This window comes from Trichosurus vulpecula, chromosome 6 (genome assembly GCF_011100635.1).
Source record: "Trichosurus vulpecula isolate mTriVul1 chromosome 6, mTriVul1.pri, whole genome shotgun sequence".
NCBI classification, from domain to species: Eukaryota; Metazoa; Chordata; class Mammalia; order Diprotodontia; family Phalangeridae; genus Trichosurus; species Trichosurus vulpecula.
Window position 1 is genome coordinate 159,518,808 of NC_050578.1, and position 144,179 is coordinate 159,662,986.

Below are 144,179 nucleotides of genomic sequence, written 5' to 3' on the forward strand. Positions count from 1 at the left end.
CAGCTCATTTTATAAGTGAGGAAACTTAGGCAAACAGGCTTAAGTGACTTGCTCAGGGTCTCACAGCTAGTAAGTGTCTGAGGCCAGATTTCAACTCAGGAAGATGAGTCTTCCTGACTCCAGGCCTGGCCCTCTTTCCACTGTACCACCTACCTGCCCAAAGGAAGCTAAGGCCCAAGGAAGCTGTGGCATAGGATCATTACTATAAAGCTGGAAAGGGATAGAGAGCTCAGAGGTCATCTAGCCCAACCCCCTCATTTTAGAGATAAGTAAACTGAGTCTCAGAGAGATTCAATGATTTGCTCAAAATCAAGTTGATGGTAAGGTCAGAAACAGAATTTAAATCCCAAACCCCAGACTCAAAAGCCAGTGTTCCTTCCACTGTTACCCGCATTTTCTTGGTGCGTCTCTACTCTTTTGTGACATCATGAAAAATTTATTTCAGTTAAAAGATATAGGCTTGAGTTGTGGCTCTGCGCTTTGCTACTTCTGTGACTTTGGGAAAACAGACTCTCTGGGCCTCAATAAATGGATTGAACTTTTAGAATCCTTAGGTTCTTTCAAAATTTCAGCTCAGATGGCACCTCTTTCCTCATCAGACCAGTTGATGCTACCTTCTTTCCCTAAAACTGCATTGTACAATTTATAAAATTTTATACACACGCACACACACACACAGAGGAGCAACTATGAGATAATAGGTAGAGAACTGGTCTCAGAGCTGGGAAGTTGTTACTGTTAAGTCATTCAGTCCTGTCAGACTCTTCGTTACCTTACATTAGGCCCTTCTATCCTTCACTCTCTCTCAAAGTCTGTCCAAGTTTGTGTTTGTTGCTTCTGTGACACTCTCTATCCATCTCATACTTGCCGTCCCCTTTTCCTTTTTTTTTTTTTTGGAGGGGGGAAGGCAAGGCAATTGGGGTTAAGTGACTTGCCCAAGGTCACGCAGCTAGTAAGTGTTAAGTTTCTGAGGCTGGATTTGAACTGAGGAACTCCTGACTCCAGGGCCGGCACTCTATTCACTGTGCCACCTAACTGCCCCTCCCCTTTTCCTTTTGCCTTCAATCTCTCCCAGCATCAATGTCTTTTCCAATGAGTCCTGTCTTCTCATCATGTAGCCAAAGTGCTTAAACTTCAGCTTAAGTATTTGACCTTCCAGTGAATAGCCTGAATTAATTTCTTTAATTATTGACTGCTTTGATCTCCTTGATTTCCAAGGGACTCCCAAAAATCTTCTCTTGCATCACAGTTTGAAAGCCTCAGTTGTCCTCATAGTCCAACTTTCACAGCCATGTGTTGCTACTGAGAAAAACAAAACTGACTATACTGACTTTTGAGAGCCAGGTGATATCCCTGCTTTTTAGTATGCTGTCCAGATCTGATATAGCTTTCCTTCCAAGGAGCAAGCATTCATTTGTCACCTCTGACACATACTGGCTTTGTGACCCTAGACCAAGTCATTTAACCTGTCCCTGGTCTAGGCGACTCTCTCAGAAGATAAATTGTAGACAAAGTGCTGACCTGCTGTAGTAGATGGAGTTTCCTCCTTCATTAGGTCAATTAAAGCATAGGTCTAGTTCTTGACACTGCCTCTTCTTATAGAAGGCCTTAGGGCAGGGAGGTTGTTTTTTCTTTCAATGCCCAGAACCTGACAGGATGCCTGGGATGTGGTAAGCACTTAATAAAAGCTTGTGTGATAGAAGATTGAAGGTTCTTTTCAGTTCTAACCCTGTGTTCATCCTGTGACCTTGATAGTAAAGTAAGAGATATAGTGAATATAATTAATAATATTATTAATATGTATAATAGCCAGAGAGCACCGTGGATAAGGTGCTGGACCTTTTAGATTTAGATTATTTTTTTAGATTATTTATTAGATTATTGTGATTTTTGCCTTGCTGATACAGACCTGGAGACAGGAAGTCCTCAGTTCAGTTCTGGCCTGAGACACTTACTAGCTGTGTGACTCTGGACAAGTCGCTTCTAACCTCTGTTTGCCTTACTTTTTTTTATCTGTAAAATGGGAATGATGATAACACCTACCTCCCAGGATTGTTGTGAGGATAAAATTTTACAATATTTGAAAAGCTCTTTGCAAACCTTAAAGTGCTATACGAATGCTAGCTATTATTATTAATAATAATAATAAAAATGGATTGAGGAATAGGTTACTTGTCAGGGATATATTTTGTGTGGAAAATAGGCTTGATGATCACCCACTATCACCTCCACTTTTTTGATGATATGATTCTAGGATGAGAAAAAAGAGTTTTACTTCTGTCATTGGTTACACCTAGATATGACTCCATTCTCTTCTGAGTAAAATACATGTTTGTTCCTGTAATGGTACCAAGAAATATTACAGAGATAGCCACTTTCACCACATGTACGTATTTCCCAGCACAAGTGCTGAATGGCTTTTTTTTTATGTTTTTAAGACGCCCTGTCAAACTAAGAGAAACTCAAGTCATTGATCCCAGACAGGGAGGCAGTAGATTTGAAAAGAAAAGGGAACTATCTATAGGATATGATTTGAAAGATAGTGCCACTAGGCCCTACCAGCCCCATATGAGCTTTTTTTCCCTTCCTAGAGTCACTTTCCTGGTTACCGTAAGCCAACTGAGGCTGGACCTCTGTCTCCAGATGATCATATTACCTCAGAGGAGAATGTTTTCTAACATTCTCATTAGCACATGAAAAATAAAATAGTCAGATTTAGTTGTCTTCTTGCTTTGAAGGGAATGTCTTAGAGGTCTGGAGAGAATGGCAAGGACTGGGAGTAGGTGGTAGGAACCAATGGCCTGGGCTTTCAAAGAGGAAAAATTATTGAAAGCCTGTGGAGGAGGTGGTTAAGAAGTGTCAGTGTGTACGTCTACCTTCAAATTAGGGGAGCGAAAGGAGTTCTTCCCTTCTCCGTGACCCCATTAATTGTAAGGGAGTTGGGCTAATAGATAATCTCTAATGCTCCTTCTAAGGGTCATAGTAATTTTCACCCAGAATATAGTGACTTCCTTTTCTGATTTTTGTATTTAGGAAGGAACCTTAGCTGTCTTATAATCCAAGTTTCATTTTATAGATGAAATTCAGTGGCATGCCTAACTAAGGTCACACTGGTGTTTTTTTAAGTAGAGATGGGATTAGAACTCATCTGCTCACTTCAAATTCAGCACTTCTTCCAGTGCACTGCATCTTGGGGCTATGGTGTTAATGGAAAGAGCACTAACCTAGGAGTCAAAAGTCTAGGGGACACTAATTCTAACTCTTTTCATAGCTATGTGACCTTGGAAAATGACTTTATCTCTAAGCAGTTTAATTCTCACCCTTCTTCAAGAAGGGTGACATTACAGGGGCGGGGGGGGGGGGGGGAACTTACGAATAATAGAGAATTTCCTAGCTGGAAGAGAGCTTAGAGAAAAAAATATTTGCAATAAACATTAGGGAGGGGAACAGATGAAGACAGGGAGAATGGGAAAGAAGAAATGTCTGGCTTGCATTGGCTGTTTTTTGGGTTTGTTTTTGTTTTTTTTTGTAGAAGAAATGAATTGTCCTTCCCCAAGGGCAGAGATGATAGGGGTCCCTAGAGCTCAGGGCTGGCCATAGACAGAATAGAAGGTGTCTTAGGAAGAGAAGGTCCCTTCAGTGATTTCCCACTCCTTTTTGGAGATTCTCCCAGGTGTCCAAAGTCTTCATATTGCTCCCAAACTCCCCAATGCCCTTCCTACTTTGGGGCCCCATGAGCCACCGGACCTGCTCTGTGGGTTGGTAGGTTGCCATATTTTTCTCTCTTCACTAAGACTTACTAGCTTTGTGTTTCATTAACCCATCGCCCTACTTTCTGCTAGGTGATACTAGCTCATAATCTCAATAGTCTAGAATATTGCAATGACTTGTTGCTTGGTCTTCCTGTCACAAGTTTTTCCCTATTCCAGTTCATCCTCTATTTAACTGGCAAAGTGATCTTGCTAAAGTGCAGGTCTGACCATGTCACATCCAGATCGATAAACTCCATCCCTGCATCATACTCTGACATAAACTCCAGTGGCTCCTTATCATTTCCAGGATCAAATATAAAAACTTCTGTTTGGCATTCAGAGCTCTTGAAAACCTGGCTCTTTCCTTCTTCCCAGGCTTTTTACACCATATTCCCCTCCACCTGCTCTTCAATCCAGTGACGCTGGCTTTGCTGTTTCTTGACCAACATACTCCGTCTCTCAACACTGGCTGTTCCACATTCCTGGAACTCTCTCCCTCCACATCTCTTCTTCCAACTTCTCTGGATTCCTTAAAGTGCTAGCCAAAATCCCACCTTCTACAATAAGCCTTTCCTGATCTCCCTCAATTCTAGCGCTTTCCCTCTGTTGATTATTTCTTCAAAGCATTATATTCTCTATAGTTGTTTACATGTTGTCTTTGACATTAGACTGAGTGCCTTGAAAGCAAGAACTGTCTTTTGTTTTCTTTTTATCCCTAGTGCCTAGAACATAGTAGGTGCTTAATGAATATTTATTGACTGACTGGATGCTCTAAAGTAGGGGTCGTCCATAGAAAGATTTCAAAGGATCCATGAACTTGGGCAGGGAAAAAAATTACGTTTATTTTCACTAATCTCTAACTGAATTTTAGCATTTCCTTTGATTATTTTAAAATATTCTTCTGAGGAAGGTTCTACAGACTTCTCCAGACAGCCAAAGGAGTCCACAACACAAGAAAGATTAAGAACCCCTGCTCTAAACTTTTGCTAAGAGTTTGAATTAGGTCACTAAAGGGGTAAATAATTAAACTAATTCACTAATTTATGTATTATGCCCACCTGTAAAGTGTTATGACATCATAAGAGCTTTAGAGTTGGAAGGGGCCTACACAGCCTTTTTAAGTCAAATCAGAATTAGGCCACCTCAGGCATTTCCTCATCTGAATCACTTGATCTTTGCTGTCCATTTTCCCCAAGTCCTCCTCTATAGGCATATTTTTCTTCTAAACTCTTAGACACTTGACAAACAGTTGTGTGACCCTGGGCAAGTCACTTAACCCCAGTTGCCTCATTAAATAAATAAATGAGTGAAAAACTCCAGCATTTAGCACAAGGTTTTCTCATCTTCATGTCTGGTGATTTCTTCAGATCATCATCCCATTCCCTGAAAGTTCTCAGCTGTTTTGTATTTACAATGTCAGTATTCTCCATGCTGTTCCTCAGTAGAGTTTCTGTTCATGTTCCATGGTCAGTTTGAGGATATTTTTCCATTAAAGGATTTCTTTTCTGTCTGCCTTTGCTTCACTGTCATACAACTTGATCTTTTTCAGTTCACTGCTGAATCAATGTAAATATCAGAAAATGTTTCTTTATATCAGAAAATCTTCATATGTCCACACAAAACAGTGGAATTTGGGTTTGGTTTTTCTTTGGGTTAATCAAAAAGTCTTGTGGTTCACGGTATCTGTAAGGACTAACTTTGATAGACTTGGCTCCTCTCATCAATGCAAGGTTCAAAGACAGCTCCAAAAGACTCATGATGGAAAAAGCTAGGCACATCCAGAGAAAGAATTAGGGAGTTTGAATGCAGAGTGAGGCAAACTATTTGCTCTCTCTTTTTTTTTCCTTCTTTTTTGGTTTCGTTTCTTCTTTCTCATGATTCATTCCATTTGTTATAATTCTTCTTTGCAACTGGACTACTATGTAAACAAGTTAAATGTGAAGGTATATGTAGAACCTACATTGGATTACATGCTGTCTTGGGAGAGAAGCGGGGAGAAGAGGGAGGGAGAGAAAATTTGGAACCCAAAAACTTGTGGAACTGAGTGTTGTAAACTAAAAATAAAAAATAAATTTATTAAAGTGAAACAAATGAAAAAAAAGTCTTGTGGTTAATTCAATTATCACCGAAATTCCTTTAAGTTTAGGGTTTTTTTTTTAAATGTCCAGCCTTTCACTGACAATCCTAAAATGTCAGCTGACTTACGACCAAATTAGGTTAGAAAAACTTCAGCTGAAGGATTGATTGGAAACAAAACTTTGACTATCAGCTGGTGAACCAGAATCACAAGAAAAGTTAATGTAACCATTAGGATATGGGAAACTGAGTGTTGATGGCCAGCCCTGCTCCCAAGGGTGGTGAGATTGCGGGCTATCCTGTTGCCTTGGGTAGAATACCATCTCCCACAAGTGCAATCTCAAATTGTTGCTCTCAGGTCTTGCTGTCCTCTGGTTCCCTCTAGTGGTCACAAAGGCAGAAAGCAGCAGCCTTTGGAAGCAGAAGGAATGTTAATAGGATCCTGCTGGGATTCGCCTTCTAGAGATGAAAAAGGGCTGGAAAGGCCCTTTACAAAGCTTGGAAGGCCTTCCGGGGGAAGAAAATAAATGTTAAGCAAAATGAGATAGGCCGTCTCACCTTTCACCTACTCAGCCCCAGACATAATGTACAAATCTCTAAGGCTCAGCTAGATTATGGCAGGATGTATTGCCCTTTCCCTGATTTACCAAGATAAAGTGTACAATAGAACACGTTTGTTGGAGGATGAGGAGCAGGGCAGCAGGGATTCAGCGCAGGCAGAGGCTGATTAGGCTCCCATCTTGCGGCAAGGCAAGGGGATGGACTGATTTGAATGCCATGCCAGTAGTCACGTCTCTCCTACTGGATTTTCATTTTCCTTGGGGAGGCTGTCGAGCTTCAGCCAAAGTCCAGGCTTTTTTTTTTCAGAAATAAATGAGCTTTTGTGGGTATTAAACTGTCAGATGCATTTGATTAATTTTCTCCTTTAATATCCTATGTATAGAAGCAAGCTCTTTATTATTCCTGCTAATGGAAGATAAGGCGAAAATGGCATTGGAAATTTAAAATGGTAGATTAATTTAGGGAATGATATGTGTCTCAGTGAATTTGAAAGACTTATGTTTTTAAAAAAGTCCTTGCCCTCTTTGTGGTAGCAAAGAACTGAAAAAAAAATGACTACTCATCAAACTGTAGTAAAGGAATGTAATGAGATACAGTCAGTACTGTTGCTTGGCAAATATATATATATATATATATATAGAGAGAGAGAGAGAGAGAGAGAGAGAGAGAGAGAGAGAATTTAAAAATATACAGAAGACTTCTATGCATTGATATAACTCAAAGAAAGCAGAACCAGGGGAAAAATCTTCATAGTGACTATAATGATATCAGAATCCAGATCATACCCAATGTCTAGCTTTGTTTAGCTGGAGAACTAGTGATGAAACATACTTTCCTCCTCCTGGTAAGGGGTGGTGGACTACAGGTACACATTGTTGCATGTGATGCCATTCAAAGCCACATGTTGGTTTACTTTGCTTAACTGTTTTACTCTCTAATAAAAGAGAGTTCTTGGGGGAGAGAGGAGTGTTATTGGTAAATAATATTAATATTAAAAAGCATTATTAATAATAATAAATAATAATTTAAATTTAATAATATAAGCAATAATAACTTAATAATAATAGAAGAGGGTTCTTGGGGGAGAGAGGAGGAGTGTTATTGGTAAATAATATTAATATTAAAAAGCATTATTAATAATAATAAATAATAATTTAAATTTAATAATATAAGCAATAATAACTTGATAATAATAATAGAAGAGCATTCTTGGGGGAGAGAGGAGGAGTGTTATGGGTAAATAACATTAATATTTAAAAGCATTTTTAAATGGATGTGTTATAAGTCCCAGTAATTAACTTCCGATAAAATGATGCTGCCTTGTGCGGTGCTGACTGAGGAGGGCCTAGAGAGATGTGCACCTTCCCAGCCTTGCTCTGCCCTTAGGATTCATCTGTTCCTGGCTCCCTCCTTGGAGACAGCACCCTTCTCAGCATACAAAGCCTCAACCTAAACTATATTGGTTTAATAGCATTTTTTTTCATTCACAGATTAGAGGATGCAATTAATAATAATAACAATAACATTTATATAGCTCTATGTGCTACGTACTATGCTAAGTGCTTTACAATTATCTCATTTTGTCCATCAACCCCACGAGGTAGGTACTATTGTTATCCCCATTTTGTAGAGGAGATAGCTGAGGCAAACAGAGATTAAGTGACTTGCTCAGGGTCACACAGCTAGTAGACGTTCGAAGTTGGATTTGAACTCAGGTCTTCCTGACTCCAAGCCCAGGGCTCTATCCACTGCTCCTCAATTAAATGTTTCGATTTCAAAAGTCCTGCTCCTAGAGTGCATGCTGTGGAAAACTATAGGAGAGCAAAGGACCTTATAAGTTACTCTGCTTAATTATATTCAGGATCTTTGTACAGGTCACAGGGTGTGATTTATATCTGTGCACTATAACTGTGCTATTGAGGATAAGTATATAAGATACAATTTCTGTTCATTTCAGGAGTGATGGTGAAGATCTACCTAACAGGTCTGAATTCTTCTGTCCTTAAGTCTTTTAAAATGCACAGACCCCTGGCAAGGAGAACACTTTCAACCCTTCTATCAGTTTGCTTTGGAGCTTTTTGATGGTGCAGAAAAGGGAGAGATTGTGAGGTCGCTAGAGAAAGAAGTCTGACCAAGCAGAAGAGGGTCAGGATAGAAAAACTCTGATGTACCAAAGGAAAAACTGCCTACGTCTCCATTTGATGTCAGCTGATGTCAATCAGGACTCGAAACAGACTTGTCTTGTGTAATACAACACATGAGAGCTAATTGTCCTATTTCTCTTGATTACATTTTGATCTCTCCCCTGTTAGAGGGTAAGCCCTTGAGAGGTTTAGAGAGCTATACCTGGAAGGGTCCTTAGAGGTAACCTAGTTCAACCTCTTTGTTTTGCAGATGGCAAAACTGGGGCCTTCAAAGTCATACTCAGGTTCTAGCATTTTTCCATTGTACTGGTCTGTTGTTTTTTTGTTTTGTTTTGTTTTTGATAGGAGCAATCACATCTCTTCTTTAACATATACTATAGACATTTTTACATTTTTACATTACTGTTTACCTTCTGAACATACATATGTTTAGAAAACTAAATTCTCTTATTGCCGAAAGTTTGGCCTTCTCATTTCAGATTAACAGTTTTCTTTGAAAAGAGAGTTTAAAGGAATACGTGAACTTTTAAATCACCTTTGAGATGGTTTACCACAAATACTTTTGTCTGGAAGTACATTCTCAAATTATGCTACTCTGTCTGGTTAAAGGTCAACCTTGCTTTCTGTGGCCAGCCCAAAGCTGAGGTTAGTCTGTACAACTAATTGTCCACAAAGAGAATAAAGAAATTTATGGAGAGGTTTATTCAACATACTTCTTCAGTGCCTGCATTACTCAAGGCTCTGTGTTCGCTGCTCTTGAGGATAAGTATATAAGGTACAATTCCTGTTAGTCAATCAACCAGCATTTATTAAGCATATGCTAGACACTGTGCTGGAAGAACCTGTGGTCTAGTGGGGAAGATAAGACATGCTTATGGGAAAGATTACATAGCAATATAAGGTAATGTCTAGTTAAGTCCATGCACTTTTTTGTCTTTTTTTAATTATGTAAAACATTTCCATATTAGTCATTTTGTACAAGAAGACTCAAATAAAAGAAAAAATGAAAGAAAGTAACTGAAAAATAGCATGCTTCAGTTTGTATTCAATCAGTATCAGTTCTTTCTCTGGAGATGGATAGTATACTTCATCATTAGTCCTTTGGATCTTGTTAGTCTTGGATCATTGTATTGCTGGGAATAGCTAAGTCATTCATAGTTCATCGCTGAACAATATTGTTATTACTATGTGCAATGTTCTCCTGATTCTGTTCATTTCACTATGCATCAGTTCATGTAAGTCTTTTCCAGGTTTTTCTGAAATCATCCTGCTTATCATTTCTCATGGCACAATGATATTCCATTACAATCATATACCACAGCCATACTGTTTAGCCATTCCCCAACTGATGTGCATCTTAGCCATCACAAAAAGAGCTGCTATAAACTTTTTTGTACAAATAGGTCTTTTCCCTTTCGGAGGGATCTCTTTGGGATATATACCTAGCAGTGGTATTGCTGGATCAAACAGTATGCACAGTTTTAAAGCCCTTTGGACATAGTTCCAAATTGCTCTCCAGAATTGTTGGATCACCTTCACAACTCCACCAATACTGTGCACTGTCTTGGATGAAATGAATATGGGTTCAGATCCTTCAAGTTACTTGCTACGTGAACTTGGGAAATACATTTATAACCTATTTGAGACTCAATTTTCTCATTTGTAAATGTTTTTTAAAGCTAAGCTTGTGCTTTCATATAGAGAAGGAACTTCTGGTGAGGAAATTGCCTTCAATATGTCAGATCACACCTGGACACCTTTTCTGAAACACAGTTTGAGAGTTGCCCAGGCCCTAAGAAGTTAAATGCCCAGGGTCAGAAGAAGAACTTGTATGTATCAGAGACAGAATTGAACTGAAGCCTTCTTTAAAATTTTTAAAAATTTTATTTTTATTCTGAATTTAATGAACATCAAAAGGGAGAAAACATTTTCATATGAGAAGTGGAATGAAAAGGAATCTGTAACACCATGAATCTAGTACATACAGCTTGCTTTTTTCTTAAATGTATATGATAAATTCAAAATGTTACTTTCAAAGCTGTTTTGCTAGTCTATATTTCCCATCAAATTTCCTTCTGTTTCCTTCTGTACATTTTAAAAATGCTTCAGTGACATGTTTTTGTTTTTTGGGGGGCGATAATGTCTTTAGTTCCTGAACTCCCCTTTAAGACCCCTAGTCCACAAACATGCCTGAAGACCCTGAGAGGTAAAGTGAGTAAGGTCGAAATAAAAAAACATGCGTGAAACTTTGAAGCCCTATACAAATGTTGGTCATCATTGTGTCAACACTTTCATTTTATGGAGGAAGAGTATAGAAGTAACTGCTGATTGAGTAATTGACTTGTCACACTCACTGTTCTAGGTTCACTGCATGTGAATTGTGAAGCCCTCTGGCTCTCCCTGAATTCCCTTCTGAGAGACACAGCCCCAACCTACTGCTGGCCATTCTTGATTTCAGCAAGTGTTAGGTGCTAGGTGCGTTCTAGCTGCTGGGAATACAGAGACAAGACTCACCTTTTGCTGGGGTAAACCACATATGCACACTGAAGTAAATACAAAATATATACAAAGTGATTTGGGGAGATGGACATGAACAGGTGGGGGGAATCAGCAAAGGCCTCATGAATAGAGTAAGAGGTGGATGAGAGAAGATTAAGAGGCAATGTTTGAGATGACTTTAGAAGGAAGATGCTTGAGATGAATTTAGAAGGAAGATGAGGATCCTGAGAGGCAAAAACAAGAAGGAAGTGTATTAACACTGTGGATTTTACGCAGTAGGTTTGCACTGGACATTTGATAGAAAATTTTCCTTTGCAGATTGCCTAGAAAAAAATTGGAACGCCCCAAATGACTTTTCACCTGGTAAGGAGGAGAGAATTTGTGGAGATAGGTTATCATCTCCACAGTGAGGCACAGCCTTGTGGTCTCTACAGTTTATATCTCTGAGATAAGAATAGGGATTTGAATGCTTTTCTGAGATCAAGGGGAGGGGGAGGTTGTATCTTCTTTGGGAAGCCAATCCAATCCAGATATCACCAATAGCCTGGAGAAAAATGTCAGCACCAAAGGATGGAAGGCATATTTAGGGTGATAAGGAAAGTGGGTGATGGGTCCAGGAGGAGGGCTAGAATTTCGTCTTTCCATCCCAAGAAAAAAAATGCACATTCTGCCAGGTATCAGGAGCCATTACGAAGAGCTGGCTAGTTATACATGAGAAACACCACCCAGGTCATCTCCCCTGACTGAAAAGTCTAAGTGAGACATCCTGTCATAGTTTCCGTGCCATGTCTATACTATGTCTTCCAACTTCAAGTCAAGTGGTATGTGTATGTGTGTGTGCGTGTGTCTGCTCACACAAGCGTCATGGTCTGTTTTTGCATAAAATCAGCACCGGTGTGATAAACTGCCCACACCCCTTCACACATCTGAGGGAAATTTCTCACAGGATGGACCTTTGTGCTAATTGCTCAGAACGAAGGTGATCTTTTTCTCTTTGGTCTACAAAAGGCTTCTGACATCCAGCCAACCCTTCCACCTTCCTTCTTGCCTCTATCCAACCCCTTCTTTACTGGCAGTCTCTTAGAGATGTCCTCTGAAGTTTCCATTACCACCAAGAGTCAATTGATCAATAGGTATTTTATTAAAGGCCTGCCATTTGCTAGGCTTGGGGACATGAACATAAAAGTGAGATTGGCCCTTCTCTTAGGGAATATTACATTCTAGTGCTCTCTTCTGACCCCTTCTTTTCTGGTGAGAGTTTAAAGACAGCCTATTCCCATTAGCCATCTTTGTCTCCTACTCTACTACCAGCTCCAACCACATCTCCTTTCCATTGCTTACCCATCCTAAAATTCCTGGCCAAGACTCTGATTGTGGTCAGCAGTGAAATATAGTCTTTAGGATTGTTCCCTCTCCAGCCCCAAGCACATGTCCCACACCCATTCCTGTATAATTATTTTGTAAGCCTAAGCAAATTATCTTTCTGAACTCTCCCCGTGTCTCTGCTCCAATCCCTATGCAACTTTCAAATTATGTCCTGTTTCTTGAATCCTGCACATTTGAGGGTATTAGGACATTATGAGAGGCAGCTTGGGCACAAATAAGTGGTACTATGGATAGAGTGATGACCTGGAGTCAGGAAGACTCATCTTGCTGAGTTCACTTACTAGCAGTGTGACCCTGGGCAAGTCACTTAATCCTGTTTGCCTCAGTTTCTTCACCTGTAAAATGAGCTAGAGAAGGAAATGGCTAGCCACTCTAGTATCTTTGCCAAGAAAACCTCAAATGGGGTCATGGAGTAGAACATGACTGAAAAAGACTGAACAACAAAACAAAGAGGTAGGTTAGTATAGCTGTGGCTTTAGAGTCAGGAAGACCTATCCAGTATACATACTGGTCATGTGACTCTGGGCAAGTTATTTCATTGCTCAAAGCTTCGGGCAACTCTCTAAAACAATAACCTTCAGGCCAGTTGCTATCTGGCACATAGGAAGCACTTAATAAATATTTATTGGTTAATTGCGAGAGAAATGGCTACTTCCCTACCTTGAACAAGAACAGCAATTAAAAATAGCTCCTTCCCAATCTGTTTCTCCATCTGGTTCCCAATCATTTCATCTTATGTGCCTTCATGTCCTCTCTGTTTGCGTCAAACTACCCTGCTAGCTATTCTCTGTAGACAATAGACGATCTCTTTCCATTCCTTATGTCTAGAATGCACTCCCAACTCCCCTCTGCCTCTTGAAATCCCTGGCTTCCTTCAACACCCAACCTCTGATGACTCATTAATTTATCACCCTCTCTCCACCTCCTCAAGTTAACATTCTCTCCCTCTTGAAATGTATATACTTTTCATTTACTTCCTTGGAACAAAGAGGACCTGAGTTCCAATCCTGCTTTAGCTGTGTGACCCTGTAAAAGTCACCTAACCTCTTTTAGCTTCAGTTTCCCATCTGTAAAGTGGGGATAATAATAGCATCTGTTGTACAGTCTTTGACTATATGGATCACAACAAAATGTTTCAAGTCCTCAAAGAGATGGGAGAATCAGATCATCCTTCTTGTCTCCTGAGGAACCAGTGTGCCGGCCAAGAAGCAACAGTTAGAACCAAACATGGAACAACTGATTAGTACAATGAGGCTGTATATTATCATCTTATTTATTTAACTTAAATGCAGAGTACACGATATGAAATGCCAAGGTGGATGAATCAAAAGCCAGAATTAAAGCTGCCAGGAGAAAGAGAGCATCAGCAATCTCAGATATGCAGACTATACCACTCTGATGGCAGAAAGTAAAGAATTAAGAAGGCTCTTGATGAAGGTGAAAAAGGAGAGTATAAAAGCTGGCTTGAAGCTTAACATAAAAAAAACTAAGATCTTGGCAACTGGTTCTATCACTTCCTGGCAAATAGAGGGAGAAAAATGAAAGCAGTGTCAGATTTTATATTCTCGGGCTCAAAACTCACTGCAGACCGTAACTACGGTCATGAAAATAAAAGAGGCTTGCTCCTTGGAAGGAAAACTGTGGCAAATCTGAACAGCAGACTAAAAAGCAGAGACATAACCTTGCTGACAAAGGTCTGTATAGTCAGAGTTTTGTTTTTCCCAGTAGCAATATATGGTTGTGAGAGCTGGACCATGAGGAAAGCTGAGCACCAAAGAATCGACACTTTCGAATTGTGGTGTTGGAGAAGACTTTTGAGAGTCCCTTGGACAGCAAGGACAGCAAATCAGTCAATACTTAAAGATATTAATTCAGGATATTGACCGGAAGGTCAGATACTGAAGCTGAAGCTTAAATACTTTGGCCACATAATGAGAAACTAAGACTCATTGGAAAAGACCCTTCTGTTGGGAAAGAATGAAGGCAAAAGGAAAGGGGGTGAGATGGACAGACAAGAGTTGTGGAAACAGCAACATGAGCTTGGACAGACTTTGGGAGACAATGGACGATAGAAGGGACTGGAGTGCTATGGCCCACGGGGTCACAAAGAGTTGGACACCATTCAAGCACTGAACAACACCTTACAGGAGGATCCAATGACATATGTAAAGTGCATGGCAAATCCTAAAGTGTTACATAAATACTAGCCATTATTATTTATTACTTAGTTGGCTATCTATCTCCTCTTCTTCTCTATCCTAGACTTGCAATCTCCTTAAGGACAGAGATCATTTCATTTTTATCTTTATACACTTGAGATCCTAGCACAATGCCCCCACATAGTAGGAGCTTCTAAGTATGTATTGAATTGATGTCCCTGCCTCAGTTTCTCTTCAATGTCCATACCAGCTAAAGAGGCTTTGCTACCTAAGGCCTGCTTGTGAGTCCTCTGAATTTATTTTTTTTTAACCTGAACCTGTGATTTCATGGATAGTGGCACTTACTTTGGAACTTAAAGCCTTAGCAAGTTACCTGAGATCTTTAAATATTCTCTGATAAATCTTTACTCAAATGATATTCATAGGTATTAGTCAAGAATTAGTGTGATAATAATAGCTAGCTAACATTTACATAGTGCTTACTATGTGCCAGGAATTGTGCTAAATGCTTTACAATTATTATCTCATTTGCCCCACACAAATAATCCTGGGAGGTAGATGGTGCTATTATCTTCATCTTACAGGTGAGGAAATTGAGGCTCGACAGAGGTTAAGTGACTTGCCATGGGTCATATGGCTAGTAAGTGTCTAAGGTCAGATTTGAACTCAGGTCAAAGGTTGAAATTGGATCAGTGCATAGAGTTGCTGAGCGTGGAGTCAGGAAGACTCACCTTTCTGAGTAAGCTAGTAAAATGACTGAGGTGGGATTTGAATCCAAGTCTTTCTAACTCCAATTCTAGGGCCCTAGAGGCTGCCATGTTGCTTCTGTTAGAATATTGGAACTGGTTAATTAGATAAAACAGAGTGCAATGGGAATTCATTATTAACAAGTTAAAGGAAATATAGAAACCAAACCGAGGGGGTGAGGCCCTTGAGAAGGGAAACCACATTAACCAGGGTGAAGTACAACCTAATTTTCCTAGCTTAGCTCTAGTTTCCTAGAGCAGTTGCTTGCCCTACTTACCACAAATGACAAAGTGTATAAGCCTTGTGATTTGTTGTACATATATCATTCAAAGGTACACTTCTTAGACACAATTATTGTCATTCCCCTAAGGAGTTCTCCCTCTATCGAAATAAGTTTTATCCATTCAATATGAGGTTGTTGGTTTTTGTTTGTTTGTTTTTTAACAGCTGAAAATGTTCTGCCTTTCAGATAATACCATCCAGTCAATTTTCTGTTGCTGTTGCTCGGTTCAGAAGAGGTAAATCAACTTTAAGATGCAGCTTCTCACAAACTTTTTCAGCTTCACAAACTGCTATTATTCATTAATTAATATTTTCTGATCACCCAAATAATACAAGATAATCTACTAGCCCCTGTTTCTCCTTTCCCTTTTCATTGTTTGTTTTTTGGAGGGAGGAAGGCAGGGTAATTGGGGTTAAGCAACTTGCCCAAGATTACACAGCTAGCGTGTCAAGTGTTTGAGGTCAGATTTGAACTCAGGTCCTCCTGACTCCAGGGGCGGTGCTTTACTCACTGTGCCACCTAGCTGCCCCTCTCTCCCCCTTTTAAAAAGACCATTTCTTTTTTATATAATATCCACATATAAAATTTATTGGAAATACTTCCTGCTTTTCTACTAATCTTATACATATGTAGTATATTTATACAGATATCCTTGATTGGACATTGATTTGAGATGTTTTTATTCATCAGCACCAGACAAGTGAGGACACAAATGAACCTGAAAAATGACGAAAACTCAAGTGAAGAATACAGCTGGTGTCCAAAGCAGCTGTCTTATGCATCTACTCATAAGAACAGAGTGAGTATGTAACCATTCATTCTGGGGAGAATATCAGTAAAAGGATTTGTTTTTCAAAATTCCCTTCTAAAATAAAGGAGACAAAAAGGAAACTTGTTTGAAATAATCCACTGTGCTTTTACTCAGAATTTAGAATTTAAAAATTGGGATTTTGAAGGGAGCAAGGATAACCTCATATCTCCTAAGAATTTTTTTGCTCAATATCAGATTTTGTTTCAATAGTGAGAAAAATGTGTCACCCAGAAATGTGGTGAACCTAAATACAAGTATATGAAAGATGAAAGTTGATAGCTGGTTTTCATTTCCCAGGAGGTGAAAACAGAGAAAATCCCCATAATTCTTTTTTTGGGAGACTTTTGACTTAAAATAGCCAGTGTGATATTGCCAGAGGATTCATGATCTTTTCATCAACACTCACCATTTACAAATAATATGTGGTATGGAAGGGGATAGGGACAGGGGGAGGTGCTGGCCATGTGATGACACTGGTAGAGATCTCCTGGCTAAGGAAGCTCCTTCTATCAAATATTTTAGCCATGTCTCCTATATGGCTTCTGCTCATGGTCATCTGGATGATAGATCTAGAGAAGCATGCAGACCTTAGAGGTCAAACTTATAAAGAAGGATATGTAATAATAACCATCACTAAAGTTATAGCATGGCAGCCTGGTATAAGAGCTGGAATGCTGGGCTTGGATTCAGGAAGACCTGAGATCAAATCTTACCTGTAGATGCTTCTCTCAATGTGATTCTTGGCAAGTCACTTCTATATGTCTCCAGGTTCCCTACTAAATCATTGGGGGTGGTGAATGTTGCATGTACGATTGGTGGAAGGAGTCCCTATAAAATCAGAGATCCAATGATAAAATATACACAAATATCATTCCTTTGGTTTTATTTCTACAGTCCAACAGGGCATGTGTTCAGCCATCCAAAAGAAAACCACTGCCACCCCTCCCACAAGGGGAAGATCATGGAGAGAAGATCCGAGTTGTGGCTCTCTATGACTTCCTTCCCAGGGAATCCTGTAATTTAGCATTAAAGAGGACAGAAGAGTACCTGATACTAGAGAAATACAATCCTCATTGGTGGAAGGCCAGAGACCAAACAGGGTAAGAAAAGCAGCTCGTTTCAAGCCTATCTCTTCTTCTAAGAAACGATGATACAGATGCTGTTTATTGATTCAGTCTCTTGTGTATTTCTTCCCTTTGATTGTCAGGGAAGCCTCCAGTCTATGAAGACTAGTGTTACACAGCACCTAAAAACAGATAGCCTTTCCTAGTGTATCTTTTAGCCCCAAACTAGATCAATCGCCTTCTGGGAAATTTATAGAATACCTATACCTATCGTCTCCCTCATCTGAAACTCTCTGGATGAGGATGTGTTTGACCAATGAGGTTCCACCATGTTCTGCCTGTGGATGTACTCGGGAGAAGATTTCAGGGCATCTAGCCTGAAACATTTTGAAGAGTGTCCCAAGTCTGAAGGAGGCAAATGAGTTAGCTCTGATTAAGAGTAGGCCTTCTAAGCTCTCACTCCTCATATAGAATAGCCCCAGGAGTCTTACTTGTCAAATTTCATCTATGTGTTGCACAGTGACACTATCAGAAAGATGTATGTTAAGTAAAATTTTTCCTTGGGTCTTCAGCCTTCATATCATAGGATGCTTATAGTATAGCCTTAATAAATGCTTGTTAATTGATTGCCATTGGTTTTTTAATAGAATTTCAACTTGGAAGGGAACCTGGAGATCATCTAGTTGATTCTGGTCCTTTTACAGATGGTGAAACTGAGGCTCAGGGGGATTTAGTGATTTGCCCAAGGTCACACAGATATTAAGTAACAGAGAAAGAATTCCATTCCAGGTTTTCGGACTTGTTAGTATTTCCATATCATCTTGTTATAGATCCTAGAAGAACTGAGAGCAACTAATTGGCTCAGTGATACTTTGAGTCAGGAAGTCCTGAGTTCAGATTCTACCTCAGACACTTAATAACTGTATGACTCTGGACAAGTCACTTTGTTTCCTTATCTGTAACATGGGGACAACAATCTTACCTGTCACAGAGTTGTTGTGAGGATTAAATGAGACAAAACTTTGTAATAATAACGTTGCTTTGCTACAACAACACCGCTAGTAACATTTATGTACCTCTCTAAGTTTTACGAAATGCTTTACAATTATTGTCTCATGTTATCCTTATAGCAACCCTGGGAGGTAGGTTCTATTATTATTTCAATTTTACAAATGAGGAAACTGAGGCAAACAGAGGTTAAGTGCTTTGCTCAGAGTCACAAAGTTAGTAAAGTGTCTGAGGCAAAATCTGAACTCAGGTCTTCCAAGTCTATCACTGTGCCACCTAGGTGCCTCAAATCTTAAAGCGATATGTATGTATGTATGCATTTGTATGGATTATATATGTATATATATGTATGGATTATTATTGCTTTTAAGAATGTGGGGTTATCTCTATACCCATAACAAGGTGAAGAGCATAACTGTCTAATGCCTGTATAAATGAGAAGTAGCATGGAGGGAGTGGAAATGGACTGATTTGGAATCAAAGAGTCTGGGTTCAGATCCCAACTCAGGTACTTACTACCTGTGTGGCCTGAGACAAGATATTTTATCTCTGAGGGGCTCAGTTTTCTTATCTGTAAAGAGAAAGAATTGGACTAGATAATCTCTCAGGTCTCTTCTAATTCTAAATTAGGTGATTATTTTGTTAATGTAATAATTTTGTTAATTACTATAAATGCACATTCACACGAACATTACCTTTTGTTGTTTTTGTTTTAGGAAAGAAGGATTAATTCCTAGTAACTATGTGACAGAATACAAGCCAACCAACTTAGAAATATATGAGTAAGTGTTCTCTTAAAATGCCATTTGAATCCATTCATAAAACTGGAATAAAGTTCAGTAGTTATAAGTAGAAGAATTATTTAGGGCTTTTGTTTTTGAGGAAGGAAGTAACACCCTGAACAATTTTAGTAATCAAGAGAATTCCTTATCAGAGATCTTTCTCAGAGTTGAATTAGAAATATGATTTTCAGAGTTGTTTTTTTTAATATGGGCTTTTAGTGGTGAGCATTTTTGCTGTCAAAGAGATAGGGTTTTAAAAAAAAAATCCTCATCTTAATTTGCCATTTGCCCTAACATTGAAATTCACCATAAAAATGGAACCTAAGGCTTTGCAAATTTCAAATGCCAATTATTATTATCCTCTTTTCAACTAATGAAATAAGGAATAGGATAAAGAAAACCATAGCCAAAGTACTTTTAAAAATAGAATGTGGAACATTTCAGTTAATGGTAGATTGGACAAAGTTTAATTCCCAGTAGAGAGTGTATTTTTTTAGGTAAAGCCAAACCAAGTCTTTTTTCTGTAGCATGAAAGAATTAAGCAAATTCATAAATCAGAGTCCTTATTATTTACCTGTTTTCATGAACTCATACCATTTTAGAGCTTCAAGGAGCCTTAGAGGTCTGGTCCAGAAATTCTTGACATTTTTTTGTGCTATGTACCCCTTTGGCAGCCCTATGAACCCCTTCTCAAAATGATGCTATTAAATGCATAAAATAAAATATATAGGATTACACAGGAAACCAATTACAGTGACATACAGGTGTCAAAGCATTTTTAAAAACCAAGTTCACAGACCCCATGTTAAGAATCCCTGATTCTAGTCTAAGCTCATTTTGCCACGAGGCATACATGTAGAACTTTGGTAGGTAGGAAGGACTTAGGAGTCTTTAATGTAACTGTTAAATACCATATGAATGTGTGAGAGGCTATGTGGCATCATGGATAGAGTTCTCAGATTTAACATGATTGGTCACAATAATGTTCAGGAAAATAGCAGAAAAATATGGTGAAGAACATTTTCTGATTCTTGTCTGAGAAGTTAATGGAATGCAGGAGTAGAATGAAGAACAGATTTTCTGACACGGCTAAATGAATTGATTTGTTTGACTTAACTGTACTTCTTTGTTATAAGCTCTTTGGAAACATTAGGAAGTGGAAATTCCCAATTGGAAAGTGATAGGAGGGGGAGAGAGAGAGAGAGAGAGAGAGAGAGAGAGAGAGAGAGAGAGAGAGAGAGAGAGAGAGATAGAGAGAGAGAGAGAGAGAGAGAGAATCTATAAAACATTTACACAGAAAAGATCTGTGTTTAATTCCGCCTCAGACATTTACTACCTGTGTGACCCTGGGCAAATCGCTGAACCTTTCTGACTCTCAATTTCCTCATCTGTAAAAGGAAGGCCATGATAGTACTATCTCATAGGGTTGTGGTGAGCATCAAATAAAATAATTAGGTTGCTACGTGGCACAGTGGACAGAGTACTGGATCTGGAGTGAGGAATTGTTGTCATTCGGTTGTGTCTGACTCTTTGTTGACTCCATGTACCATGGTGTGCCAAGCCTGGCCATGAGGTTTTCTTGACAAAGATACTGGAATGATGTGCTGTTTCCTTTTCCAGTGGATTAAGACAAACAGAACTTAGGTGACTTGCCCAGGGTCACATAGCTAGTCAGTGTCTGAGGTCACATTTGAACTCAGCTCTTCCTGACTCTAGGTGCAAATTTCTATCCACTGAGCCATCTGGCTGCTAGAGTTAGGAATACCTGAATTCAAATCTGGCTTCAGACACTTACTAGCTATGTGACGCTGGGAAATCAATCAATCAATCAATCAATCAATAGACATTTATTAGACACTTACTATGTGCCAGGCATTGTGCTAATTACTTTGCTTCTATTTGCCTCAGTTTCCTCCTCTGTAAAATAGGGACAATAATAGCCACCAATAATAGGATTGGCGTTGTGAGGATTGAATGAGATGATATTTGTAAAGTACTTTGCAAACTTCAAAGTGCCAATAAATATCTGAATTATTGTTGTTCCCTGCTCTAGAATTGAGCTGAGTGTAGACTTTGGCATAGGTCATTAGCTGTTAGAATACATGCATATTATATGATCCTAACTAACTTAGCCCACTAACTTTAAATTTCATTGACAGGGAGTAGTCAATAAAATAGTCATTCCGTTTTCCACGAGCATCGCTCTGATTTCTTTAAAAACAAATTCTCCTTTTCTTCAGAGATACTAATAATTGGAGTCTGTCCAGCACAGATGGCACCATACTTCAGTTCTTGAAAAAATCCATTATTTCCTCAGTGTAATTATTCCCACCTCTGATGAGAATCGCAGCTCCCACACCTCCAGCAGTAGATGTTTGCACACATTGCTGCCGCTGACCTCTTGTGGATGAGCCTCCCAGCATTTAGCTAGCAGGACTCTCAGACCATGTACAGTGAACTATCCCCAGCTCCATACTTGGAGCCTTTCCAGTTCAGGAGGACTTGCTAGAGCTTGTGCTCTCCTGTCATCTTTCGGAGCCCTGGGCTACCTCCCTGCCTCAGTGAGTCCTCAGAGGAGTACTTTAGTAGAGGCGTAGTACCATAGAATTGCTAAAATTATGTTGAAACTTAAGCATCAAAGTTATTTCAATCATCGTACTAAAAATGGGACTCCGTATACTCAAGATACAGAACTTACCAGTATGTGAGGAAGAGTGTTCTTGAGAGAAGGGATTGCATTGATGCTGTTTTTAATCACCCCCATTACAGAGCATACATAGTACATTGCACGTAGGGAGAGGAAGAGGAACTGTACCTGTCATTTAATTGATATAGGGTTACTCCCAGATGAAGAGACTTTCTACCAATGAAAGTCAGCACCTGCTGTACAACATTATGTCAAAGAGGTACTTAATAAATGCAAAGAGAATAGTATTTTTTTAAGTGAAAAAAAGATTGATTGATGCCAAAATGTGAAGGCTCTTGAGTGGGAGGCTAGGAAATTTGTATTATTTTTTTGAGTAGGTAATGGGTAGCCACTGAAGGTTTTACGCAGGGAGTGATATTGTCTGACATGGTCATAAGGAAAATTGTTTGCTTTTTTTTGACCGCTTGTTTGTTCTTTGTGCTCATCATGATTCTCATGCCTTACAATGTTTTCCTAAGAGTGCAGTCACAAAAAGGCACAATTTATTTAGACTTTCTTTTGAAGACTAAGGTTGTTTTTCAAATTTTGCTATATTGAGTCTTAGGGTAAGTTTAGAAGGTGTGGTATGTCAGAGAGCTTAACAGAGAGCATATAAAGGAGCTCTTGGGGGGAAAAGGGAAAATTGGAATTTTTCACTTTAGCTTAGACTAAACATAAGAGAGTATTTGCCTAAGATTACAGCTTCTCATACTCTATCATATCATTTAAATTTTTAAACAAATCCCCTGTGTCTCAGAAAGTCGAGTTGTAAGGTATGTACTTGTTTTACATTTGGCTGTCCTGTGTTTATAATAAAGCTAATCTAAGCATAAAACAGAATGAATGAATGAACTTCTGAATAAGGACACTATTTTAAATGCCTAAAGTCATGAAAGGCAGCCCTTTAAACTAAAGGGAAAAGTGGGGTTTTTTCTAATAAAGCACGCATGACATTAGAATGGTAACTTATATTTCATAAAATTATAGGTGGTACCATAAAAATGTCACCAGGAATCAGGCAGAAGATCTATTGAGACAAGAGGTAAGTCAACATATTTGTGAGTGAATTTGTGGATAGCAAAAAAAAATTCCATGAATCCATTGTAAACAATTTTGCTCATCAGAAAGATCCATTTGTCTCTTCTTTCTTTGTTTCTCTCAGTCCAGCCTAACTTAACTTTACACTAATATTTATGAAAAGTGGTGAGCAAATATTTTTATATCAAATAATGACTTGCATCATGATTAGAGTTGTATTCCCATAGAAATAATTTTCAACACACTTCCCTTCCTTCCTTCCTTCCTTTTCTCTCTCTGTTTCTTCTTTCCTTCCCTCCTTCCTTTTCTCTCTTTCTGTTTCTTCTTCCCTTCCTTCCTTTCTTCCTTCATTAGATTGCAAATTCCTTCAGAACAGGGTCTATGCCATATTGATCTTTGTATTTCTGTCACCTATCATAGTGCCTTAAACAGAACAAGTGTTAAATACATTTTTGAAAATAATAGAAAAGAATTCAATTAAACACTCATGTCAAGGAGCATTCTCAGTTTTAAAACACATCAGTTCTATAGACTTAATTCTTCCACACACAAAACTTGGCCAGATGGACAATGAAACCACATGATCTTTGCCCTGACCCATCAAAAGTCTATGTATTAAAATTAAGGCTGTTGTTATTTCTTGTGTTTTGGGAAGTGTTTACTGATTTTATAGGATTAATGTCTAATAATTTGCTTTGGCCTTGAAGAACCAGTGGGAAGGAGTGACATCAGTTCATTAATTTATCAAATGCTCACTGCATAATGCCAGTGGTGTTATTCTTAGCAGGACAATGGTAGGGGTTTCATGTTGTTTATTAACTGTGATTTAAAATACAGCAGCCATAGATGCTAACTGAAGTCTTAATGAAAAGCACTAACTCCTAATTATATAAAAATCTTGTTTAAATTAAATAACTTTGACTAACTATGTTACATTTGAAAATTAAAATAAGCTGAGGCACAAAGTTCTAAACATGTTCAATTTATGGATAAGGCTAATAATCATCAATAAAAGGGATCTCTCAACTCCTCTGTCAGCCAAAAAGACCACAAGGTAGGGCTTACTAGCCTTCATATAGTTTGGGGAAATACAAGAGAACAAAAAATAGGCAGCATTGCAGACAGAAAACAGTATGACGGCTATAAAGTCTGAAGTATCATAGGCTGGAAAAAATATGATTGGCTGGACATTTCAGGCTAACAACAACCCCTCCTTCCATCCTGTTGTCAGGAAAAGTTGATTTATAGAGTCTATCTGCTTATTAGTTGAGCAAAGGTAACAGACTTCTTGGTGCCCACCTACATTCTGTAAGACTTATTTAGTAAGATAACAGGTCTCCCTTAATTGTAAATGGGTATGCAAAGCTGTATACAGACAATGTATTTCTTTTAGTTAAGGTGATTTGTAGGATGACTGAAGTTTAAACTAACTCAGAGATGGAAAACAGCTTCTGGCCTCATAACCTTCTGAACTTAACTCGGAGACAAAGAACATGGCTTAAGCATCTACAAAATAGACTCAGTGACAGAATGGAATGAAATATACAGAATCAATATCTGACTTTCTCAGCCAGCAGAGAAGCGAAGATAGCAGTCCCACAGGATACCTGAGATAGCCTTTAAGTTGAATCCAATGATCATTGCTTAAGTGTACAAAAAATGATACCATGTTCAACAAATATGGCCAAAGCAAGGTTGACCTTTATAGCTGCCAAGGGAAAAACAGGTAGACAGAAATACTGAACTACCTTGTAACAAGCAAATATCCTGTGGGTGAAACATAAGTTATTTGCATAGCTCTTGCTTCATTATCATCCATGAAAGTTATGCAAATGGAAAATTCTATTATTAAAGTTTCCATTAAGGAAACTAGAGCAGAGAATTATCATGCAATGGATCCCTAAGGTCCTTCTAACTCAAATTTTATGAAATTATAGCTAAAAACATCTGATTCTTGGCTCTTGTTTTATCTACTCAGCTAATGAGTTTCAAACCTTCACCCTGTAAGACTTGAAGACAACTCTCCACCCACACCTCCCGAGCCATCAGTGGAAGGAAACTGTTTAAAAGTCTTAACCTTAAACAGGAAGTTCACACAGATTCTGCCTTACTGTGATTATATTCATAAGAAAACATTTTAAGGCTACAATGATTGCTAAGAGCAGAAAGAACAGCAGGGCCGGCCATAGACAAAGGACATTAAAAAGGAGGAACTCTCAAAATAATTCCTATAGTACTGAGATGAAGATACCTAGGAAATGGAAGCTAAGAATAGCTTCTCTCAACAATCCATTAGCCATCACATGCTAATAACTTGAAGGGATCCCTGCAGTTGACTACTATTCTTCAGTTCATGGCTTAGTTCAGTCCATTCCTCCAATCCAGTGTTTCCTAGACTTTTTTTTTTAAAGACTGGGAACTTACAGGGGCAGACCAAGATGCAATAGGGAACATCACCCTCTCCCTAGTATTTACATTTTCTATCCTTGTTTCACCACCTGTTATGGCATTATAAATACTGTATGCATGCATGCATACATGCACACACCTGCGCACACTGTAAAAATGCACACACACACAGAAACACACTCTACCGTTTTCTCTTCTCTCCACCACCATTACCGATACTCTACCCTCTATCCTCTCAGTCGTCAAGTGACAAAAAAGGAATTAGAAAATCCACCTGATCAAAATACACTAAAGTAGTCTTTGCAACATACTAAAGTGTCAGGTTCCAATATGCTGGCCGGGCCACAATGCCTTACTCTGTTCTCTGAGTCTGTAATAGTCCTCCTAGAAAGGAAGAGGAATAAGGGGAAGATTCAGCACAACGGAATAGAGGTCCTTCACCTTCCAATTACCCAGTTCACAGGATTGCTATGAAGATAAACTGAGATATGAGAGAACTTGGAAAAGTTGGGGGGAAAAGTACCGATTATGGTATTATCTCCCTCCTTTTCTTCCTTCCCTTCATCATTATCCCATAATCCTCTAGTACAGCTCCCTAGATCCACAATAAGAACATTCATTTGTGATAGTTCATCCCACCCTACACTCTGTGACATTCTAGACCCTGAACTCCCAGAGTTCCCTGGGAGAAGATGAACTACAATTTAAGAAATCTTCACAAGACTACCTCCATTTCGTTAAAAAGTTGACAATAATATTGCCTATGGCATATATGCAAGTGAATGTAACAGTGGTCCCCCAGGTAGTTATTATACTTGACTTTTAATTATTTATTTGTTGAACTTTTCTAATGTAGTAGACATTGCACTTAAATATTTCAAAGACTTTGTACTGGTGTGGACAGTCCCTCCATTTATGAAAATTGTAACTCTCTATGGACTAGGTGACTATTTTCTAGATTTGGTGTGGCAAAAAGCATCTTCACTCTGCAGCCAACCTAGTAATACACCTCTGACTTACTGAGGCTGGTCTTTATAAACAGACATACAGTCCATCACCATAGTCATACTTGCAAGTTTTCTAGTTTGAGAGGACTTGTGTTCTACTAGCATAGTCTTTGAGATCCAAGGGTAACCTCGATAAGTAATTACCATATGAAGCATTGATGAATGAACTGAGTGGAGACTGGGCACTGTACATGCGGAAAAACAATAAAAAATGCCATTTTAAATCAGATAAGATAAATAGAGCAAACATACATGTGGGATACTTTGTTTTCTGTTTTTTCAAGCAGAAAGAAAAGAGGGGGAGAAAGACCAAAATGAAGGTTATGAGTGAGAAAGTGGTTGGGAGACAGAGGAGTTGAGGAAACTCTTTTAGGCTCCATTCTCCACCTCCTAGGCCACCTCACATCACTATTTGATCACCTTTAGAAGATGAGACAAGATGTTAGAGTTGGCTTATCAATGTTTTAGGGATGGTGATGTAAGGAGAACTCAGTATTTCTGAAACTCACTGTTTTAGCTATATTAGCTCAGTGTCTAGGCCAGTGGATTCCAAAGGGCATGCTGCTAGGTAGCATTTTTCACTGGGTGTGCCCAGAAATTTAGCCCTCCACATATCCATTTAAAACTACAAAGTAAAACTATCCACTGACTTCTACCATAAATTCACCTCCTTTTGTGTTTGCGATTTTGTCCCCTCAAAACCCAAACATCCTTCTGAACTGCATTCAGTCAGTCGATCAGCAAGCATTTACTAAGTAGCTACTACGTGTAAGGCATGGTGCTAAGAGATGGGTATACAAAGATAACAAATGAAATAATACTTCTAGCAAGGAGATTGCATTCCAAAGAGGTTGCAAACTTGTATGTCTTTGAGTGCCATCTCATCTGCCCCACTGTGTTCCTCCTCCTTATACTTCAGACTGCCTGCCATATTCCCCTACCTCTTCCCTCAGCTCCAGTTTTTCTGCCTGCTCTTTTCTGTTTGCCTTGGGGAAGGTCATAGTAGCATCATGTGGGGAGGACAAAGCTGCCTTCTCTACTGTGGTCCCTGGGAAAGTAAAGAAAGATGAAGGGGCAATATGGTGGAGGGGGGAGGAAAGGTGGAGTAATCCCAAGACCTAGAGAAGAGGTTGATAGTCAGCCTACTTTGCTGAAAACTCTCTTGGCTCTTTTGTCAATTGGTCTTTATGCCAACAAAAAAAATAAGCCTCTATGTTGAATGAATTGTTTTGCAGTCCAAAGAAGGTGCGTTTATTGTCAGAGATTCCAGACGTTTGGGAGCTTACACCATCTCTGTATACTCAAGAAGGAGAAGGTCAGTAGCTGTAAGCCTAGGATGCTTTGGGAAGAATTGTTATTGGTATGTGCTGGTGGTGGGGTTAAAACTTACAAAGCACACAAACATAAAATAAAGATCAGGAATGGAATTTATTAGGAAAAAAAGCAGGGATAGTAATCATGGTCTCAGACAAAGTTAAAGCTAAAATAGATTTAATCAAAAGGGAAAAATAGGAAACTACACTATATGTCAGTCATATTAAGCAATGTTGTTTTAGACTACTTAAAATAATATTGCTGTGGTTCAGGAAATGATGAGTTGGTCGATTATGAAAAACACGGAAAGTCTTGGACTTATGAAGGAAGATATTGTCCACCTTCAGACAAACAGCACGAACAAGTATAGTAAAGTCTTATATAGATGCATATGAATGTGTATGTGTGTAATATGTATTATTTTAGATATCTATGTATACATATGTGTAAGTATATATGTATGTATAAATGTATGTATGATATGTTTGTGTACATATATGTGTATGTATATATGTGTGTTTATTTATCTCCTTGCTTAATTGTAGCATTCTTAGAGGGGGTGGGAGGGGTGGGGGGAGAACAAAGTAAAAAGTGTCCAGCAGAGAACAAAATAAAACCTACAAGGAAGTAAAGATGGACAGCTTTGAATACTGTGTAGTATTTTATCATATAGGCTTTCTTGAAATGGAAATTTATTGTTTTATATTTTGAATCCTTTTTTATGTTCTGCTATGCACATGGCAATGCTTTTTTTATTTTCTTATTTTGTATTTAAGTTTAAAATAAAAAAATTACAAAAAAGAAAAAAAAACTTAGAAAGCAGCTTAGGGAAGCATAGCGGAGGGAGTAGAATGATGGATTGGGAGAAGTGAGAAAATCTATTTATCAGTTCACCTAAGGAGTTCGGATCCATTTGGCAACTTGGTGAAACCTATGGACTTCCTTCTTAGAATTTTTCTACATGCATGCAATAAAATATATAGCACTATATGTTTATACATAATTATACATTATAAAAAATATCCGAAAACTATACAAAATATAGTTTTAAAAATATGTTTTGCAAAACAAGTTCACAGACTCCAGATTAAGACCCCATGGACTAAATAATCTCTGAGGCCCTTTCCAACCTTATTATCCTATTTTTGTAGACATTTCTACATGAAGACTTTGTAGGAATAAAAATAAAATTGAAATAAAAGCTAACAAAAGGGTTAGCATTTCATATAGATGGAGTAATATCATAGCATTAATTTGAGAATATTTATTGAGCACCTACTGCTTGCTAGGGACAGAGACTGCTTTTTCCATGATCACTCATGAAACTAGGACTTCAGATGAAACGGCCAGTGGACTTGTCTTGGAATGGTGCAGCATTTTAAATCCAAACCTCGGAGATCATTGCTATAGGGCAATTGTTTCCAAAGTTTTTATTTCTTTAACTGCTTCAACAACAACAATAATAACCACAACAATAACAACAAAATGTATGATAAATCTCTGGAGGGTAATTTAATATACTACTCATAATATTCTTTTAGATTTATTCATACAATAACTTAAAATAGCATATAATGATACATACAATGGCTTACAAAATCTATAGTGATAACTTTTGCCCCACAAAAGCTCCAAATTAAATTTTACATTACATAATTTCAATCATAAAGCATAAAATCTTATTATAACTATAATCATGAAAATACTAAATATAAAATCATAAAGTAAATGTTTGTAACATCTTGATCAATGTTTACACATCTGATGAGGTATAGACTAATAGAGGAGAAATGAGGAAGCTCCTCTGGTACAGCATACAAAATACAAATGAATTTATTCATGTGTATCTCGGTTTGTGATCAAATGTTGAATCCTGAGGGCACTTTGAAAACAATTTGATGACAGGTTGAGAAACTATAAGAATATGTTATACTTCATCAGAAGAAGTCAGAGTTTGATGTGATATCAAGCTACACAACCACAAAAATCATTTTATGTATGATTGTAATGGTTTTAAATTGCTGTAGATACAAACTTGTAATGCTTCAAACAAGCACATGCTTGTTTTCACAGAGGGAGAATATATTAGTAACATATTTGGGAAATTGCTTAAGGCACCATTAGAGAATTTTTAAATCTTCCCAAAGTGGTTCACAAACCACTAAATGGGAACCAGTGGTATAGGAAACACCCCCATGATCAGAACCTTCTTTGCAACTTATAGTTTTAGAAAGTTGCCTGAGGCACTAAGAGTTTAATTGATTTACCCATGGTCATATAGTCAGTATATATGAAAAGCAGAACTTGAACCCATTTTTTTCCTGGCTCAGACCAGCTTTACCATCCACAATGGTCACACCCCTTCTAAGCCTAAAGGATGTGTTTATTTTAATTGGCTGGTTAGTGTGTAATGTTGATATATGAGTTTTTTAAGGTGAAATAGTATTGTGATGGTTTGGTGCCATAGTGATTTTTTATTTATATAACTATTTCTTCCTTGGTCACAGGAGTGATGAGGTGCCCATCAAGCATTATCAGATTAAAAGCCATGACTCAGGCCAGTGCTATGTGAGTGAAAGACACCTTTTCCCATCAATACCAGAACTGATTCAGTATCACCAGCACAACGCAGCAGGTAAAAAACAACTCATGAGGAGCTGCAAGACAGCCAAACAGTTTCCTCATCATTAGATTAAACTCATTTGTTAAAGGAATGAAGTCAGTTTGATGATGTTTTTTTTTATGAACAAGATTGTCCAACTTGTGTTTCTAAACCCTAGCCAGGAATAAAAAAAATTTCTGGACCTTAAATAGGTTGAAACAACAATAAAAACTTCATCTTTCAATTATTTTCTTATCTTCCACCAGGATAGATGATTTAGAACTATGGTCTTGCAGTAGAGATGGAGTAAAGGTAGGGATGGAGGAGAGGGCTTTCTGATATTAACATCCCCAAAGAGACATTTTCTGATCCCACTTTTTTTTCCTCCTCTTAGTAACAATTCCACTATTCTGCCTTCCATCTGGGGTCCTTTAACCTAGATCTTCTGTGCAAAGGGCCTCAGGTTTCTAACTTCTCTGTTCCACTCTCTCTGAATTAAACATACAACCCTCTTTTAGGGCTTTGTGGGATTTTTATTTGCGCCATTACAAAGAAACATCCCAGTTTAAATTGGGATTCAAAATGACAAACACAATGGGAAAGTTAAACAGTGTCTTAAAAATGTCTAGAATTTAGATAGCCCTGGTTTGCAATGAAAATGTAATGGAGGTAGTGATTTTTCTTATCTCAGTATTCACTAATTTTTCTTAGAATTTTTCTTCAGAGTTATCATAACCACACTCCTGCCTGGCTTGGATACTAGACTAAATTCTCAGGTTTTTAAGGTAGGCAAGGCTGAGGCTTACCAACTCTGTGGAGGCAACAATTAGGAATAAGAAACAGTTCCCATCCTCAAGGAGATTTCAGTCTAATAGGGAGATAAATGTAAAGCCAATCATGGCAGCACACCTGAGGACTGCTGCTGTGAATAACTTTAAGGGTCTAATTGCATAGTATAATGAACTCTCTATTCAGAACTAAGCATTGTTCAGGGAACTAAAGCACAACATTCATAACAAATAACATAATAACTTATTACTAAGGTGGCCACATAGTCTTAAATAAAACATATCATTTAGTATATCTTATAGCATTTCTCAGAATACCCACACAGCGTATATCATTATATTCAGTAGCATTCCCCAAAAGCAAGGGGTGCCAGGCCAGGATCTTCTGTAGCACAACATATAAGGGGTAGCAGAAAATACAAACACCATCCACACCAGGTCACAGCAAGTTACAATCTCCTCAGTCAATACAGAGTGTCCAAGTAGATTCCTCTTTTATCTTGACTCAAGGCTGACTTCCAAACCCCATGGTTCTTCCTCTGCAGGCCACTATTCCCAGCTCTTGCCTGAATTCTCACACTGGCAGCTCTCTGCTCCTGTTCCTTGTCTCAGCTCATGGGGACTGCTCCACTTCAAGTTCTTCCTGCTCCTGCCTGACAGCAGGCTTCAGAGGCTCTTGTCTGAAGTTTCTGTTTCTGGGAAAGCAAAGCTTAACAGGGATACAATATTTATACACATTACCAGCACCATGATTAATGCAGACGAACAGAAAGAACTTCTGTCTGAGAGATTAACACAGACCAACAAACATCCTTTCTGTTAGGCCTCCCCAGAAGCAAGTTTCCCTAGCTGCTCCCGCACGCTTCTCTCTCTCAGCTCTACTTCTCTCTTTACCCTCAGCTCTGCTTCTCTCTTTCTACCCACACCTCTCCTTCCAAGCAATATATATTGTTTTCAATCAAAGACTCGAGTCAAAGACTCTTGATTCAATCAAAGGCAAGACTCAATCAAAGGCACTTGATTGTGTTAGTACTGGGAAGCTTGGAGGTCAGCACTTAAATTAAATTGACCATATATTAAGCACTTAATGTGTTACAGGAACTTAACTCCAAAAGAAAAAACAGCAAAAAATCCCACTTTGCTTGCTTTTACAATAAGGTATACACAAATAACTACAGTATAAAGCAGAATGTCAGGGCAGCTAGGTGGTACAGTGAGTAGAGCACTGGTCCTGGAGTCAGGAGGACCTGAGTTCAAATGCGGCCTCAGACACTTGACACATTTACTAGCTGTGTGACCTTGGGCAAGTCACTTAACCCCAAATTGTCCTGCCAAAAACAAAAAAAAACAGCAGAATGTAACAAGTGCCATAATAAATAAAGTGGTGTAGGGGTTGATGGGAAGAAGTGGGGAGTGATGGTGATTGGGAGCATGACAGGTATCATAAACAGAAATAAGAAAATTGTTAAGGAGATGTTTTGTGGGCAAGATGTTAGTTCAATTCTAGACATGTTGAAAAGTCAGCAGAATATCTAGATAGAAATTTGAAATTAGCACCCAGAAGAGAGGTCACGGATAGAGAAAAAATAGATTTAAGACTTATCTGAATAAAGGTGACAGATAATGTTTTGGGAGGGATGAGACCACGAAAAGGGTATAGAGAAGAAAAGGAGGTTGAGGTCAGGATTTTGGTGGATGCCACCATTCAGGGGACAGGAGAAGAAGAACCATTACCGAAAAGAGATAAAAACACCATCAAATTGGTAGGAGGAAATGTAAGGAAGTGAGACTTTTGAGGAAAGGGTGGGAGTAGTCAACAGTATCAAATGCTGCATAGAGTTCAAGGAAAATGAGAACTGAAAAACAGTTATGGGATATGATAATTAGGTCAACAACAACATTAAAGAGAAGGTTTCCATAGAGTAGCAGAAACTAGCTTGCTAGGTGTTGAAGAATGATGTAAGTGGAGAAGAAACAGTCATTGAGTAGAGACTACTCTTTAAAGAAGTTTGACAGTAAAAGGAAAGAAGGATATGATTTTATCACTTGAGGAGTTAGCATGATCAAACAAATATGAGGGTTAATTTTTTAAATTTTTAAATTTTTGGTTTTTTGTTTTTTTTTAAATATGAGGGTTTTAAAAAAATTAAAGCATAATTGAGACAGATCAGAACACATTTGTAAACAGAGAAATTCAATTAAATTAAATTTAACAAATATAGGTTAAATACCTACCATGTACAAGGATACTGAGATGAAATATAACACAGATGCTGCTCTCAATGAGCTTAAAATCTAGTGGGTGAAGCAATGGATGATATTACAAAAATAATTGTAATAATAGGCAGAATATAAATGCAAAGGAGGAATCCAGGCAAAATTATGTGAGAAATTTTATCAAGGGAAAGGAGAGATCACTTTTGAGTTGGGAGTGGCAGTGAGAAGGGAGGCCAAGTCAAGGAAGACTTCATGGAGGTGGCATCTGAATAGGGTCTTGAAGGAAGAGAGCCATTTCAACGGGAAGAAATGAGGGAAGGAATATATATTCAGGTATGGGGTCTGGCCAGAACAGTTAAGATGACAAAGGAAAAGATAGGAACAAGAGAATAGAGTGGTCCATTTTGGCTAGAATGTAGAGTATAGGAAGGGGAAAACTGATGGATGAGGCTAGAGAAGTGAGTTCAAATCAAGGTGTAGAGGGCCTTGAAAAATTTCCATTTGATTCAATGGGGCAGTTGAGGCAATGAAAAGTCATTGGAAGTTTTTGATAGGGAAGAGGCATGAGATCAAAGAAAAGTAGGGAAGAAGGGATATCCCCATCCTTCTCAATAAAATGGGAGGCAAGGTATTCTGTAGAGAATGAAGAGGACAGAACTGTAGTTAGGGACTTGCAGAGAGACAAAGATTTGGAACAGCTTGTCATTTTCAAATGTTCTCATGAAGAGCTGTGTTGACTAGGAATATGTAGGAAAAGGACTGAAATTCAGTTATACTTGAGTACAGAATTAGTGTTTAATTTTCTCCTGTAATTTAATAAGTAGGCTTGTAATTTAGGAATATAATTCTATCTTCTTTTCCTTCTTAGGGCTCATAACCCGTCTCCGGTATCCAGTTGGCTCCATGGGAAACTGCTTGCCAGCAACAGCTGGTTTTAGCTATGGTAGAGTTTGAAATTCTTTTATAATAAAATAGTAGACCTAGTAAAGAAATTCCATTCCAAGCGCCTATCTTGCTTAATGTAAAATGCTGTACAGTTGAAGGAGTAGTAATAATATGTAACATTTATATCACACTTACTCTGTGCCAGGTACTCTGCTAAGCTCTTTGCAATTATTATCTCACTTGATTGTCACAACAGCCCTCAGAGGTAAGTGTTGTTATTTTCCCCATGTCACAAATGAAGAAACAGAAGCAAACAGAAGTTAAGTGACTGGCCTGGGTTCACACAGCTAGTGAGTACCTGAGGCCACATTGAAGCTCAGGTCTTCAAGGGCCTTCAAGGTCCAACACTCTATCCACTGTTCCACCTAGCTGTTATTTAGAGTTGCTATCTCTAGAAACAAGGATTTCTAGGAAAGGGTCACTACCCAAGAGAGGTCAACTGCAGACATCTGCTAAGCACAGGAGTTTCTAGATCATCCTTCTTCCTGACTGCCTTTAGGTGAGACTTATTCACAATCCAATTTGGGTGGTTTCCAAGGAATGTGACATTTGCAAATCCCAAAAGCTACTCTTTGGGAAGAAAAGTTTTATTTCCTTTGGAAAATAAAATAATGATAGGAACTCTCCTCCCACCCCCCAAATAAAACATCTTCCAAACTATAGGTTAGAGTTGAACCTCTTACAAAACCACATTCTGGCAACATTTATGTTTCTAAGCAAGCAAAAATTTTAAAGAAGAATAGCATTAGTACCTCATTTAAGTGTTTGCCTCTCCAGCATACTAGAGTCATCTTTCCCTCCCATAAAAGTAGTCATTTGCATAGAAACAAATGACATTTTTAGGGTTTCTCTAGGCCCATGCCTAGAAAAGAAATTGATGCAAGGATCAAAGGGCAAACTATGGTATGAGAATTCTACAGACAAAGCTAAATATGTGTACGTAAAGCACTAGATTTTTTTGGTCTAAAAGTTGATTTTGGAGGCAGCTTAGGAATTCTTTTCTAGTATTCCCTCGAATTAAGCTGCCAAATGTTGATGTGTATGTAACACTGCTGGGTATTGCTGTGGAGGGTAGTGTTGTGAGATTTAAGAAAAAGGTAAATTGAGGCATATTTCTTTGAGCAGGATAACATTTACTAACGGTGATGCATATGCTGCCAATAAATGGGTCAGTGGATTGCTTCAGTTTATGCCAAAGACCCAGAATTAAAAATGCAACTCACTTGTATAAGTATAGAACAAAGAATAGGTGACATCACCAGGTTGAGGACAACCCTCCCCTTCTCCCTTCCCCCACTTACTAATAAGTGTTCATTTAGCCTAGCTGCAAAGTCTAGAGATAATGAACAGAAAGCCAGACATGGTTGAGGGATAGCTTGGTGGTATTTTGTATTAGACCAGACTCCCTTATGACAAGCCACATTCTCCCAAGGTTAGCTAAATTCCCTGAGGCAAGAATAGAATCTTGATTAACAAGAGAATTGGATTTCTAAACTTAACCCATTACAGGCCAGCTGAATTCTGGACTAAGTTCAGAGACAAAGAACCCTGACTTAGGCAGTTACAGTATAAAAATCAATTCATTGTAAATAGGATCAACAATAAATGATACAGGATCAATTCTAATCATTTCAGTAGAGTGGGTAGTGACTCAAGTCTGCTTTCTGGCTCAAAGATTGACAGAGTTCCAAATCCCTCTCAGGACTGAGAGGGACTACTTGTTCCTGGGAACTGTGAATCCCAGCATACCAGTCAGTTCTCTCATTTATCTACAGAAGCACAACTGTAAGAAAAATACAGCTCTCAAAAACTTTCCTTCCCTCTCCCCATTTGTTTCCACTGAGTTTAAAAATACAAAAGGGTACTAAATTAATGGAAAATCAGATTTTTAGGTTAAATCCCTAAGATCTCCCAAATTCCTTTTAATTCTAAAATCTTATTTTAATATGAGTATTTAGTATCTTTCTATCAAAAAGGCACTTAATACATGCTTGTTGATTGATTGATCAGCCAGGAAGCTGATGCCTTGAGGTTGAGGCAGAGGTAAAGAGAGGAAATAAATTAGAGAAAAAAGACACCAAAGTTAATGTAGGGACAGGGAAGGGAGTGGTAGTGAGGGAGAGGTAGAAAAAAGAGGGAGAGGTTTCTTAAAGTCAGATATCATCTACTTCAATACTCTGCCTAGGGACAGCTTTGGCAAGGGGTAAGATTAAAATCTGCCAGAGAATCCAAAAGTAATTTTAATTAATCCATAGGTTCCCAAAGTACATGATACCTCCCCCTGGGGGGCACTAGAATGACCCAGGGGGGTGGTAGTAGCCTTGGATGCAATTGGGGGGCATTGAATAATAATAAGGGAGTGATGGAAGCATAAGGAAAGAAGAGAAGAAGAAAATTTTGAAAAACTTCATACATGTTTCATCTGTTGCGTAACAGAGTTAAAGTCGTAATGATTACATTATTTTCCAAATAAACACACAAAATGCAAGTTATAACTGATGAAGTTCACTGATAGGTCTTAACAAGCAAGTGTTAGCAGGCAAGTCCTTTCGTGCATTATTGGTAAGTCCAGCATGCATTGGCAGGAATATGTGCATGTAATGACTTGTTTACAATACAGTAGTATAGGTTGCATGATGCAATATTACATCATCAAAATTTCAATGCAAGAAAAAACTCACAAATTTACAATAAATTACTAAATTTAAGATGTGTTGTTTTTTTAAAAAGTATTTTTTATGACACAAGGCTTTTTTTTTTAAATCATTAAAGGGTTGAATAAATTAAATTTCTAGGGGGGTGCTGAGTAATTTTTTTTTTTGAAAAGGGAATGGTAGGCCAAATAAGTTTGGAAACCTGGTTTAATCCAATGTTGGCATTTGGTAGATCTGAATTAGAAAAAATGGGAAATGTGGCCCCCTGGTGGGGGGAAATTTCTTAAAGAAATGTCCCTTAAAAAAAACTTAAAATGTTCCTAAAAAAAACAAGAAAACTTAGAGTTGTGTTTTTGTACTTATGTACAAAGGAGAACATTTGACAGTTTAATTGGAGGGAACACTAGAAAAGAGTTTCCTCTTGTGTCTGTCCTTTTGAACACTACAATGGCAGTTCAAAATGCCTGAAAATTGACATTTTTTTTTCCTGGAAAACATGAGTACTCTTTTGAGTGAAACTATTCCACTTTAACAAAAATTAGGACATTGTGGATATTGTTCACTGATAAGGCCATTTCTTAGCTCTTCAGTTTCCCCATCTATAAAATGGAGAGGTTGAACTGGATAGTCTCTACAGCCCCTTCCAGTTTTGATAATTTATGATTCTCTGCCTTTTTCACAAGTAACATATAGATTTTGTTTTTCCAGAGAAATGGGAGATTGATCAATCTGAATTGACTTTTATAAAGGAGGTTGGGAAAGGCCAGTTTGGTGTGGTCCATTTAGGTAAATGGAGATCACATATCCTAGTTGCTATTAAGGCCATCAATGAAGGAACCATGTCAGAAGATGACTTCGTTGAGGAGGCTAAAGTGATGATGTAAGTATATAGAACACCCAAAGAAATGTTGAAAGGTTTAAACAAAGAAAGAATGTGGGGCCTGTGGTAACTGAGAAGACATGGCTCATCTTTTAGAAATGACAGCATCATACTAACCTAAAAGGATTAGCTTGTCCCTAAAAGATGAATGGTTTGCTTGACTACTTCAAAAGGTCATTGCAAAAATCAGTGAGGGGTATCCCCTCCACTGGTAGAATATCTTTTTAGTTGTATCTTCATGAGGAGAGTATTTTTATGAGTAGCTGTGGCCAAATCTTTGTCCTTAGCCTGGCTGATGATAGGCTGTAGCCAAGACCATACTGAAAGCCTTTTTGGTTTATTAGGACATGGAAGAGTTTGAACTTCACTGACTTTAAGAACCTAATGTCACTTTTGCCTCACGAGGAAACATCACAGGGAAACTTTAAGAGAGCATGAATGTTTTACTCTGTGTGTGTGTGTGTGTATACATATCTACATATATGTATGTATATATACACACACACATATAGATAGATAGATCTATCTATATCTATATCTATATCTGTGTGTGTGTGTGTGTGTGTGTGTATTTCCTGGGGTTGTGAGAAGATCATTTCTTGGCTCTTGCTTCTCTAGGGCTCCTCTGTGGCTACTCTTTACCTCTATCTTCCTAGACTCAATTCTAACCATTACATAAGTCAATCTTTGCTTATAGTTCATGTGGAAAGTTCAATAGGTATAAGAAAAAATATATGAAAAGAAAAAAGGGAGGGGTTAGGGGAGGGTAGAGGAGTCAGTAGTTGGGGTTCTTAGGCAAGCAGAAAAAAAACCAGGTTTTAGGTCAATGTCAAGACATGAACATTCTTCAGTTACATTAAGGGGGAGCATAGCTTCTAGAAATAGCCTTTTTGGTTGCCACAGCACATTGGTGATTCACACTGAGCTTGCTGATAAGATCTCTAGATCTTTTTTAGACCAACTACTGTGTAACTATGACCCTCCCTTGTTATACTTGTGAAGTTGACTTTTTGTACCCAAGTGACAGACTTTGTATTTATTCCTCCTTAATGTTGTCTTGTTAGATTTAGTCCAGTGCTCTAGCTTGTCAAGATGCTTTTAGATCCTGACTGTTAGCTAATAAGCTTTGTGTCATTTGCAACTTTGATGAGAATATCATCTAAGAATTTATCTAAGTCATTATTAAAAATGTTAAATTGCGTAAGGCCAAGCACAGATCCTTGATAAACTCTATTGGACACATTGACAATGAGCTATTTACCAAGCATCCTTTGAGTCTGGCCATCCATCCAGTTTCTAATCCATCTGATTGTGTTATTGTCTAATCTATAACTCTCTATTTTTGTCACAAGAATAATATCAGCTGTTTTTACCTCAAGGTAAACTATGTCCACAAAATTCCTCTTAATCTACTACTTTAAAAATCCTATTAAAAAAAAAAAAGGAAATCAAGTTAGTCTGGCATGACCTGTTCTTGCTGAAGCCACGCTGCCTCTTTGTAATCACCACTTCCTTTTCTAAATGTTAACCAACCATCTTTTTGATGATCCTTTCCCTGTGCCCGTAGGCAATTCTTTAAGAACATGAGTTATGACAATCTGCCCCATTTCCCTGCGCTGATGAAATCATAGCTCCTGAACAACAACTACAAACAAAACACCTTGATCTCAAATCTATTCTTTCAAGTATGGTTGGAATATGACATAGTTCATTTTTTGTGGAAAAGACTTTTTTGTTTCAATATCTATTAAGCTGTTTGCCTTGTTGATCAGAATTAGCTCAAAACTGCTGAAATATTTGTGGGTTTTTCCTTTTTATTTTTTCATAGTTTAATATTTGTGTTTTTTCTAAGCAATTTCAGTATAACAACTCTTGATTATTCACATATAGCTCCCCTACATTTTAGATTACTTATGGCTATCACTAGATATTTTGGTGCTCAAAGCAACCAGTAAAAAAATGTGTTCTCAAGTCAACTTTTATAAAACAAACTCACTTGGGGAGAGACATTGGCAGCAATTTGAGGATACCTCAAGGCCACTACTGGGAATGCTGTTACAGGGGAGGGAAAAAGGAATTTCTTGGGTAAGTGAGAAGGATGCACACCATCTAGTAGCTTTCTATTTTAGCTAGTGAAGTACTAAATTCAGTTGTCTCTATCTGCTAAAGGGCTATAAATACTGTCCTCGTCCTCTAAATTTCGGCACCTTGGGTCAAAGTCATAATCACCATATCCTAGTTATGACTCTGATCATGAGATACATTTAACTCAAGCAGATTTTCCAATCATCACTCAACCCCTTCTTCATCTGGTGCTTAATTAGTCATTATTTTCCTGATTATAATTGAAATTTTTTTTATTATCTGCTGATTTGGGATATCCATGTCATTACCTTCCCGATAAATGGGGAACATTGGGAACTAATTATTGGAGATAACTATATTTCATCTCACTCTGAAATGGCCAGTTCTATCGCTTTGGGCATACTATTTAATCCCAACTTAAGTTAGTTAAAGAGAAGAAAACTACTGTGCCATCTTTACAGTCAAGTTGTAAGGTTTTGTTAATAAAGTATTCAGAAGATGAAAATGCTAAGTACTCCTATTATTCCAAAGCACTTTAAAAAATCTCTTCCCTCAAAAAAAAACCCAACCCAATTCCGTTTAAGTGAATTATAAACTTTCGATTATTAAAATGTATTTCTTGAACAGGAAATTATCTCATTCAAGACTAGTACAACTTTATGGAGTATGCATCCAACAGAAGCCACTCTACATAGTAACAGAGTTTATGGAAAATGGCTCTCTGCTTCATTATCTCAGACAGAGACAAGGAACACTTGGTAGAGGAGTGCTACTGAGCATGTGCCAGGATGTATGTGAAGGCATGGAGTACCTGGAGAAGAATAGTTTCATTCACAGGGATTTAGTAAGTATGAGTTGTTAACTCTTTATTCAAGATGGTAGGCTTAGTTTTGCTTCGTTTGTATTTTATCCAATGCCTTATTAGACATGGATGGAATCTTGGGTCCTGGAAGACTATGCCAGTGTGGGGCAAGCTCTGGAAGGTCCTACCAACCTGGGAAGGCTTCCAGTATGTATTTGTGTATCTATTCTATATTCATTTATTGTATTCTACCTCTACCTCACCCTTTTGCCTCTGAATGCAAGATACTTGAGGACAGGGACTATATCACTTGGCAAAGTGCCTAGCACTACGTAAGTTCTTGATAAAGGGCTGTTGACTGAGTGATTGATTAAAAACTTATTTACTAAATGCCTTAGTATGTGCCAGACAAAATGTTAGGAAGTGAAGATAGAAATATAAAAGCAAGATAGCTTACCTTCTACTAGCTCACCTTAATTTTAATTGTAAATTATAAATCCTTCAAATATAAACCTTTCCTAAAGTACTATTTTAGGGCAGAAACTACCTTTTTGTAGGATGGAAGTGATCCTGGGTTCTTGAGATCTTAGATCACACAGTAACATATGGTTTGGTGATTCTAACCAGGGCTTTGAATAGAAATCTGGTGATGGACTCACACCCTGTCTGAGAACCAGCCTAGCTAAATGTGGAGAGTTTCCCCACCAGAAAGTTGGCTGCTAGATGGTAATTTTTTTAAAAAGAAGTAGGATAACCCATGATTATAATGAGGGTACAACACAAGCGGAAGGGTTACCTATGTGGATGAAATCAAATCAAAGCCTGGAGTACAGAAGTATAAAGATTTAAGAGCTGAGGGGATTTTAAGATTATGGTGAAATGGAAGACAGGTTCAAATAGCTCCTCTGAGGGCTAGTCTCTGAGAACTTAGGGCAACACCCCGGTAGGACTTATCTACTAAGTCAAAGGCCAGTTGATCTGCACAGATATTCTCTTTGTGTGTACTTCGTGTTCATAAAAGTTAATGACAAGTTCTTTGAACTTTATGACTCAGGCAACTCCCTAGAACTTAACAATCAAGTCAGAGGCCAGTTGTTTTGCGCAGAACATTTACTTGTTGGTATATACTTATGCTAATGTGAATTATTTTTATCACATAGCTCAGAAAATAATGCTAAGACGTATAGTTAAGAGTTTTACCTTAGAGGGAGTGAATCTTTCTTGGATTTGGTGTATCAAACATGTCATTTGAGGAAGCATGAAATAAAAATAAAGAGCATGCAATTTCTTTGAAGAACAGAGTTGTTTGGGTTTGGTGTGTGTGTGTTTGCTACATTAATAAGTAATAATAGCTATACTTTGTATGGTGCTTCAAGGTTTACAAAGTGCTTTGCATATGTCATCTCATTGGAGCCTAACAATAACCCCATGAGGTAAGTGCTTTTATTTATACCCATTTTACAGATGAGAAAACTGAGGTTGAAAGCAGTTAAAGTAACTTGCCCAGGGATACCCAGCTTGTACGTGTCTGAAACAAGATCTAAACTCAGTCCTTCTAGCCTTAATACTTATTGTAGAGATTAGAGTGATGGGCTTGGAATAAGGAAGACCTGGGTTCAGATCTTGCATTTGACACTTATTAATCACACAACCATGAGCCAGTAAAGTCTCTGCGACCCAGACAACTCTCTAAGAAAGCAAGAAATCTTACTGAAGAACACCATCATTTTAAAATCTATTGTGTGATCTTGGAGTGGGAGGGAGGGTAGAAATGGGGAGAAAATTTGTAATTCAAACTCTTGTGAAAATCAATTCTGAAAACTAAACACACTAAATAAATTAAATTTAAAAGATTCAATTAAAAAAAAGATGTAAAAATCTGTTGTGTAAAGGCAGAGCTAGGTGGGGCAGTAGATAGAGTGCTGAACCTGGAGTCAGGAAGATTCATCTTTGTGAGTTCACTTCCAGCCTCAGAGACTTGCTAATTGTGTGATCCTGGGCAAGTCACTTAACCCTGTTTGCCTCAGTTTCCTCATTTGTCAGATGAGCTGGAGAAGAAAATGGCAAACCACTCCAGTATCTTTGCCAAGAAAACCCCAAATGGGGTCATGAAGATCTGGATACAACTGGATGGCAACAATAATCAGTGGGGTTATTGTCATCCATGAGAGTCACTACAAATGGATCATGGGGACAGAGGCTGAAACAAATGAACTGGGAGGGGGAAGCTACAGTAGACAAGTATTGCTGGAGTAGAATTTTGTCCATGCATCTTTCTCCTTTTTCCACAGGCTGCCAGAAATTGTTTGGTCAGCTCTTCATGCGTAGTAAAAATTTCAGACTTTGGAATGACAAGGTAATAGAACAGTTAAGAATCCTAGATCCATCATTTTGTTTCTTTTTTTTTTTTTAGCTTTGCTTTTGTCCATTTGTTCAAAGTTAACTTAATGATCATCATGTGCCTCCTGTGGTCAGAGCACAAATAAAACAAAAACTTTGTCCTATCGACCTGGATTGCACATGGACTGATTGTGATGCAAAAATAGAGTATTTAGACTATTTAATGGACACAGACTCCTGCAGGGAGGTTGGACAAAGGAAAAACTCAAGGATTCAGGAAGGCTTCTTGTAGGATGTGGTACTGGAGCCTCATCTTGAAAGATGAGTAGATTCAAAGGGCAGGTGGTGGGCTGGGGAAGAGAATTTTATCAACTAGCCCTGCACTCTAAGGGAGAGTTAGCTTCTGGGCCAACTGATTTTGTGGTTATCATTTCCTGTTGACCCAGTTCAGGGGAGCTGAAACCATCTGTGCACGTATTCAGGCCAGGTGTTAGGTTGAGGTTTCCTCCTCTGGTCATCCTTTCACCTGTATAATGAGGCATTTGGTTTTTCTTTGTAAGAGACAGAAAGATAGAGAGGTAGAGACACACAAGGAGAAAGAGAAAGACATATAGAGACAGACAAAAAGTATTGTATAGGCCAGAGGGGTTTCTGGTGTGTGTTTTCTTTTGAAATGGGGCATATCTTTACAATTTCATTATCCAAAGCTTTAGAGACAGACGGTCCCTGTCTTCTAGGGACTCACTCATTCCCTGGAAGTTAGTTCAAAGTTCTGTCAGAGGAAGTGATAATTATCCCTCTTCATTTTCCATACAGGGTCCTTATAATAAATGAGGGATTTTTGCTTTAAAAGCAACAAATGGCAAGTGTTAACAGTTGAATAAGGAAAGAAGGCATTGAAACAACCTCCAAATAATTCTTTTTTAAATTTAAGATTTTTAAATTTAAATTTTAAATTCATTCTATGTGTATTCATGATCATATATCATAATACATCAAATGTATTCATGAAATGTGATGCTTGGGTTTGCTTCCTATGGTTTTTTTTTCCCTTCCCAAAATTGGTTGCTGGACTACTTCAATATACTGCTTTTTTAAAGCTTTATTGATGCTTTTCCCAACATGGGTCTCTGCCATTCAGCCCTCCCTTGTAACAAAGAAAAACACTTAAGCAAAGCTGACGTAACAATAGCATCTGACTGTGTATACCCATAGTTCCCCAGCTCCTATCTGAGAAGAATGAGTATGTTCTCAGGAGCTGGTATATATCTTTTAATATGTAAATCATTATGATGATTAACACCTCTAGACTGATGACTTGTGATTTAATTTTGGTATGAGGAATTGCTACAGGTTTATGAGAACGAAGCAACACCATAAATACTGTTAACTGGTAAAGTTTGAACTAAAACAGTGTCTGCATTGTTAACAAGGAGAGTCACAAAACCTCTTTGTATTAAAGGATTATTTATGCCTTGCCCCTTTTTAGGAGGATTTTGCTATGTAGCCAACCCAAAGGCCCCTGAAGATTTGAATGAAAAGGGGGAACCTGTCATAATTAATGTCGTCTATCTATGTATTTGTATTCACTTGGTTGTAGGTATGTTTTGGATGATGAATATATCAGCTCTTCAGGTGCCAAGTTCCCAGTCAAGTGGTCAGCCCCTGAAGTCTTTCACTTCAACAAATACAGCAGCAAATCTGACGTCTGGTCATTTGGTGAGTTCACTTGATAAAGCTGATTTGACTAGGATGATCAGTTCACCTTGTTTCTTAGTGCAAGATAAGATTCTCACAGAGTCTTCTCAGGTCTATGGTCTTGCTTTGTGCGGTCTGAAACATCCAAAAAACCTTTGGTGGCTTCTATGATGTACACACTTAAGAGATTGCTCATTTTCCATTCCAAGTGAGGAGTTAATTAAAGCTTTAAATTTTAAATTAAAGAATATGCCTATTGAAAAAGACAACTACTCTTTCCCTTTCTCCTTGACAGCTTTTCCCCGACCATTGTCTTGAAAAGAAAATTTATCCCAGGTTATCTGTAGCTCTTGTGTAATGAACTTCTTCATCAGTTAATGAATTTGTAAATAGAACTAGCATTTAAACTTAGAAGATGTTCCTATTGTTCACCTGGAAACATGAACTTATTGCCCTTTGTTCATAGAATGGATTCACCATATTTAATTCATTGTCTTGAGATTCCATAGGATTTATGTAGCATAAGCTACTGTAGAGCCTTAGTTTAGTTTAGTACAATATAAAACTCAATGTACTTGTGTATGCTAGCCTTCATATAGGAATGTGATGCTACATAAAGACCCATCCTTAATAGAGCATCTACTTTTTTTTTTCAAGATTAGTGATAGATCTGAGCTCAATCATTCACATTCTCCAGACCAGGCTCCCCCTTTGCACAATGGCTGGCCAAGATTAGGAGTGGAGTTTGTGACCAGGGAACAGAGAAAAGACAAAGAAAATTTCAAGCCCTCAACAGTATCACATGGGTCTCTTTAGCTCTTCTTATACATATAGTGTGTAGTAAGTGGCACTTTAGAATGATAGAATCATGGAACGTCAGAACTGGAAAAGACTTTGCAGATGGTCTAGTCCAAACTCTTCATTTTATAGGTGAGGAAATAAGCCTATGGACAACAATTTAGCTTAGAGGTTCTTCTACCCGTGTGTGCACAGGGCGACAACCCAAGTTAGTTTTCAGGTGAATACTAAAGAATTCCTGTTGGGAGTGTCTTTAAGTAGTCTCTGTAATTAACAACTATTTATTAAATACCTACTGTGTGTAAGTCACTGTCTTATGTACTAAAGAACTCTTTAATTTCTTTTCAATTAATGAAAATCTATTTTCTCTTTCTCTCATCCCAACCCTGAAAAGAAAAAAAGAAAAAGAAAAACAAACATGCATAGTCAAGTAAGATGATTTCCCACATTGGCCATGACCAAAAAATATATGTCTCATTCTGCAGCCTGAGTCCATTACTTCTCTGCTGGGAGGTGGGTAGTGGGCTTCATCATTGGTAAAAGATGCTTTTAAAAATAAAATTTATTATTTATCTATTTATTTTGAAGATTCTTTTCTTTTTAAATTTTGAATTCCAAATTCTCTCTGACCTCCCACTCCCTCCACCCACTGAGAAGGCAAAGCGATATATCAGTTATACATGTGAAATCATGTAAAACATATTTCCATATTTGCCATATTTCAAAAAAGCAAGAAAAATGAAGAAAATGATAAAATTGCACTTCAATTTGCATTCTGAGTTTATCAGTTCTCTCTCTGGAAGTACATAGGTGCCCTTATTTTATTCCTCCCCATGCCCATTCCAGATAACCAACAATTTTTTTTTAAAGTAATCACTCCTCTCATCTCCAACTTGCCTTTGTGTATTTTGCTTTTTAGGAATTCTGATGTGGGAGGTTTTTACAGAAGGCAAGATGCCTTTCGCAAAGGAATCCAATTTACAAGTTGTGGAGGCTATTTCCAAAGGCTTCAGGCTGTATCGTCCACACCTGGCTCCAATGATTGTGTATGAAGTCATGTATAGCTGTTGGCATGAGGTTTGTGTCCCTCACTTTCTAACTTAGGCTATAGGTTCTATCTCCTGGCACTAGGCTGGCTTGTTTCACATATGGACTCAAGAACTCTTTGGTAAAAAAAGGAAAAAAGTGTCTATTTCACATTCCTGACTCATTAGAACCTTGCATGGTGATCCTATCTGTGTTGTTATGATGTGCTACTTTATCCCTTATTTGCTATTTTACATTGACTTTTCTTCTGCAATGATCAGTGCACTTTTTTTCTTTTAAAAATCCATTCTGTTGGTTAAATGTGACCTTAGCTCTAAAGGGCACTGACTTGGGGGTTAGAGGATTTGAGTTCAGGTCTAGTTCTGCCGCTTACTTAGCTGTGTAACCTTGGGTGAGTAAATCACTTAATTTGTGTGTATCTCAGCTTCCCCTGTTACAAAATGAAGGGGTTGGACTGGATGACCTCAAAGGCTTTTTTTCACTCTGAGTCCATGGTCTTGTGATTCAGTGAAGGCACAAAGGTTAGATGATATGCTCAAGGTCACAGGGTCAATTGGCAGAAAGAGAATAGAACCCATTTGGTCATGAAAATCTTCAAATTTTCACCTTGAAAAGGGAGAGCCAGTGTTTTCATTTATATACGTTTCCATCTGTGTTGCTTTTCATAAGTGAAAAAGTATTCTTGTGGCATTGCTCACTACCAAAAGTATGGCAAGGAGAAGTGAAATGAGAGCAGCACATGTTCTAGGAGCAATGAGGAGTATGAACCTCTCAGGAAATTCTGTTTTCCAGAGTAATTTCTGTCATTGAAAGGCCAAACATAAACATAAAGGCCATAGGTTTACTGCTCCCAATAGGGCACTGACCTAGCACCTCACCCCACCCCCCCCCCCACCCCACCCCACCTCTTGGCAGCAGCCTCCACTGCAGTTTCAGCAGCTTCTTTCTCTCCCTGAGTGGTTTCAAAAAGATGTGGAAAACCATAGGTGAATTAGAGACTGGGGTGGGGGGGAGAGGGAGAGAGGGAGGGAAGGAAGACAGGGGAGAGAGAGAGAGAGAGAGAGAGAGAGAGAGAGAGAGACAGGCAGACAGGCAGACAGAGAGAGAAGGAAGGAAGGAAGAAGGAAGGAAGGAAGGAAGGAAGGAAGGAAGGAAGGAAGGAAGGAAGGAAGGAAGGAAGGAGGAGAAAAAGAAACCCTTCAAGCTCGGATGGGAAAATAAGACACACACATGGCAGCTAATTTGTGATTTGAATGGTGGCAATTGACATTACAAAAGGATTATTTCCTTTATGGTAGAATCAAATGAAATAATTAGCAGTTCATCTGGACAAGATCTGGGGTTTTTCATGGACAGCAATCTCCATATGAGTCAACAATGTGCCAGGAAAACTAATATGATCTTATGCTATATTAAAAGACATAGAGTGTTCAAGACAAAGAAATTCTGAATACAGTCCCAACTGAATTCTGCCCTGATCAAAACAGTATTATGTTCAGTTTGGGGGATCACATTTTAGGTGGCATGTTGATTAACTGGAGAGTGTCCAGAGGAGTAAAGCTATGATGGGTTGGGCCTTGAGATCATGACATATGAGGTTCACCTGATGGAATTTATTAGGCATGTTGTAGTGGGGATTTTTTTTAAAGGTATAGGTAGGGCTAGATGGTCTTTGAGGTCCTTTCCAACTCTGACCTACTGTGTGAATTCTCTCAGTGTTCATTCCCTTTAAGGGAAACCATCTTCTCTATTGTCAGTGATGCATGTTCTTGTTTATGCTTATTCTCACAGCTCTTTTCAGGCTCCTCTTCCTTATAATTGCATATCACTGAAGGCTCATTCTTTGATCCTCTCCTTTTGCTTTTCTATACTCCCTCCTGTAACAAATTGTACTTCTTACTTCTATTCTAGCTTTAACTTCTCACCTTGACCTTCAGTCAATATTTCTAACTGGAAGACAAATCCTAAATGGAACACTCATTATTTACAGAACAGTAATATGTCATTATGGTCATGTACCACAATTTGTTTAGCAATTCTGCAATCAATGTATATCTATAGTTTCTAATTCTTTACTGTCACAAAAAAGTACTGCTATAAATATTTTGGTAACTAAGATGGTGGCTGGAAAGCAGGGACTTGCGTGAGCTCCCCACCAGGTCCCTCCAAAAACCTATAAAATTGGCTCTGAACAAATTCTAGAACTGCAGAACCCACAAAATAGCAGAGGAAAGCAGGGTTCCAGCCCATGACAGCCTGGATGGTCTCTGGGTAAGGTCTATTGCGCATGGAGCTGGGAGCAGAGCAGAGCAGAGCCCAGCATGGGTGGCGGCAGGACCAAACAGACCAGGAGCTGGGTGGAACAGGCCCTAGCGCCTTGAATCAGTGAGCTGTGGCAGTTACCAGACTTCTCAACCCACCAACACCAAAGACAACAGAGAAGGTTAGTGGGAAAAGCTGCGGGGGACAGAGTGATAGGAGTTCGTGGTTTGGCCTCTGCCCCAGGGACAGCGGGGGTGGTGCAGCTACAGAACTACAGCTGCAGTTGCTTCTGGCCCGAGATCCACCTGGTGGGAGGAATTAAGTGGCAGATCAGAGCTGGAGTGCAGAGCCTGCTTAAGATCTGAGTCAGGTCTGGGTTAGTGGTTCCCGGGGAAGGAGGAGTGCTGGTGTGGCAGAGCTGGCTGTATAGAAATAGCTCTGAAAACAACAGCGCATCCCCTCAAGCTTGGAACAAAGTACTCTTTACTGTACAAGCAGTCATACCCCGACAAAAAACTCAAGTCAAGTAAGTTGGCTGGGAATGTGGCCAGGCAGCGAAAACACTCTCAGATTCAGACTCAGACTTTGGAATCTTTCTTTGGTGACAAAGAAGACCAAAACATACAGCCTGAAGAAGTCAATGAAGTCAAAGAGCCTACATCAAAAGCCTCCAAGAAAAACATGAACTGGTCTCAGGCTGTACAAGAGCTCAAAAAGGATTTGGAAAAGCAAGTTAGAGAAGTAGAGGAAAAATTGGGAAGAGAAATGAGAAGGATGCGAGAAAACCATGAAAAACAAGTCAATGACTTGCTAAAGGAGACCCAAAAAAATACTGAAAAAAATACTGAAGAAAACAACACCTTAAAAAATAGACCAACTCAAATGGCAAAAGAGCTCCAAAAAGCCAATGAGGAGAAGAATGCCTTGAAAGGCAGAATTAGCCAAATGGAAAAGGAGGTCCAAAAGACCACTGAAGAAAATACTACCTTAAAAATTAGATTGGAGCAAGCAGAAGCTAGTGACTTTATGAGAAATCAAGATATTATAAAACAGAACCAAAGAAATGAAAAAGTGGAAGACAATGTGAAATATCTCATAGGAAAAACCACTGACCTGGAAAATAGATCCAGGAGAGATAATTTAAAAATTATTGGACTACCTGAAAGCCATGATCAAAAAAAGAGCCTAGATATCATCTTTCAAGAAATTATCAAGGAGAACTACCCTGATATTCTAGAGCCAGAGGGTAAAATAGAAATTGAAAGAATCCACAGATTGCCTCCTCAAAAAGGTCCCAGAAAGAAAACTCCTAGGAATATTGTCACCAAATTCCAGAGCTCCCAGATCAAGGAGAAAATACTGCAAGCAGCCAGAAAGAAACAATTTGAGTGTTGTGGAAACACAATCAGATAATACAAGATCTAGCAGCTTCCACATTAAGGGACCAAAGGGCTTGGAATATGATATTCCGGAGGTCAATGAAGCTAGGATTAAAACCAAGAATCATCTACCCAGCAAAACTGAGTATCATGCTCCAAGGCAAAACATGGATTTTCAATAAAATAGAGGACTTTAAAGCTTTCTCAGTGAAAAGACCAGAGCTGAATAGAAAATTTGACTTTCAAACACAAGAACCAAGAGAAGCATGAAAAGGTAGACAAGAAAGAGAAATCATAAGGGACTTACTAAAGTTGAACTGTTTTGTTTACATTCCTACATGGAAAGATGATGTGTATAATTTATGAGACCTCAGTATTAGGGTAGCTGAAGGGAATATGCATATATATATATATATATATGTGTGTGTGTGTGTGTGTGTGTGTGTGTGTATATATACATATGTATATGTGTATGTATGTGTATATATATATATGTGTGTATATATATGTGTGTGTGTGTATATATATAGACAGAGGGCACAGGGTGAGTTAAATACGAAGGGATGATATCTAAAAAAATTAAATCAACTTAAGGGATGAGAGAGGAATATATTGAGAGAGGGAGAAAGGGAGAGATAGAATAGGGCAAATTATCTCGCATAAAAGTGGCAAGAAAAAGCAGTTCTGTAGGAAGGGAAGAGAGGGCAGGTGAGGGGGAACGAGTGAATCTTGCTCTCATTGGATTTGACCTGATGAGGGAATACCATACACACTCAATTGGGTATCTTACCCCACAGGAAAGAAAGAGAAAGAAGATAAAAAAGGGGGGATGATAGAAGGGAGGGCAGATAGGAGGAGGAGGTAATCAAAAACAAACACTTTTGAAAGGGGACAGGGTCAAGGGAGAAAATTCAATAAAGGGGGATAGGTTAGGAAGGAGCAAAATATAGTTAGTCTTTCGCAACATGAGTATTGTGGAAGGGTTTTACATAATGATATACATGTGGCCTATGTTGAATTGCTTGCCTTCTTAGGGAGGGTGGGTGGGGAGGGAAGAAGGGAGAGAATTTGGAACTCAAAGTTTTTTAAAACAAAAAATAAAAGTTTTTGCATGCAACTAGGAAATAAGATACACAGGCAATGGGGTGTAGAAATTTATCTTGCCCTACAAGAAAGGAAGAGAAAAGGGGAAGGGGGGGGGGAGTGGGGTGACAGAAGGGAGGGTTGACTGGGGAACAGGGCAACCAGAATATATGCCATCTTGGAGTGGGGGGGAGGGTAGAAATGGGGAGAAAATTTGTAATTCAAACTCTTGTGAAAATCAATGCTGAAAACTAAATATATTAAATAAATTAAATAAATAAATTTTAAAAAACAACAACAAATATTCCATAGAAAAATAAAGAGCTAGTTGAATAAAAAAAAATTTTGGTAACTTTCTTCTATCAATGGCTTCCTTGGTGTATAAACCCGCTAATGGTGTCTCTGGTTCAAAGGGTATGGACATTTAGTCATTTTGTTTTTGTAATTCCAAATTGAGTTTCAAAATGGTTGTACCATTTCACACCTCTGCCAGCAATGAATTAGTGTGCCTATCATGCCACAATCCCTCCAACATTAACTGTTGCCATTTTGGGGGCAATCTTTGCCAATTTTCAGCGTGTGAGGTGAAACTTCAGGGTCTTTTTGATTTTCGTATCTCTGGTTATGAGTGGCTGCAGCATTCTTTCATGTGGTTGTGAATACTTTACAGTTTTTTTTTGAGACTTACCCATACCCTTAGACCATTTATCTATTGGAGAATGACTATTAGTCTTATATGTGCATTTATTGATTGTTTATGTAGGCTGGATACCAAACCCTTATCAGAGAAACTTGACATAAAGATTTTTTCCCCCACTTGACCATTTCTTATTCGAGGTGCCTTAATTTTGTCTGTGAAGAAGCTTTTCAGTTTTATGTAATCAAATTTATCTATTTCATCTTTTGTAGTTGCCTCTATCTCCAGTTTGGTTAAGAATGCATTTCCTAGGGGGCAGCAGTGAGTAGAGCACAGGCTCTGGAGTCAGGAGGACCTGAGTTCAAATCCAGCCTTAGACACTTGACACACTTACTAGCTGTGTGACCTTGGGCAAGTCACTCAACCTCAATTGCCCTACCTTTCCCCTCCAAAATAAAAATAAATAAATAAATGAAAAGAATGCATTTCCTTCCCATAGGTGGGAGAGGTATATAATCTGTTTCTCTTCTAATGTTTTTATAGTCTGAGAATTCTAATTTCTGCCAGGCTGCTTTCCAGTTCACCCAGTGATTTTCATCAAGGAGTTTTTCCATTGGTAACTGATGTTCTCCACTTTGTCAAATACTGGCTATCAAGTTTCATTGTTTCTCTTTCTCCCTTTCCTTTCTTTTTTTAAAGACCAGACATGTAAACACTTTGATATAGGGAACTCACCAGGAGGAAATTCCTCTACCAATCCAGATTAGCATCTCCTTTCCCTGGGGGGGTGGGTACTGAGAGGTTCAGTGACTTGCCCAAGGTCACAAAGCCAGTATGTGTTAAAGGCTGGATTTGAACCTAGTTCTTTCTGACACAAAGCCAACTTTCTATACATGCGACTCTGCTTTTCTCAAACTAATTTTTCCTAACATTCCACTTTTATCTTCTTACTTGCTTGGCTCGAGAACCTACAACAACTCCTGATTTATTCCTCACAAAAGCTAACACTTCTACTTACCTTTTAATGGCCCTCCACAATCCCTTCATTGAGTCCACTGTCCTACCTGGATTTCAAGACCTTCGGCCCTATAGTCAGTCATACAGTCAATAAACATCTATTAAATGCCTACTATGTGCCTGGCACTGGGGATAAAAAGGAAAAGACACTCCCTACTCTCAAAGAACTTTCAGTCTAATAGGTGAGACAACATGCAGTTATCCACAAACAAATTAAATATCCCATAAATTGGAAATAGGCTCATGGTATCATAGATTTAGAGTTAGGATCTTAGAGATCATCTAGAGTCAAGGGATGTTTATATGTAATGCCCACCACACTCCTTTTCATCTATGAAGTTTCTGTCCATTTTTTCAAGGCCTTGCTCAGTCTCTGTCAGCCCACATTGATCTCTCCTGCCTCTAATTAGCTCTTTATAATCAGTATCACGCTGTTTCCCTCCTAACTGTTCTCATATAGGTTTCATATGGAATGAAAGCTTGTTATACATGGCTCAGCTTTTATTGTTTGTCTGATATGACTGAGGAACCGTTATGACTGGGAAGAAGGGAAATGATCTCTCTGAGCCCTAGTTTCTACACTTATAAAATGAGGATATTCATAGCTCCTACCCCACAGGCTGACTGTGAGGATAAATGACATCATGTGTGTAAAGTGTTTTGCAAACCCTAGAAGACAACATAATGATGAACTCATTATTTAGGGATCTTCCTGTTCCAAATCCCGTGATTTTTTGCTTCCGTGTGACCTAAGGGTTCTGAAATAATTTAGACTTAGAAAATCACTGGGTAAAAAGGAAAGCAAACAGTCCAGAATAATGATGTTGTTTTTAAAACTTTTGGGGAACTGGCCCACGCCAGCCATACTTGATTCCTTCCCAGTTATAGTTACTACTTTCCCAGCATACCTCCTGTTGGTACCTACTTCTCTCCCCTGCTTTTCAGCTTTTGTCTTATTAAAATGTAATTAGAATGTAAACTATTTGAGGGCAGGGACTGTCTTCTTTTTGCCTCTGTATCCCTAGCTCTTAGCTCATTTCCTGGCACATAGTAGACAACTAATAAATGTTTATTGCCTATCTTTAAACCATCCCATGACTGTGATCCAACCCCCATCCTGTGCCCCAACCATGACATTTTTGGCCTAGTATACTGAATCTTTCATAGTTGGATATCATACACATCAGTGTATGAGGGGGTGACTGAAAAAAGCAAAAGATAATAATAATACTAATATAGCTAGCATTTATATAGTGCTTTAAGGTTTATAAAATTCTGTATTAGGTCCTCATAACAACCCTGTGAAACCCTGTGTATTACCCTCATTTCACAGTTGCCAGAAGATTCTCTCTCTCTCTCTCTCTCTCTCTCTCTCTCTCTCTCTCACACACACACACACACACACACACACACAGCCTTTCATTTTGTGCTAAGAGTGTATTATTGGTGGCTAACTCCTACACTAATGCCTGTGCTGAAATGACTTGGTCTGATGGCCAAATCTGATGGCTCTCTTCCTTGTAAGCATTCTTCTGCTTAAGGTTATGGCTGCCGGCCAGGAAGGCCTGTAACCTGTGTCAAAGTGAATCTGTCTAATGATGCTGTCCTCTTATCTGACCTCTTGCAGAAACCTGAAGGCCGCCCTACTTTTGCTGAATTGACTCAGACACTCACAGATATAGCAGAGACTGGGTGACCCAAGATGGACCATCAAAGATCCCAACACTAGTGTCCTTGCTGAATTGTCAGGAAAGGAAATTCCTTTTTTGGTCATTGATCATGATCGTCTTTAGAAAGTTGCTGATGACGGATGATCTCTGTATGTTGGGAAGATGTATGATGCTTTTCACCTATTTTATATCTTCGATCCATAGTTCCTCCTATGACTATTAAATTATTATCTTATTTGCATGATAATGAGCAAGTGAGACCTAACATTTCTTTGTGGGAGGCCGGGGGAGCCCCAACTCTTCCCTGAGTTTTATATTATGAAAGTGTAATGGCTTTTTGGTCACAACCACAGAGAGTAAAACAACTCGGAGAAGAGGCTTCACCCCCTGAACATGTGGATTTACACAGATTTCCAAGTATTTCCATCTGCCAAGACTTTTGATTCTTGAAGAAGTTTGTTGGAAAGAGAAAATGGAAGCCACAAAAGGCAGATGATACAAAAGAATTCATCTTGCCAAGCTCTATGGAAGCATAGGGGTAGAGTTGGTGCACTAGAGGGGTACGCCCTTACATGGGGCACCTCACCCTCTCTTCTCTTCCCAGCACCCCTCATACACATAGACTCTTTCAGATTTGAAGCTAAAGGGTCAAGCCAGAAGGGTCAACTCAGGTAGAAGAGCAGCTTTACTTGCCCTGCTCAACAACTGCTCAAGCCCTCCGTACTAGCTGCAGCTCTCATGCTGCTAACAATCCAAATAAACTGTTCTGTGGATGTTACTTCAATTTATACCCTTGATATAATGAAAAAAAATGGTGGCTGCCAATCCTGACTTGTGTGGTTAATGATAGTCTTTTTAAAAAAGAGACTGAAGAGTATTCTTTATCTGTGTGAGCTGGGGGGAGGACAGGGAGGGAGGCATTTCCCCCCAAAAGAGAATAAGTATACTATCATCCCTAGACCATCAATGTGCTGGTAAATGTTTAACAACTGACTCTATAGGGAAAAAATTTACTCAAGACATCTTTTAAAGTTTTATCTTCATTGTTAACATTTTCTACATCACTTTCTTAAGTCTAGACAATTAATAAAACAATAAATCAAACCCTGACATATAGCAGTTGCTGATTTCCAAGCTGTAAATGATCACTGAAAATTTAACAATCAGCTCTTGTGAGGCATAGGAGCTGGTACCAGCATAGCACTGCCCTAGACCCATAAATGCAGAGAAACATGAGAAAAAAAGAGGTCCAGTGAAGTAGGGGCTGGAGGTAGGGGTCAGAGACAGGGAGTCGTAGTCTCCTAGACCTAGAGCTGAAAGAGATTGTTAAAGGTCACTTCGTTTAACCCTCTTATTTTACAAATGAGGAAGCTGAAGCCTAAAAGAGAAGTGACTAGTCTAAGGTGATACAGGTAGTAATCAGTGAAGCTGGGATCTAACCCAGCCCGCATAATTCCAGATCCAGCCTTCTTTCCAGGTATACCACACAGTTTCAAAAATGGGTTTCTCTAAGGCCTGTTTCAAACATTAGCAAAGCTCCTTAACAGGGTCTCTCAGAGAGGTTTAATTGAACTGTCTAAGGTTGCGCAGCTAATAAATACAGTGAGTCAGGATTTGTACTCAGGGATTCCTGAAAATGTTGTGGTTTTATCGTTTGTTGTGGGGTCATCTCAAAGAATTCAGAGTCAGACCACCTCCAATCCAAGCAAAGGCATTTATTGAGAGTGATGCCTCTAACGGGCTGGATTCCAAGAGGAACCAGCAACTTAGTAAGACAAGACAGGAAATTTTATAGTGTAATGATGCTGATTACACAACAGAAATTATGAATATTAAAAAGGCAGAAGGGGTTTGTCAAGGGATTAGGTAATGGGGGAGGGCTCCCAGCCTCAGTGGAACTGTACATGTGATTACCCACAATGCATACAGAAAAACCCAAAGGGGAGGGAGGGGCGGCATTTATGTATGAAAATGATGTTATAATAAGCCTTGCTATGTCCTAAGTTTACTCTAGGTCAGTTCATTACTATTACTGCACAGGCACTATCATAGGGGGAAGTCCTTTCTATAATTCAGTAATCAAATATTGGTCTACATCCTGTGGAACTGCTTTCTGAGGGCTCGCTATTGTGGTCTTGTCTGGTCAGGATGGATAGTTAGGTATTATGGTCCTGTCTTTGGCTAGATGGATGATGTGGTTGTGGTTGAGTGCATGGACACACCTGTTTAAACATAAGAAGTGGATCTAGGGGCAGAGGCTAGCTAGAGGCAGTAGCTGTATTGAGTCTGGGGGCCTGTGATGTGGTTAAAGTGATTGTGTGGTCAGATCAGGACACTGCCTGTTGTTCAGCGAAGCCTATAAGGAAGTTAGAATATTGGGGCTGGGGGCAGCTTTATTAGGATTCCATCAAGACCATGTCCAGTGCTCTAACCACTACATCATGCTACTTCTTAAGCCTCTTGTAATGTTCAAATTCCATCTGTAGCCATTATCAGGGATGGCCTAACCTGTAATCTTATCCTACAGTTCACTGCAGTGCATTTGAAAAAGAAATAAGGCCAGACTTCTTTAAAATTGCCTTCCTTCAGAAAAATACTTCCTCACTATTTTGGGAGCGTGGTTGCTGCTCACTTCACAATAAGAGTGAAAACACATCATCAAAATTCTACAGCAAAGTTTTGTCTTAGCATGTGTTAAGTCAAGTGTTTTGTATTCCAGAAACAGTCAATATTATTGTACTTGTTTCCTCACATGTGGTTTTTATGTATGAATGGCAAACAATTTCTAGTCATGTTGAACGCTTTAGAAATGCTCTACAAGGAAGAAAGAACTTTACAACAATCATTAGGAAAAATGTTCTCTAAATATTATGCCCGCTTTTAAAATGAGGGCTTAAGGAAAAATTAAGTAGCTAAACTTGTCCTCTGAAGTCAGAACCCAAACACCTGCAGAGAAGGGGATGTTTACCAAGGTGGAAAAGGGGGCATATTGGTAAAGATGGAAATGACTCCGAAGAAAATGAAAATGCCCCCAAAAATCAGGCACAGAAAGCCAAGGGAGATGCTGGAGATGCCAAGGGAATTGGATCAATTTTGGATAACTGTGTTTTTGGTCACTCTATAGTTGGAAATATTATCCTTTATCAAGTTTTACGACAATGCACAATTTTGTCAAACTATTATTGGGAAGGTTTTAAAAATAAGTTTTTAAAAATTTTCATAAGGAATAAAAGCAGATGTTTTCCTTTTTTTTTTTTAAATAAAATTGCATGTTCCTTTAAGAACTGAACACTCCCTAACCACTCCCTAATCCCCACCCCAACCACCTAATTAGAACAGTTGGCACACAATTCACTGAACTTTTCCCATATAAATTTTAGTAGCACCCCATTAGGTTGCAAGTTCCCTAAGGAGCTCCACCTGCTTTATAATAAAACTTCACAATAAACTTTTGCCACTTGGCTAGAAGACTGGTTGAGTCGTGAGTCTTTCCAGACAACTCCACCCTGTACCTTGGTATTTTGGGGTCCCTGCACCCTTGCACTGCATCACTACCACTGAGGTCTGATGATGTTTTCCCTGTGGATTTTTATATCCCTGCAAATACAAATATTTAGGATTTGGGGAATGTTGTTTTATGCTCGCATTGCTAATCAGTGACAGACTCAGGACTCTGGCCTTGTCCTTCTGATTACACTACAAGGCCTTATGATTCTCCTTTGCCAGTGATTCTCCTAGTGGTTTCCTAGTACATAATCATAGCACTAGTGTGGCTTTAACTCTATGGAACTCCAGAAAGATTTAGGCATTTCAAAAATAATGTGTCTCGAAAATGCTTTTTGACCACATATAAGTAATTCAGTTATAGAGCACTTTTTTTTTATTCTCTGTGGAGGATTTATTGTAGGAGATAAGCAAGAATACCACATATCCCGCCATGACACAGCGCCTGGCACACAGTAGACATTTAATAAATGTTCATTAATAGATTGGCTACTAAAGGACCATATAAATGACTTCTAGTTAGGAATATTGTTACCAGTACATTGTTCTTTGTATGGATGAACAATAGGATAAAAACTCTCATCTAGGCTAGATTTTTCATGTGGTGATGCTTGACCAAGTTTTGTGTACCACCAGACAACTTCATTGGGTTAGGAATATAGTCAACCATGGAACATGGAAAAGCAAATTTATACACAAATAAATCAAACCTTTTACACAGTACTTTTACACAGTTGGTAGTGCAGCTAGGTAGCACAATGGATAGAGCGTCAGGCCTGGAGTCAGGAAGACCCATCCTCCTGAGTTCAAATCTGGCCTCAGAAACCCACTAGCTGTGTGACCCTGGGCAGATCACCTAACCCCATACAACCCTTCTAAGGTTTACAAAGTAGTTTCCTCACCATAACTCTGTGTAATAGATAGTACAAGCATTATTATTCCTGATTTACCATCCAGGAAGAGTGATGCACAGAGAAGCTGACTTACCTGTGATCACACAGTTAATACCCATTAGAGGTAAGATTCAAACCCAGGCTCCTCACTCAAAATTCCATACTTTTTCTGCTAAATCAGCCTTGCCCTTTATTCACTGGAAATTTTAAAAGCTAACTATGCCCCCTGACCCTTTTCATTCAATTCATATACACTATATTTACTCCTCCTCAAGCTCTTGGAGCTTCCTTCCTTCCTTTCTCCCTTTTTTTAAAAAGTCTCCAGCACCTAACATAATACTTGATGCATCACAGACACTTAATAACAGCTTGAATGAATGAATGCATGAATGAATGGTGCTGGATAGAGCACCCAATGAACTTGGGAGGAAATGTTACATCCCAGAAAAGGTGCCCTGTGTACAGCTGGTTGGAGTATTAGAAGTTACAGACATGAATGAAATTCATGACATTGTGCAAATGAAGTTGTGAACATACACGGTATGTCTTCCCCTTCGCCCTCCATAATAAAAGTCTACCCTGATTCTTTGCAGCAAAAGAAGTATGACTAGATCTCGTTTAACCTGTTCCTCAGGAAGGGCCGGGTTTTGTTTTTTTTTCTTCCTTCTGCCTCAGGCTAATCTTCAGCCATCAGGCACCTTCCTATATGAATCAGAACCCAACCAGATGAACTCCTTTGTTATGAGGGAAGTCTAATCTGCTTTGCTTTGAGCATGAGAAAACCTTCCCTGATGCTTGTTTGTTCTCTTTTCTCCGGGTCCTTGGCTTTTCTGAACACACAAAGATTGGTAGCATTGGAAGAGATCTCAGAAATCATCCAGGTCCAAGCTTGCTCACCCGAGGAAACTCAAGTTAAGTGACTTGCCCAACATCAGGCAGCTCCTTCACGGAGCCACATCTGTCAGATAGTCTGGAATGGGCCTTTCTAGCATGTTGTGCTCCCTCCCAGGAATTCAGTTGTAGGATCCCTGCTGCCTCCCTGTACTGCCTCTGCCTTATGATATGAAGACAGGATTGTATTTAGAGATCAGGTCACAAAAAGAAAAAGCATATTTTTCAGACTTGGTGAAATGCTTTGTATTTTGAGTGGCTTCTTCCTCCCCCCGCCCCAAGAACATTTAGGATCCATAAATTCAGGTTACCCCTGGCAAATAGTAGAACTATAATCCTAATTTTGCCCACAGAAATTTCTTCCCTTCCTTCCAAGGGTTACTTAAAGTTTCTGGAACCAAAGACAGAGAAAACGGATTGACATTCAAACATCCTTTCATTTAAAACTCTCAGTAATGCAGTGTGGTGATGATGAAAAATCAATGGGAAAGGGCAGAGATGTTCAATGACTTCCTCCTGGTTTTTCCAGGGCAGGGTGTTTATTTTATCTACGACTCGGAGAATTACTTCTGAGTTTAGATTCAGGGGTTATCCGATGGTCTAAGGGCCTTAATTAACATGATATAACAGATCATTAGCTAGGATTCCAGGAAGGACTTCTTCCCCAGATGTCAGTTAATCATCTCTGACTGGTGTCATTTCTGCTCTGAGAGTTAGAAATAAGGGAGCACATTTTAGGCATGGGGAATTCTCTCACATTAATGGATGGAGATGGAAGAAAGAAGATGCATTTGGGGAATAGTATAACCCAGGGGTGGAGAACCTGCAGCCTCGAGGCCACATGAAGCCTTCTAGGTCCTTGGGTGCCATCTTTTGACTGAGTCCAAGTTTTACAGAACAAATCCTTTTATTAAGGGGATTTGTTCTATGAAGTTTGGATTCAGTCAAAGGGCCACACTTGAGGACCTAAAGGGCCACATGTGACCTTGAGCCACAGGTTCCCCAACCCTGGTATAGCCCAATGGCTCATTTTATCTGGTGTAGAACCACTGAATCATAAGATATTAGTTCTAGACTTCCCCAGCACCATGTACTGGGCCTTGTGGCTTGTCTGGGTAGAATTTTCATCATTAGAAGTGGTACCAGAATTATTGCTACCAGATCCTTTAACCTATTTCCCATTTCCTATTCCAGGTGCCACCAGTCAAGCCTATCTCTCTTGCTTAGACTATCATAATAGACTTTTTTAAACTGATTCCTCCTACATAGATTCATAGATTCTCTCCCCTCTAAGTCATCATCTCTCTCCACCAGAATTAATTTTCCTAATGCACAGATCTTATTACATCACTTTTCTAACCAAAACCTTTCAGTGATTCTCCATTACCGATTGCATAAAATTCAAATCCCTTATCCTGACATTTTAGGCCTTCCATGATTTGGTCCCACTTTCCTCTCTAACTTTATTTTACACAATTCCTTGGATCAACCAAATTAAATTATTTACTAGGTTCTGAACAAGTATCTCCCTTTTAGATGCCCTTTTGCTCATATAATTCCCAATGATCCAGAGTCTGTGTTCCCCTTGATCTTTATACCATCACACATTTCTTTATCTTTCTAGTCTCCAAGAATAGGGTAACTCTTCTCCTAGATGATTTCTGTGATCTTTTCATTATTCACTTCCTCATTTAACAAATTATAGACTTAGAACTAGAATAGATCTTAGGAATCACCAGGCTAAAGGTTCTTAACTTGGGGTCTTTAGATACCCAAGGGTTCAATGGATGGATTTCAGGAAGGTCCAGTCAAGGTGTTGGCACTAAATTGTGTATGTGTGTGCGTGTGTGTGTGCACGCAACACCAAGGCTCCTCTTCAGGAACATTAATAGGATGATAGCTTGAAAGGGTAGCGAGATAGTAAAGAGAGTTTTTGGTTTTTTGTTTGCTTTTAGGATAGGGAAGACCAGAACATTTTTGTAGGCAGAGGAAAAAGAGAGAGAGATTGAAAATGAGTTTCCTAATCTTATAATCAGGTTGTTGGACTAGATTAGGAGTCCGAAATATTTTTTGTGTCATTGATCTCTTTAGCGGGCTGGTGAAGCCTATGGATCTCTTCTCAAAATAATGCTTTTCTTTTTTATGTATATTTATTTTATTTATTTTTTGTTACATTTTGAGTTCCAAGTTGTTTCCCTCCCTCCCTCCCAAACCTGCATTACAGAAAGCCAACATTTGATACAGATATGTATGTGAACCATACTTCCACACATCAGTTCTTTCTCTGGAGGGGGATGGCATTTTCCTTCACGAGTCCTTCATAATTGATCTGAATATTCTTATTCCTCAGAATATCTTAGTCATTTACAGTTACTCTTTGAACAGTATTGCTGTTACTGTATATAATGTCTTCTTGGTTCTGCTTATTTCACTTTGCATCAGTTCATGTCTTTCCATGTTTTTCTAAAATCAGCCTGCTCATCATTTCTTACAGCACAGTAGTATTCCATCACAATTACATACCACAACTTATTCAGCCAATCCCAAAGTAACAATTTTCAATGCATAGAGGAATTCTTTTTCAGATTAATTTAGAGAAAATCCCATCAATTTGAAAGCATAAAAAACCATTAGGATAAGGATATCTGAGAATGGGTGGGTACTTACAGGTAGCTTACTATCAGTGGATAACCTGAAATCTTTTTGTGTACAAACAATGACAAAATAAAGCCACCTATGGATATGTAATGATGCTTTTAAATCTGCAATAAGGTGCTAAAAGTCCATGGAAGCCAGATATACTAAAAGTCACTTAGGGTGTCTGCATTAATCGATTAATCTTTACTGGAAACTGTCAGGCCTTATATATTCAAAGCCACCCAAAACTAAACAACAAAACTCCTTCAAAAACAAAACTTTTTTTGTTAAAAACATTGTCAATGTATCTATACATTTTAAAAATGACAAGATTTATAACCTATCACTTGTCACGATACAGGTCTCATAAAAAATAGCAGCTAATGTATTACTTAAAATGATACACGCTGAATTTCAAGGTCATTATCATATTTGAAAAACAAATAAACAAACAAACACCATGAAGTTGGTGTCTAAAAATAGCTTATTGAAAACCCCTTAAAGAAGGGATTTGGTGTAAATAATTTACTTACTATATATTAGGAAAAACCTTATAGAGTAACAAATGAAATTAAATTCCTTATATGAGTACATTAAGCATTCTTGAAAGAAGCAATTTTTCCTATTTGTTGTTTTCTTATACTCCAAATTAGGAGAACATCTATACACAATGAACAAACGTTTAACTTAAGTGCAAAGTATATTGATCCTCCTTCCATTTTCTCTTTTCCATTTAGTTTAGAAAGGGGGAATTAAAAATAATTTGAAATTTGGTAATTTAACATATAAAAATTAATTTTTAAAAATGCCAAGTCATTAGCATATAAAAACGTTTCTATAAGAATTCTTATTAATTTCAGAAGATAGATACTTTTGAATCCCAATGAAAGATATTGAAAAGTATCAAATCTAGTCTATTTTTAGAGGGCAGGCTGAGGGACAAAAGATGCTATAAGCAATCTAACTTGGTGATGTATTTTTAAAAACTATCATGTAAGTCTACATTTCTATCCTAGTCAGATCAGGGATCCAAAAATGCTACCAGATGTATAGAATTCTTTATTAGGATGGTTCTCTTTCACTTCTCTTGTTTCCAGAAGTTGCTTAACATTTCTTTAGTGTAACAGTTTTATTTTGTGATATGCAGGGACTAATATTTATCTTTAGTCACTAATTATACTATTCTGTGAACTACTGAGTATAAAAAGCAAGTATTAATAGAGTTCTCCTATGGAGACATTATTTGTGCCATGTACACATACATGTGACGAGGACACCTAGCAGTCATTTGTTTCAAAGAAATAAGGCAACAAACCCACTGAACTTGTAAAGTTCCCAAAGAAGAAAAAAATAATAAGGAACTAATGAATGCAAATTATAAAGAGGAAATATTGGGCATTCATATCTGTGGAGAAGTCAGAAGTCTTCTGTGGCGAAGTTTTGAAAACAAAACACAATATTACACAAATAAAACACAACAGTAGTTTTTTGAGACTTACAGGGAAAAATGCATATATCCCATAGGAAGATTACAGGTTCTCTTTAGAATTTTTCAATTTGAAAAATAAAATTCAAAACCAAATATACTCTGAACTCTTGATATTTGAAAAAAGACCACATTGTTATATCCCACAGTTGCCACAAAAATATTTTTAGAGGGTTATAAGACACTTGTTATGCTGGCCTCTCCTTTATATGTGCTGGTTCTGTTAATAGGAAAGCAATCTGTAGTTCATAAGACTGTTATGAGTATGCTAAAAAAAAAGCTTCATCAGAGAATGATTTGTAAAAACAAAACAAAACAACCTTTAATTACTTGTCTAGAATGTTAGACTGAAATGCCAATGCTCCATTCAATACCTTAGGTAGGAAGATTGAAGATGGCCATTGTATCTTCTTCCAAAACAAAATACATAGGTTTCACATATGTGGAGAGGAAAATATATAGTTGAATATTTCAACAGTTCTTAAAAGAAGCATGCATTCGTTTTTCCCTCTTCAATATGGCTCCTCCAGGGAGATCAGTGACCCTGACTGTCCATTCGATTAAATAAAGTGAGATCATCGTCACATTCCATGTTCTCTAATAAGGTACGTCTATCTTCATTGGCGTACGGAGATAACTGGGCTTTTTTAGAAGTAGCTGTCAGCTGACTCCAGGTAATATCGGTGTTTTTAAAAGCATGCAGAAGGAAGATGCCATTAATAATGGTGAAGAATCCACTCAGTGTCCCAATGACATCCCCAGCATTCATACTATACCACTCTTTGAATAAGATGGCAGAATTTGTCACTACTATAGATGTGAAGAAAACATAATAAATAGGAGTCACTAGAGATGCGTTGAACGTATCCAGTGCTTTGTTGAGATAGTTAATCTGAGTACTGACTGAGACTATGATTGTCACCAACAAAATAAAGACAAAGGGATCCTTGTAAACCGGCTTCCGTTCCAACAGCTCCTTGATGGCGATTCCTAAGCCCTTGACAGAAGAAACTGAAAATACTCCAATTACCGAACAAATTGAAACGTAGATTAATATATTGGTCTGACCTTTCTTTGGAGCAACAACCACAATCAGCACCAAACAGACCACAATTACAACCACAGCAAAGGAAATAAATGCTATTAGGGAAGAGGGAGGAAAAAAAAAAAGCAAAGTTAGTCAATGCTTTCAAGATATTCTTCCAAACCACTTTCCTTATATTAAGTTAGGAAGCCATTGTTCCCACTAATTTGAAACCAGAAACAAAATATAAAAGCGTCGCGTGTGTGTGTGCGTACCTGCGCACACACACTTGCAATGCTAACAATAAGTATCAATATTTTTCTTTCTAGTCAATTAACAGTAATGCCCAAGGAAAACTTATAATCCCCTTAATAAGGCTAATAAGGAACAAAGTAGTTATAAATATGAGAGGCATCTTTGGTTAGTGGACAGAGAGTCAGTTTTAGAGTCAGGAAGTCTCTGACACATTATTTATTTGACCACAGTAAAGTCCCTTAACTTCCCAGTGCCTTTCTCTAGGACTATAAATTACATAAGATGCCAATCTGCATTGGTAAAGAGTGTTTTCCATATTGGAACTGGTAGATTCGCAGGTCTGGACTTTCCCTCCTTCCAGAAAAAGGGGAACAAATATTCCAAATACTATAGACAAGGGAAGAAAGTGAAGTAGAATGTGAGGTAAGTGTTAATGGAATTTTAATTACAAACCTGGATCTCTTAGTTTTATTTCCATATCGTGTAGAGATGTGACTTCCTCTTCTTTGGGGGCGTGGATAACCATCACAGTTGACCCCAAGATACTTAACATGCAGCCTATTTTCCCATGAATGTTCAATCTCTCATTTAAAAAATGGGCCGACAATACTGCACTGTTGGAGATGAAATGAAAAAACGACAAGAAGCAATCATTCTCATTCAACTAACTTTTGATTCCATGGTAATTAAATGGTCCCAATATGGCACATGCTATTCTGTACCCTAAGCAACTCATCTTAATCAACACTGAAATGTTTTCAAAGTTTCCCCAATTTTCTTAAATGGAAACAGGGGCCATTAAACTATAGATATGGATCTCTGTAGGCTGCAAATTTACTTTTTAAACCACACATTAACATTTTATTTTGTTAAATATTTCCCAACTACATTTTAATCTGGTTTGGGTTGCACTCAGGAGTATTGTGGGCTGAATGTGGCCTTTGGGCCATGAGTTTAACACCTTGGTTTAAATCATGTCAACCCCCTCAACCTCAGTCCTTTTAGGAAGGCTTTAAAGTTGAAGATTATTGCTTTAATCATTCTGTGTACTCCTGCAAGATCTTGTACAATCTTTTTAATATTCCTACTTTTCATTGCAAAAGTGGCAGAAATTCAAAAACCCTGTTCTCCCAATTTCTATTTTAGTATCTTACCTGTTTGACAGAATATTCTTTTTAGGATGTAAAAGTATAGGAAAGCCCCAGGGAAAATGACACGCATAGTGAAGACCTATGTACAACAGAGCCAGGAAAATGTAGGAGGCTAAGGCTGTATAGTTTGTACTGGGGGTTAACTGTGATTGTTGACAAAGAAGGGAAAAGAAAAGGAGCTTTTGTAAAAGCAGCATGGGTCAGGAGTTGGAAGGGATCATGATCTGCCAAAACGCGTCTATTTGGGAGTAAAATAAAGACAAACTCAGAAAAACTGGAGCCATGTTCTTCCATGAACTAAATATTCAGTTCAAACCCCTGATTCAGAAGAGCAAGCTCTGGATTTGTGGTCGAAGAACTTGGGTTCAAATTCTGCATCTGCTACTTTACTAGCTGTGTGAGCGTAAGCAAGCCTTTGTGGGCTCCAGTTTCCTTATCTGTAAAATGGGAGGGGGAGCTAAGTTTGGATTAGATGGCCTTTAGGGTTCCTTCCAGCTCAAACTGTATGATCCTATCATACTTCGCTTTACTTTGAAAATGACCATTTTTGGTATGAAATCAGAAGAATTCTAAACAAAAGCAGAATGCAGACAAGTAAAAATCTTAGCAAAAGCTCAAAAAGTGATTCCAATTCAATACTGTTTTTTTTCCAGGCTTATCCATGATCATTACCATGAGCAACGGCTTAAGAAAGGAAGAGCTTGGCAGCGCTCTTCGTAAAACAGAAGTGTTAAAAATATTCTCAGTTTAAACCAAGCAGGAAACCAAGTAGATGATGATGACCGTGTGGAATATCCCAAGAGAAGAATATTTCTATGTGAACCTCTGACACATGTATGCACATATATGTATATACATGTATGTATGTATGTATCATATATATATATATATATATATATATGTATTATACAGGGTGTCTCTAAAGTCTGGACACATAGGAAATCTCATTAACATCTCATTAACCATTTCACCAAAGACTCGGTGTTGTTCAGAGACTTCTTTTTCTAGGGTATGCTAAAGAAGAAGGTGTACTCAATGAAAATCACAGCTGCAACACACTAACACACTTGATTGAATGCATGAAGAGTGAATGTGCTAAAACGGACGGCAATGTGGAATGAGTGCATCGAGTTCATGTGAATCTTGCAAAGCACATCAACCCTTGCATCACAAATGATGGAAATCATATTGAAGATGTTATTTGTTAATATTCCAATTAAATAAAATGTTGTTGAAAATTTCATTCATTTCATTTCTGGAAAATATGCATTTTTGGCCTATGTGTCCATACTTTAGGAACACCCCGTATATACATATATATTCTTATGGTTTACGATTATTATGACATGAAATACCCTTACCCTTATACTTCTTCCTTAAGTCTCACATACCTTATAAGAACACTCAGTGCCCCCAAAGGGGTAACCAATGTTGCAGGTGCAAAAGCATATGCAGCAAAATTTGCAGCCTCTCCTATTCCCACTATAAAGCAAACAGGATTGTTGACACGAATGTTAATTCAATTTATTAGAAGATAAAAATAAATAACACATAGATAGCGGTGAACTCATACCAAGGACTGGTCTAAGCAAACATGAATAAATTATACATGAAAAGTTTTGAGGTTTGAAATTAATCCAGAAAACCTATTAGTGCTTCAAAACACATCGTCCTATAATAAACTAGGGAAATAAAAGTGATCTAATACAAAATGGCTGATAGTCACACTCAAAGAAAAGACAGATTAATATACATTTAAAAGACTTCCAGAACTCAGTTCCAATTGTACCTGGGTAGCCAAATGAAAACTAGTAAGGGAAGACATGGAGAATTCTAAGGACCCTTTCTCTTTCTGCCCAAAAAGCATCACTGTTTCACAAAACAAAAAATGGAGTTAGCAAAATTAGAAGGATTTACAGATATGATCCACAGTGTGTAGTTAATAGCCTGTCAATAAGCATTAGTTAGTGCCTACTCTGCTAAGTGCTGGGGATACAAAGAGAGGCAAAAGACAATCTCTGCTCTCAAAGAACTCACGGTCTACTAGGGAAGGCAACACAAAAAAAACAACGATATACAAACAAGATAGAAAAAGGATAAACTGGAAATAGTCTACAGGAGAAAGGTATTAGAATTAAGGATGATCAGGAAAGATTTCTTGCAGAAGGTAGAATTTTAGCTGGGACTTGAAGGAAGCCAAGAAGCAGAGACAAAGAAGGAGAACATTACAGGCTTTGGGGCCAGCCAGTGCAAATGAACAGAGCTGGGAGAAATGAGTGTCTTGTGTGAATAACAGCAAGGAAGCCAGAGCCACTGGATCACAGAATACATGAGGAGAGTTAAAGAGGAAGAAGCCTGGAACCTACCATAGAACAGTCTAATCAGATGTTCTTCAGTTGGCCAATGTCTACAAATGTGCAACATTTAAAAGCTCACAAGATCATCTCCAAATTTAATCCTTACAACCTGAAATACAATTAATTTCTAATGCAAGGGTAAATCTTAGAAGCTTGTTATCAGTAGAGATGATTCTGGGTCAAAGTATTGACCTGTCACCATTTGGAAATTTCCTCACAGACTTTAGGAGGTCCAACTGGTAAACTCCAAACCCACCCCCAATTCCATACACCTCACACCAGGGATTAACATAGAGAAATACACAGAAGGCCAACAGTAAGAGAAACATTTCCTCTCATATAACACATTTTTCTTTTTTGCTTCCAGATGGTAGGGTTGTTTTTTCCCAGTTAAGCTACCAAGTATAAATTGCTCTAGGAAAACATGATATCTAGAAATCTGCAGTTATAGACTAGATTGATCAGGGGGTAGTTACTTATACTTTCTGGTTAGACTAGGCCCTTCCTCCTAGGAACAGAGAGGACATGCTGATTTTTGTTGTCATTGAGTCATTTTTCACTTGTGTCCACATCTTCATGACCCCATTTGGGGTTTCTTGGCAAAGATACTGGAGTGGTTTGCCATTTCCTTCTCCAGCTCATTTTACAGATGAGAAAACTGAGGCAAATAGGGTTAAGTGAATTGCCCAGGGTCATACAGCTTGTAAGTGTCAGAGGCTAGATTTGAAAACTTAGGAAGAGGAGCCTTCCTAACTCCAGGTCTGGTACTCTATCCACCGCACCACCTAGCTGTCCTGACATATTGGCAGAAACAGCCAGAATGACTGTTTAGTCCTTCATGTAGGCGTGTGAGAAATTCTACTAATATCTATGTGTATATATCCTCACATTGACTAGACTCAAAAGATGAATTTGAAGGTGTCTGGGGTCTGCTCCTGGAGAAATACATTTGTAACAGACACCAGCTCTCTTTGCACTTTTGAACATTTAAAAGCATAAACGCCAGATATTAGGAGCCACTCAGGTCAGACCACAGTCCTTATAGAGGGGACCAGTTCCTGGCTGGCCTTCAAGTGTTCAGTGGTGTGTAAATCAGGAGAGGCACCTCAGGTGTCTGGGTCATAGACTGAAACTTGTCCTCTATGTATCTTTTATTTTAACATCAGTAATATCTAGCCAAGTTCCCTATGAACATGAGCTGTGTCTTTCTCCTTCAAATCCAAATAGCGCATTGACGTTGCTATGTGAGGAACAGGCCCCTGTAGGGTTCTTTTGAATGTACTTTCTCGTCTAGTACATCTAAAATGATTAAAAATGTGAGCACAAAACTATGTCTCTGGACCATAGCAATTACATAAAATGAGGTACAACTGTATTTCATTTCAGATACTTACCTGTTCATTGCCCAAAACTTCAATACTAATTTATTTTTCTTCTCCTATATTTGAGCAAAGAACCTAGGTATTACTTCTACCTCTGCCACAGAACAGTTGTGCATCTTGGCCCATCACTTCTTGTTAGGCCACTGTTCCTCTATAAAACATTGTCGTTGCCAATAAAGTGATTTCTAAGACTTCTTCTAGTTCTGTGAGCCTGTATTTGTCCCTGTAGGTACATAGTATTCTCTTTATATCTTAGCTCTAAGAAAGAATGTGTGCAAATTATTTAATTTTCCAATACAATCCTCAACAACCTTAATTAAAATCAAATTAGAAGGAAGGAAAAGCCCTTTGAAAATTGTAAAGTGCTGTCTAAATGAGAGGTATATTGTTATTAACTCATCTTTGAAATTCTTACCCATTGTATCTCACAATAACAAAGTCAGTAAGGAGAAAAGTTGATTTTCATCTAAAATGTCTCCCTTCTATGAGCAAGTCCTCTGAAAAAAACTCTGCTCTAGAATGTAAAATCACAAGAAAGTTTCAAGCTTTTGGCCAGGAAGAGTAGGTGATCTGCAAATGGTTGAAAGGTACTAATATTAAAGATTTCCTTTTAGCTACGTGTCAGTCTGGGGCTGAAACAGTTTTTATTCAAAGGTGAGAAGGAAGAGACAGCCCTGATGGCATCTCACCAAGGTTTCTGGAGGTCCTCTCTACACCCAGACACTTCTGCAACCCTAGCCCAGGAGAGATAGGAGGCAGACAGAAGTAAGAAATCACAGATCAGAGACAGCCGGGAGCAGGTTGAGGCATGAGTGTGACTTGTTTTTCTTTCCTCATCTCGAGGGGCAAGTAGTGACTTATTTTAACTATGGTTCTGCTCCAACAAGAACAAGGTATACTTAAGAGATATATTGATAACACAGTTACAATTTCAGAGCAGAAAAAAACTAGGTAAAGTATGTGAAGAAAGCCCTGTTCTTGATTTTCTTCTTAAAATGTGTGTGAGGTAAGAATTTAAAGGGGAAATATCACATTTATCATATTTCCTTTCCCTCCATCACTCCAGGACTATACAGTACAAATGAAATAAATGTCCTTTGAGCCATAAGATTAAATGATATGTCCACTTCACATAACTATACGAAGACATACACATTATTCTATTTACGAAGCCAGTTGTGTGACCCTGGGCAAATCATCTCACCTCGCTATTCTAGGCAACTCTCTATGATTATAAATTAAGAAGGCACACTTTTATTGGTAGGGAGAGTTTCTTCATCTGGGAAACCAGTAAAATCAGGTTCAGTCCTGATGTCCTTATCTACACCGGCTCCTTCTATACGGAAGCTTGGTAAATGGATTTAATCTCTATCATGTTGATAATCTACTCTTAACCAAATATTAAAAGTATCATACTCTCAATCTGTGTCATTTCACAGATGTATTGTAGGAATGAGACACTTACTTGAGAGCAATCCTGCCCACCAGAGCCATTCCCTCAGGTAAGAATGTCCACCTTGCCCTAGAAAAATAAGCAAATTTTAACACGGAAAGTGATGAAAACCCAAACTCAGAAAAAGCTTTACCGAGATGAATGAGCTAAAATGGAGAAAAAAGTGGGGCACAGAGGACAAAGCCCCCTTAGCAAATATTTTACCAGTAATTTCCCAAGAACTTTGGAAAATGTTCTCTTTCCTGCTTCTGGGTATAGGAAAAGAAAGAAAAAACAAGGAGAAAAGGCACACTTGGTCTCTCCTATGATTAGCTCCATTTTTAAGGAGAAGAGATTGCTTGTAGCCATAGATGGTAGTCTCCCAATTAGAGATGAACAAGTTCAGGGATGCTGTACCATGATGTCAGTCCAACTGGGAAAGGCTTTCTGAATGAGCTAAGTTAAGTTTCAGTATAAATTAATAACATATAAGATAAGTTTTTTTTAAAGGCATTAGAGGCAGATGTCATATAGTAGAAAGGGTAATGAACGAGGAGTCAGGAGACTGGAGTTGAAGTGCTAGCTCTGCCTTGACTTGAACTACAACTTTGAACAAAGTGTTTTATCTCCTTGAGTGTCAGTTTCCTCATCTGTAAACGGGGGAGGGGAATTCTACCAAATCAGTATTTTTTTTTAAACCTGGAGCCATGGACTCCAAAGGGACCTGTGCATAGTTTTCAGGGGGTCTGTGAATTTGGATGGGAAAAAAAAATCATCTTTATTTCATTACAATTAATTTCCTTTATAATCATTTGTATTTTATTTTATGCACCTAAAAACATTCTGAGAAGGGGTTCATAGGTTTCACTAGACTGCCAAAGAGATCCATGATACAAAAGATTGAGAATTCGTTAACCCTAAGTTCTAAAATCTTATGACATCTCATGAATTAAACCTTAGAAAGTTATTTCCTTTAAAAAAAATACTGCGGTGTCATCTTTAAAAATAAAGGTTACTTAATGTTTATTTAAATTGAGTTATTTTATTGTAAAATTTTTAAATTTAAAAAAGGAAAATAATACTCTTGATTGAAGGGGAGGAGGATGGAGATTTAAAAAGAGTCACCATGTGAGACTTCAGGCTCCACAGGCCTAAGGGCTTGAGCTTTACTGTTCAAAGCATGTAGCTGTGGAATACTCTTGACACTTGATGATAAAATCTTGCAAAAAATTGCAGTTACAGCATTTGAGGGAAACTCCAAGCAATAAAATTGCAAAATTAAAGCTACAAAGTAAAAGCAAATTTCACACAAGTTATAAAGTAAGAACCAGTTTCATTCTAGACTTGACTGTAAAGTAACTGACCAGTTCATTGAGCTGGGCTCATCAAGTCCCTGAACTCCCTAAGCTCAGGTTATTCAGCCTCCACAGCTGACAAGTGTGTGAGATTGTTAGAAGAGGAAGATAAAAATTTGTGGCGGGGGGTGGGGAGGGAGGTATCATATGATCATAGACCTAAGGCTGGAAGAGATCTCAGAATCCATCTGATCCAACCTCCTCATTTCACAAATGAGGAAACTTGAAGTTTAGAGACATTAACTGATTTGACCAAAAGTCAAAGGCAGGATATGAAACTACATTCTCTAATTGCAAAGACAGCATCCTCTCCATTGTGCTGGTAAAGGCTGGTGGTGAATGTTATATTTGTGGTATAAGAGTTCAACACAGCCAATGTAGTATAGTAGAGAGAGAGAGAGCTGATCTCAGGACCAGGAGGACCTGGCTTCCAGTTCCACCTCTGACCACAGTGGCTTTGTGTTCCTCGGCAAGCCACTTCTGCTTAAGCTTTCAGGGCTGCAAGCAGCTCTCCAAGACTAGAAATCTCTGTGAAGGTGCCCCCCTGCATTGGTAGAAGGCAATTTCCTCACTTGGCAGTTCTCTATGCCAGTGAAATCACAAGTCTGGTCCCTATTCTTATCCCAGGAAGAAAGAAAGAACGAACGAAAGAAAGAAAGAAAGAAAGAAAGAAAGAAAGAAAGAAAGAAAGAAAGGAAGGAAGGAAGGAAGGAAGGAAGAAAGAAAGAAGAGACAGAGAGAGAGAGAGAGAGAGAGAGAGAGGAAGGGAGGGAAGAAGGAAGAAAGAAACAGAGAAAGAAAAAAAGAAAGAGAAGGAGAAGGAAAGAAAGGAAGGAAAGAAAGAAAAACAGGAAAAGAAGGAAGAAAGAGAAAGAAAGGAAAAAGTACAGGATGAAGGAAGGAAGGAAGGAAGGAAGGGAAAAAGATGGAAAGGAAGGAAAGAAAAATAGGAAGGAAGAAAGAAAGAAAGGAAAAAGGACAGAAGGAAGAAAAGAAAAAGAGAGAAAGAAAGAAAGGAAGGAAGGAAGGCAGGGAGGAAAGAAGGAAAGAAGGAAAGAAGGAAGGAAGGAAGGGAGAGAGAGAGAAAGAAAGAACTACACTTTGGGGCATTAGTTTCTTACCAGCTCTGGTTATTCCCTTTCTAGCCAGTTGTAAGAGTCCCTTCTTTTTCAGGATGAAGCTGGAGCCTATGAAAACACTGGAACTTATGGCCAGGACTAAGCCTAGAAAAAGGCTATATTGGTTCTCTGCAGATGTAGAAATGCTCAGGTTTGTTCCGTTGGAATTCCGGTTCTCATGGGTGACATAAGAAGCCTTTAGCTGTGACACATTGGTGATCTGGCACCATGCCTGGTAGGAGTTGGAACACACCAAAGAGAGCACAGAGCCTGGAAGAAGACAAATAGGAGAGACATTCCACAAATGAAGAAGTGCTTTTTGAGTCTCCCATGCCCACCTTCATCAGACAGGGGAATAATAATTGTTCCCATTCATACTACACTCTCAAGGTTTACAACAACAGCCCCCTGAGCTAGGTAGTTTAGGTCTTATATTTCAATGGATGTATGACCTCACCATATGTACTCTCCACTACAGGAAAGATAGGAATTCTGTGCCTTCCCATCCAGTGCAATTTATGTCCATGCCTTTCTATCTGCCATAGAGGATCTACTCAACATACACAAGACTTTCCTTTTTTTTCTTTTAATATTTATGCAGCCAAAAAACAGTAGTTATGGAGAAATTTCTCTCTCTAAATGCTTTAGTCAATAGAGAGAAATAGCAGACCAATGAATTAGGCATGCAACTATTTTATTGATATTTCACATAACCCTTTGTGGGGGGGGCATCCATTCATATCCATCACTCTCTCTACATGACAGATGACAGGTCAGCTTCTGTTTCAGGTCCCTGATGAATTTTATGTAGTAGAAAAGATCATAGGATCATAGATTTATAGCTAGAAGGCACCTTAAAGGCCACTGAATCCAACACTTATTTTCTAGTACTCTAGAGTGTTGGTCTGGAGTCAGGAAGACACATCTTCTGAGTTCAAATCTGACCTCAGATATTTATTAAATGTGTGACTCTGAGCAAGTCACTTAAGCCTGTTTGCCTCAGTTTCCTCATCTGTAAAATGGACTGGAGAAGGAAATGGTAAACCTCTCCAGTATCTTTATCAAGAAAACCCCAAATGGGGTCAGGAAGAGTTGGACACAATAGAAAAACAAATAAAAATAAACAGCTCATCCTACCTACCCCTCCAGAGCTACAACTCATTATTGGTGATATCATGCAGCTGACTTACACAGACCACATATCTTTACTTGGGGAGGAAGGGGTGGAGACACTCAGTCTCCCTGTCTCATCCAGGCTGGAAGTATAGTGGCACAGGCCCAATCTCACTGCTGATCGGCCCTGAAAATTTAACCTGCTTTGTTTCTGTCCTTAAGCTGCTTGTTTGTCACCTGCTCACCAGAAAGGTTCTGGATTCAATGTGGATACCCAAATGGCTTAAGTACTGCTGAAGCTCAGAACTCCCAGGCACAAGTGATTCACCGGCCTCAGACTCAACAGTCGCTGGGGTAGCAGGAATGTGTAACCATGCCTGGCCTACCCAGTACCTTTCCATAACCCTTTGGATCACTTTCAAAGTGTAAACAGTATTATCTCCATTTTATATTTAAGGTAACTGAAGCTAATAAAGTTTAAGGGACGTGCCTATGGTTATATAACTAAGTGCTGGAGCTGGGACTTGGAACCAGGCCTTCTGACTCCAAGGCTCTTTGCTCCAAACCACAGTCTCCTCTGGAATTCTGTAGAGCACTTGGCACATTCACCTCATTTAACAAACAACAACTATTCCACAAGGAACCTAAATCGTCTAATTGGCAATTTAAGAAGAAAATATCCTCCCAAACCAGTCAATTGTGGTTATTTTTCCATACCAGTGTTAACTGAAGAGAACAACTCCTCAGATTTTCTAACTTTCCTTCTAAATGAAATTAAGCTTAATATTAAAATGAGTTGTGTGCCTGTGATTTTTTTAATATACAAATGACTCAACTGAATTAATTCCATTAAACATTAAATATAAGGCAAATAAGATTTTCAAGTACTAAAAAAATCTCCAAAATTCCTTATGAAATAATGCTAAATGGCAAATCGATTATTAATGTTATCAGTCAATATGTCTTCTCTAAACTTTGTATCTCCCACAGCAGATAACTGCCAAGTTTTTGTTGAATTCAATTGAACTGACATAGAGAAAAAAATTTTAGAACAAAAAAAAAACAGAGTAGCAATTAAATTTTAACATAAAGGCACATTTGCTTCTCCTTAGTTATGAAGAATTCCCATAGATAGTATGGACCTTATGTTCATGTTCAAAAGAATATGCATGACGACTTAGTGAATGAATATGCTGAGAGATGGATATGTGGGCTATTTTAAAAAAACATGCAAACATGCCTCTCAGAGTATCTATACAAAGAAAAATTCTCTAATGTCTGATGATCAAATCAGTTTTGCAGTAGAACTTCAGTAAGAGAATCAGTATTTGTCCCATAAAAGGGGCACAGGGTTGTACAGGACAGAGGAGTCAGAGCTTTGTCCCCCGGGCACCCGACATGGGAATGAGGCACTCTTCTTTCTGCTGACCCCATGCCACAGACCCATGAATTCAGGTCAAGCTCCCCTGTTGAGCTCTTAGCCACCAGTGACCTATCATACTGTGGGCAATTTCTTGTTTGCTTCCAGAACCAAGGAAAGTGACGCCTGCTAACCTTCCTCCTGTTATCATCCTCCCCCTGCCTCCTTCCCCTTCCTTCATTCCACCAGGGATTAGAGAAGGGGAGATTGTCCAAAACATTGTCAGCCATACCACAGGGGCATAAATTGAACTCTCTGGGGATGGATTAGTGCTCCCCCAGTTTGAGAAATTCACCTGAGGAGCAAGGAATGTAAAAGCCAGTGTATGCTGTCTAATTGAGATCTTGAGGCTTTCTTGCACCTCCGAAGTAAGTTTCTGTTCGGCTCTACTGTTATCTCTCCCTCTTCTCCCAGGTCTCCCTTTCCCTTTTCAGGCATCAAAATAGTTCTGGCTCTGACAGAATGTTATATGATCATCTGAGTTTTGCTACATCAAGAATTCAGAAAAATGGAAGAAACATTCAATTTTAAAATAATGGTGAAATCGAAGAACTTAGTGGTTTCATTTCTCTTAACCCATTTGTCTTCCCAGGATCACAAGCCAGATAGGACAGATAGTATTCTCATTTTATTGCTTAAATATATATCTAAAATGATGAGAACTGAGATACTTTCCACAATTTGGAGGACTGACCACATTTCAGAGACAAAGAATCAAATGATAACTCAGCACATTGCCATTACAACTATGATTAGGTTTCTTCAGGTCTGATATTTTCAGTGCTGTTCTATGATTTCCAGCAGTCTCTTCCTAGCAAGGACGGCTTGGGGCTTTCACGCAGGCTGACACCAGGCAATATGTCTGCCGTCCAGCCCCACTTCTCTGTCCCCCCTCCTCTAAAAACCTGAAACAGATTGTGGGTATTTTGGGTAGCAAAAATTCCCAGCAGACATAGTAGTATCAGTTACATTCCTGGCTGAAAAAAATAGAAACAAACAACTCAAGACATCTGGCTTGACTGGCCAAAGTGAATTCCACCCCCAATAGCATTCATGTCACTTGTTATGTGGTTAACATAATTATTTCAAAAACTCCATCCCTGGAATCAGTGTAGGAGGATTCCTCCATACCAGCGAAACAATGTTCTTTCTAAGTAGTCATGGCAGAATGTCTCCTACATTTATAGGGCAGGAAAAGGGGTTGAAGGGTGAGGTAGGAAATAAAATGATCTTTGTAATTGCGAGTACCCACTGTATACAGTGGAAGTTAGAACAACAGAGGGTATGCTGTAGTGTCTGCGGCAGGAAAACAGGACAAGGCAGCCCAGTTGCTCCAATCTGATTACTGATTCCAGGAATTGAACGTTTTCATGTTGTAGTAACATTTAACTGGTGCATAAGGAGAGATGCTGTGACATGAGGAAATAAAAAAGAACAGAGCAATGGAGGAATGGTTTATTTCAGTGTTACTTAGTGGGAAATTAGTCAGTCAACACCTATAACAAGTAATGAGGATCTAACATGATACAACTGAGGAAACAGGCAATCCATTCTCATTGTCCTCAATGAGATACAGCATAGTGGATAGACCACTTAACTTGGGTTTAGAAAGGCTAGGGTTCGAATATCACCTTTAATGCTTGTTAGCTACATGACTAGCTGTGTGTTAAGTGCAAATCATTTAACCTCCCTGAGATTGTTTAATGAATGGGGATTATAGTATTTGTAGAACTTACCCCAGAGTTGTGAGTTAAACGCTTTGAAAGCTTTAAAGCATTATATAAACACCAACTATTATCAGTATTATTGGCCCTACTGTAAAAAGAAAAAATTGGAGGGGGGAGGTGTGTGATAGGACAGATATCAGAACTGTCTCTACTAAATTTAAAGTTGGGAGCAATGTATACAATAGTTGCTGTTGAGGAATAAGCTTAAATAAACAGAACAGCTTGGAAGCTAAGAATCAGAAAAGTCACCTATTGGATCAATTAGTTTGGCTGAGACAACTTGCTCTGAGGTGTAAGTCAAATACAGCTTGGATAGAACTAGCAGTAGGAGCATCCGCTCCTCACAGAAGCTACATTTATCAAGGAACTTATTCCTAAGACAGAAAAAAGATGATGAAGTTTACAATTCAAGTTGTGGGTCATCACGAGCATCATGAATTTTTTCCTCATTCAGATGCCTCCTTGACAGGTTTCTCTAAGTGAGTACATTGGTGATTCAGGTTATGTGTAGATGTAATGTATTTGATTGTTCATTCATTTGTTTTAATATAGGAGGACCTGGGATGTTGCTATTTCTTTCACTTTATTACAAAATAATTATTAAATATTATTATATTAAATATCATTAAATATTATTTATTCCTAAAAGGATTATTTTAAAGATCTAAAAGTGTTATTATGAATGGCTGGTTTCCATAAATGGAAATGCATCAGCAGGAGTTCAAAAGCTACAGTGGTGACTAAGGGGAGTGTATTCTCCTATAACAATATTACTCCCAGTATCCTGAGACAATCTGATTGTAGTGGTAGTCCTCTAGGAACCCAGACTGCGGAGTGATCAAGCCCTTCCAGAGAGGGAATAGTCAGTTGTCTACATGCTCTGTATGAGGTATTTTGTGGGTGGTTACCCATTCTATTGTTGTACCTTTACGTAAGTTGTTTTCTTTGCTCTGTTTAATTTGATTTATATCAGTTCATGTAAGTTTTCCCATGGCTCTCTGAATTCTTCATACTTGTTATTTCTTATGGAACATTAATATCCCATTAGATTTATGTACTACAAAGTGTTTAATTATTCCCCCCATCAATTGGCATTTATAATTCCTATTATACCCCCACTGTTAAATTATTCTTCATATTAGACCCACAAATTATGTATTTAATTATGTAGATATTGTACGTTCCCTTTCATACTCCATGGTATTCTAAGCTCCTTGAGATCAAAAGTGTTTATTTTTGTCTTTGTATGTTTAGTATCTAGAATGGTGCCTGGCACATAAGTAGGCCTTTAATAAATGCTTGTTGAATTTAATTCAATAGGAACCTTTTTTTTAAAGCAATAGCTGAGATACCTATCTTATTTCTTTACTCTTAAGCAAAGTAACAACGTTTTTCCTTAATAAGGGTGAAAAAAATTCACCATAAGTACATGAATTACCTTTAGAGTAGTGCTAATTCTTCTTAGAGAATTAACTTTCCAGAGTTATCATGAAGCCAACTTGCTTTCTTTGAGAAATCACAATTTGTCCTCATTAGCATTGCCTGGGCCCCTCTTCCATTTCCTTGATGTGGGCAGTACAGTGGATCCAGAATCAAAGGACCTAAGTCTGAATTCCTGCTCTGATACATGTTACTTGGATGACCTTGGAGAAGTCACCTACTCTCTTTAGGCTTGAATTTCCTCATTAATAAAATGAAGGGGTTTAATTAGATGACCTCCAAGTTTCCATCCAGCTCTAAATCTATGATCCTACAGGTACTGTGGATACCTAAGAAATGCTTTTGACAGATTTTTCTTCTATTTTTCATTCTTTGTTCTATCTCTCTGGAGAGAGAATAGGAGAAGAGTATATTTTTAAAGGAAGGTGATGTAAAAAACAAATTATATCAATTAAAGATTTTTCAGTGATAGGAAATAATAGAAAAGGTTATAAAATAAATTTGGGAAATTAGTGATAATAGTTGATATCTAAACACATTTGATCTTTATAAGTAGCCCTGTCAGGTATTTTATAGATGAAGAAACAGGTCTGTAGAAGTTTTAATTCATTTGTCAGTGGACACACAACTGCCAAGATCAGAGGCAAGCCTATGTCTAAGTATGGGGTGGGGAAGATAAACCTTTAAGCACAACTTAAATAAACAAAGCTACCACCTACATAAACAAAATTAAAGCTGAGCTACCAGTTTTGGTCCTATCAAACAGTTAAATACCTAGTGCTATCATTCTGAAAAAATATTTCCAGTTGACAATGCAGTCAGGGATCCAAAGTACTCCCAAGCGCTTTTAATTGTCCGGTTCCGTACATCTTCTATCGTAGTTTCCATATTTTACTGTCTTTCTGTTGCTAATAACCCTAGATCAACAGAGATGAACATTTCTTGGGATGAATGGGTAGGAAATGGAATCAATCACAAGAATTTATAAGCAACTATCATGTGCCAGCTACTCTTCTAGGCACAGATACCAAGAAAAAAATGAAAATGGACCCTGCCATAAAGGACCTTACAACTTACTGAAACGTGAGGAATGCTGTTACTACTACTTTCTTAAGCCACTTTTTGTCCTTTTCTTGGTCATTTACCATTTGTTAAATGCAGGATGTCCCTAAAGTCTGGGCACAGAGCAAAACTGACGGCAATGTAGAGTTATTGCATCGAGTTCACGTGAATCTTGCAAAGAGCATCAACTTTTGCATCACAAATGAGGGAAATCATATTGAAGATGATATTTGTTAATATTACAATTAAATAAAATGTTGTTGAAAATTTGATTCATTTCTTGAAAATATGCATTTTTCCTATGTGTCCAGACTTTAGGAACACCCTGTATTATGCTCAAACAGAAATATCCCATCCTATGAGCAATACTATTAATGGGAAATTTGTATTACCTCAGACCATTTAAAGACTTCCTTCACCATTTTGGGCATTTACCAGAGGCAGGGTAGGATGTGTGAACTCTGCGCTAGGACAATAGTAAAAGACAGCCCAGTTGCTCCAATCTGATTATGGGCTTGGGAATTGAACATTTTCATGTTGCGGTATAATTTAATTAGCTGATGCATAAGAGGAGATGTTGGTGGCATGAGGAAGCAAAAAGGGATAGCAGTGAAGAAAATATTTACTTTGGTCTAAAGACCTGGCCTAGAAGCCATGCTGCCTCATTCAGAGATGGTCTGTGTGATACTGGGCCAATCGTTCAAATTCTCTCAATACCCTAGGCAACTTTCTTTTTTCTTTTCTTTATTATTTCTTTATTCTTTTCTTCATTCTTTATTTAAATTGTTATTCTTTATTCATAATAAGTATGAATATTTATTATTTCTTTATATTATTTTCTTTATTCTCTATAAAGAAATTTTTATTTATTCTATTCTTTATTTTATATAAATAAAAATTTATTGTTTTTTTGGAGGTAATCAGGGCTAAGTGACTTGCCTAGGGTCACACAGCTAATAAGTATCTGAGGCTTTCTGCACAACTTTCTAAGACTCTAAGTTGCCCAATTTCTTGGAGCCTCCTATACCAATTAATCAAACAACTGAAAAGCATTTATTAAGCACTTAGGATATGCTAGATCCAGTCACTATACTCATTCCTACTATAATCAGGAAAAAGAGCTCATGCCTTGAAGCTATTAAACAAATTAATCTGGTAGTTTTTCCAATATAGTACACAAGCTATCTCTTTGGCTAAGTATATGAAGGATTTATTTACTCAACAAAATTGTGGAAAATAATAACTCTTGTGCTTTATCACAGGGCTATGTGGGATCTTCAGATATGTAGACCTGGATGTTACCCTGCACATAGTGGAATGAGCTCAAGAATAGGAGTCGGGGAAGAGAAGTAAAAATCCAAACCATCCACAAAATTTGGGCAATGCTGTTAATTGGGCGTGTGCCTGTAGTCATTTAACCTCTTTGGCTCAGTTTCCTCATTTGTAAAATAAAAATCACAACTCACATTGATACAGGTTTACAAAGTGCTTTCCTACTAATAATCCTTTTAGGTCAGGAGTGGAAGCATTATTTCCACAATTTTATAGATGAGAAAAGGGAGCCACTGGTTAGGAAACCTGCCCAGTGCTTGAGATTACACTAGAACCTGGGTCTTCGGATTCCCAAGATCAGTACTCTTACAGTATTAGGCGTATTATGAAAAAGAAACAAGATAATTCAGCAGATGTAGAAGTGCTTTGAAAAAGTAGAAGTACAGGGCAGCGAGGTGTAGCACTGGCCCTGGAGCCAGGAGGACCTGAGTTCAAATCCTGCCTCAGACACTTAACATTTACTAGCTGTATGACCCTGGGCAAGTCACTTAATCCCGATTGCCTCGAAAGGAAAAAGCAGAAGTATTATATGGATTTATACAGAGCTGTACCCATTCTAAATTACAATAATCAGACTGTCTAGGTCAGGGGTGGGGAACCTGAGGCCACATGTGAACTTCTAGATCCTTAAGTGCAGCCTTTCGACTGAATTCAGTCTAGGTCTTAACATTTTTACGTTGTACAATTCCTCTAATTATCTCAAAATTTGGTAGAAGGGCTGTTAGGTCAATGGAAGGATCATAGATTTAAAGCTGAAAGGGACTGCAAAAGCCATTTATCTAAGGCAACTCTCATTTTATGGCTCAGGAAAGTGAGGCCCATGGTGATTAAGAAACTTGACCATTGTTACATATACAAAGTAATAAGATTAAAAGAATTTCAGTCCAGGTCCTCTGACTTCAAAGACAGTATTCTTTCTGCTATTCCACCAAAGACCTCAAGCCAAATCCTGTCTGTCCTCTTTCCTGTTTGCTGGCTGCTGCTCTAGTAGAAGAACCTGAGAAACAGAACTATGTTCATTTTTAATTAAACGACATTCACGAATTCCTCTTTGTAAATACCTTGTACAATGAGATTTATAATTCACACACCCTGTCCATGGAGCTCCTTAGGCAAACAAACAGAGGTGGTTGTCTTGGAACAGCCTTTGCCTTTTGGTTTATTATTAAGGAAAGGAAGGAAATACGTTGAAGTTTCTGACTTACCTGGGAAATAATTCCATTTTAAAAATTACTATCTTTTATTTTACAACATACATTTCCCATTGTATTACACCATCTCCCGGCCCCCTACAGCTAACTCTATTAACAAAGTATTTTTGAAAAGGAAAAAAAAATCAGTTTGGAAAAATTAACCAATCCACTGAAAAAGTTTTAAATTATACACAGTATCAGGAAATAATTTTAGATTGAACTCTATAACACAATCAATCCAACTCTTAGTTATCTAGTCTTTGTACTACTGAGGTATATGCTTTCCCGCCTTTGTGCTTCCAGCTAGACACTTCGCTGAATCCTTAAAAAAAAGGGAGAAGAAACCAAACAGCCTGCTATTTGTTAGGAATGAAAGTTTTAAAATGTCTATCTACTGATCTGAATTAGCCCTTCTCACTAGTTATGTCATCCTGGGCAAGTCACTTAACCTCCCTTTAGTTTCCTCTTGTCAAGTGGGAATAATATCACCTCCCTTCACGGAGTTGTCTGGAAAGATAAAATGAGAAGACACTTGCAAAGTACTCTGCAACCTTAAAGCACCATGTATGTGGATGCTTCCATGCTAAAAATATAACAAAACTCCCATGAACTCCGTGCTTATTCCCACCTTCTCCTTTTATTTTCTGAAAGCATTTTTAGGGTGCATTTCAGACTTTTTAGTTGGCTGTATCCTAAACCAAGTCATAGGGAAAGCTTGTCAGTACTGAAAACAACTTAGGAAGTTTGATTTCCAACTCAGAGTACCTTCCCCAGGGAGTTAAACAAAGTCCAAGGTCTTAAGGAAACAGCGTCAAGATGACACATCAAACACGAATCCAGAAATGAGAAGTACAGGATTTCAACAGCTCTTGCCTCTTCCCAGCAAAGATTTAATTAATGAAAGCAGGGTCAGGCTGTCAGAGCATGTTTTGCCGCTCCTGTCAGTAGTGGGAGGGAAGTGGTGCACAGATGACAAAGAGTCATACTTTTTAATAAATGCAATCTCTAAAACAATATTTTATTCATAATCTTCGTTTTACATCGTGTTTATTTAAAAATATACCTCTCCTTTACCTGCAGATCTATCTTTGTAACAATGAGTAAAAGTAAAAAAAGGGGGGGGGAACCTAGTTCAATACATCAACCAAATCTAATAGTATATTCTATGTTCCACACCTGTAGTCCACCAGCTTCTTTATCAAATTTTTTCTTCTTTTAATTTATAATGTTATAGTCATCATATATGTATATATACACATGTACATAGACATAGTCTAAGCCAAGTCCCTCATTTTATGGATGAGGGAACTGAGGCCCATGGTGATTAAGAAACTTGATCGCTGTTATATATACAATGTAATAAGATTAAAAGAATTTCAATCCGTGTATGTATATATGCATATCTATACACAAAAACACATATATGTGTGTGTATATATATATATATATATATATATATTCAATCAGTAAACTTTTATAAAATGCTTACTTCATACCAGGTACCAAGCTGCGTCGGACTTTATTCTTAATGCAATCACTTTTAACGCCAGAAAATGACGTTGCCCGCAAAGGTATTTACATTGTAATTAGTCCCGTCTTGTGAGTTACACTAGGAGACTTTGAACACCGGATGTGTACACCCACCCACCCCAGGCCAGGCGCAATTTTCAAACACAAAACAACACACTTCTCTAACTCCGTCCACGGGTTTGAGGTCCTCTAGCCCAGTGGTGGCTCGGTTCTAGGGTGAAAATCTTGGTCCAAAGTCAGACAGTGAAGGGTTCTCCTTTTCCCACCCAGGGGCGGGGGATGGGAGGGTGTGCGCCCCCCAGGAGCCGCGCTCTCGGCCACCTACAGAGGGGTTGTCTGAGGGGCTGTGTCTCTCCACCCCGATGGCCCCGCTGTGATACGTCGAGGAACCCGCGACCTCCCCTCGCCCCCAGCCCACGCCGCATCCTCTTCCCCGCCCCACCCACACTCCCTCCTTACCTTGCAGGCAAGGCTGTCCGGGAGGCGGCGGCACCAGCACCCGCTCCACCATGGTCCTGGGACGGGGTTCGCTGGAGCAGACCCGACGCTCCCTCACCGATCTGGCCCTCTCCCCCGCCCCATCGCAAGAGGACTCCGCAGCCGGCTCCCCCAACACCAAGTCCTAGACTCGCCTCTCCACCGGCCCACACCTGCAGGTCGCTTCAGCCAATGGGGAAGCGCTGGGCGAGGTCTCAGCCCTGGCCACACCCCTTCCCACGCTGGGGCAAGGGGAGAGAACTCCGAGTCTCGGCCGGGCTGCTCCGTGGGCCGGCTCAATGGCTGGAGATAACCTCGGGTCAATGGCTTAAGGCAACCGAGTCACGTCTGGGCCGACCGTAGCCTCTTCGCCTCCGTCTACCTTGCTTTAGTCTAGAGGGGCGACCCTCCGGGAAAGCCCTAAAAAAATTTGCAGACAATTCTCACTGCTCTGCTGTAGACCAGAAGGCTTGACTGTGGGAAGGTAGTTTGTCTTTGTTCTTTTTAAATTTTTAAACGTCTCACGTTGGCTGTATTTATGGGCTTTGCCATTTTGGACCTGGAGGTTCCACAACTCTGAATACTAGACTGCTTCTGGCTCCTTTTGTCCTTCTTTTATCCTCAACCCCAACGGCAAATCATTTTATTTTTGTATGTCAATTGTAATCTCTTGGCACGTACAGTTGGAAGTGACCATTGAAAGCAATCAGTTAAACGAACTTACTTTGCAACCGTCTTTGTTTTTGCTCTGCATATGTGGATTAAATAATTTTTAAAAGGGCAAAAAAACAGTTTTCATACTAGAATTCTATGTTGCCTGACTTCCTTTTTTAATTTTTAATTTTTAACCAACCACACGCCAAAAGTTAGGTGACTTGGCCAGCATGTCAGTAAGTGAGCAGTCTGACGTTGGAAGCCTCATCCCACTGATTCCAAGTTGAGTGCTTTTTCCACGTTCCCCCCCTACTTATTTGTGACTTAAAATTCTTCAAAATAAACTTAATTCATCACTGAGAACCATTGCTCACAACCACCTAAAGTTGAAAACATCCTAAATTCATAATATACCATAGTACATGTAAGATGGATACGGTAAAATCATGACTTTACTAGGTAGGGCATTTTTCATTAATTCTTTTTTTTTTTTTAAATAAGGGAACTGGAAAAGTCACTTAGACTCTGTGCTTGGCTCTTAAGAATTGAGTAAAATGAACTCATTTTGCAACTCTTTACTTTGCATAGGAAGTGCTATTAAGTTTGTTAGGTAATAGTTTAATAAATCTTGCTTTTCTTCTTCTCAGGTTGAAGAGTTAAGAGCAATTAATCAAAGTTCATTCTAAAGCATACAGGTTTGTGGCTGAACTTTTACAAGTATAGGAGGGAAGTAAGGTGAAAAAAATGTGGAAGGTAAACTGGGCAGAAGTCTGAAAAATGTTTTGGGCCAACAGTTAAAAATCAGTTTTTAAAATTGAGCTGCTTATTTTATGTTGTTATTTGTTGTTATTTTGGACTCTCTGAAGCCAAACAGTAAATATTTGGGAACACAGAAGTGTGATTTTATCACTAATTCCTAATCCAAAAAAAACCATACCCTCCTTTTTGGGAAAACAGGTAAATTAATGAATTGCTGAAGGACTCTTTGACTCAGTGATCCCACTCCTGGAAAATTTGACAAGGAAATTAGTGACAGAAAGAAAAGTCCTGTTTGTGCCAAAATAGGTATAGCTCACTATTTGTTGTAGAAAAAATGAAAACAAAGTGTGTGTTCCTCTACTGTTGGCTGGCTGAGGCAAATTGTGATGCATGAATGTTGCATGACAATACTATTGGGCTGTAAGAAATGACAAATATGAGGAATTTTGAGTAACACAGGATGGCGTATGAATTATGCAGAACAAAGGAAGCAAGGCCAAGAGAAAAAAATGTACCATGGCCATAATAATATAAATGGAAACATTGAAATGCAACTTAGCTCATATTAATTTTAATGAAAAATCATGTTTGAAGAGAACAAAGGATGAAATATTCCTCCCCTTTCTTGAGCAATGAGGCTGTTGAATGTTGTTTAGATTAGTGGTGTTAAACTCAGATGGAAAGGAGGGGCCCCCTAAACTCATGTACATAAAGATCCTTTCAGGCTACATATTGACTTAGATTGAATATTTACAACATGTTGTGTTATCTTTGTTTTATTGTAATTTTATTTATTTTGTAAATATTTCCTAATTACATATTAAGCTGATTCCTGCAGTACTTGGCACCTGGGAGCATTGTTGGACATTTGGGACCTGAAGGCTTTGTGTTTGACATGTCTTATTTACATTATCACATATGGTTGCTTTGCCCAGAAATTTTGCTTAATTTTTCAGTGTGCATTGTGAGGGATAGATGTTTTTTAACAAGTGCCAATTTTTTAAAATGTAAAAAACTAAAACATATATACATATGCATATGTGTGCACATGTATGGATATATACATATATGTAGAAAAATACATACATGTATGCATATATACATGAGAACACACACAAACAACCCTCCACAGTCAACCTCTGATTCATGTCATAGGGTGTCCCCTGGCCATATCAAAATTTGGCTCATATAAGAAGACCCTTAGCTCCCATGCAAAGACCTAAATCTACAGTGTCTTGAATGCAAGGTAGGCTTTATTTCATTCTGGAGGTCTAAAAGTTAATTCATTGCCCTACTATCATGGGCTGCTTTAGGAACTAGAGAGAATGTCTCATTTTTCCAATCACGCTTTGAATTTCTATAGTTTAATATGGTAATGTTTCGCATGATTGAACATGTATAACCCATTTCAAGTTTCTTACTGTCTCAGGGAAGAGGGAAGCCAAGGAGTATAACAACAATGTTGCTAGCAGCTGCTGTGGAGGTGAAACACCAACAACAAGAGCACACAGGAGGGCTGCTAGCACAGATTCTTTGATCTGCTTTTCTAAGGAAAGCAACTTTAAGGAGTTAACAATCTCACTTTAATTAAACACACATATGTCGTTCACTTAGTTCAGGGGGAAAAGTCAACACCCTGAACTTCAGGGAAAACACGAACAGAAAATACAAGCAGAAATTATATAAACAGAGCAAATAACACACAAAAATCAACAGACAGGCCTCTAGCTGTCTGACCAGGATATTACATACATAGTTACCAGAGAGACAGGCACCAACATCGGGGTTTTCAAAGGAGGGCTGGGGGGGTGTCGGGGGCTCCCATGGCTACCCAGAGTCTTGTCTGGCCAAATCACCAACACTCTTTCAATGAGTGTAACCCCAAAAGCGAAACACCAACCTCAGAGCTCATATATGCTGTTTAGGTCCCTGAAGGCTCAGTTCCTACTTAGCAAAAAGGGTGTGGGAAAGATCTTTAATCACTAGCACCACACCATATACATTGTTTCCAATCAATGACTCTTGATTCAAACAAAAACAAGACTCATTAAAGGCACTTGATTGCCTTAGTGCTGAGAAGCACTCAAAAACTAAAGACAACAAAAGGTCTATTTTGCTTGCCATTACATTTGAAAGGCAAGACTCATCAATGGTAATTGACTGCCTTAGTGCTAAGAAGCACTCCTAAACAAAAAACAAAGGCAAAAAGTCCCATCCTGCTTGGCATTACAGGGAGGGAGAGAGAAAATTTGAAACTCAAAAAATTTTTTAAATGAATGTTAAAAATTGCCTTTACATGTAAATGGGGAGAAATAAAATATTATTACAAAAAGAATTTCTACAGTCTGATGCTAGTTTATCAATAGAAATAAATGGATTATAGCTTTTTAAAAATTGCTTAACTTGAGAAAAAAATCACGAACCAAAGATGAATTCGTGCTTTCAAAATATAAATAATAACATTAAATAGGGACGATATAATGTTTTCAGATCTTGTACTTTTTTTCCCCTGACACCCATTTAATTCTCTAAATAAATGAAAGGCAAATTATCTTTTGTTGCATCTGTTATGGATTTACATTAGGAGAATCTTGGAAGGAACATCCCATTACCTGCTGTCTGAGTATACTTCTCATGGTTACAAGCATCTTAATAGCCTTGTAGCCTCTGCTTCCTGTAGGCTGAATCCTGAAATTTAAAAAAAAAACAACAGCAACAACATACATGAAAGAAAAAGAAAAGGAAGAGGTTGGCATTGATTGATTTAGCCAAAGTCTCAAAGATTTAGAAAAAATAATTTTAAACATTTAATGATTTCAGACTCAGAGAAACCCTACTCCCTCAAATATAGTCATTAAATTGCTGGTACAATATAGTCAATGTCATGCTAATAAGAATTTATAATTAGTTTTAATAGGATTGTGAAAGATTACAGGGTGCTGACAAAGCGAGACATAGACACAGATTAAAACTGGCCTACTAAACAGATAATCCAGTATTGCTATACTTTTTCTGTTAGTCAAGGTTACTTATCAGCATCCTAGAAACCACAGGAGAAAGAAAGCCAGATATTATCACGTCAAATGAAATTTATAGGGAAAATTTAAAAATCCAATATTCCTTCCAAGGAAAATGTCCTATTGTGTATACTTTCTATGAGAGCACAAAATGAAGTTTTCCCAAAAGGAATAAAGTTTAACAATTTATCTGCCGATATTTTGAGTTAGCATTCTATACCCAAGTGACAATTTATCATTTAATAGTTACCAAGTATTATGCAGACATGCAGCTTTTTTGGATTTACATCCTGAGGACACAAAACAACAATTTTACTTGGACATGTGCCTTCAACTATCATGACATGAATTATATTTGAAAATATAAGAATATTGGCTATGTGGGTATATATAATAATCATATGTAGACAGTGAAGTGTTCAGCAAAGAAAGTCTTTTAAAATGGCCTGTGGAGCAACTTTCTGCTTCTGAAGGAACGGTGGCAAAATGATCCGAAAGGGGGCAAAGAATGCTAAGAATCATGCAGTTTTTAGACCATCAATAAACTTTAATTTGATATGCCATTATAATATTAGTACTCTAAATGTGACATCCTTGGACCACTAAGTATCTGTAATGGCTGAAGGAGCTGAATCTAGGCTTTCTTTCTATAAAGGAATCCAGAAGGAGGAAGGAAGTTGCAGTGAAATGGATAGAAAAGCTCACATGGATGCCTTAGAGAGCCAATTAATGGAATTGGCAAGGTGGGTTTTTATCATTATGCCCAAGCTATGAGAAACATTATTTTGTCGGACATTTGTTCATTATATATTGCAATATTAAATGTTAAGTATTTGCAAAAAAGACTACAGTGACTACAGCTTGCTCTTCAATATCAGATGCTGAAGATGAAGCAGTAGAGAAATTCTATGAACAACTTGATAAGACTATTTCAAATAAAATCAAAACACACTCTGATAACTGGTGACTTCAATGCAAAGGAGAGCTATGGGGAGGAAATGCAGTGCAGAGAAAGAAAGAAACAAGACAAAGACTTTAGATTATACAAAAGGGTTACACTTCTGTATCAGAAGTGTATCTTTTTTATTTTATTTTTTTATTTTTAGTTTACAACATTCAGTTCTACATAATTTTGAGTTCCAGATTTTCTTCCCTCCCTTCCCCCCTCCCTCCCCAAGACGGCATGGAGTCCCAAATAGCTTCCATGTATAACTTTGCATTGAATTAATTTACACACTAGTCAAGTTATGGAGAAGAACTGTGATCAATGAAATGAATCATGCGAGAGAAGAAACAGGACCAAAAAAAAAAACCAACCCAAAAACAAAAACAAAAGAGAGAAAAGGAAAAAAAAGGGGTGGGGGAGAAGGCTAGCATGAAGTGTGCCTCAATCTGCATTCATAAGAAGTATATCCTTAAAAAAAAAGATTTGGTGGATTCAAGAGATGGTGAGTACTAAATAGCATCATAAAGAATGAAATTGACTACAGATGGTCAAAGATTTATTGATGTGGGAGTTACCCCTATGTGTAGTCAGATCATTGACTTGTCAGAGACAAGTTTGGAATTTATAATAAATGAAGAGAAATAATAGTAAAGAAGAAAAAGACATGGTGTGAAATTAAAAATGAGGAATGGACAAAAGAAACGTCTGACACCAATTTTCATTTCATCCAGAATTTAAATCAAAATAAATTAATTTCCTTGAGAGTAAAACAAGAGATCCCAGAAAGTGCCTTCATTAGTAAGCATATCACTTGCCCAAATGGAGAGAGGCAGTTGCCAAAGGCAACACAAGGTTACAATATAAACTTAACTGTAAAATCTAAAGAAGAAGGATGATGGATGGTTATAAGCACTGTCATCTCATAAAATGGAATAGTTTTTTTCTTTTTCTCTTTTATGTTATTTATTTATTTATTTTTAGTTGTCAACATTCACTTCCATAAGATGCTGAGTTTTACATTTTGTCCCCCTTCCTCTCCTCCCCTCTCCCCAAGAAGGCATGCAGTCTGGTATACGCTTTACATATACATTCATATTAAACGTATTTTCACATTAATCGTGATATAAACAAAAATTAGAACTAATGGGAGGAACCATGAGAAAGAAGAAACAAAGCAAAACAACAAAAAAAGAGAGCAAATACTATGTTTCCATCTGCATTCAGACTCCAGAATTCTTTCTCTGGATGCAGATAGCATTTTCCATCATGAGTTTCTTGGAATTGTCTTAGATCCTTGCATTGCTGAGAAGAGCTACATCTATCAAAGTTAGTCATCACACAATGTGGCTATTACTGTGTACAATATTCTTCTAGTTCTGAGCATTTCATTCAGCATCAGCTCATATAAGTCTTTCCAGATTTTTCTGAAGTCCACCTGCTCATCATTTCTTGTATCACAATAATATTCCATTACATTCATATGCCACAGCTTGTTCAGCCATTTCCCAATTGATGGACATCCCCTCAATTTCCAATTCTTTGCCACCATAAAAAGAGCTATTCTAAATATTTTGTACATGTGGGCCCTTTTCCTGTTTTTATGATCTCTTTGGGACACAGACCTAGAAGTGGTATTGCTGGGTCAAAGGGTATGCACAATTTTATAGCCCTTTGGGCATAGTTCCAAATTGCTCTCCAGAATGGTTGGATCAGTTCACAGCTCCACCAACAATGTATTAGTGTTCCAATTTTCCCACATTTTCTTCAACATTTATTATTTTTGTCATTTTATCATATTAGCCAATCCGATAGGTGTGATGTGGTACCTCAAAGTTGTTTTGATTTGCATTTCTCTAATAAATAGTTATTTAGAGCATTTTTTCATATAACTATAGATAGCTCTAATTTCTTCCTCTGAAAACTGCTTGTTCACATCCTTTGACCATTTATCAATTGGGAAATAACTTGTTTTCTTATATATTTGACTCAATTCTCTCTAAATTTAAAATTGAGTAGTTTAGGGTAAAACCAGTTTAAATCAAGCTTGGGAAGATATTCAACTGGGCAAAGTTATATCAACAGCTTTTGAGGATAAAAATGGAAAGAGGACTACAAACAGAAGAAACATGGAAAAGATTTGCAAAAATCATTTCAATGAACTTTTTCCACTAAGAACACGAGAACCACCACCTGTGGAACCTAATTATTGCAATCCCTGAGGTGCTTACAGAAGAGGTAGAAATAGACCTAAAGGGAACAAAGATGGGAAAAGTAGCTGAACTGTATCAAGTATATATAGAAGACTTTGATATTGGAAGCAGTACAATTGTCAGGGCATTAAGGGACAGATATATAAGATATCTAAAGGAGGGGTAGATTTTTTAAAAGTGTAGAAAACCTTGAGGACCCCATTGTGCTTATTGTTTGTTGATTATTGAAAAGCATTTAACTCAGGAAAACAAAATATTGCTTTCAGGCTTTTTTTGTTATTGTTGTTGACAACAAAATGTCTCCCCAGTAATATATCAAAATCATTCAGAATTCCTAGGAAGATATAACAGCAGAAATAATCCTCTCCACCCTCTAATAATAAACATCCAGTGAGGCATACAACAGGGAGATATAGGCTTACCAACAATATTCACTACTGTGATGAGGGAAATCCAGCAACATTCAGGTTGAGCAAGGCTACTCTGTGAATGGTGAGGCCCTCTAGCAGTTCCTGTTTGTTCGGAGATAGCAAATCTAAAGACATTGCCATGCCTCTTGGAAGAGATCTGTAATTATGCGAAGGAGTTTGGCCTGTCCATCCACATAGGAAAGACCAAATGGTTGAAGAAAGTCTATTTTAGTGTGCATCTGAATGGACACCTCATAGAGTTGGTCTAATAGTGTGAATATCTGAGATAGTGAGCCCTGCAACACCATTCCCTCCAAATTGTTAAAGATGAGTATCACACAGAGGGCAATAGAGAAATGTCTAATGGGTATAAGCAGGCACATAATGGAAGGAAACATTTGAAGAAGTGTAGGAGTAAAGGATGTCATAAAGGACTTGTATGACAAAAAGACGGACAGGTCATGTAGTAAGAGTGAGGCAGGAATGGCAGGTGGCTGGCCAGAGTACTCCACTGGTAGCCTGGAATTGTCAGGAAAATAACCAGAAGAATTTTCAGCGTGTCGGGTGGGCCTCTTCCTATGGTAAACTTTCAGAAGGACATGTATGGCTCTCTCACAGGATGGGCAGGTATGGATAGATTGCTATTTGCGTCACTGGGGAGAATTCTGAATCAAGACTACCACAGAACCATCTGAATATATAAACCAGTGCAAACTGCTTAGCAGATACCTGACCTCTGAAAAAAAAATGCTAAACTGATATATAAAGATGAAACCTTAAACTGGAAAAAAAAAAGCTTCAGTCGAGATACTGACCATGAATTAAGAAACAAGGACTTCAATATTTACATCTTAAACAACAATCATTAATTTATTTTTAATTACAGTCTCAGACAGGGGCAAAATTCAGTGAAACAAAGGTGAAAGTTGTATAATGGAGGAGCATGTGAGGCAACCAAATGCCAGTCTGCATGTAGAGAGAATTTGGGGTGTATTGACTCATTATAGCAAAACTGGTTGTATCGATTCCATTTGCCAATCATTAGATTAGTATCTAGACTTGGAAATGATCATTGAAAGTATTGAGTAAAATGGATTTATTTTATGGCCCTCTGTTTTTTAAAGGATTGAGGAGACATGTTTGTAGAAAAATGGGAAAGATTCAGTGAAGAGGAAGTGAATGATCAGGCCCTGGAAGAAGTGGGAGGGAACAGCATCAAGGGTGAGGTAGAGCCATTGGTCTTGGTGAAGGGCAGGAATACAGATAGTCCTGAGTAGTGCAAATAATGAATCCCCTGGAGTGGTCACATGCACGTATTTGAATTCCCACTGTTCAAAGTTATAATTATGTAAAATATGGTAATTGGTTCCACCTAATGGAAATATGCAATTTGAATTTGGATAATGTAACCATTTTAGGAAACTCATTATTTACACTAATCTGTACCTAGCTGTATTTTTCTTTGTATAACCAGAAGGAAAATGAACAGAGTTAGTGATGATGCTGAGAAATTATATGAATAAAGGGAGCTGAAAAGTATTCATGTCAAATGCCTTCTATCTCAGTGAAATGGGAGGCTAGTTCATCTTCATCTTCATTATCATGTGTGTGCAGGAGAGCAGTTGCTATGTAGAATATGATAGTTGTTAAGTGATAAAGATTAAAGTAGATGGACTGGATTGTCAAGTGGCTACAAGGTCCTAGATGGAAGGAATGGCTTTTGCCAAATATGTTCTATACCAGACAATATTTCTACATTCAAAAGTTACTTTCTGTTTATTTTGTGAATATATATACACATATATACATATACATACACATACACACACAAATATCTTGTTTTCCCCAATGGAATGTAAATTCCTTGATAGTGGGAGCTGGTTTCATTTTTCTCTAATCTGCAGTTCCTATCGCAGTACCTGGCACATATGAGGAAATTATGGTTGAGACTGTGAATTGTAAGTTTATGTGGGATAAAATCAGCTTGATGATCCTGTAGTGGTAATGAAGATTCATTTGGTGGGGGTTACTCAGGACCAATGATTGTCACATCAGGAACAGTGGAAGGTTATGGGCGTCAAGGGGTTCTGGGGTGGCAGCTAGTGAAAAATCATGACTATGTTGGGTTTGTAGTTAACTGAAGTCAGAGCGGGAGAGGTGCAATCAGAGGATATATGGAGAAGTCAAGAAACGAGGTGATGATGATGAAGTGTGAGGGCATAAAAAGAGGTAGAAGGATAGTAAGTTACATGCAAAGATCATTTTTCTATTTTGGAGGTGGTAGAAATTCTGTAAAATAGGTCTATAGTGTGACTTTCTGAGGTGGAGCTGAAGTTGGCTAGAGAAGGAGGTAATTGTAATTGAGAAGAATGAGGAATTATGTGGTCATTTTGCTAGACGAGTAATAATATTGACGTTCCCGCAGTATGATGGCAAGGGAAATACTGTGAACCCGACACTAAATAACCTCATAAAGTGTGGACAATGACTTGGAAGTCGTTTGAAGACAGCAATGAGGATGGGGAAGAGATGGCATTCAATGGATTGCATGGATCTTAAAAGAGGAAAGTTCTTGGAGGGGTGGTGGTAGAGGAATATTCTAGAAGTAACAATGAGAAGTCAGGAACATGCCTGCTCCCTACCTTTCCCCTCACATGCCGATGACTCAGGGGGCGTGGGAGAAGACGTATCTTGCAGTGACGACAATTACAAGGGCTGTGGTTTCCTCAGGTGAGAGTCGGGTTTCTGGGAGGGGGAAATGTTGGCTAAGAAGTTCAGAGGTATAGGGGAGTTTTGTTGAGGAGAGAGTAGGGTCATTGAATCCAAGAATACTAGAATTTTCGGGGTATCCTTTGAACTGGAAAAAAATCATTATTAGAAAAAATAAAAGGAAGTTTTATTTGACACAGTAGAGTAGTAGTAAATTGATGGAATATGCTATCACAGAAAGGCTTAGGGTACAGGCTGAAAATTAAAAACAAATTCAAAGAGGGCTTGGATAAATTAATGGATTATAAAGGGAAATTACACATTTCAGGGGAATATAGCCCTAATCTTTTGAGACCGGCATTATGAAGGGTAGCTAAGTCTCACCACGAAAATGTCCTGTAGTGCTTCGGTCAAAAACAGAAAATTGGTTTGAGTTAGGATGACATTTCTTATGTCATCCTTAAATGTCTCTTTGAAAAACATTAATGTATCTCTTCATTACTCATTTAGCTTTATGGATGCCATTTTAATGTCCAAATAATTTCATTCTTTTTCAGATATTTATGGTTATAAGTTTACAGAGTCAATCTCTTAAGCCTTTCTTAAACACAACTGCCATTTTGCTCAGAGCAAGGGATTTAGAGCGTTGCAATGACGAAAAGCACTGAATTTGTCCTCAGAGAACCTGGGTTTGAATTCCTGGTCTGCCACTTACTAATTATGTGTCTATAGGCAAGTAACTGTGAGCCTCAGTTTCCTCATCTGTAAAATTAGAGGATTGATCTATATCAAAGTTTCTTAACCTTTTTTATGGCATAGAGCCCCCTCTCGGAAAAAAAAAAGTTTTTCAATGCAGAATAGAAAATATAGATGATTATAAAGGAAAATAATTCTTTGGAAATAGTTATGAATTTTTAAAAATTCATAGACCCTATATTAAGAACCCCTAATAGATAACCTTTAAGTTTCTCATGCTTTTCATCTTTGATCCTGTGTGACCTCATTCCCCTTATAAAGGGACTAGGTAACATCAAATTGTTGTGAGGAAATCACTTAGTAAAGCTTAAAGTTCTGTAGAAATATAAGTTACTATTATTATTATAATTAGAAAAATCAGATTTACTAGAAGTATGGTCAGATTTTAGATGGAAAAATCAGTCAACCAGTTAGCAAGCAGCTAGATGATGCAGTAGATAGAGCTTTGGGCCTGGAATCAGAAAGACTTGAGTTCAAATCTAGCCTAAGACGCTTGCTGGTTGTCCAGCAAGTTATGTAACCAAGTCACCTAACCTCTGCCTCTCAAGGTTGTTGTGAGGATCAAATTAGACAATTCACATAGAACGCTTTATAAACCTTAAAGCACTATGTAAATGATCTTTATTGAATGTCTACTATGGACCTCTCACAGTGGTGTGCTTGTTAAGTATCAATCATACTTCTTTTCAAGGACATTAAAAATTTAGATAGGAAGACACATTTCACTCTCTTGAAACCTTCCAAATACAGCTAAGTGCTAAATGGTGTGACTTCACATTTACATAGCATTTTACCATTTGTAAAATCCTTCCCATTTACCCCACTTGATCCCTCAAACAGCCCTATGACATAAGGAGGGCTGGTATTTATTATCCTCATTGCATAGGTGGGCTAACTGAGGTTTAGAGAGATTTATTCATTTGCTGAGGATCATGTAACCAGTTAAGTGGCTGAGGAAGCCAAAAGATCTGTCTTCAGATTCTGCTACTGGACATCATGATACAATAATTCCCTTCAGGTAAAACTTAGAGAATCCATAATGAATCCATAATGAAAAACTGTCCTAAATGGAGCGGTATACCACAGCTAGTAGCATCTAGTGGCTTGAAGAACAGATACACAAAACAAGACCTCCAAAACAGAAAAAAAAAAAAAAAAAGGAAAGCGTATGAAGCAAGGCATTGTGTTGACAGCCTTGACATTTATGGTTTTTCCCATTTGAAAGAGTAAGCACCCATGAGATCTCTTGACAGTTCAGTCCATTCTTGGATGAAAAGGAACTATGTCAATTGCTTCTCAAATAGCAAATCCCATGGAATGTATTTGACAAGATCATATGATATACTTTATAATTTATTTCTTGATTTAAGACTCCTCAAAGAAGGATTCTTATAATTTAAAAATACTATTTAGGGGGCAATTTTTTGAAGCTACATTTTAATCAAATGAAACCCCATAATATTAAGCTACATACTTTTTTCTCTAAAACCTTTTTATTATTATGTGCCTTTGTCTCAGGAAGGAGTTCCATGGGTACATTTTTTTTGAGGGGGAAGGTGTTCGTATCTATGATTTAATTTTGTTTTTGTAGTCCCAGGATCTAGCACCATGCCTGGCATATAGTAAGTACTCAATAAATGCTTATTCAATTGGATTCATGTAGAAACTCCCTTCATCAGCGTAGAAGGGTGATTTTTCTGTATCTTTTAATTGTAGAGAGTTTCCTGGGCACCAAGAGGTTGGGCATCTTGTACTAGTCCATATCAGAGGCAATAAGTGAAGCCAAGTATTTCTTACTCTCAGGGTGGCCCTCTATCCACATGCTGCCTCTCAGGTATAGAAGATATGCCTAAGTAATTCAGTCAATAAACACTTATTAAGTACCTGCTATGTGCCAGGAACTCCACAAAGACTGCTGGTGTCTCCTATGCTCCTGTCTGCTTGCTGTATCTATGAAAATAGGCCTTATCACTCTGTTTCTCAAACTCAATTTCTACAAATATTGGCCTGAATTGACTTCCATCTTTCAGCTGGTCAGTTGTGGCTGATTCTTCATGACACCGTAGGGGATTTTCTTGACAAAGATACTGGACTGGTTTGCTATTTCCTTCTCCAGTGGATTAAGGGAAATAGATTAAGTGACTTGCCCAGGGTCACAAAGCTAGTGAATATCCAAGGCTGGATTTGAATTCAGGTCTTTGTGACTCTGGGCCCAGTGCTCTATCCACTGAGCCACCTAACTGCCTTTTACAAACATAGCCCTATGTTAAAAATAAAGCCCAAACAATCTCCTTTATATGATTCTTCTTACCATTGAAAATTCCTTAAGAACTCTAACATTCATCATTGGTAAGTAAAATCAGATGAGAAAATTAGTCCACCGAACTCTCCTTATGTGTTCTAATATACTATTAATGTTTCTGGGAATGTTGCCAGATTTTTAATCTTATCTGACCATTTCACCTATAATATCTTTTATAGGCAGAACATGTGACTCTTCATATTTATATATTACTATGACAATAGTGCAAAGTTCACATCTCGTAGCCAAAAAGAGAAGAAGCATTCATGAGATCCGTTGGCAGTTCAGTCCATTCTTAGATGAAAAAGAACTATATCAACTGCTTCTCAAATAACAAATCCCACGGCACGTGTCTGACCAGATGTTATAATGCACCTTATAATTTATTTCTTGATTCCAGGCTTCTTGAAGAAGGATTCTCATAATTTAAAAATACTACTTAGGGGACAATTTTTTGAAGCTGCATTTTAATCAAATGAAAGCTGATACCACTTAAAGTAATATGAAGAATATAAGGCTTGCTATGTGCCAGGTGCCATGCTAAGTACTTTACAATTATTTTCTCATTTGATCCTCATGATAACCCTGTGAAGTAGGTGCTATTCTTACCCCCATTTTACAGATGAGAAAACTGAGGCAAAGTTAATTGACTTGCCCACGGTCACACAGTAAGTGTCTAAGGCTGGATTTGAATTTGGGTCTTGCTGACTCCAGGCCCAGCACTCTATCCACTGTGCTAATAATACTTGTTTGACTTTGGGTAAGTCAGTTCTCATCTCTGGGCTTTAGTTTCCTCAACTGTAAAATGAAGAACTGAAGTAGGTAATTTCTAAGGTCCTTTCTAGGTCTACAATCATAGGCTATGATATGATATGTATTTATTTACTATTAATTGTAATTCCATAGTCCTTCCACAATGGTGCAAATGTAGCAATGCATTTTACCAACTGAAATTTTTTTTTTGAGGATAAAATCACAAAAGACATTGTTTTTAAGAAGTAGCTGGAGTTTAAGTTCTAGGCAGTGCTTTGCAGAAGAACCCGAGAAGAGGAGGCCCAAGAACCACCCTTGCAACATATCCTAGATATTTCTTCCTTCTGTGGGCCCTAAACCCCAAAGAGATTGCTTTGGAGATAATAACTAAATTCAATTTAATGAGCATTGAAAAATTTTTAGTATTTTATTTTTTCTCAATTATATATCAAGGAAATTTTTATCATTCATTTTTATAAGATTTTTGAGTTCCAAATTTTTCTCCCTCTCCTCCTCCCCCCCCACCCCTTTTCCGAAAATGGTAGGCAGTTTGATATAGTTTATACATGTGTTATCATGCAAAACATATTTCCATATTCATCACAGTTATGGAAGAAACAGATCAAAAAGAAATAAAACTGTGAGCAAGAATAAAGTAAGTGAAAAAATGTGATGGACTGCATTGAGTCCATCAGTTCTTTATCTGGATATGGCTAGCATTTTCCTTTGTGAATCCTTTGTACTTGTCTTGGATCATTGTGTTGCTGAGAAGAGCAGAGTTGCTCTTTTTTTTATAAATTAATTTATTTATTTTTAGTTTTCAATATTCACTTCCATGAGAAGTTGAGTTTTACATTTTCTCCCTCTCCTTCCCCTCCCGCCTCCCTAAGATGGCATGCAATCTGACATAGGCTCTATACATACATTCATATTAAACATATTTTCACATTAGTCATGTTGTAAAGAAGAATTAGAATCGATGGGAAGAACCACAAGAAAGAATAAACAAAACAAAACAATGACAAAAAGAGAGCAAATACCATGTTTCCATCTGCATTCAGACTCCAGAGTTCTTTTTCTGGATGTGGATAGCATTTTCCGTCATGAGTCCTTTGGAATTGTCTTAAATCCTCACATTGCTGAGAAGGGATAAGTCTATCAAAGTTAGTCATTGCACAGTGTGGCTGTTACTATGTACAATGTTCTTCTGGTTCTGATCACTTCACTCAGCATCAGTTCATATACGTCTTTCCAGGTTTTTCTGAAGTCCATCTGCTCATAATTTCTTTGAGCACGATAGTATTCCATTATGTTCTTAATGAGCATTTACTGAGCACCTACTACATGCTAGCACTATGGCTAGAAATAATGAACAAAGACAAAACTCAAAAAAGTCCCCATACTGCAGGGAAAACAACATGTAAGTTGTTACATAAGTGAAAACAAAAATGTATTAAAAGTAATTTCAATATAAGAAATGAACTCTAACAACAAAGAGGATCAGGAAAGGCCTCCTCTTGGAAGGACATTTGAGTCATATTATTTGACAAAAAAAATTATCTGAAACTTTCTACAATAAAAAAAGAGGCATAACTGGCATTGTACATGTGCTATTTGGGTATAACAGAAGAAGTATATCTTTTTGGTGCAGACAGATCAAAATAAAAGTACGATCTTGTCAATTTGATTTACTGAGCGCTGCATATGATTTTAGTTTGGAGCCATATGTGAGGAATTGTTGGCACGTAGAATATTTCTAATAATTGCCATCACAATTTGCTTCTTGTAGATTGAAAATCTGACCTGTATTCAAGTCATTAGGATAGCATTAGCTCAGGATATGGACAGGAGGGGTGTAATGCTCACTGCATAACCAGAGATGATTGGCTTTTCTGGGTATCCTCAGGTCCATTATCTATTCTGTTTTTATTATGTACAAATTTACGTTGTCCCACAGAGACATGGCACATAGTCAACATTAAAAAATTATAGATGAATGTTCATACACATTTGACTTATTTCATAAAGATATAAGAAAATATTATGTACTTCAGAATTGAATGCAGTTGGCTATCATTAGCAGAAAGCTTAGAGATGACATTCAGGATTGCAAGCGTTGCGAATGTTCTTGAAGCATCAGTGTAAGGAAATTGTGTGGAACAATAATTCCCCCCAAATGAAACACCAATCAAAGGTCTCTCAAGGTAAAGACAGAGGCTTTATTTGCAAGTCTCACGCAAGAACTGGGCATCGCCTACTCCAGGGCGGAATGGGGTAGGAAGGCCAGTTATAGAGAGCAGACAGGCAATTTATATACCCCTTGAAGACAATTCTAAGAAATGCACCTAAAAACCCCCTTACAAAACAATTCTAAGAAGCCCCAGAAACTGGACCTCTGTCCCCATCGGTGGGGATAATTGGCCTCACATTCTTGAAACAAGGAAAGATTCTTAATCTAACACCTTAACCCCAAACTAAAAGACAGCAGTTACAGGCATGATGCAGGATGTGGGTATATGTGGTATATGTGCAAGTTTAAGTGGGGAGGGGGAGGGTTAACTTTAAACTTTATGATATAGCTCAGGCTTTATGGAGGCTAAAATATTAAGTATCCTTTTCCTTAAATAAGAGACTTTCAGCCATTCCACTCAAAATGAATGAGATAAGATTGCTATGGATGATCTAAATTCTAATATTTTAAAAGATGTGTCTTTCTGAATAAAGGTCCTGTTCTCTTGTTGACTCTGCTACATATGCGTTGTGTTCCTAAGTACCAGCTCAGGTGAAGGAAGGATAATGGTGATGTGATCGCAGTTATTTTCATCCATTTCTAAGTCCTCAAATGCTGGCTCATGAAAATCCTTCTCAGGCAAGCACACAGAGACAGTCCTGACTCTCGGAATTCTACGGGAACTATTTCTTCATGGTTGTTTGGTGGAGGGGGAGGGGAAGTGGGAAATGTGAATTTACTCTTAAAGAACTGAGTGCCTGAAACTGTTGACAATGTCTGGATTTCCAGAATGTGTCTGTTTGTTTGGTATGGATATGCTGCTGACTTAAAGGATTCTGAGAACACGCAGGAGGAACACAGTTAGAGAAGCCACAGCCAGAGGTAAGATGCATAGTTGTAGAACACAGAAATGAATACGCGTGCATTTGGTTGTTCTGATATTAGACATTCTTTTGCCCATTTAAATTCTATTTTTCCCACACACAGCACATTTTCTGAGTATAATAGGCTATCAGTGCCCTATTTTTACTGATTTCACCAAATATTTATTTCATTTGCTGAGTGTAGTCCTTCTATTTGCCACAGATAGTAAGGACATATTCTGCCAGTGACAACTTTAGAGTATTGACTGACATTGTGAGGAGTTCTCTATGCAAGGCTATGAGAGTTTCTTTTCTAGGGTTTGCTGGGTGCTCTCAGAAGTTATCACTCAGTATTTTGTAGCATGATGACAGTCTGATGGAGAATCATAAGGAGCATCAACTTAGAGCTGGAAATATCCTAAGAGATCATCCAGTCCAAAAACCTCATTTTGCAAATGTGGAAACTGAGACCCCAGAGTAATTAAGTGGTGAGCCTCAGTCATACAGGTAGAAAGTTATGTAGCTGAGATTTGAACCTAGGTCCTCACAAATGTGGCTTTCTTCTTCTCTTTTAAAAAAAGTTTTTATTGTTATCTTTTGCTTCTGTATCACAGTTATTTTCAAATACTTTATCTCTCTTCCCTTACTATGTACAATATTCTCCTGGTTCTGATCACTTCACTCAGCATCAGTTCATGTAAGTCTTTCCAGGTTTTTCTGAAGTCCATCTGCTCATCATTTCTTAGAGCACAATAGTATTCCATTATGTTCTTAATGAGCATTTACTGAGCACCTACTACATGCTAGCACTATGGCTAGAAATAATAAACAAAGACAAAACTCAAAAAAGTCCCCATACTGCAGGGAAAACAACATGTAAGTTGTTGCATAAGCGAAAACATCCCTCATAACAAAGAACAAAAAAAAGTGAAAAAGACAGTTCAGCAAAACTAAACAGCGCATCAACTTAATCTGACAGTGTATGCCAGGGTGGGGAACCTGTGGCCTCTAGGCCATATGTGGTCCACTAGGTCCTCAAGTCTGGCCCTTTGACTGAATCCAAATTTCACATAACAAATCCCCTTAGTAAAAGGATTTGTTCCGTAAAACTTGGACTCAGTCAAAAGGTCACACCCAAGCACCCAGAAGGCCACATGTGGCCTTGAGGTCACAGGTTCCCCACCCCAGTGGATGCAATTTTCCACATGCTGATTGACTAACTGCACAAACGATGTAGCCAGAAATGGTCATACTGTTTATTTTAGCACAAGGAAATACTATGCATCTGGACAATTCTGCCAAGAAGGAAGGGACACACATTTTTTTCTTCTTCAGGGCCAAGGCTGATTGTTTTGTTCTTTTCATTTTCATTTTCATTGTTATAGTCATTGTATTTATTGTTTTGCTGGGTTCTTCTTACTTTACTTTGTATCAGTTCATATGTCTGTCTTCCCATGCATGGCTGCATTCTTCCTATTCGTGTTTTGTCAGTGTAGTAATAATATTCCTTTATGTAAGAAATGGGAGGAGGAGTTTTGTTTCCACAGAACTAAAGGTGTGCTTCCCCGCCCTCCCCCATCCCAGCTTTAGCAGAGACCAGGCCTCAAGGTCGGTCAGGTGAGAGGTCAGAGGTACGCATGTGCATACTTTTTGAGAAGGCAGTCTGGGGAATTAGAGAGGCCAAACCCACTTGAACCTGTTCAAGCTTATCTAGGGTCTGGTCTTGGTCAAGAATCCAGGCCTACTGATTTGCATCATTTGCATATGTTAAAGAGGGAAAGTAGGGGAAGTAAAAGAATATAGTTTAATCCTAAACTAAGACAAGGAAAATCTAATTAACTTCACTTTTGCTTCTGTATCCTTATTATCCTATTTATATAAACTATATAACCTAGGAAAACTATGTAAAAAACAAAGATTGTAAACTAACCATGACTCTAGCAGGAGTGGAGGGAATGGTTACCCCTGCTCCTGCAGCTGTATCAGTGTGAGTGTTCCCGCGAGCACTGCACCCGCTCTCCCGGAGACGTAATAAAATGCCTTCCTCTGCCCACTCTGGTCCTGAGTTCTTTGGGTGTGAATGGGCAAATCACATGGATTTTCCTAAGGTCAAGTGAAGGGAAGCAACAGGCAGCGGAAACTCGCCAGGCTTACTCCTGGATCTTGTCTTGGGGTGTCCTGTGATTCCCCACTGTGGTGTTAAGAGGGCTACCACTCTGGATTCCCTTGGGGAACCCTGTGGTCTGCACGGCCTTCTTAAGGGGACATCACTTGGGTCTTCCTTAGGGTCTGACCCCTAGGAGGCCCTGTGATCCCCACAGATTAAGGGATGGCTACCACTTGGTCTTCCTCTGGGAGTCCTGTGGTCTGTACAGCCTTCCCTAGGGATTATCACAGGGTTCTTCTTCAGGACTTTGGCCCTGCCTAGGAAGTCCAGTGATCGCCAAAACCACGTTTCTCACATTTATATTCATGTACCACAATTTGTTTAGTTGTTCCTTAGTTGATGTGCATCTTCAAGGTTTCTGGTTCTTTGCTGCTACCAAAGCACACTGCCCTAAATATAATGCTGTATAGGGGATCTTTCTATCTTTGACATCCTGGGGGTTTATATCCAGAAATGGGATCTCTGCATCAAAGAATATAGTCAGGGTCTTTTGTTTTGTTTTGTTTTGTTTTAGCACAGCTCCTAATTACTTTCCAGAATGGTTAGACTGATTCACAGCTCAATCAAATGTGTATTAGTAATGTTTATCTTTCTATGACACCTTCCAACAGTAGCAATCCCTATCTTTTCTCATCTTTGTCAATTTGCTGGTCATGAGGTGAAACGTCAGAGTTCTTTTGATTTATATTTCCCTAATTTTTTAGTGGTCTGGAGCAGTATTTCATACAGCAGTTTATAGTTTTTTGTTCTTTTGTGAACTGTTCATATCCTTTGGTCACTTATCCATTAGGAACTGGCTCTTAGTCTTATATACTTGTGTTAGTTCGCTATATATCTGGGATATCAGGCCCTTCTTCTAGAAGTATTCAATGCACAGATTTTCCCCAATTTACAATTTCTTTTCTTGTCTTAGTTGCATTGATTTTGTGTGTGCAAAACTTTTTCATTTTCTATAATTGAAATTAGCTGTTTTATATTTTTGTTTTATTTTGTTTACATATTGTTACAAACTCTCTTCCTATCCTTTGACGAGGACATATCTGAGAAAGGTGTTGGCCCTTCTTCATAAGGTGACAAGTCACCCAACAAGTCAGGTTCCTGACAAGTCAGGCTCCTGGCGTGCCATTCGACACATTTTCATAGTGTTGGCAATGTCTCTTTTCTCATCTGTCATTAGAGTTGCAGTTTGCCTGTAGAAGTGTCAGGAGAAATTTTGCCCTGTCACATTTTACTAAAAAATAATAGCCTAGTGAGTGGTTATAGTTTTGGAATGTGAAACTTGAAAGGGAAAAAAACTTGATTAACTTTATGGTTGAATAAAAAGTGTATCGGAGGTAGAGTCAGGGGTCTAAGGTTTAAATCCTAGCTCTCCGCCCTACTATGTGTCACCTTGGACAATTTTTTTTTTCCTTCTCTGTGCCTCCATTTGTAAAATGTGTAAAATGAGAAGATTAAGTGATCTCTACATTTTTCTTCTGGCTCTAAATCCTATAACTCTTACAGGTTTTCACTCTCATTAACTAATCCTTTATAAGGAAATAAATGGAGACTTAAAATGAAAAGCATGCTTCAGAAAACCTCAAAGCTTGTGAAAGTGTCTAACAGTACTTTGCATTTATAAAGCACTTAACAGTTTTCAAAGCACTTTCACATATGCAAAATCATTTGCTTCTTAGAACGACCCACTGAAGCAGGGAGGAACGATTATATCCATTTTAGAGATGATATAAAGGGTCAGAGAGATTAAATGATTTATCCTTTCTTTCTCACTTGAGAAAGAAGCCAGATCTAATTCGCATACTCTTCTGATACAGGGCTCTATATACCAGTTGCTTTTCTGCCACATAGAAAATGTTCCATAGACCAGAATAACAGATTCATAAAGGAGTTGCAACAACTTTCCTCAATGAACATTGCTAAACTTCAAGAAAGGATTCTAGTTTGATGATTACATGTTAAGATTATTCAGTGCTAGAAAATAATTGTATTTAAACTGGTATACTGGCATGAATTGCTTATAAATAAACTGGGTAATTAATTTTGCAGCTGTATACAGCACGCCCAGGGTTAACTTTTCTTGTGATTATTAGGAATGCTTTCCTACATGCCCTTAGGGTTAACAGCTGAGGGGGTGGGGTGTGGGGATAGAAGGAGGAAGGTGGTGTGACCAGTCAGAATATCGGAAATGCATTCTAGATAGTATCTGAATTGCATTCAGCCCCTAACCAGAAACTAGCATGCCACTGGGAGATATATCTAGCTTCACCTTTGTACACAAGAAACCTAGGCGGGTGGGAAATACAGACACAACTTCCTGCTTCCCTGCTTACCTTCTCATGGGTCATTATGATGAGAAAGATATGCAGTCAAGTGCAGATGAAAGAAAACTCCTGGAACACTCTAGCAAGGTAGCCACACTTTTTGTAAGCCCTGGAAGTTACTTACGTGGATCTGATCCATTACAAACACAGGCAACAAGGTTACCTTCTGGCAAGCTTATAATTCGCCCTTTCTACTCCTTAAATGCTAACTAATTGTAGCTAGGTACCTTCTCACACTGTTATGTTGCCTGCAAAGTTGCTCACAATTTTAATTCCTATGAGGTGGGTTTCTCTAAGCATTGCACTCACAACTCTCTCAGTGGTTCTTAACCTTTTTTGCGCCATAGACACCTTTGACATTTTAGCAACGCCTATGGACCCCCTCTTAACATAATGTTTTTTGATGCATAAAATAAAGTACATAAGATTACAAAATAAATCAGTTATATTGAAATAAAGATGTAATTTTTTTTCTATCCAAGTTCATAGATATCTACCTCTAGACTCCATGGGGGTCCATGGATTCTTGATTACGAATACCTGCCCTAGTTAGTGGTGTATATAATATGTATTCTTCTAAAGTTCAACTCACATACTATCTTCTCCATCAATCTTTTCTTGATGTCTTCAGTCTGTGATGGTATTTCCCTTGTGGACCTTTGCTTAGACCTCTCTTAGTCATTATTTTGCGTTTGTGAAAGTGTACATTCCTCTCTTAAACTCTGAGCTCCTGTTGCAGCTTATCTATGTCCAACATGCCTCTCTGTTGACTTTTGAGCCACTCGTGATTTCAGTTTTTTAGTCTGTAATGTTCTATGACTTAGAGACATACATTAAAACTAAAAGTATATGGGTGTTTAGGGAAAAAAAAGTGGATTTTGAGGGTATAGCCAAAATGGCTGAGTTGCAGAAAGAAATGTATTGAGTGCCTCCACCCCCAATTCCTTCAAAGGGATCTAGAAAATGCACCAGACTGAATCCAGATTGAAAAATCCAAGAAAATAAAATGAGTTATTTTTTCCAGCCCAGGTTGGCATAGGGCAACAGATGGAGAGGTCTGTATAATTAAACAAATTCTTCATTAGATTGTAAACTTCTTTTTTTAAACAATATTTTATTTTTTTCCCAGTTACATGTAAAAACAATTTTTAACATCCGATTAAAAAAATTCAGATTCTCTCCCTCCATTCTTCCTCTCCCCCCTCCCTGAGATAGTAAGCCATTTGATATAGGTTATACATGTGCAATCATGCAAAACATATTTTCATATTATAGATTATAAACTTCTTAAAGACAGGACTGTCTTTTGCCTTTCTTTGTATTCACAGTGCTTAGCACAGTACCTGACAGATAGTAGGCACATAATAGATGCTGCTTAATTGACTGACTGCAGATCTTAGGGACGAAGGGTTTAGCCAGAAATAGCCATGCCATTTATTTTAAACCAAAGGGAGGCTATGTACCAACACAAGAAAGAAGTCCCAGATCCAGCATAGAAGGGTCTAAACTTGGGCAAGATGCAGGAATAGATGCAAAGGACAGGTCTGAGTCACAGGGTAGACTGCAGGGTAGACTGAAAAAGGAACCTATACCTAGGGGTGGCATTCCAAGGGGAAGAATGGTTAGGAACTTTTGACTCCATACTGAAAGAGGAGCAAGTTCAGAAGCAAAGAGAAGCTGCGTAGTTCATCTTAGCAAGATCTCTGTTCCAGCTCTTAGCCAAGTCTAAAGCCTGAACTAGAAGAGAAAACACAGACCAAAGGGGTGTCTATAGTTCTGAAACTCTGAACCAGCAGAGCTTTTCACTTGGCTAACAGTGGTTGAGTCTAGCAGTAGTCTATTGTAACACTAACTGGGGCAAGTCCACAGGCATGTTGCTTGGACACAAATCAGTTTGCAGGGCTCAGACCATGATAGTAGAAATTAGACTTTCCCTGGGAACATCAAAAGTTGTAGGCCCCCAGCCTGAGTTGTCCCTGAGATCCTAGAATAATATCACACTTCATACCTCAAGAAAGCAACAGCAGGACCAGATCAGCGTCCCTTCCAGAATTTGGACTTAATATAAAATCTGACATGAGGAAAAAGGCTAGAAAAATGAGCAAACAAAAAATAATTCCACTATGAAAAGCTATTATGGCGACAGGGATGGTCAAAAAACAACCCCAAAAAAGAACAGTTCTAAAATAGCCACAAGCAAAGCCTTAAAGAAAGACATAGTTTGGGCACCAGTTCAACTAGAATTTCTAGAATGGATGAAGCAGTAAAAAAGTTTTTATCAATGAAGTGAGAGTACCAGAGGAAAAAATTGGAAAACTAATGAGAACAATGGAAGAAAGAATTGGAAAGGGAATTAACAGCTTGTCACAAGAGATACAAAACTTTGCCCAAGCAACAAACTTTCTAAAACTTAGAATTGGCCCATATAGAAGCTAATGACTGATGAGACAATAAAACGTTAAAACAAAGGTAAAGGATTGAAAAAAAATAGAAAAAATGTAAGGTATCACATAGCAAAAAGAGTCGACTTGAAAACATCAAGGGAGGAGATAATTTAAGAATCATTGGACTATCTGAAAGTCCAAGTGGACAACATGCCTGAAAAAAAGATCCTAGATATAATATTTCAAGAAATAATAAAAGAAAACTTCCCAGATCTCCTAGAACCAGAGGGCAAAGTAGAACTTGAAAGAATCCATTGTTCACCTCCTAAAAGAAACTCTAAGATGAAAACTCCGAGGAATATAAGAGCCAAAATGTAGAGCTCCCAGGTCAAAGAAAAAAAATACTGCAAGCCGTCAGGAAGAAAGAATTCAAGTACCTACAAGCCCCAGTCAAGATTACCCATAGTTAGGGTAGGGTTTCTCCAAAGTATCAGAAAGCCTGGAATATGATCTTCCAGAAGGCAAAGAATATGGGTTTATAGCCAAGAATAATGTTAACCAGAAAACTGAGTAAAATCTTACAGAGGAAAAAATGGAATCTTTAATGAAATACAGGATTGCCAAGCATTCCTGCTTAAAAAGTGAGAACTGTATAGAAACTTTGAAATGCAAAGGAGTTAAGATAAACATTAAAAAGTTAACATGAGTGAGTAATAAGGGACTAAATACGAACTATTTACATTCTAATATATGGAGATGATATATATGTCCCCTCAGAATACTGTCATCAAAGGTAGTAAGGTTAAATTAGAGGACATGGGAGTGGTTCTGTTTTGTCTTGATGATCTCGAAAGAAGAATGGAAAGGGAAGAAAAGAGGAGGAGGAGTAGAAGGGAGCGGAAGGATGGGTGAAATTGTTACACACAGTGTACACAAGTAGAAGCTTATTCAAACAAGGAGGAAGTGAGGGGTAGTGAACATAGTTGGGGTGGCGAAATACATATCATTCAGCAGGGTAACAAGAGTGAAAGAGAAGAAGGGAAAGGTGGGCAATAAGAGGTAGGGTAGATTAAAGGAGAAAGTAGCCCTAAGCAAAACCAATGCAAAAGAAAGAATGCATAGAAATATTTATAGCAGCTCTTTTTGCAGTGCTAAATAATTGGAAACTAAAGGGGGTCCCATTAATTAGAGAATGGCTGAACAAGTTATGGCATATGAATGGTACAAGATACTATTGTGCTATAAGAAATGATGAAGGGATGGTTTCAGAGGAATCTGGAAAGACTTGTATGTACTGGTAAAGACTGAAGGGAGAAGAACCAAGAAAACATTTATTCAATGACAACAGCTTGGTAAAAGCAAACAACTCTCAAAGACTTAAGAGCTCTGATCAGTCAGTATTAACTAGCCATGATCCCAGAGACTCTTGATGAAACATCCTTACCCAGCTACTGATGGAGAGGGAGAGGACTCAGAAACAGTTTTTGGGAAATGTCTAATGTGGGAATTTATTTTTCTTGACTATATGTGCTATAAAAAGAGTTTTCTTGTCTTTTTTTCCTAATAGGGAGAGGGAGAAGTGGGGAGAAAGAAGACAGATTTTTGCTGGTTGAAAAAAATGAATTTAAATAAATAAATTGAGATGGAAAAAGATGGCTTTTTATTTCTGGAGTAAGCTTGGAAGTTTGCGTAATTTCCCAAACACAGTCTAGCCTGTTCTCTTCCTTCTGTCCACTTTTGGATGGAGCTCATTGCCTATCTGCTTTATCTGTCCAAAAATATTATTTTTACCATAGTCTAGACACTAGGCATTTTATTTATCCATTTATTGTTATTAACTTAATGAAAATGTTTTCTAACGTCAAATAATAAATACAAAGATATGAATAATAGTTTTAGTCATTTATCCATATTTTTTAAAAAAAATCATTCTGTGGAAAAAAATCAAAAGCTGAAATTTATTGATTTTGTCTGAAAAGTAATTTATCTGGGTTCTTGTTAAATTTTTAGTAGGCTGGTAGGTCCTTTGTATTTATAACTCATGCATTTTAAATTGACCTCAAATTTTTAGTAGGCTGGTAGGTCCTTTGTATTTATAACTCATGCATTTTAAATTGACCTCAAAGCTGAAACAATCATGTAAATGCTTACACACAGAAAACGTTATTTTTTAAAGGTGGGTTTATATCATGTGGCCAATAGGGACATAACAAAATTACTACATAAAGTATGCAGTAATCTCGTGAAAGAAAATTTTTAGAGCTGTTGGAACTTCTGAAAAAGAACAAAGAATTTGGTCTCCAGAAACTCATCTTCCTACAATTGACATCAGCTCTGAAAGTCACACCTCCTCAGTGCCCCCTGCCTCTTGCAATCCCTCTTTCCCCCTGATTGTAGAGTGTGGCATAGGAGAACTCCTCCAAGATCTTCTATTTAAGGAGGGGACCCCGGACAGACATTTCATAGTTTTCTACCTAATTGCAGGACTTCATGATGTTCCTTCGCCAGGTACTCTTCTTCTCTTTTCCCCATCCCCTTTGCTTTTTAGTTTTTTTAAAAATTATTTTTTTAATTTTTTTTTTTACCATATTGTCTTTAGATTGTGAGCTCCTTGAGGGCAAGAACTTTTTCTCTTTCTTTGTATCTCCAGTCTATAGGGATGAAAGTCCAAATAAGTAGGCACATAATAAATGTGTATTGACTAATTAATTGACAGTCAAGTCAACAAGTTAACAAGCATTTCTTAACCTCTTCCTGTGTGCCAGGAACTGTTAAGCATTGAAATCCCAATGCAAACAAAAAGATAGTCCCTGCATACAAAACATACAAAAGGAAACTGAAAAGCATAGTAGGGCTAGATGGGAGAAAAGGCATTCCTATTGGGCCACGGTAGAGAAAAAAGACCTGAGTCAGGAGTGGAGAATGGAGAAGAATGATGGGACCTGGCTTAAAATAGGAGCTCAGGAGGAACTGACCATTCAGAGGATGGGGCCTTGGAGATGGAGGGATCTTCCAGGGTGAGAAGACTGTTGGTAAATGGTGGAGAAAGAAGTCTAATGAGTTAAGACTGAAGTCCAGAGAGGAGTGAAGGAGCGAACATGGCTAGCCTGGGCCCTTTCTTAATGAAGACTGTAGGAAGTGATATTAAGTGTACTCAAAGGAGGAATACCAAAGGTGTGGCAGGTTAGCAGTTTGAATCAATATCAGCAGACTTTTCTATTTGAAGTTTTCTGTTTCTGTTCTTTAAAAAGTAACCCATGTTCTTCCAAACTACATAAAGCAAAGATTCTAATCAACTTCAAAATCATCTTTTCTCATGTTCTTATAGACCGTGTGTTGGAATTAAGAAACAAAAGGGGAGAAAAGACTCGAAACTGTTAGAATATTCAAAATAAGGAGTTCATATGAATGTTTTGAAACTCACCAAAGGAATGTGTCATTTTTTTCCCCCCACAAAGACATGGAAAACCTTGGAAAAGGAAGTGGGAAACTAGGATTCTGCATTTTGGACCTTCTTTGCCAAGCATTTCTGGTCCAATCCTCTAGTATGAATGATCTCATTTTAATCTCATGGTGAGCATATGTCGATCTTAGCTCTTTCCTTAACCCCTTGATAATAGAAGTTCTGCAGGTTTGCTTTGGGGTATCTGGCTGCTCCTTTTAGCCTGGGTATAGCCTAGAGATCAAGGTTCGTCATCATTGATCAACTGGCAGTGGTGGGTAGATGCTGCCATCCTAGAAAGAGAATGGATGATCTTGGCCCCATTCAGGAAAGCACACAGTAGATGGGTGCGCAAGTTGGGCTTGTAAAATATGCATCTGGATTTGGTGAGAATGTCCAATAATATGAAGTCTCACAACAGGTATTTAAATTGTTTTGATGTCATTTTTTTCTTTGTAACATTTAGGTTGAATTCTTTTGAGTGTGGTGAAACTCCTTTTAGGAGCCTCTATAATACTGAGAAATATGATCCAATCAGCACAGTGTCACCTTCAATGAAGAGCATATGGGGTTACTTACCATCTATAGGGAATCCCTGTTTCATTTGGACTCTTCAGGATGTATCTCATGACAGTGGCAAACAATTTTGTAGTGAGAAGTTCCCCAATATTTACATGGGGCATCTTTTCATTTCCTGCCTTGCTTGATATCATTGTATCTTTCCAAACAAGGTTGTTTCTGTTTTTGCATCTATTATGATGCAGAATCTTAAATGCAAAAAAAAAATCTTACATGATTTTGACACTTGAAGGGGAATCATCTTATTGGGAGAAAGTACTTAACACTCAATTTTTCTCTCTTAAAGTTCTTTTCTATTGTCAATAAACAATAAATATAGTAGTGTCTTGTATTCTCTGCATTCTTCAGTCAGTACTGTGACTTGAAATATGTGGTCTACTATAGGATATCACTTTTGAAATATTGACTGTTCTCTGCCTAATATTTAAAAAAATATGTTTGAACATGAATTTGATGAACATCAACAAATATAAACATTTCTATATACAAAGATTAAAAAGAGGATTGTTTATAAAGCCATACTTTTTAGTACATATAGCTTTTTAAAAAAAGTATGTCTTAAAATAATATGGTAGGACCAACATTATATGAGTTGAATATTTTATAATTCTCAAGGGGAGGAGAAACTATATTAAATTACTTTTTAATTGCATGTGGTCCTCAACTGATATTTTTTCTCTATTAAAATGAAAAATACTACCCAAATTTTAGTCATTTGATTATTTTTTTTCTAAATACTGTATTAGGCTTTTTACCTATGAATCTGAGTCTATTCTTCCTTTACCATTCTTAGGAAATGAGGTCACTCTCAGTGGGGACATCTATTTATGTTAATGAGAATTCCACATGCAAATAAATAGATGTACTGGGTAGTACAATGTATTCTATGACTCTGAAACAGACTTAGTGGAAGATTTTTCTGTAAATTTCTGCAGATTTTTTTTCTTGGTACATGGTTCTAAATTATATTAAAAATTAGTAATGTGTACTGTCACAAATAAATAATAAATGCAAATATTTACTATTTAGTAATTACTCATGGATACGTAAATTTTTTTCTTTTTAAAATTATTCTGATGGTTGCTTTGAAGAAGTTGACTGAAAAATGTAGGGGAAGAGTTTTTTAATGAAGCAAAAGAATTACAGTTTTGTCTTGAATTTAATGTCTGATAGTTAAAATGGTGAGTCAGATGTACCACCACTTGACTCTGATGTTTGGGTGTTGTAGTATGAAAAAGAACATATTTTACACATTTCCTATATACTGTTATTTTAAATTTTTGCAAGCTAACATGGTCCCTTAAAAGAAAGTGTTGTCTATAAGAAGAAATAGGTTCATTATCTGTTAGCAGAAATGGGACCAATGGGTGGGACCTAATAGGAAAGCAGATCCTGCTGCAATATAACAGGACTTTTTAATAGCCACTGGTACCCTAAAATGTGATGGGCTGCTTTGTGAGCCACATGTTTCATTATTCCTGGAAGTGGTCAGAAAGATGGGTGGTATTATGTTAATGACCATAATAATTATGTTAATGTATCATACAAATTCCCCCCCCCAAAAAAACAAAAACAAAAAACCAAAAAAACCTCAATATCATACAAATTATAAGTGACTAATAAATGGTTGTTGAATTGGATTATAGAAGGGATTCCTATGTTGAGTAGGAAAAGGTTGAACTAGATGACCTCTAGGTTTGACTTTCATCTGTGTCCTCCCAAAGGTTTGCTGCAAAAGGAATTCCTCCTTGACCAGAATTCTACCCTGGATCCCCTCCACAGTTGAGGAATGTAGTACCAATAGGTACTACAGATTTTTATTATTCCCCTTTTACAGATAAAGAAAGGTTATGTGGTTTACGCCTAATGGGAGTAGAACCTGTCCTTAATGTATGGATGGATATTCATAGATGAATGTTCACCACTATGGAATTGCTACTGATATATAATTCCAATCACTTTCTTTACTATGTGGATGCTTCATTTATTTTCTCATGCAATCTCATGGCTCCACTGGACAAGTAGTAAATGTTATTTGCTGATAGTGATTATAAAGGTTTTGATTTTTTTCTCTTTTAAATGGACTTCTTTATTTTGAACTTAATAACAATCAGCACACAGAAACACTTCGATATGCAAAGAAGAACAAGAAAGGGGATTGTATAAGAAACTAAAATTTTATTACACACAGAACAGACCAAGCTATTTTGATATATCTATTATTGCCTTCTCTGCCAAATGTCTGGAAAGAGTGGTCAACACTCACTACCTGCACACCTAATATCACCACTCACTCACCTCTCAACCCCTTCAATATAGTTTTCTTGTCCATCACTCTGTTGGAACAGTTTTATTTCCAAGATCTTATTGCTAAATCCAGTGGCTTTTTTCCTGTCTTTATCTTCACTGATTTCTCTTTAGCATTTGACTCCGAATATTTCCTCTGCATCTTCTCTCTTAATAGCCTTTCTTCTCTTGACTCCAGTTTTCCTTATTCTGACTGCTCCTTCTCTGTCTCTTTTGATAGTTTCTCATCTTCTTACCAACCCTTAAATGCGAGTGGAAGCTAAGATTCTATCCGGGTTCATATTCCCTTCCATAGATATACTTTCTTTTGGTGATCTCATATACTCTGTTGGCTTCAGTTGCCATAGTTCTCAGATTTAAAGCTGGAAGGGATGTTAGAGGTCATCTAATCCAGTCTAATCCTCATTTTTCAGAGGAAGAAACTGAGGCCCAGAAAGGTTAAATGTCTTACCCAAGGAAACAGGTATTGAGTGTCAAGGATAGTACTCGAACCCAGGTTCTCTGACTTCAAATTCTAAACTCTTTCCATTCTACCACAATGATTGCAAATAACTCCAAAATCCTCCACTCTCCTCAGTCCTATATTTCTAACTGTTGGCTGGATATCTCCATCGGGACATTCTGCCAAGACCTTAAACACAATAAACATAAAACTAAATTCCATCTTCCTCTTAAACTTGCTCCTGCTCCTGTCTTCCTTTTTCCTATTGATGATACCACCAACTTCCCATTCATCCACTGCATTATCTTGGAGTCCTATTTGATTATTCCTTCTCCCTCACCACCCCCCACCCACATCCAATCAGTTTCTAAATTCTGTCAATCCTATCTCTAAATATCTCTCTAATCCATCCTCTTACTTCCATTCCTACTATAACCATCTTAAGTTAGGCTCTTCCCACTATGAGCATTATAATAGCCTTCTTAATAGTTTTCTTGCCTCCAATTAGTTCCTTGACTAATTTATCCTTTGTAAAAGATAATCTTCCTTATGTACTATTCTGATCATATCATTCTCCTATTCAAAAACTGTCAGTATCCTTCTCATTCCCTACTAAATAAAATATAAACTTCTGGAATTTGAGGGTTAACCACAATCTGATCCCAGTATACCCTTTCTAGCCTTATGTTGCCTTCAAATATCCTAGCCAAGTTGGATTTTACTCTGTCCCTCCCTCTCATGGAATTCTTTCGTATTTCTGTGGCTTCAGAAAAGATTTCCTCTCCTTCCCTCGGTGGTTTCTGCTTGTCGAAGTCCCACTTGTTTGTTATGGTCTACTTTAGTTACTACCTCTTTGTTTTGTGACAGACCTCTGGGATAAGGGAGTTCTTCTTGGGAGGATGTAGGGTTCCCCTGTTGACCTTTGCTTTCTATTACTGGGCTCACAGTGCCATACTGCCCTAATGGAGGTGTTGCTGTCAATAGTTAAATCCTTGTTTAGGTACCCAGTTTATATCTAAAGAAAGGCCTGTGGTCAGGAAAAACAATCCCTTAATGAGTTCAGATGCTGAAAATAACATGTAAAACAATGGCAATCAGTTCAGTGGAAGACCTTATTGCAAGCAATGGGGAAGAAGGAGAAAGAAAGAGAGAAAAGGGGAACTTGACAATCAACTCAGGCATCCCCACCAACATGGAGTATAACTCACATAAAGGCTGTGCTGCACTGGGAAAAACTGAGACAAGAATCCATTCAGCAGGAAGGGGTTCTCCAGTGGAAAATTATGCACTCACTGGAAGGGAGGGTATGCTCCAAAGGACCCTTCTGAGAGTTGGGTTCTTATACTTTCATTTTAGATGGCCCCTCTGAAAGCTGGCTGATTTGCGTATCAGGGGTCAGGGAAAAATGTTACTTTGAGAATTTGTTATCAGGGAGAAAAACAAGCTGGTAGTAGATAAAAGTTTTATTTGGGGAACACAGCTATACTAACCTTCAAAATGTTGTTGTTAATATTTCCATAAGTATGTTCTATAAATTTATAGCCTCCCTTAAAGGGAGACCATCAGGCCTAATCTTATAATAATGGTTTCTATGCAAAAATCCCTTAAGGGAGACTGTCATGGTGCTCTCAAGACTACCAGGCCCAATCTTATGACTCTCCTCCAAAAATCCCTCCAACTGAAGCTACTATTTCCCTGCCTCAGGGGCTCTTAATATTTTTTTTTTGTCATGAACTCCTTTGGCAGTCTGGGGAAGCCTATTGCCCTTTCCCCAAAATAATATATTTAAAAGCATAAAATAAAATATATAGGATGATCAAAGAAACCAAATGTTAGTGAAAGAATATATATTTTTTCGTACAAGTTCATGGATGCCCTGAAATTTTATCCACAGCTCCATCCACGAACTCCAGTTTAGGAATCTTTCTAGCTTGTTCAAATTTCTGAAACATATCGATTAACACTATATGTTTATCACAAATAAGGGTGATTAGAGAGTGTGATAAACATTATCCTCTTAAGAGAAAGGGCAAATAAAAAACCATGGAATTTATTGGCATTCAAGTCCTTAAATCACATAAAAACCAAACGATATAATGTAGATGTAACATAAATAAGAATGTGTTAAAATATCAGGTAATCAAGAATAAATCATAACAATTAAATTTATAGACAGCAGCATCTTTTTGCTACTAGACAGAGTTATCTAGTATTATTTTCAACACCTATAGTTTCTTCATTTTAAAAATGGAGATAATATAAACCTGTAGGATCTGTATAACACAGATGTGTTATGTGGACAAGATAGTTTGTAAAGCACTTTGTAAATCTTAAAGTGTGATATAAATGTCATTACATTATAACCCATAGTCCAGAAACTAAGCTCTGGGTTTGCACAGATCAGGGTCAATCCTGGTGACATTTCTCAAATCATTTTGGCTTGTAGTCTCACTCAGGGTTTCTACTAGAAACCTCAGATTTTGGTTCATGTTTAGACCCATACAGAAAAGATAAATGAGCTCTCTGTGATCTGCCCCCATGCAGTCATTCAGGTTTACAATATATACAAAATACAGATCTATTTAAATACAGTTCTTTTAAATGCACAGAAATTAAGGACAATTCGTAAGCCTTTAAACAGTCAAGCCAATTCTCCTTCCCTCCCTAGTAAACTCCATTTTCCAAAGGATCTCTACTATATTCCAAACTTGTAGTGTCATTCGTGGTTTAGTTCCACTGGAAGGGAAATGTGTTTGGTGTTACTGGAGAATGAACTTCTTCACCATGGCTCTCTTTCTTGCTGCTCTCCTAACTCTTGGGCCATGTGGTAGATTCTATTCTATCTGAAAGACTCAATTCAGAAATTTGTTTGGAACTCCTCTTCTCTGCAGAAGACGAGACTAGGAACTCCTTCACTTGGTGGTTCCTTCTCTAAAATTTTGTAGCTCTGTATTTGGAATGGGTCTGAAGCCAACCTTCTTTTGCTACTCTTCCAGTGCCTCTCCCCAGTTGCCATCTCTGGAGCCGGGAGGTTCCTCTTGGGGTTTTGCTGATGTTTTACTTTGAAAGAACCCGAATCTACTTTTTGCATCTAGTTCTTCTCTTAGTATTCTCAGTATTGCTGTCTCTTGGTTTTAGTCTCCTCGGTAGGTGTCTTTTTACAGGTTAAGCTCAAGCCTCATATTTACGTTAGCTGTGATTTAATCAATTATTCTCAATGTGGTATCAGTCAGTGCTGGGCCTTCTCCAGTTGTCCTGATCTATATCTGGCCACTGACCCAGATGGCTCCAGAAGAGAAAGTGAGACTGGTGACTTTGCACAGACCTCCTTCACTTTAATCCAATTGACTTGCAAGTCATGACATCATCTTCCAGATGTCATGGTCCTCTTTGAGAACAAAGGACAAATCACCAAAAATCAGTGAGTAAGCCAGAAGGTACCCATGACAAGGGTACTCATTCATACTCCCCCCATGGAGATAATAATGATTTCAAACAATGGTTATGTCCAAACCAGAGCAAAGACCTCATCCTTTTAATTGCTATTATTTGGGAGAGAGGAAAAGGTTTATACTAGAGGAAAAAGCTCTACTTGCTTTCCCCTAGTTATGGTTCAACCAAGGAACGTATCAGCAAGGAATTACTGATTTATTATCTTAGTAGTTCTTTTGTTAGGCAAAGTATATATACAAGAACAAATGTGCCATTTTCTATCCGGGCAGTCACCCCTAGGTCTTAGAAACCTTGACTTCTGAGATACATGGTGGCACAGCCATTAACCCCAGAGTATTTGCCATTAGAGAAAATCACAGGTGGGGCCCACAGCCTTAGATGGAGTAACCCAGAGTGTGAATGTAGGTATGAACCTTTTATACAATTAGCACCAGGATCAATTAATTATAGGTGTTTGGGATAATATAATAGAGATGGAACATTATACTGTAAAGGAATGTCAAGGTTTAACCATGCAAACCGGGGGAATAAAATAAAATTACCCCTATGTTATATAAACAATTCTGAGGATACAATAGCTCAAGACACACGGTAATCCAAAAACCTCAAAACACTGGGAGTGGTCTCTTTCGTAGTTCACACAAAGTGGATCACCCTTGCCTGGCAGGTATCATCTGGTTGTATTTGATAGATAAGTCAAACACATATAAAAGAGTTCAGTGATGAGGTGATATATGGGTCTGAGTACCAGCTCTTAACCTTTATTGAAAGTATCACTCTAAGTTTGAAAGCAAATCATTTAATTAATTTAATTAATTGCCCTGAGTTTCAGTTTCCTCTAAGATGGGGGGAATAATAGCTGTACTAGGAGAAGTAGCCAGGCATAGTGGATAGAGATCCAGCCTCTGAGTCATGGTATATGCTATAGGGGTTCAGCCATGGCAACATCCACAAAGACTGAAGTAAGTCCCATAAAAGTCTCATGAAGGAGGTGGAAATTGAGCCAGCTTTGAAGGCCAGTTAATTTTTAGACGGGGAAAGAGGAAGAAGAAAGGTGTTCTGGATGGAGGAGTGGCATGGCAGAAAGTCATAAAGGCTGCAGTTATCATGGAGTGTTGAAAGATCAGTGAGGAAATAGTCTTGACTGGAGGGATGGGTTTCTCAATGGGGGGACAGTGGGAACTAAAGTTATATAGGCAGAATGGAGCCAAAATATTTTGAATGCCAGATCAAGGAATTTGGACTTATAAGCAACCAGGAGCTGGTAGATTCCCTAAAGTCTTGAGCCAAATGTCTGCACATGTCAAAACTAGGATAGGATACAAACAACACTGGAGCACTTTCATTTGCCTTCCTATCTCATTCTTATCCCCAGTGACACATAAACTCCATATGCCCTCCCACCAACAAGGAGTATCAGTATCAGAGCCTAGATCTAATGCCCAAGAAACTTTCTCAGCAGATTTCCTGAGTCTATTCCATTTCCAGGAGAATTTTCCCAGACTGATGATTCTAGTCATACTGCTATTCTCCTCTCAGGGTAAAAGAAAGTACAGTCATGGGGTCCTTCTATTCTGCTTTTTCTCCCAGCATCACTATCACTAACAATATAACCTCTCTGGACTCTGGAAGAAAAACAGATATGCCTATGAGTCAGAAGCACTTTCAAAGATTCCAGGATATTTCTGTCAAACTCAGGAGAAGTAATATACCACAGACCAACTATGAGCTGAGCAAGAAGTTGGAATGCTGAACCAGGGTTTAAAACTGATGCAGCTACCAAGCAAATAGGAAAGACAATTCACTGAAAGGGAAGGAAATCTAGAAATTAAGTCCAGGACCCTTGTTGATATGGTGTCTTTAAGAGCCACTTGGGTTACCTAAAATCTACATCAGCAAATCTTGAATGTTTCAGTATTGTGATAAACTATGGTTGGCATACATGCCAGCCCCAGCAAAGGAACAAGTCAGAGGACATGCTAATGGAAACAAAGGGTCAACACATTGTCCGTTTTTTGTTAAAGAAATATTACTAGAAACAAAGTAGAGTAAAATCAGGTCCCATTCAAAGACTGACCCCAAACATCAGAGACTTGAAGTGGTTCAAGTTCCAGTGAACAGTGCCAGTAAGCAGAGCAGTGGGTTGATGAGAAATGTTTCCTAACATAGACAGATGTTATATTCATTAAGTTTTCATTCAGGGCAAATAGATATCAATTCTTTTTCTAGCTTGATCTCTCACACTCAGTGAGCTAAGTTTCAAAAGGAAATTAGCACATGGAAGAGGGTGATGAAAGGGTGCAGAAGAGAATGAAAAATATGTCCTCAGTGCACGTGGGAACCGACAGGGTTTTAGATATAAACAGACAAGCTCCTGCTTGTGTTTCGTGCAGCATATAAAAGCTTCAATTCATGATTGCTATGGATATGGTGATGTTGCACAGGCTTCTCATTACTTCCCTGTCAAAGAGAATGAATGTTCTGGTGTTGCATAGAATTCTTGTGAGAAGAATTAATTATGAATTAATGAATAATGAATTAATTATGAATTAATATGAATTTAGCCTGGCTAAAGAGCTGGTCTTCATTTCAGCAAGATCTGGGTTCAGATTCGGCCCCTGACACATAGTAGTAGCTGTAGGACCATGGGTAAGCTACTCAACCTCTCAATAGCCCACATAACTTTCTAAGGCTATAAATTATGCATAAAAGGAATCAAAGGGGCTATGTTAGTCATTCTATAGGGAAAAAAACAATTTTAATTTGTTAATTTATAAATGATAATTTATGGAATTTAAGCTTTCAGCATTTGGCTTTGACAGTGAGTTGCCCTAAAATAACAGAGAGAGATAGATTCATTGTTCCCCTTCTTTACAAAAACCATCGTTTGTTCTCTATTCTTTATGGGACAAAGTTCAAACTCCTCCCTGGCACTGAAAGCTCTCTACAATCTATCCCCAGCGGAACTTTCCAGACATGTAGTGTCCAGTTACAACCAACCCTACATGAATCCTCCCCTCTAGCCACACCATTCTATTTGTTTCCTTTGGGGAAAGGCTTTGAACTTTCTTACCTCTGTGTCTTTGTTCACCCATTCTCCTCAAAAAGCCTTTATTTCTCTTCATCTGTTGTAATCCACTTATCATTTAAGGCATAGCTCCAATCTCATCTCATTGTGAAGCCTTTTCTGACTACATAACTGGAAGTATTCAATCTTTCTCTCTCTCAATCTCTGACTCTCTCCCTCTTTTTTGAATTCCTGCAACATTTATTTGCCATACCATTTGCTTGACCACCTTCTATTGATTATTTTTTCACGTGTATATATTTCATCTGACCTAACTAAATTACATATTTACAACTACATGGTATATGAGAAGCAGTGGAAAGGGCCAGGATCTTTGAGTCAGAAGACCTGGGTCTGATCCAGCTCTTAACCTGTATTGAAAGTGTCACTCTATTTTGAAAGCAAATCGTTTAATTGCCCTCAGCCTCCGTTTCCCTGCCTCTAAGGTGGGGGCAAATAATAGCTGTACTGGGAGAAGTAGCTGGGTATAGTGGATAGAGACCCAGCCTCTGAGTCAGGAAGACCTGGGTTCAAGTCTAACACATACTGCCTTTTCTACCCAGGCCAAGTCATTTAAACTCTAGGTAATCTAGGACACTCTCTAAGATTATAAATTGCAGAGCAGTTACCAATCTGGTGGAAGAAGAAATTTTTTTCTTTATTAAATAATTTATTTGATTTTTCAACATTCACTTTCACAAGATTTTAAGTTCCAAATTTTCTCCCCATCTCTCCCCTTCCCCCACCCCAAGATGGCATGCATTCTGATTACCCCTTCCCCCAGTCTGCTCTCCCTTCTATCAAGCTTCCGCCACCCCTCCTCCCCCCGCCGCTCTGTTTTCCTATAGGGCAAGATAGCTTTCTAAACTTCATTACCTGTATATCTTACTTCCCAGTTGCGTGTAAAAACATTTTTTTTGGTTTTTTTTGGGTGGGGGCAGGGCAATTGGGGGTAAGTGACTTGCCCAAGGTCACACAGCTAGTAAATGTGTCAAGTGTCTGAGGCTGGATTTGAACTCAGGTCCTCCCGACTCCAGGGCCAGTGCTCTACTCACTGTGCCACCTAGCTGCCCCCAAAACAATTTTTAACATTCATTTTTAAAACTTTGAGTTCCACATTCTCTCCCTTCCTCCCTCCCCATCCACTCTCATTGAGAAGGCAAACAATTCAATATAGGTTATACATGTGTAGTTGTGCAAAACATTTCCATAACAGTCATGTTGTGAAAGAATAACTATTTCCCTCCATCCTATCCTGCCCCCCCCATTTATTCTATTCTTTCCTTTGACCCTGTCCCTCCTCAAAAGTGTTTGCTTCTGATTACCCCCTCCTCCCATTTGGCCTCCCTTCTATCACACCCCTCCCCCTTATCCCCTTCCTCCTACTTTCCTGTAGGGTAAGATAGATTTCCCTCCTTAAGCCAAATCCAATGAGAGTAAGGTTCACTCATTCTCTCTCATCTCCCCCTCTCCTCCTCCATTGTAAAAGCTTTTTCTTGTGAAATAATTTTATGTGAGATAATTTATGTGAGATAATTTACCCCATTCTACCTCTCCCTTTCTCCTTCTCTCAGTACATTCCTTTCTCACCCCTCAATTTTATTTTTTAGATATCATCCCTTCATATTCAAATCACCTTGTGCCCTCTGTCCATATATGTATACACACATATTCCCTCCAACTATCCTAATACTGAGAAAGGTCTCATGAGTTACAAATGTCGTCTTTCTAGGTAGGAATGTAAACAGTTCAACTTAAATAAGTCCCTTGTGATTTCTCTTTCCTGTTTACCTTTTCATGCTTGTCTTTATTCTTGTATTTGAAAGCCAAATTTTCTATTCAGCTCTGGTCTTTTCATCAAGTGCTTGAAAATCCTCTATTTCATTGAATATCTATTTTTCCCCTGAAGTATTATACTCAGTTTTGCTGGGTAGGTGATCCTTGGTTTTAATCCTAGCTCCTTTGACCTCCAGAATATCATATTCCAAGCCCTCCAATCCTTTAATGTAGAAGCTGCTAAATTTTGTTTTATCCTGATTGTGTTTCCACAATACTTGAATTGCTTCTTTCTGGCTACTTGCAATATTTTCTCCTTGACCTGGGAACTCTGAAATTTGGCTACAATATTCCTAGGAATTTTCCTTTTGGGATCTCTTTCAGGAGGTGATCCGTGGATTCTTTCAGTTTCTATTTTACCCTCTGGTGTCAGGACAGTTTTCCTTGATAATTTCTTGAAAGATGATGTCTAGACTCTTTTATTGATCATGGCTTTCAGGTAATCCAACAATTTTTAAATTATCTCTCCTGGATCTATTTTTCAGGTTGGTTGTTTTTGCAGTGAGATATTTCACGTTGTTTTCTATTTTTCATTCTTTTGGTTTTATTTTATAATTTCTTGATTTCTCATAAAGTTATTAGCTTCCATTTGCTCCCTTCTAATTTTTAAGGAATTGTTTTCTTCTGTGAGCTTTTGGACCTCGTTTTCCATTTGGCCAATTCTGCTTTTTAAGGCATTCTTCTCCTCATTGGCTTTTTGGATCTCTTTTGCCATTTGGATTAGTCTATTTTTTAAGAGATTATTTTCTTCAGCATTTTTTGGGGTCTCCTTTAGCAAGCTGTTGACTCGTTTTTCATGATTTCCTTGTATCACTCTCATTTCTCTTCCCAATTTTTCCTCTACTTCTCTTACTTGATTTTCAAAATCCTTTTTGGGCTCTTCCATGACCAGAGACCAATTCATATTTTTCTTGTAGGCTTTGGATGTAGGAGCTTTGACTTTGTTGTCTTCTTCTGGTTATATGTTTTGATCTTCCTTTTCACCAAAGTAAGATTCTGTAGTCTGATTTTTTCCCACTGTTTGCTCATTTTCCCACCCAATTTCTAGACTTTTGAGCTCTTCATTAAGGCAGGACTCTGCTTCCAACGTGGAGGGAGTACTATTCCAAGCTTCAGGGGTTTTGTGTAGCTGTTTTCAGAGATACTTCTAGGGACCTATAAAGGGATGATATCTAAAAAAATAAATTTTCAGTTCTTCCAAGGTTGTATGATCAAAGGAGAGGTGTTTAATTCTTTCCTGGTCTGTGCTCTGGTCTGTGAGTGACCACAAGCACTCTTTTCTGCCTTGGAACTGTGAGGAGGGTTCTCTCTCCACAGCTGCCACAAGCTCCACAATGCCACTGCTCCTCCTCACCCCAGGTCTGCAACCCTGGACTGTGACCCAGATCCAAGCAGGGGCAAAGCAAGAGAATCCTGCCTCAGTGCCAGAAAAGATATCCAGGCAATCTCCCTCTGATCAGCTACTAGATCCCCCCCCCCTCCCATGGTCTCTGGGCCAAGAGCTCTGGAAGCAGCCATTGCTGCTGCTGCTGCCTCTGCCAACCTGGGACTGGGGCCAGATCGTGCTCCTCCCTCACATGGTTCCGACAGATCTTTCTTATTGACCTTTGTGGGTTGAGAAGTCTGGAAACCACCACAGTTGCCAGTGATTCAGGGCCCTAAGGCCTGCTCTGGGTTTGCCTGGGCCTCTGTCTGTGCCAGCATGGCCCACGCTGGACTGGTGTAACAGACTTTTCCTGTTGACTTTCCACGTTGTCTTGGGCTGGAAATTTGTTTCACTCTGTCATTTTGCCCTAGAATTTGTCAAGAGTCATTTTTTACAGGTATTTGGAGGGGTTTGGGGAAGAGCTCAAGCAACTCCCTTTTACTCTGGCATCTTGGCTCTGCTCCCCCACTCCCTCGAAGACATTTCTTCTACTAGGATCTCCTCATGCCAAAGATATTACAGGTCTGGCAAAATAAACAAAAAACTTACCTATTTCATAGTTTTCTCCAGGAAAGTGCTTTGTACTACTATATATAAGTGTGTGCTATTTTTGGAGGGAGTGTCTTATATGTAAAGTACTTATTTATATCAGAGAGACAGTGTGGTGCAGGGGAAGGAGAACTGGGAGGTCCTGGGTTTGCATGCCAGCTCTGTTACAACTTTCTCTGAATGCTAGGAACCGAAATGCCTTCTGAATTTGTTCTTCCTGTGGAACTCACAGAAGTGAAGGTGGCAGGAGGGCAGAACTAGATGGGATTAGAGTAATGCTTCTTATTTAAAACTGCAAGTGAGAGCTGAGATCAGGAGATCTCAGGAGAGCCCAGAGGTCACAAAGGGACACAACAGCATTAGTGGAAGTGGTAGGGGAAGGCAGAAGGGAAAGGGAGGGGTGGATGCAGCTGCTGGAGGAGTGAAGGAGACTCTATAAACTTTAAGATATTAGAAACTAGAGTTATTCTTACAGTTACTTTACTTGATACATACCCCTTGGCAGGTGAATTGATATTTAATGACCATGACAGGTTATTTCATTTATACCTGCAATTTTGATACACCTATGTTGTTAAATACAGGAAGACGGGACTAGGAGATCTAGAAATGTGTTTTATTTTGATAAAGGGGGCAGAGCTAAAAATATCTTGTATTTTCTCTTTGTAATCAAAGCCCTGTATCTTTAGCTGAAGACTCATATCAATTTTGTAGGTCATTTAGCTTATCTATCCAGTAATCATAACATGAGGGCAGCTAGGGCATGCAGTGGATAGAGTGCTGGGCCTGGAGTCAGGAAAACTCATCCTCCTGAGTTCAAATCTAGTGTTAGATTCTAACTGTGTGACCCTGGACAAGAGACTCCAACCCGTTTGCCTCAGTTTCCTCATCTGTAAAATGAGCTAGAGAAGGATACGGCAAATGACTCCAGTATCTTTGCCAAGAAAACCCTAAGTAGGGTCATGAAAAGTTGGACAAGATTGAAAATGATGACTGACTAAATCCTAACATGAAAATTAGGTTATAATGAGAGAATAAGCATTTATATAGTCCCCATTATGTGCCAGGCACTGTGCTAAGCATTTTACAAATATCACCTCATTTGACCCTCACAACAATCCTGGGAGGTACATGTTATTGTTATCCTCATTTTAAAGTTGAGGAAATTGAGGCAAACAGAAGTTAAATGACATACTCAGGGTCACACAGCCAGGAATTGTCTGAGGTCAAATTTGAACTCAGGTCTTCCTAATTCTGGGCCCAGCACTACTCTATTAGGGATAGAAATAGAGGCTAGATTTGTGATTTCTTGATGTAAGGGACTCCCTGGAGAGGAAAAGACACACATGCACATATGCACACACACGTGTAAATAGAATACTAGACTTGGAGCCTGGAAGACAAAGGTTTAAATCCATCTGCTGATACTTGTTAGTTGTGTGATCCTAGGCAAATCACTAAATCTCTCTTGAGCCTCAGTTTCCACATCTGTAAATGAGCTAGTGAGATGAGACGACCTCGAAGGTTCCTTCCTGCCCCCATGGAACTTCCACCATTTTTGCATCTTCCAGTCCTAGAGACTTGCCTAGGGCACTGAGAAGTTGAGGGCCTTGCCCAGGTTCCTACAGAAAGGATGTAACAGAGGCAGGAGCTTGCTTCCAGGCTGGCTTGCTATCTACCACATCACCCTGCTACCTCACATGACCTTTGTTTTCAGCATACCAGTGATGCTAATCTATGAGTTAAACATCTAATTTATACCTGCATAAACAATGAATAAAGATACTTGAATGCAATTAATATATGTCAAAACATAAGACTGATGTTCAAAGTAATATCGTGCACAGAGTCATAGGAAGGCAGCGACCATGACCATGATCATCATCTTACTGCCCTTGCTGTATAATACTTTAATCTGCAGCAGAATTGTTATACATTTTGTGTTTATAATCCTATAGGGCAAAAGAAATGAGAAAATGGAAAGTGAGAGAGAAAACATTCACGGGAATTAAAAAAAAAGGGACAAGATTAAAATTAAATTTAAAAAATCCCAGATGGAAACCCTGATGTGTAGTGTAACTTTATGCTAGTCCATATGTAGCAATCCCATAGACAAGAGTCTACTAGGTGGTGTAGGGTGTGGACAGTACATTTCTGGGTGGTGTCAGTGACAAATAGGCCAAAGCCCTACCCTACACGTCAGCCTGCCAGTTGAGTCATTATTTTATTGTCTTACTGGGTAAAAAGGCAGTTTTTAGTAAGAATGGGAATTATTTCAGAATGTGTTTAAAATGCAAAATCTTTTTCATTAACTATTTAATTAACTCCAAGCTTTCCACCCCCCCCCCTTTTTTTAAACTTTCTCTCCTTTCTCAGTCTCAGACCTCAAAATAATAGGTTTAAACCAAACATTCATTTTACTGGTCATATAACAAACAATACAAAGACAATGATACATAAACAAAATGTATTGTCTGTGAGGAAGGTCATAGCCAGTGTGCAAAAGTGACTTCTGACTCTTCCAAAATACTGGAACCATAGTTAAAAAATTCATTTTTTTAAAGGGTATCAGTTAAAGACTCTCAATTCCTCTCAGGAATTCTCAAAATGTCTTCTCCACAACATAAGATGTAAACTTAGTCTTCTCAAAATATCTCTTCAGATTCTCTGAAGGACGACTGTTAACTCACTAATTCCTTCAGAGACTTGTTCTCTCTTGGCTTACAAATAGCAGACTTTTAATAAATAATGAATGAAAAAACACGAATGAATTGAAGGAATGTGCCTTCTATTCTATTCCCTCCCCACACCCTGAGATTTCAGGAAAAATGCAAAGCAGAGTTGTCGTTTTGGCAGTCCATTCTCATCTACATTCTTTGTTCCCTTGGATCACTAATCAGTTATCAGTTCAGGAAAAAAATGCTAATCCAGATTCCTTCTTTGTTTTAGTGATATATCCATTACGGAATCTCCTTGTAATTAAGACCCTTTATAATTAAATCATATCCTGAATCATCTACATTTGCAGCCACGGGTCCCAGTTGGTAGCTGGTTTTTGCCCATGCCTACTTGAAGGTTTTAGGCTGGTTCAAGCTGATTCTGAGCAAAATTGTCAAGTTTGGGGGTTTTTTGGCAGTGGTTTTTTGGGGTTGGGGGGTGGGGGCAGGCAATAACAATAGTTGAAATTTATATGTATGTATGTATATATATGTATGTATGTATATGTATATGTGTGTATATGTATTTATATGTATGTATGCATGTATGCCGCTTTGAAACTTTATTCTTATCATCTCATTGGAAATTTCATGTATCCCTCTGAGGGTGGTACTCTGTGATTTATTATCTCTGCTACGGTCTGGGGCCATCTCCAGTCGTCCTGACCTATATCTTGCCACTAGACCCAGATGGCTCTGGAGGAGAATGTGATGCTGGTGACCTTGCACAGTCCTCTCTCACTTAAATCCAATTCACTTGCAAGTCAGGGCATCATCTTCCTGAGGTCATGGTTCTCTTCCACAAGGAAGGACAAACAACAACAACAACAAACAACATCCTTAACTTCTAGAAACAACCTCTGCCTTCAGTTTACAATGGTCTTTTTTACCTTTCCTCCTTTGTTTGATGTTCTTTGACCCTACAACTTCCTAACACTGTTTAGGATTCCTCTCTCTACTTCAGTTTTTTTCATCTTTGTTTTTACTTTGAAAAACTCCTATTCTTTCAAAAAAAAAAATCCTTCTCCCTGATAAGCTGAAGGGTGTGTTCCTTCCCCAACCCCCACCCCCCTCACCCCCCACCCCGCCCCATTTTTCTCTAGGAGAGAAAACAGCCTGTACTTTGTGACTACAAAGGAGTTGTTTGGCATGGGCAGAAACCCAACCGTAATTCATAGTCTCCCTGCCTCAGATCTCTCGCCACCACAATCCACCATCCACTTAGCTTCCAAAGTTATTTTTCTCAAATTTAATTTTGCCCTGCTCAAAGAATAAACTCCTGGGTTTGGCATTTAAAGCTCTTCATAACCTGGCCCCTTCCTACTTTCAAGCCTTCTTTACACACTTTAAAATTCACACTGGATTTTAAATCCACCGTCTACATTAAAAGCTCTGTTTGTCTACTTGAGGCTCCTCAAATGTAATACTCCGTCTCCTGTCTTCATGCCTTTGCATTGGCTGTCCCCTGTGCCTGGAAAGCAATGTTTCTTCCCTCCTGCCTTTTAGTTTCCCTGACTTCCTTCAAGATTCTACTCAAATCCCACCTTCTTTCAGAGGCCCTTCCTGGACCCCCCAACTGATAGTGACTTCCTCTCTGAGATTATCTGTCTATTCTGAATGTACTTTATTTGTAGCTAGTAGTTTTCTCTTCCCATTAGACTGTAAGCTCCCTGAGGGCAAAGAATGTTTTTGCGGATTTTTTTTTGTCCTTCCGGCAATTACAGTAGTGTCTGGGACATAGTATGTGGTTAGTAAATGCTTAAAGAGAAAGTTGAAACCATTTTGGAGGGAAGTGGAGACTTGAGGGACGTTCTACACACAGAGCAATCTTACTTGGAAGAAACAGAGTCTATAGAAAATGAAGATTTGTTCGATGGGACTGCAGAGAACTAGATCCAACAGGTAGAAAATTCAGAAAAGCAGATTTTAACTCCATTAAGGGAGAGATTTCTATCGACCAGAGCTGCCCAACCAAAGAAGCTATTTCTTGAGGTGGTAAGCAGAAGCTGGTTGACCATTTGTCAGGAACACTTCAGGAAAGATTATTATTTAGTTAGCTGCGTGGATATTGTGTGTTTTCAATTAAAAGGATTTTGAAAGTGGAATCTTTTCCCAATTAGTTTACTTCATGCATCATTACATAGACAGGCATTAGGGAATAGTGACCCCCCACCCCCACCCCACTAAATTTGGATTCAGAAAATCTATGTGTCCTTCAATTCATTAAACTTTTTTGAATCTCTTTTTAGAGGAATCTAAATAGGAATCTAAATAGGAACAGTGATTTTTGCCCTGCCTATGTCAGAGGGTTGTTGGAAGGGTCAAACAAGATTAAGTACATAGAAATTATTTATAACTTATAAAGTGTCTTATAATTATAAAGTTTTTTGGATGAAGATGGAAAGCTAAACTGAATCTTGGAAATGCAATAATATGGCAACCTGAAGAATTGCTCCGTCTTATTATTATTGGGCAACTCCAGAACCAGGTTATCTTCAGCATGTTCCTAGGAGAACCATTTGGGAATGGCCAGCCACACTAGTATCTATAAAAGAAGGTTCTTGGGACTTTGGCTGAAGCTACAGTAGTGATTTGTTTGAAAAGCTTCACTTTGACTACTTTTATTCAGAACAATAGTAGAATGAAATTTATGATAGGGTAAGTCCATAACTAAGGTAAATTTAAGCATCTTTGAAATACTTGTTTCGGAAAAATCACCATTTATAGTTCAGAAACTAAGAGCATTAAATAGTCAGATGTGATGTAGTAATGGGTAGACTATTAATAATGTCCATGAAAATGGAAATCCTTTTTAGTTACTGATGCCTCTTTTAAAAATGTATTTTTATGTGTTCAATGTGAATAGATATGTACAGCCTAATCAGAATACATGCCGTCTTGGTGGGGGGAGGGGGAAAAAAGGCGGCGGGGGGGGGAATTTGGAACTCAAAAGCTGTGAAACTGAATGTTGTAAACTAAAAATGAATGAATGAATTTTAAAATATATTTTTAAATTAACAAGCATTTATTTTCTCTATCTCCCCCCCCCACACACCTATTTAAAAATAAAAGAAAAATAAAACTCTTGTAACATATATGCATAGTCAAGCAAACCACATTGGTCATGTCCAAAAAATGTATGAGTTATGGGCTATTCTACATCCATATGAAGAGCTATAAAAACATAATCTGGTCACTAATTATTCTTCTCTCATCAGATACTAAAATGTTAACCATGAAGAGAAATGTGGTCAGCACTCAGCACTCATATGTGAACATCCCCAAGGTGATTGCACAAGACACAGAAAAGGAAATTAGAAGGATAGAAAATGGAGGTTGCAGGTAACTAAAAGCTAATCATATTTAATGATGCTCTTTACCTTAAATTTGTTAAATTTAACCTTGGCACTTTATCATTGTTCCAAATGGATGATCTTTTTTACGCTTTATAAGAGCCTATCTGTGGCAGCCCCCGTCCAGTCAATAGGCAAGGTCTCTCCCCTCTAGAAGGTTATTTGTGATCTAGACAGACAGCACTGGCATAGACATATTTCTGAAAGGACACAGTCACGGACACTGAAGCACGTACAGTCAATGGTTAAAGAAAGGATGTCATCTGAGAAGTATGTGCCTCAAAATAAAAAGGTGGGCTAAGCATTCCTGAGAACACAGGACGCCCAATGGATGGCCTGTATGCTCTGTTGTCATTCATACAATGTCAAAAGATGTAGAGGAAATCCTCCAGTATGTTGGATGGATCCCCCATGGAAGATTTAGAGGAAGACATAGCTAAGATGGCCAGGGCCTGATGGGCTGTAATCTGTATTATTGAAGGGAGGGTTCCCCTTTGATGAGAAGCATCATGTGAACTAATAGTGCATCTATTTTTTTAATGTGGCATAAAATCCCTTTTAGATTAAGCAGTGGGTAGATAGAAGGTACTCTCCGTTTTACGACCAGTTAGACTGTGCTACTCAACAGTATGAGTCAAGACACAATAGCCCAGATATCACATTTTTGGATGGGCAAACATTACTATTATATCCAAAACCCTGACCTACTGAAGATCTAGTCTTATACTGTCTTCTTCTGTGTTTTGACTGGCATGTAATACAGCAAAAACTCTTCACCTATATATAATGCGTATACATATTTATATATATATATATACACACATCCATATATATACACATTTGTATGTACATAATACATGTATATAATATATGTCTCACTCAACATTAATGGAAATTGTTGGGTTATGTTAGTGTGTGGGAACTAGTAGGATAGGAACAGGAGAATAAGGGAGAGAGGAAGCGCACAAAGGGTCAAGTTACCCCACATGAGTAATTCTTTAATGTGTTAGGCTAATACTTCTCTGTATGCTGTTGGAATGTAGTTCTCTCTCTGATGATGATGATGACAGTGCCTCTATGATGGAGCATGGAAACCGCCAAGGTGGGGATGCTTTCCAAAATAACTCCCATGCAGAGGAAGGAACATCCTCACAGAGGTGAGCAATGTAATTTACATGTATCTGTTAAAGGATGAGCCAGGATCTCACCACCTACACAGCATAGCCTGGACCAGTTCTCACAATGGGCCACCATGCAGACTGTTCTCCTGTTGTTCTCTACCATGAGGGCCTTAGAAAATTGCTAATATCTAGTTGTTCCCCAGTGTAATATGAACATTATCAAGTAACCATTTTATCCAGGAACCTAAACACAGTACCTTCAAGATTTCTTGTTTTTGACTTTCAGAGTCCTAAAGGAATTGTGGCATCAGAAGGGAAATATTATTTTCTCTTAAATCCTAGCTGTTTTCCAACATGCCTAATTGCCTAGGAAATAGCACCAGTTAGTGAATGACAGCTGGAAGCCAAAATTGTTTGTGTTGCATTAGGGGATGACCAGAGATACTTCGAGGAATGAAGGAAATCAGTATTTATTAAGTGCCTACTATGTGCCAGGCACTGTTCTAAGTGCCTTCCAAATATTAGCTCATTTGATCCTCACAATAATCCTGTGAGGAGGGTGCTATTATTATCCACATTTTACAGCTGAGGAAACTGAGGAAATCAGAAGTTAAGTGACTTGCCCAGGATCACACAGCTACCAAGTATCTGAGGTCATATTTGAAATCAGGTCTTCCTGACGCCAGGGTCCGGTGTTCTATTTGCTGTGCCACCTACCTGTCCCAGGGAGTTGTTGTGGAAGCTGTACATGGGTAAATGGAAAAATACATAGGATTGAAGGCAAACAGGTTATACAGAATGGGGGATGGTATAATCTATGGGTAGGTTACCTATGGTAGAGTTGCCACTAAAGCACTCTTCAGTGAATACCCAGGATTTGTTATATTGTGAGAATATAAGTATGTGACTAGGAAGACTAGGGTAGTGTGGTGTAGTGGATGAAGTCCTAGATAGACCTGGGTTCAAAACTTTCATAACCTGGTTCCCTGCTACCTCTCCAGTTTCCTTACCTTACTCTCCCAGATTTACTGATTCAGTGACACTGGCCTTCTGGTTATTCCAGGAACAAAGACCCTCCCTAGCTGTCCCCTATGCCTGGAATGCTCTCCCTCCTCTGCTCCAACTTTTAATCTCTCTGGCTTCCTTTAAATCCCAATTAAAATCCCACTTTCTACCGGAAGCCTTCCCTTTGCTAATTAATACCTATTTGTCCTGTATCTAGCTTGCTTTCTACATGTTTATTTGCATGTTGTCTCCTCCATTAGATTGGAAGCTCCTTGAGGAGAAGGACTTTCTTTTGCCTCTTTTTGTGTCCTCGGCGCTTAATAAAATGTTTATTGATTGATTGGTAAACCTGCCTGTGACAATTAGTTGTGTCGCAATAGACTAGATCAGCTATCTGGTAGAAACTTCCTATTTTAGATTTAGGGACATCAGAGGTTGGGAGGAGTTATACTTCCTTTTAGTAGGGACTGTTCTGGCTTCCCTCACTGGGCCATCTTTTGAGAGGGCCACCTTCCCTCCCGACCTTTCAGGGGGCAAAGGTGAGGGGTTCTCTGAGTTACTTGTGGGCCCCGTCCACACCACACCAACCCTATTCCACAGAATTGGATCCAGATACAATTTTCACTAATTACAATTCTGGTAGTTAGAATTTACAAATGTCAGTGTCTTCTCTCTGAAACTACTATATTGGTCTTTACAATTATGCAGATGGTTATTGCTGTACATTCATTATACTTTCCTGTTTCTAGGAGTCAGTACCTGCCTGGTGCCATTGCACTCTTCAACGTTAACAACAGTAGCAATAAAGACCAGTAAGTATTATGCTTTTGCCGAAGAACAGTAACAGCCGTTCCTTGAAGAAATGCATGAATCAGTTAAGGCTACATCTGAACCAGTTATGTATGGGGGACCTTTTACGCAAGCATGATCTTTTGAATATAAAAGGGAGCAGATTTATTTTCTAACTCCTGTAGTGCACAGTGGGATCTGGTGAACAGTACAAGTAAGTAATTTATTGTTGTTTCTTTTAGTTTTAATTTTTTCTATTTAATAATATTTTATTTTTTCCAATTACATGTAGAGATAGTTTTCAACATTCACTTTCATAAAATTTTCAATTCCATAGGGCAGCTAGGTGGTGCAGTGAGTAGAGCACCGGCCCTGGAGTCAGGAGGACCTGAGGTTCAAATCCAGCCTCAGACACTTGACACATGTACTAGCTGTGTGACCTTGGGCAAGTCACTTAACCCCAATTGCCCTGCCAAAAAACAAAACAAAACAAACAAAAAAAAGATTTTGAGTTCCAAATTATTTTTCACCGCTTTCCCAAGCTGGCAAGCAATCTGATATAGGCTATACATGTACAATCATATTAAACATATTTCCACATTAGTCATGTTGTGAAAGAAGACTCAGAGCAAAAGGGAAAAACCACAAGAAAAGTCATTTGTTTAGCTCTAACATGGAAAAACTGAAGTGATTTTTACATTTTCTATAAAATTGTCCTTTGCTTGGGCAGACAACATACCTAAAGGTGATTCAGATCAGCATGTCTAGATGAGACTGATTGTCCTTAGATTAACATAATCTGTGGGGGAAGTGGGGGAGGGAGGGGGAAGGGACGAGCTGGGACTGTTTTGTCTTCAAAGATACTGCCTAAGCTGCTGGATTTCACCTGTGCTCTTTATGACCCTGTAGCCAGTTTTTAAAATGTTATTTATGTATTTGTTTATTTTGCTGTATTTACTGAAGTCCCTTAAAATCTCTCTCCCAGAAGGGAATGATTCTGTGCAAATGGGGGTCCTTATGGAGCTGTCTAGGTATATAATAGATTGTAGCAAATATCCTTGATTCAATTAAGAGTCTTGAGAATTCTGTGGCAACTTGTGTTTGATCTCCTGAAGGTTTTTTTTGGGTCCTTTGCTTAGCATGAAAAAATAGAACTAGGAAAAACTATAGTAAGTTAAAATTATCTGTTCAAATCTTTTATACTGTCCTGTTCAAATCTTTTATACTGTCCTGACTCTCCCTTGGGACCCTTTTCATTCCCCTCTCAGGTACCCAGAGCCCTCATGTTGCCCCAGGGCTGGGAAGCTCCTTCCAAGCTGGGAAGCATCTCAAGTTTGGAAACTTTCCCCTCCATCTATTATTGCTTTAACCCTGTAGGAATATGGAGACTTCTCAGGCATCACAGGACCATAGATTTATAGCTGGAAAGGATCTTAGAGGCCTTCAAGCCTAGCCCTTCATTTTACAGATAATAAAACTGAGACTAAGAGGTAAAGTGACTTGCCCAGGGGCATACAATGTCTTAGACAGGATTTGAATTCAGGGCTTCCTGACTTTAAGTCCAATGCTCTGACCACCGCACCACTTAGCTAGTGAAGAATGGCTCGGGTGCTGGCAACCCCATGATAACCCTAGTGGTTATACATTCTACCAATCCAACATGGAAGGACACTGGGGGGCAAAGGCTAAGCTCTTTTTCAAAAAAACACTCCTTCTACCCCTTTGTTATGCACCGTGTCTGAGTGTGATCAGTGTGGATTTATCCAATTAAAATCTTGGCTCAGTCCCTGCCAACCAGGAAAACTGATCTATTCCCTTCCTTCCTCCTTGCAATGAGCCCTAATCATTTTAGCATGCCGTAAGGGAGTTGTTAACTGTTAACGGACGTTTTTACTCTTGTGGAAGTAAAAGGAATAAGACCAAATAGGTTGTGTACCTTTGCTTCTCCCAGACCTTAAGTAGTTGTTAGACATACTTCAAATCTGCATTCCTGGACATGATTCAGTTGTTTAATCAATTAATCAACAAGCTTTTATTAATCACTTACTATGTTTGAGGAGTTGCCAAACTGATAGTGCCCTTGCTAGTAATAGAGAAATTCTTCATCAGCAGCTTCCATTAGTAGCTAGGAGATCTCTCCAACACCCTGAGCTAACCAACAGTACCCAGTTTTTACAACCTACCTTAAGAACTAAGTCCAGTCAGACCTAGGATTCAGGCCTCTAGAGTGTCTTGGCAAGTCTCTATCTCCTTCTTAACAGCAGCCATCAGTACCTAAATTCAGATCCTTTGTCCCCCAGCCTATCTGGTCCCCTAATTATTCTGATCTGGCTGCTCTCCTATCCTTCTTTACCTTACTATTTGTAGCTGTTCATGAATTCCTCCTTAGCTTCATTTCTACCCTATCCTTCAAGTCTTTTCTTAGGTTCACCATCGAGAACTTTGTGGGTGGATCTGGTCTCATTTCTCAGCTGGTGAATAAATAAAACCCCATCATGTCTGGAATCTCAGTCTATCAATGTTAAATGCTCTGTGCCTTAGAACTGATAAATAAATTGGGACTAAAAGGTTACTGACTACCTGAATATCTTGTCTGTCCCAGACAACATTTGTATTTGAAATTTTTTTAACCCTAAATATTTTAATGCTAAAAACGTTTTTAGCCCTAATTTCAGGCGTTGTCAACAAGCTAGTGTATAGCAGTTTGTCCTGAAATAGAGCTTTCCTGGTGCCCCTGAAATCATATTGAGATTACCTAGGCAGCCCACTCAAGCCAAGGGTGCCAAGGCTATGACAGAGAGGATTCAGTGTACTTGCATAGGCTTTCCCAATCACCCAAGAGCAGTACTTTAAATACACAAGAACAGAGTATTCTTCCCTCTGGCCTCCTTGAGTCCACCTGGCCTTGTATGCTCTTTTCATCCCAGGTTCTATATAGGTCTAGGGGTACAACCTGGAATATGCTTAAATACGACAAAAATAGGAAAATCTCTCTTCTTTGCCCTGGCTTCCTACCCAGCCTTAGGGAAGCCTCCTGTAGTTAAGCTCATTAATAGGACTTAGGTGATTTACTTTGTAGTAGTCATGTGGTTTATTGATACACAATAAGGTAGCTACTGTAAATGAGCAGGAGACGCTCCTCCAATCTATATTCTTGTCCTGGGTCATGGTGAAAAGGAGTAGGAGAAGATTTTCAGGTTTGAAACTCTGAGAACGGCTTAGCAAACACTTGGTGATAATAGGAGATGGCAGCATTTCTTATTGCCTCCTGCTGAATTAACTGCTATTAGGAGGTTCCATCTGCTTCCTCAGGTCCAGTCATTTCCTCTGTTCCTGCTGGTTCCCACCTTTGAATCCCTGCCTCAGCCACCACACTTCTCTAGGGTCAGTTGTAGTCCTTCCTTCCCTCTGCCCTACTCCGGCTATAGTGTCAGTACTGCACGTGTGCAGCCACAGAATTATCTTGCCCCATCAGGACTCTCAGTTTCTCAGAAGTTTCTCCAATTTTCACTGTATAGACCAGAATAGCTAGCCTTTCTACTCCTACTACCGTGGAAGGAGTGGAGTGGAATGACTGACTTGATGTCCTTTTTCAAACAAAGGCCATAAAGATGGGCTAAAAGACTAGGTCAAACATGTAGGTTTACATGCAAAATTTCCCTCTGCCTCATCCTTTCACAAATCCTCATCCCTGTCTTTTTGAGCAAAAGCTGAATGTAAACCCTGTTACTCATACAATAGGCCTTTCCTCAACCTGCAAAATCTTATGCTCACCTAATGTGGCCTTTAAAACTCAGGGTCACCTCCATTCCACAATGATGCATTGGAGAAATGCATGAATCAGTTAAGGCTACATCTGAAGTTTCCTTATCTTTGAGTAATAAACAAAGATAACCTTCCTCCTAATTTTTTTCTTCAATGATTGGTTTAATTTATATTGAGTTTATATTTTAAATCAGTATGTCCTTTATTTACTTAGGTTTCTAAAATTTACTGTCTTTAGACCTGTTATTTCTTGACCTTTCCCCACATTCTTATGCCTTTCTTATTCATTTTTCCTAATCGCACATGTCTAGGACTATAGCTTTTATTTTTTCCCTCTAAATTCTTGTTGATTTCTGGTTGAACTCTTCCTCAGGAGAACACCTCTCTGGAAACAGGAATGGGTTGATAAGGAATAAAGTTAAAATGGTTTAGAACTGAATTTGATTTGAACATGTGACATATATTATTTCTTTCTTAGAGGGGTGAAAGAGGAAAAGAAAAAGAAAAAAGAAAAGAAAAGGTAAGTCTCTCATTGACCAAAATATATGACATGAAATTTTCCAGCAGACAGAACTTTTTGTATTATAATGCTATTACATGTGATCCATTTTCCAGCAAATCTAGTGATAAAAAGGAGAAGAAAAAGAATAAGGAAAAAGAGAAAGAGAAAGAAAAAGAAAAAGAGAATGAGAAGAAAAAGAAAGAGGATCAAAATAAAGATAAGAAAGAAAAGTAAGCATGCTTTATTAATATGGAGATCAATGATACGCTATTCTTGTGAGAATGTGATGGATGCCAATTAGAAGTGACAGTGTGGTATAATTCAAAGAACACTGGACTTGAAGTTAGAAGATTTGGATTGACTCACTTATTGGCTTTGATCTAGTTATTCACCTAATTTTCTGAGCTTCAGTTTCCTCATCTGTAATTGGCCTAACCAAACCTTGGCACGTGGTAAGTGCTTAAAAACTGCTTGTTGGTTGATTGATTGATTAGACTATCTACATTACAGGGTTGTTGAGAGAAATCCCTGTGTAAACTGTTAGGGGCTATGTTAATGTGAACTATCCTTATCAGATACAACATAGGCCAATGCTAAAGGCTAAAGAATTGTTAAATAAATGTGAATTGAAGGCAAACTCAGCTATAATATTTTTACTATTGTTTGTCTATCTTTGAAACAAGCAGTCTCAGTTGTAATTTATTTTCTCTAAACATTAACAGTTTCCGAGTGGAGATAATGTTCCAACCCATCTTCTTCCTGGAAGAAATCTTGGTCCTGAGGAGAATCAAATCATAGCATCTTACTGTAGTTTCTTTTGATATGACATAATTATTCATTACTTTCATTAATATTTCTTGAGAGTCCACAATATTCTAGGTACCTTATGGAAAATATTTGAAATAAAAACAGCTAGTTGCATATACTTTTCCTAATTTTGGACATCAGGACAAGAGACATCATACAACCTCCAGAAATACCCATTTCTAAAGAAAGCTGGTATGGTCCAGTGGATAGAGCTCTGGGCCTAAAGTTTACCTCTGTTTGCTTCAGTGTCCTCAGCTGTAAAATGACGGGAAAATAGTACCTACCTTACAAGGTTGTCATGAGAATTAAATGAGATAATATTTATTAAAAGCATGTAGCATATAGTAGGCATTATATAAATGCTTACTTCCTTCCCTCTCCTTCTGTGTACTTGAAAGTTATAATTCAAACTAAATCACAGAATACTAAGGTTTCCTTTCTGAAAATGCCTTTTGTTTTCTTTTTTTCTTCTTCCTTTCTTCGTTTCTTTTTCTTTCTTTCATTTCTTTTTCTTTCTTTCCTTCTTCCTTCCTTCCTTCCTTTAATCTGTTTATCCTCTTTTCCTTTAGGCAAGGGTAAGATGTTGATTTTTGTTTAGCTATGTCCAAGTCTCAAAGACCATGGACCATAGCATGCCAATACTCTCCATGGGGTTTTCTTAGCAAAGATGCTGAAGTAGTTTGCTATTTCCTTCTCCAGTGGATTAAGGAAGAGGTTAAGTGGCTTGCCCAGGGTTACATAGCTAGCGAGGGTCTGAGGCTAGATTTGAACTGAGGTCTTCCTGACTTCAGGCCTAGCACTCTATCCACTAAACTACCTAGCTGCCTGAGTGTACATTTTATAGGCACATTGTCCTTATAAAATACTCCTCCATTCAAATGGAACAGTTTAATGATGAAAATGCAGAAAAAAAATTTTGTGGGCAAGAAAAGGGTTATATCAACTATCAAAGGATATGAAGATATTGTGTTTGATTGATGGTATTACAGAGGACCAGTCCGATGCCTAAAAGGAGTAGGAAAAGGACATGTTTTAATAAAAAATCCCACAGCTTTCAGGAGTTTGAGCAGTTTAGGATGAAAAATGTAGTATAAATATAAAGATTCAAATGAGTGGTGTAGAACGATGCATTGTGTGTATATGAACAGTGTATTTAAGAGGCCGCAAAATGAAATGTTGGATTATATTGAGCACTTATACCTGCAGGGGATTATGGTACTTCAGCTTACTTGCACATAACTGTTTGAAAAACTGGAGAGAGAGACAGAGAGAGAGAGAGAGAGACAGAAAGACAGACAGAGAGAGAGAGAGAGAGAGAGAGAGAGAGAGAGATCATATATAAATATTTGGAGACAGGTGTGATTTTTTAAAAGAATATTAATCTCACAGGGGAAATTTGGGATGCTGTAACCTTTTAAATGAAAGGTAAATCATTGTAAGTTAAGAGGTTCTCATTTAAGCCACTGAAGGGAGATGAACCTAAGGGAGGAATCTGATGTAAAAATCTAAGGGAAAAAAAAATTTAAATACTTCAAGGGGCTGAAAAGCTGCTCTATTAGATTCCATGGACAGAATCCCTCAGCTAAGTGATTTCTGATTGATGGGAGGGAACTGATTTTGTAAGCCAAGAGTTCCGATGACAGTTATTACCCTGCAGCACCATCTAGCCCTGGGCAGAAGTTAAGCGTCTCATAAAGTGCCCTTTGCTCTCTGCTGCCACCTATAGTTTGAGAAAGAAAAGCAGCAGGAAAGACAGGTTATTTAGCTAGTTTGTATCCTCTTAAACTAGCTAGTTTTTTTATTTGCCTTATTTAAAGAATCAGCTTGTGCTGTTTCTGTGAGTTCTATTCTGATTGGACAAGGAAGCATCTGGGTCAGTGAATGACTGGCTGAGTTGGTTTGTACAGACAGAGATCACCAGTGCGATGAGCTTTGAAGTTCTCTGACTTGAAAGGGAAATTCTGTTCATATTAAGAAGTAACATTTTCTAAATGCCTTCTTAAGGGTGATTATAAAGTTAAAAGAAGTTATGTTTGGGTATAGAAGAAAAGAGAATTTGCCTAGTTAAAAAGTATGAGCAAGTAAGAGATGAGCAGTAAGTAGAAAGCTAGTTTCCTATGGGGCAGATGTTCCTGAATGGACCAATGACATCAAAGAATTGTGAGTTACTTGGCAAAAACATATGAGTTTTCTTCCCTCAAGTTTCCCTGCTAGGTTTCTGTAAGTGAGTGCTCACTCACTCCCACAGATACCAAGTGTATTGGTGGGAGATTATGATCCAAGTTTACATGTGGGTTATGCCATATGCTGTTGATATATTTGCTTTAATATGTATCTATTATATTATATTTCTTTTACCTTACTGCTAAGTAAGCATTTAAGTTTTAAAATTGTGATTTAATTATTGTGTTTGATTGAGTAATTCATCATATGAATGTATCACATTGAATCTGGTTTGTGTAAAAGGAAGCACATTGTTAGAGGTTCACCGGTAACAGAAGAATATTCTCTTAATAGTTTTACCCCTAGGACCCTGGGGGGTTTGCTTTGTAGTGAAGGGAACCTAGATCTGCCAGGGTGAGGTTAGGAATGAGCAAACCAACTCAGAGAGTCAGTTGCTGTTGACATCCCCCAAGTGAAGGTGAAAATATTTCTTGCATTTTGAATGTCTATGTTAAGAGCCACACCTCACCCCAGAACATGCCACTTCTAATACACAGTTAACTTACTCGTTGTAAAATTTCTCAGCTGAGCTGCCTAAATCTTGACTATCCATTTTAATCTGTTGTGAACAATGGACATAATTGTTTTTAATTTGTAAAAATAAACGTATATTTTTTTCTCACTAACATTCCCTTTATTTTTCATTGCCATTTAGTGAGAAGAAAGAAATTATGGTTATTGATCCAGCGGGGAACACATATTACAACTGGCTGTTTTGTATTACTTTGCCTGTGATGTACAACTGGACCATGATTATTGCAAGGTGCCTAGCTACTATGATAGATCTCCTTCTCTTCTACCTTCTCCCACAATACACTAAGGTCCAATTCCCAGAGTTCTTCAGAAGATCCCTTCTTCTTCCCAAAAAAGAAAGATTGCAAATTTTGTATCCCATACTTTCTTCAA

The 144,179-nt window shown here is 38.3% G+C and overlaps 3 protein-coding genes across 3 annotated transcripts in view; 2 read left to right on the forward strand and 1 right to left on the reverse strand.

Annotated features, from left to right (window-relative positions):
• Positions 1–15,777: 15,777 nt before the first annotated feature.
• On the forward strand, positions 15,778–55,645 carry TXK (TXK tyrosine kinase). Its single transcript, XM_036763941.1, has 14 exons — positions 15,778–15,842; positions 16,304–16,406; positions 17,313–17,518; positions 19,207–19,272; positions 22,946–23,000; positions 27,648–27,727; positions 30,234–30,361; positions 34,202–34,276; positions 37,641–37,812; positions 40,525–40,741; positions 42,991–43,055; positions 44,640–44,758; positions 46,455–46,612; positions 54,588–55,645. The coding sequence occupies exons 1-14, from the start codon at positions 15,778–15,780 to the stop codon at positions 54,654–54,656; spliced, it is 1,578 nt and encodes a 525-aa protein (XP_036619836.1). The 3' UTR covers positions 54,657–55,645.
• Positions 55,646–64,023: 8,378 nt separating this feature from the next.
• On the reverse strand, positions 64,024–85,503 carry NIPAL1 (NIPA like domain containing 1). Its single transcript, XM_036763942.1, has 6 exons — positions 85,392–85,503; positions 74,119–74,385; positions 71,676–71,732; positions 67,863–67,953; positions 65,774–65,934; positions 64,024–65,181 (listed from the first exon to the last, which is right to left on the reverse strand). Exons 1-6 carry the CDS (start codon positions 85,441–85,443, stop codon positions 64,577–64,579), a joined length of 1,233 nt encoding a protein of 410 aa, XP_036619837.1. The 5' UTR covers positions 85,444–85,503; the 3' UTR covers positions 64,024–64,576.
• A 47,440-nt stretch (positions 85,504–132,943) lies between these two features.
• Positions 132,944–144,179, forward strand: part of CNGA1 (cyclic nucleotide gated channel subunit alpha 1) — a 14,742-nt gene continuing 3,506 nt past the window's right edge. The window contains exons 1-6 of the mRNA XM_036764842.1: positions 132,944–133,050; positions 134,105–134,218; positions 135,937–135,999; positions 140,220–140,261; positions 140,357–140,473; positions 143,929–144,036. Coding sequence (XP_036620737.1) covers positions 132,944–133,050; positions 134,105–134,218; positions 135,937–135,999; positions 140,220–140,261; positions 140,357–140,473; positions 143,929–144,036 — 551 coding nt within the window. The remainder of the gene's footprint in view (positions 133,051–134,104; positions 134,219–135,936; positions 136,000–140,219; positions 140,262–140,356; positions 140,474–143,928; positions 144,037–144,179) is intronic.

Bases quoted from the DNA above. Each gene is read 5' to 3' on its own strand.
- TXK (XM_036763941.1), top strand. From the start codon at position 15,778: ATGTTCTGCCTTTCAGATAATACCATCCAGTCAATTTTCTGTTGCTGT. The intron at 15,843-16,303 runs GTAAATCAACTT...CATCAGCACCAG, and splicing joins TGTTGCTCGGTTCAGAAGAG to ACAAGTGAGGACACAAATGA. The intron at 17,519-19,206 runs GTAAGAAAAGCA...TTTTTGTTTTAG, and splicing joins AAGGCCAGAGACCAAACAGG to GAAAGAAGGATTAATTCCTA.
- NIPAL1 (XM_036763942.1), bottom strand. From the start codon at position 85,443: ATGGTGGAGCGGGTGCTGGTGCCGCCGCCTCCCGGACAGCCTTGCCTG. The intron at 74,386-85,391 runs GTAAGGAGGGAG...GTCTTCTTCCAG, and splicing joins CGGACAGCCTTGCCTGCAAG to GCTCTGTGCTCTCTTTGGTG. The intron at 67,954-71,675 runs GTAAGTGTCTCA...TTTGCTTTATAG, and splicing joins GTGGGCAGGATTGCTCTCAA to TGGGAATAGGAGAGGCTGCA.